Here is a 143,865-nt window from a genome sequence, read left to right as displayed (position 1 = left end):
TGCATATGTGGTGTGTGAGTGTGCATGGTGTGGGGGTGTAGTGTGTGTGTGCGCATGATGTGGTATGTATGAGTGTGTGTGAGTGTGCATGGTGTGGTGTGTATGAGTGTGTGTGAGTGTGCATGGTGTGGTGTGTATGAGTGTGTGTGTGTGTGCATGGTGTGGTATGTATGAGTGTGTGTGTGTATGGTGTGGTGTGTGAGTATATGTGGTATGTGCATATGTGGTGTGTGAGTGTGCATGGTGTGGGGGGTGTGGGGTGTGTATGCGCATGGTGTGGTATGTATGAGTGTGTGTGTGCATGGTGTGGTGTGTATGAGTGTGTGTGTGTGCGCATGGTGTGGTGTGTATGAGTGTGTGTGTGTGCATGGTGTGGTGTGTGAGTATATGTGGTATGTGCATATGTGGTGTGTGAGTGTGCATGGTGTGGTGTGTGTGAGTGCATACAGGTGGTGTGTGCTGTGTGTATGCATGTGTGTGAGTGTGTGTGGCATGGTGTGAGAGACACTAGTGAAAGTTTGCTCCATGTATTTGCAGACCGTTTTCTTTGCCTTTACCCACTGATATGGAAATTGCCAGAAGGTTTTAAAGGCTAATGAGATCACACTGTGGGCAGAATTTTGCAACTTCCTTTTTATTGCAAATGATAGGTCTTAGGAGTCCTTTCATGTCAGTGTGTGTTGATCCAGGTCGTTCTTTTGTTCCGCATGGTGTTCTGTGGCATGCATGCATGTGTACATGTCACACGTACATGTGCATGCAAAGAAATCCCGTCCACAGAGTATTGTGCACATGTGCCCATCTTGTACTGTGCAGGTGTCCCCGTTTCTTTAAACCGGTGCCTGCAGTGGCTCTCGTGTGTGCGCCAGTGTGCTGGGCAGAGCCGGCCTCCACCCACCTCCCCTCCTGACCCGACCTTGCGGGCTGTCCAGGTTCCTCAGCGCGCGGTGTGCAGTGGGGCACCTCCTGAACAAGGTAGTGAGCTTCTCCACCACAGGGTGTCCCTGCAGCTGACTCTCAGCCCTCCCTGCTCCGTAGAGCAAACTGTGATGGAATCTGGACGGTTTGCCCAGGATGCCTGGGAAGTGACAACCAAATGTCCCAGTGCTGTTGACCTAAAGGCAGACACTCAGGCAAAAGGAACATACATGGAGAGTTTATTTGAACACACACTCCCGGGAGCAGCAGTTACATGTGGGTTTTAAAGGACAGGACGAGGCCTGGATTGTTTACCAAGAATCCGCATTAAATAACGTGAGCTGCTGATTGGCTGTTCACTGCCCTTCCTCTCACGAATTTCAGGAATGTGAGGACGATGAGGAGGCCAGTTGAGAACAGAATGCCTTAAACGATTGCCCTGGCCTGGGGGTCTGAGCGAAGCCCCTTGCTCGGTCTCTCTCCGGGCCTGATACCCTCTGCTCGCCCCACCTAGCGTGGACTGCGCTGAGCTCGGGGTCAGAGCCCAGTGGCCCCCAGCGGCCCCTGGTGGACGCCCCCACCTGCCCCTGCTGGGTTTGTTCAGCCAGTTCACACCACCAATCTGGTGTCCAGCTCACTCCGAGGAGGCCTCCAACTGGCCCCTGCAGTTTGTTAATAAAAACCATAGGGGGCTGTTGTTTTGCACTAAGCTTCCGCACCGGCCCCAACAGACCAGCCAAAACCCAACATGGAGTCACTTGTGTTAACCCTCCAAGTCTCCAAACCCAGCTGAGCTCTCATGGGCCTCCTGAGAAATCAGGAGAGAGAACACAGCACCATTTCCCAAACGGGCCTTTCAACGGGCGTGACGATGCAGTTTCCGCTGCTTTAAATCCTTGTACCAAAGTCGTCTGACTAATCAGTTACTTCTCTACTGTTTCCCTGTCCCCGTCTACGAGGAAAGTAACTTGGAATGACCCGTCCGCTTTGTGTGCTTTGTTCTGCTGTCCTCAGCCCTTTTCTGTCTGTGAAACCAACCTCCTTGCTCAGCTCGTTGGAACTTACCTACTTTATGGAGTGGCCTGTTGCGGCTTCTGGGATTGTAAATATAGCCAGTTAAGATCTTTAAGCTAAACTGGTCTATTTTGTTTTTTTAATCAAAAGCAGCAGTTTGTTGAAAAATGTAATTTTGGCCTTTGACAGGTTTACTCAGTTGTTACCTAGGACTCTCCAGGGCGATGACCAGGTGTGTCCGAGACCGTCTTGCGTGTTCGTAACCGATGGCTTCCTCAGAGTGACTGAGTTTCTGTAGTGTAGATGGGGCTCCCTTTGGGATTTTCACATTCTACACTTTTTATCTCCATTTAACTGTACCTTTACGATACACTCCACGTCCTCACCACCCACATCGTCTGATGCTGGTACTTTCTCCTACGTCAAAGAGCTGAAACGTCTTTTAACCTTGAGAATTGTTCCAGCTGGTTGTTCTAAGACTCTGACTTCCCAGAGAAGCTTCCTGGGTTTCGCCAGCTCCAGCCTGGGGCCCTGTCAGGCGCGACAGGTGTGCTGCTCTTGCTCGGCAGGTGTCACCTCAGAGTTGATTTATTGGCTGTGACACACAGCTGCCTCTGAGCGGGAAGACACCCCCTGGCTGGCTGGGCCGCTCCTGAGCAGTGCGATAGGGGAAAATCTCAGATACGTGCTGCCTCTGTGACAAAATGCCACCCAGTGTTGTCAGGAAGGTCTGAGCAAATTCCTGGAGGAACGTAAACAAGAAACGAGATGAAACTGGCTTTGGCAACAGGACACATCACGTGTGTAAGGAGAGGACGTGCACCAGGAGCGACAAGTGGCAATTTCCAGAGCAAACAACGATCTGAGGTTGTTTTGGTTCATGAATTTCTTCTCTGGGAGCAGAGAATCCTGGCGGGGCCTTGTATTGGCACCAGAAACGGCGCTGGTGCCTGTAAAGATTAGGTTTGTCTTGATTTCATTTCATCTTACAGGCGCAGTGTATTTTATGGGTTTTTGTGAAAGGTGTGATTTACGCTTCGAGACTTCTGGAAAAGCTCGTAGCTTTTAAAAATAATTTCTGAAAATGAATTTCTTTTTAGGGTCAGTGACATTGTCTCGTAGCTCAGGAGGATTCGGGCCTTGCCAACAACAGCGTTTTAGGTGTTTTCCTATTCCTTCAAAATTCAATTATTCTTTTGCAATCTTTTTTAAAAAATCAGCTATGTAAAATATGTCCCTCTTCTTATCTTTAACATGTTTGTACCCCCAGCATTTATCTCAGCTCCTCGTCTGTTCAGGCCCGCAGTGAATTTCAGGGAGGCTGCAAGTATTTCCTAGGTGGGAGCAGGGCTGCCCCCGTGCAGAGCTGAGGCCTTTCCCCACCACCCTGCACTACAGCTCACGCCCCCTCGTCAGCGTTTCTGAGGGGCCCTTGGGAGAGGTGGGGGATGCTGTCAAAGTGGGTAAGTGAAGGCAAAGGATCAATCAAGGGTGGGGCATGGTTGTTCATGCCTGTAATCCCAGCTCTTTGGGAGGCCGAGGAGGGAGCGTCACTTGGGGCCAGGAGTTTGAGACCAGCCTGGGCAACATAGCAAGACCCCACCTCTACAGGCATAGTGGCTTGCACCTGTCGTCCCAGCTAGTCAGGAGGCTGAGGCAGGAGGATCACTTGAGCACAGGAGTTCAAGGCTGCAGTGAGCTGTGATGACGCCACTGCACTCCAGCCTGGGTGACAAAGCAAGACCCTGTCTTAAAAAAAAAATCTTGTATTCTTGAAAAATGCTAAGAGAGTGGATGAGTGTTCTCACCACAAAAACGATAACTGTGTGAGGTAATGCATGTTAGTTAGCTAGATTTAGTCATTCCACAATGCATATATACTTCAAAACATCATGTACCTGATAAATTCATGTAATTTAATCTGTCAATTAAAAAAATAACAAAAAAATTTTAAACCAGCTAAAAATTGTTGAAAAAGAGAGAAATAGAGAGGCAGCTGGAGGTTAAATAAACTTTGGAGACATATCAACAAGCTGCAACCTGTGACATTATTTGAATCCTGATTCAAGCACAGTAAAAAATTCTTAGGCAATCAGGGAATGCAGTTGCTAACTGGATATTTGATGAATTAAGTATTTTTAACTTCTTTGGGTGAACCAATGGAACTTGGTTATGGTTTATCAAAACCAGTCCTTACCTTTTAGCAATCCATCCTGAAATACTTAGGGGTGGCAGGGCATGGGGTTTGGGACTGGCTGCAGAGTAGCCCGGCCGGGGCGGGCACGTAGGGTGAGTGGGCACCGAGGAAACCAGGCCAGCCATGGGCTGGTCATAGCCGTGGTGGGGTGACGGGGACCTGAGGGTTTATTGCACTTGTCTCTCTGCTTTTGTAGCTGCTTAAAGTTTTCTCCAATAAGAAGCTTTAAAAAAAAATAATTATATTACCTGGGCAGAACAAAACAATAACCCGTTGGCGCTGATTTCCAATTGGCAGCTAAGGCGGGGCCTAGGGCAGCGGAGCATGGGCCAGTGCTGGACAGGGAGGCCACCCGGCCACCTGAAGAGACGCAGAGGGAGGCCAGGGCAGGCAGGAAGCTCTGCAGAGGGGGAGGCAGGGAGGCCCTGCCCGAGAGGGAGCAGACAGGCCTGCGCTGGGTGAGCCCTGCCCAGCGTGCCCTAGTCCTGAAAAGTAGGGGCAAGGCCCTCTTTGAAACACGACTGAGATGATTTTGGCACAATAAGAAGGCATCGTGATGTTAATGTAAAGAAGGAGAATCGGAAATTGCATCCACTTGGGTAATTTTCTTTACTTCTCTGAGCTCAAATTTTCTAATTTGCAAAGTGAGGAGGCTGAACAGGACCCGTGGCCGTCAATCTTCGCTCTGCTGAGCGCGGATCTGTTTAATATCCGCGTGCCAGTCTTTTACCTCAAGCATGCATAAAATATCCTAAGTAATCATATTTCCTCTGGAAAATATAATCATAAAGCTACTTACCAAATTTAATTTGAAAGACGAGCCTCAGAAGGATTAAGGGGCTTGTTTCCCAGTGTGGTATTTGGGGGCTGGATGTGCATTCACGGCTCTGCGTTCAGGTCATTATCGAACTCTGCTTTCTTTTAGAAGTGACTGTAAAACAGATTCCAGGATATGATTAGGTTGTCACTAAAATTTTAAGTTTAAATCTCTATTGCACATTGATTTAGTCATACATGTGTTTTATCACCAGGTCAGGGCTCCTGCTCTTAAACAGAGTGTGACTCCAGCCACAACGTCCACCTTTCAGAGGAAAACACCTGGGTGGGAAACCTCATGCGGCTCTTCGCTGACCCTCAGTCCTGTGCTTGTCCTTTGAAAAGACGTTGTCATGGATGAAGAAGCACCTACACCATTCTTTGTTTTCCAGTGTATGCCAGACTTCCAGTTTTCTTTTTTGTGGCTGTGATTTTGTCATAGCAGTGATGAAATTTTGCCTTAAAAATTTATGTTTCTTCAACTCGTAGGTATAAACCCCAAAGAATTAAGGCTGGGTGCGGTGTCTTAGGCCTGTGATCCTATGACTTTGGGAGGGTGAGGCGGATTGCTTGAGCTCAGGAATTTCAGACCAGCCTGAGCAAGAGCAAGACCCCATCTCTACAAAAAATAGAAAAATTAGTCGGGCATCGTGGCACCTGAAGTGTGCCCCGCTGGGGCTGAGGGGAGGGAACCCGTAGTTCCAGTTACTGGGGGGTGGGGTGGGGGAAGGGTGGGGAGGGACACTTGAGCCCAGGAGCTTGGGGTTGCAGTAAGCTGTGATCACACCCGGGATCTAGCCCTGGAGAGAGAGCAAGACCCGGCAGGGGTCCATCGACAGCCAAAGGGGTGAACGAAGGGTGGTCCGTCCATACAATGGAACATGCTTTACCCTTAAGAAGGAAGGAAATTCTGACACTGGCTACAACACGGATAAGCCTTGAAAACATTATACTTAGTGAGATAAACCAGTCACCAACGGACAAATACTGCATGATTCCCTCCCCTAACGCTGTGAGGACAGCGTTTCAGTTTGGAAAGATGAAGACGTTCAGGAGCTGGATGCACGTGGATATGCTTAATGCCCCTGAACTTGACACTTAGAAATAGTTCAATGGTCAGTTTTACGTGGTGTGCATTTTACCACGGTAAAAAAAAAATCATGAATAGAAAAAGTTTAGGTTGAGGTTGTTCTTGTAGCACGTGGTGAATCTGACAAGAAGGTGAGACCAGAGGTCGAGACGGGTCGCGAGCACACTGGTGCCCGGGGGAGCAGAGCGACGCGGGGATGCGGGGGGGAGGGGGGAGGGGGGGTCCCGCTCAGCTCAGCTGCTCCGATCGGTGGTTTGCTTTGACTCGACGGCTGCGTGTTGTGCAGTCTGATATTTTTATAAATTATACCGCGCTGTTTGGCTTTCTGGGGCCCAGAGTTCATAAAATTCACAATGTGGGCCCTGCTCTCTAATCCATCCTTGCTGAGCCCGCAAGTGTCACGTGGTGGATCAGCAAGGGACAGGTGAGCTCCCGCACGACAACTGTCCTGCTGTCCCAGGCCTCCCGAGAGAAACCCAGCCTGGCTCCGGGAGGGAGTGTGAGCACGCCTCCCAGGAAAATTGCATTTAACCATTTCGAAATTAAGAAGAGGACTGCAACAGAGGCAACGAGGGCCCTCAAAGGCGTGGGGTGCAGGCTGCGCACGCCGCTAGGGCCCGGGAAGCCGCCCGCGGGCAGGAAGTGCCGCCTCCGCCGTGCCAGCGTCGCTCTGCCTAAGTCAGATAGCACGTTGTGTCGCAGTAATACTGTGAATTCGAATCTTAATGGATTGGTGGTTTGTTTTTAATATGTAAATTATTTCATTTTTATGGTTGCATGCCGGCCTAAAGTGTCAGAAGCTTACAAGTAAAATTGTATCTAAGTCTGCGCTGAGGGTGCACGAGACAATGTCATTCGGTGGAAAATGCAGCTGCACCCGCCCCCCCCCCTCGCGGGCAGCCGGAGAGGGATGGCCCATCCGCCGTGCGCATGCGCAGATCACCCGGGCTGCTCCAATCCTCCTCCCTACACTGTGATTGGTCACGTCCTGACCAGTCAGCACGTGGCATTTCCCCTCCTAAGGGGATTGGTTCAAAATGTGCACATGACCCAATGGGAGCACAGAGGTGCCGGGAGAGCCTTGTGGGGGCCCTTCTGGAAAAGATCATTCCTCTTCTGGAACAGCCGGTGAAAGCTGCCGCTTTCTGCTTTTCTGGTATGCGTGCGTGGAACCCGGAAGTGCTGCCGCCGCTTAGCAGACGCGGAAAACAGCATTAGGGGAAAGCAGGGTGGAAGCGCAGAGCAGCACATCCTCACGCATGTCTGAGCAGCTGGGTCACACCTGTCCTGAAGCCCATCCATCTCCTGCATATTCTATTACGTGAGATCATAAATCCCCATTTAGTTAAGTGTTCCCGCCGTAAGAGATGGCACAACATAATGGCATAACACATACCAATATTTATTTTGCCCATGCGTCTGCAATTTGGGCAGGGCTTGTCTGTTTCATCAGCTTCAGCTGCAGCACCTCAAAAGCTAAGTGCTGGAATCATCTGAAAGCCCGTTCACTCACAGGTGCTGGTGCCACCGGGGCCGTCGCTGGAACACCTGCGTGTGATCTCGGCCTGTAGCTGAGGCTTCCTCACAACACACGACAGGGTTGCCGGGCGGAGAGCGCCGGCAGGAGCGAAGGAAGCACACAGCCGGGAGTGAGCCATGTTGCTCCTTACACCTGACCTTGGAGGTGGTCCGCGTCTCCCCCGAGCGCCACCCACAGAGGCAGGTCCAGGTGGAGGGAAACGGACCCCACTTCTCCAGGGGCAAGGTTCTGGAAGAAGGTGTGGGACTGGACATTTTTCCACGGTCGTTTTTGAAAAATACAATCGGCATTAACTTTTGTTCATGACATAAATATACAATAGCTCTCAAATTGTAATATAACATTCACTGTTTTGTTACTTAGGATTTTCTTGCTTTTTGGTTAGATTACGAAGGCACGGCCTTCTGATAGATTCCTTCTCGTGAAGGAGACTCTTGCCTACTAGTTGAGAAGCTTCTACGTGTTTGCTCTGCTAAGTAGAATCCTGGCTTAATTTGTTAACCAGATGGCAACAGCATTTCCTAAGTGCTCCGGGGCAGAGGGACGTGAGGAGGGCTTGTCCGCCTGAAAGAGGGGACACAGAGGAGGTGGCCAGAGAAGCTGCAGGTAACCCGATCCTGCGGCAGACGCCACCACGCACTTATTCGCAAATGGTTTAGAAGATAATTACAGGTAAGTAGGGAATGGAGAACAGGTTAAGTAGTGAATCTGGGGGAATGGCATATAGCGGTTTTTTGTACTATACTTGTGACTTTCCTGTAAGTTTGAAATTATTTCACATAACTTAAACAGGTTAAAATAAAACCCAGTGATTCTGATTCTCTCCCATACATGCATCTATACTTACCTACGTCTCTAGTCTCAAGAACTAATTGGTAGTGTTTTATAAATAGTCACAGAGTCTTTGTTACCAGGAAAAAAAAAAAAAAGGCCCTGTTTGATGGTAAAGGACTTTCTAATTAGCCATTTGAGCCCAAAGGTGAATTTAATAAATAAAAAAGTTGATTCTAGGCTGGGCGCCGTGGCTCACGCCTGTAATCCTAGCACTCTGGGAGGCCGAGGCGGGTGGATCGCTCGAGGTCAGGAGTTCGAGACCAGCCTGAGCGAGACCCCATCTCTACTAAAAAATAGAAAGAAATTATCTGGCCAACTGAAATATATATATAGAAAAAATTAGCCGGGCATGGTGGCACATGCCTGTAGTCCCAGCTACTCGGGAGGCAGGAGGATCGCTTAAGCCCAGGAGTTTGAGGTAGCCCGGGCAACACAGCGAGACTCTATCTCAAAAAAAAAAAAGTTGATTCTAGCACTTAAAGAACGGTTGGATGGGAAGATTGGAAAACTGAGATAAGAATTAGAAGAAGTAACTTGCATGACACAATGGTCAAGATGGAAAAAATGTTCTTATTTGCTATTTGTTAATTTTCTTACTATAAACAGGTTTGATCCCACCTATTTCATAGATTGTTGTAGGGATTAAATGAGAAAATATTAGAGTATTTTGTAAGCTGTAAAGCTCTATGTGAATGTAAATGATTGTTTTAATTCAGTATTCTAAAATTCAAAACGAAATCAGTACAACTAAACATGTAAACCCAGGTGTACTTATCTCCTCTGCTCCATGTAAGGCCTGGGAATAAGAAACGGGACCAGGAAGGGAGGCAGGTGCAGGCAGGGAAGGTGATGTTTTACTTTTAAATTGGGTAACGGGTACATTGGAACTTGATATTTTTTCCTTTTAATCATTTTGTATGTCTAAAATAGTTCATCATAAATTTTAAAAAATCAATCCCTTCCCTTGTCTTCCAGTTAGCATAAGCTGGTGCTGGGCAGGGAGGACTCTGTTGGGGTCCCTCACTGCTAGCTGACACGTTTCTATGGTATTCGCTTCAACCTGGATGACAGAGTGAGACCCTGTCTCAAAAAAAAAAAAAGGAAGAAGGATAGGATTGGCCACTGGGATGCAGGCATCATTCGGAAGGGGCTTTGTCCTATTCACAGTGTGTCTTCAGCTCCTGGCTCAAGAGACACACAATGAATATCTGTTGAGTGAAGGATCAGCTCTCTGTACTTCCGTCTTCTAGTCCCCGTCCTGTGTCTCCTCTCTCTGGCCCTCGGATGACCGTGCTGCCTCAGCTCCCGGCAGCTGTCTGATTCTGGGAACCAAGGGGTGAGTTTCGGCCAATGGACCAGGAGTGGAAGTTCCGTGTGCCACGTCCAGGCCAAAGCATCCAGTTGCCACCCAAGATCCTCGGTGTCCTTGTCCCCTGCTGTGGAGGCCGAGTGGCCAGGCGGTGGACAGCCATCCCGGGGGTCCAGACTCGCAGTGGACTCCGTGCTGGCACCACATACACCTGTGTTGTTTCGAGCAGCTGTGACTGGGGATTGTCTGTGTCCCGCGACGTGGCCTGACCTGCCGTCTCACCTTCTCGCTCAAGAAGCCGTGGCCCCAGGTCAACTCAAAACAGCTCTAAGGAGAAAAAGTATTTTGAGGTAAAGAAAGGACCAGGAAGGGAAGGTGTATTTTCATAACATATGGCTGAGACTTTAGGTGAAATTTAAGATTTTTTATGGGAAAACTGGTTGAGACTGAGTGATAACTTCAAGGTAAAATCTGGTTCCTTGTTTGGGTGACTTGGCCGTTTGAGGGAAAGCCGAGTTCACGGTAATCACGCAGACCCCCTGGCCGAGGCCCTCCCACCCACTCCCAGCTGCACTGGGCAGTCTCGGTGGCTGTGAGATGACCCGTGCGTTTCCCTTACCATTGTCATTCTCTTGTCAGACTCCATCGTGACCTGCGGGGTTGAGGGCGAGCGGAACAAAGCCAGCATTTAAAAAACAGCTTAGTTACGAAACTCTCTTCATATGTGACTTTTGCTTTTGAGCATCCAACGTGGCTTCCCAGAGGGGAGCTGGGCCTGGGCTTGAAGGCAAAACCGCATCGCGTTTACGGGCCAGGAGGGCTCTGCGGGCACCTCCTTCCCGCCACCCCCGCAGTCACTGCCCATCTCAAACCAGGTGAGCCTCTTTCCAGCACAGCACAGACACGCAGTATCCAACCTGCCCAGCGCCTGTCTGGAAAGCTCTGGGGCTGACTAGAAGTTGGTACCAGAACTTTCTCTAGAGATTGTATTCAGGGCCTGAGCCCTGCAAATGGCACAGCAGGGCCCCGCTTGAGAGATTTTTGGGATGTTAGACCCCCTGGCCTTGTTACCACCTCGCAGTTGCAGATTTGGATTAGGTATCTATTGCAGCATAACAAATCACCCCAACACTTAGCAGCTTAAAACCATAAACATTTAGTATCCCACAGTTTCTGTGAGCCAGGAATTTGGGAGTGGCCTGGCTGGGTGGCTCTCCTTGGTCTAGGTGGCTGGGGCGGCATCACCTGAAGGCTCGAGTGGGGCTGGTCAGACCCACTTGCAGGATGGACCCCACGAGGCTGTGGGCTGCAAGCCTTGTTCCTCAGCACGCAGGCTCTCCCTGGACTGTCTGAGTGTCTCCTGACGTGGTACTTGCTTCTCCAGGGACGTGACCCGAGAGAGGGAGCAAACAGGAAGCCGAGTGCCTCGCGTGGCCTGGTCCCACGGCCCATGCTGCCACACCCTCGTCTCCTGTTCAGCAGTAACAAGCCGCTAAACCCACGCTGGGGGCAGGGCTGGGCATTAGGCTCCAGGTTCTGCAGAGTGTTGGAGGATTTGTGGACGTGCAGGTCGAGCATCCCAATCCAAAAAGCCAAAATATGAAATCCTCCAAAATTCAAAACTTTCTGAGTGCTGACAAATTCTACACCTGACTTCATGCGACAGGTCACAGTCAAAATGCAAACTGTTTCATGCACAAAATTATCAAAAATATTGTATACAATTACATTCAGCCTATGTGTATAAGGTATATATGAAACACAAATGACTTTAGTGGTTAGACTTGGGTCCCATCCCCAATATATCCCATTATACATATGCTAATATTCCAAAATCCAAAAACATTGAAATCTTGAAACACTCTGGTCCCAAGCATTTCAGATAAGGGATACTCAACCTGTATGTTAAATGACTGCAATATTTAATTAGCCAATATTTAATAGTACCTATAATGTGACAAGCACTAAGCTAGATTTTTAAAAATAAACTGTCTAATGTGTTGATAGGTATTACCATCTCTGGGTCACACCCACAGGGACAGGTCTCAGAGGTGGCCTGGGTATCACACAGCCGGTACCTGAGATTTGAACCCAGGTCCTTTGATTCTGTATTAACTTTTATTTTCTGTGTCTGATGCTCTGACACAGGGCCTTGCTGACCCTGAAGGGATGGCCCCTCTTGGGGACAGCCACTTCCTGAGCCCCCTTTTCATGTGCAAACCTACCACCCCCTCTCCTGGGCCCCACGGTGTCCACCTGCCCTAGGCACCCAGGGCAGGGACCAGACACTGGGGCCGCCCCTGGGCCCCAGAGCCACTAGAATTGTCCAAACTGGCCAGGCCTGGGCCTGCTCACCCGCCTCGCCCGCTCCTTCCTGTGGGGACCACACCCGAGGCTCCTGCCTGCTCCCTCCTCCCCTCCCGCTGCCCCCTGACCCCGTGCTTCTTGGGTGGCCCCTGGCACGGCCAGGCTGTCCTTCAGTGGCAGTTGTCTCCTGGACTGTTGGCCTCATCCTCCTGAATCCTAACAAAAACTACATTAAAACAGGCGCCCAGCCTGGTCTCCCTGCCCCTCGCAACACGCGCTGCACACGTGTGTGCCCGGGGTGAGGGCGTGGGGAGGCCTCACCTGCTTGGATCTAGTGCGAGTTCACGACAGTTCAGAGCTCTGAACAAGGCCTCAGATGTTTCTGGATTCCTTGCGGCTGGAGATTATTTTAGGCTCACTGCTGCCTCTAGCCTTGGCTCTTAAATGAATTCCTTGTATGTGAAGAGATTTACTACTCTAACTATATCTGTATCTCAATTTAATGAAAGTGTTAAGGATACTTTGATGGTCTTGCGCCAGTGTAATTTTAAATAAAATGTCTTCGCTCTTTGGCAGCATGTGCCGCGCTGATGTTTAACTATCCGAAAGCACTTAAGTGAAGGGCTCTTTGCAATATTGTCTCTACATCAGCTCGTTTTACAGCACTTTTTCCCAGAGTAAACAAAATAAGTTTTATGGATATCTTTGAGGCCAAGCCTCATCTATGTTGCTAGAAATTAAACCCTGGCTGACTGTAGATTGTGAAGAAATGTCTCTTAGGGGGAGACGCCAGGCTTCGGAGTTACGCGGTCCCTCTGGATGCAAGTCCTGGCTGTGCCTCTTACCAGCTTGGGAAACTTCATGTCTAACTTTCTTTCTAAGCCACAGTTACTGCGCGGGGACTAACGCGTCCCTCCGAGCGTTGCTGTAAGTGAATGAGCAGAGATGTCTGCGTAGCACACGGTGTAGGACCTGGCAGAACATGGATGTTCAATAAACAGTAGCTTTGTTTTCCGCTGCTGTGCTCATACGGGCCCACACTGGGTTACTTTTAGGTGGCTTTGAGCAGAAGTGCAAGGTTATCTTTGCAAAGCCAGTGCGCTCTCAGCGCTGGGAGGAGGCGTTCTCCTTGACTGTCCTGGCGGCCTGTCGCAGTCTGAGGCCACGAGGAGCATTTGCAATTTGGCCTCCTGCTTCCTACATGCTGAACGGCTGCCAAACACGCTCTTAATTGTCTAACCTCTTTAAATGATTAAAATGATGATGATGATGCATAAAAACAGCATCGGTAGAGGGTTAACAGCACATCATTAATACTCGGTCTTTTGATATTGTTTATTATCAAATATTTTTTGGCCTATGAACTTAGCAAAATGCCCTTTCAGTACAGATGTTTAGTGTTAATAACGATAGTCAAAACCAACTTGGGTCACTCAATATTTGTATCGCCAGATTGCAGATCCTGAGAGCAGATCTGGGCCAGCCTCCACCCTCGACCCAGTGGGCATTTGCCACCTAGCAGATGACGCTGATGAGGTTAAATGACTTGCCCCAAGTCACGCCGTTGAGAAGGGTTGGAGAAGAGCTGGAACCTGCGCCCTGCTCTATGCTTCGCTGCTAGAAAACATCTTAAACTTTAGAAAGTTGAAAGCATGCACAGATATTTGTGAGTATTGCTTAATCTGCGACTGACAGTACAAACAAGGTTGACTGAAGAACAACAGGGCCATCTGCACAATGTAACTGAAATTTTGACAGTGTGGGCCATTTTCCATTGGACACGGTTCAGTTTTCAGCAAAAAACTCCATAGTCCTTAACCTTAAAGAGCTTTAGGAGGAAAAGAAGCAAATGTAAATGCCGGTGAGTGCCGAGCATGGACTCCCGCCGGGGGCGCGGCCTGCTTTCCTCCTCTGGGGCAGTCAGGCTATCGCCCGGCCTGCGTCCCTGGCCCCCCCAGGCCACGGTCCCACCGTGCTCTCCACATTTATGAGATAAATTCATTTCTGAGGACTGGGAGCCTGATACACAGACCTCTGAGGAACAACTTCATGCCCAGAGAAGGAGACCCCGGCAGTGCCTCGGCCAGTGCCTCTCGGCCTCACAGCACCGTGAGGGTGGACAGTGGCCCACAGAGGGCCGGGCAGGGACTGCCCACGGTGGTGCAGCTGCTCTTACGCTAACCTCTTACGAGGTCATGCGATTTGACCTTGTTGGGGACAGAGGCTCCCAGGGGAGTTGCCACCTGCGAGTGCCATCTATGGCCCAGGCAGGAGGCGTGAAGGCGTGGCCGTGACGGCAACACGGGCGAGGGCTGGCTTGGGGAGGCCTGAGCGGGCACGTTTGCCACATCGTGAGGCTCTCTGGTCAGCTGCCAAGGCGTGGCCTTGACCTCTCCTGGGGAAATTCAGCCCCAGGTGTGGGTGGCCAGGTGGGGTCGGCAGCACACGGAGGAATTGCAGGCAGAGGGGAGGTTCCTGCTGACCCACGGTCCCCCTGCAGCCGCGCAGGGGTGAGGGCGGAACTGTCCCTAAGACACAATCCACAGGCCTGTGCGATTCTACAGCCAGAGGCAGGCCAGGGCTGCTCCAGCACAGACTTGAAACTGCTCCCAGGGCACTGTGGAGCCGGCATCACAGAGACACGGGACTCCCGCGGAGAGAGAAAGAAGAGCCTTCGGAAACTCTGGATAGGCCTGAAAGGCGACTGAGCGGGGCCCGGCTGTTGGGCAGGTTGTTGGGCAGATCCTAACTTCTGCAGGAGGGGCAAGGCCGGCCAACCCTCCCTCCCTGTGGACGTGCAAGCGCGGTTTGTCTAACTCTCCATGGGGCGTGGACGCTGGCCACCTGCACAGGTGATTCGCTTGCAGGTGAGCCTTCAACCCCACCTGTGCTCTCCTTAAGCACCACCGAGCCCCTGCTGTGATCTCTGGGACGCTGTGTCTTGAGTTTTATTCATCTCAAAGTACTTGCTGGTTTCCCTCCTAATTTCTTCTTGGATCCATGTTGTTTAATTTTCCATGGTTGTGAGTTTCCCAAATGTCCCTGTCATTGGTTCTAAGTTCATTCCATGGTGGTCAGAGAACATACATTGTATTATTTCTTTCCTGGTAAACATACTGAGGTTGGTTTTATGGCCTAGAGTCCTGGAGAATCTCCCACATGCCCTTGAGAGGAACGAGTGTTCTGCTGGTGTTGGGTAGAATGTTCCGCAGGACTCAGACCTAGGAGGTTCACAGTGTTGCTTAAATGTTCTCTTTTCTTGTTTGCTGCTTCTGTCCAGTTGTTCTTTCCATTATTCAAGTTGGGGTAGTGAAGTCTCTAATTATTACTCTTGAATTATCCATCCTCCTTTTATTTCTGTCAATTTGGTACATTTTAATTCCTTTGGACTTTAAAGCTTCAACACTTTAATCTCGCAAAGTGATTTAATTTTTTTTTATACTGAACTTTCTCCTGGAACGTTATAATGGAAGAGGAGTGTATATTCAAATTTAGAGCATCTTACTGTTGGCATTTTATTAATGAAGTTTATTTTTCTAAAACAAATTTTTATCCTTAAAAGTATTATACTAGAGAGTGTATTAAACATACCTAAATATAAAACATACCTAAATTTTAAAGATATGTTTAAATTCACAAACTCTTCTGTGAATTTCTTTACAGTTTTATTTATTGGAGTGTCTTTGGTATTTTATTATTGGAGAATCTGAATGTGATCACAATTTCATCGTAGAACTTCTGATGAGCTCTGTAGGACGGGGTGGCTGGGCACAATTTGGGATGGTCAGTGGAGGAAGGAGTGAATTTCCAGCCTCAAGCATACTGTGGCCTTGACATTAATTTAATGAATGTTCTGTTCGGGCCCATTTCAGAGCCTTGGGGGTCTAAACCAGCACCGTTCCCTGGGGGTCCCAGGATGATACTCAGGAGAAGTGGGTGTATCCCTTGGGGCGCAGCAATTCACAGATCTGTCAACATTCAAGCTCTCATGCGTTTAAACTCAAGCATGCCACTTTATTTTTTGAGGGGGTTTAGAATATTTTTTTAAAAACTTAAATTGAAATTATAGATATTTAAGGTGTATAGCATGATTTTTTAATACACAGTGAACTGATTATTAGAGTCAAGCTGATTAATAATAGCACATCTATCTCTTCACATAGTTATTAATACTTTTTTTGTATGTGTGTGGCGAGGACACTTAAGGTCTATACTCTCTTAGTAAATTTCACGCATATAATACAGGATAATTAGTGACAATTTTCATTCTGTACAACAGGTCTGCAGAACCTACTCATCCTGCATAACTGAAACTTTGTACCCTGTGACCGACATCTCCCCATTCCCCGCCCCACCTCCCAGCCCTTGGCAACCACCATCTACTCTCTGCTCTTACGAGTTCAACATTTTTAGATTCCACGTATGACTGAGGTCATGCAGTATTTGTCTTCTGTGTCTGGCTTATTTCACTGAGCATAATGTCCTCCAGGTTTCTCTAGTTTATGTTGTCACAAGTGACAAGATTTCTTTCTTTGTAAAGGCTGAATGGTAGTCCAGTGTGTGTGTGTGTGTGTGTGTGTGTGTGTGTGTGTGTGTGTGTGTGTGTGCACGCGCGCGCGCGCGCGCGCGCGCCACAATTTCTTTTTTCATTCATCCAGCAGTAGACACTTAGGTTGATTCCACAACTGGACTATTGTGAACCGAGCCACAGTGAGCGTGGGAGTGCAGAGATAGCTCCAGCATACTGATTGCATTGCCTTGGGGTATCCACCCTGAACTGGGACTGGCATTTCTATTTTTACTTTCTTGAGGGACCTCCACACTATTTTCCATAATAGCTGTACTAATTTACAATCCCACCAACAGTGTACAAAGTTTCTTTTCTCCCTATCCTTGCCAAACGCTTGTCATCTTCTGTCTTTTTGATAATAGCCATTCCAGCAGGAGTGAGGTGGTGTCTCACTGTGGTTTTGATTTGCATTTCCCTGACTACTAGCAACTTTTCATATACTGACTGAGCCATGTCATCCTACAAAAATAACTCCTACCTGTGTGTAAGAATGTTCTTGCAGCAGAAATTATAATAGGAAAAAAGACATCAGCCTCAGTGTCAAACAATAGGGAAATGGGAAAATAATAAATTACGATGTATCCATACAATAAGATTCTAAAATTACTGCAGTAAATCTCCAAGTTCTACTATGGAAGGATACCTATGCTATATTTTGTTACCAAAAAGGAACAATTTCGGGGGAAAAGGGGAACATAATCTCATTTAAAAACAGAAAACTTCTGGATGGATAGCATGGCACACAGAACAATGCCCCCCAAGTATGCCCATATCTCAATCCCCAGACGCCGTGACCACGCCACCTCACGTGGCAAAAGGGCCTTGCACATGTGATTATATTAAGAACCTTGGGGGGGGGCGGGAGGGTGCGGAAGGGAGGGAGGTAGATTTTCCAGCGGACTGATGTCATCACAGGTGCTCACGAGACGGAGGCAGGAGAGCGCATCAGAGAAGGGGACGTGAGGACAGAAGGAGAGGTCAGGGTGATGTGATTCCGGAAGGGGCCACAGGCCAGGGGGTGCTGGAGGTGTCCAGGAGCTGGGAAGGGCCAGGAAACAGCTTCTCCTTTGGCGCCCCCAGAAGGACCCAGCCCAGCCAACACCTTCATCCAGTTCTGCCTGTGATTACATCTTACATAATCACAGCACAATATCCAAACCAGGACGTTGACATTGGTACAGTGCATGTTCATAGTTCCAGGTCATTTTTTTACAACAGTTTTATTGGGGTATAATTGACACACAAAGAACTGCACATATTTACTGTGTACAATTTGATGAGTTTATACCTTCGAAAACACCCCTGATACCATCGTTGCAATCGAGGTAATAGACACATCACCACCTCCCAAAGCAGTCCTGTGTCATTTTGGCATATGCTCATTTCCTTGGAGCCACCACAAGCAAGGTGCACAGTGACCCCCCCCCACCATGGCCCCTTCATGGTCCTCTTCCTCCTCCCCATCCCTAACGCCTCATAGCGATAATCTATCCTCCCACCTCTAAGACTTTGTCACTTTGTCATGTAAATGGAGCCGTGCAGTATGATGTGACCCGCTGCTATCGGCTTTCCCAGTCGACAACACGTCCTTGAGAGCCATCCAAGGGGTGTGTGTCAATGGTTTGCTCTCTTTAAAGTTTGCGGAATAGTATTCCACGTGTGGATGTACCAAAGTTTAACGATCATCCTTTGAAGGGCATTTGGGTTGTCTCCAAATTTGGGCTGTTATGAATGTAGCTGCTGTAGGCATTTGTGTACAAACCTGTGGACACATGTTTCCATTACTCTGGGATAAACATACAGGAGTGCAGTTGCCCGGTCCTATGGTAAGTGTATCTTAAGTGTATCTGTAAGATTTTTATTAAAGAAACTGTCAAACTGTTTTCCAGACTGGTTGCACCATTTTACATATCCACAGTCACACACAAGAGGTGGTTTCGCTGCCTCCACCTATTTTTATATCAGCCAGGATTGTTCAAACTGCAAGCTGAGACCAGGTTGTGATATGCAGTTAGTGGTTTGCAACTAGATTTAAAAAATAGAAGGCTGGGTGTGGTGGCTCACATCTGTAATCCCAGCACTTTGGGAGGCTGAGGTGGGAACACTGCTTGAGGCCAGAAGTTCGAGACCAGCTTGGGCAACACACCAAGACCCCCATCTCTACAAAAAACAGAAAAATTAGTGCAGCGTGGTGGTTCGAGCTTGTAGTCCTAGCTACTCAGGAGGCTGAGGCGGGAGGACTGCTTGAGGCCAGGTGCTTGAGGCTGCACTCGCACCACTGCACTCCACCTGGACACCAGAGGGAGGTCTTGTCTCTTAAAAAAAAAAAAAGAAAAAGAAGACAATAAAAGAAATCAGTGCATCCCACATGGTAATGATAAATATTAGTTTTAAAATTTTGGATTCCCTGATTAAAAAATGGGCAAAGGGCCTGAATTTTTCCAAAAAGTCATACAAATGGCCAACAGGTATATGAAAAGGTGCTCAGCCCACTGATCACTGAGCAAGTGCAGATCAGAACCACAATGAGGCACCACTCGCACCTGTTGGGATGGCTGTTACCTAAAAGGCGAGCGATAGCAAGCGTCGGTGAGGGTGGAGAAAAGGGAAGCTTTGTACGCTGTTGGTGGGAATGTAAATTGGTACAATCATTATGGAAAGCAATATGGAGTTTCCTCAAAAATGTACAAATAGAACTACTGTGTGACTCAGCAGTTCCTCTGCTGGTTATGTACGTAAAGGAAGTAACAGCAGCTTCTCCTGTGTTTGTTGTAACATTGTTCACAGTAGCCAAGATACAGAAACAACTTGTGTCCAGTGGTGGACAAATGGATAAAGAAATTGCGGTGTATACACACAGTAGTGTCTTATCAGCCTTGAAAAAGAAAATCCTTTCATTTGCTACAACATATGGATGAGCCTAGAGGACACTAGGCTAAGGGCGACGAGCCAGACAGAGAAACACAGCGCTGCATGGCCTCACTTACATGTGGAATCTAATAAAAGGGAAATCTCACCTGGAGAGAGCGAGCGGAGTGGTGGTTTCCAGAGGCTGGGTGGTCCAGTGGGAGGCGCAGGGCAACGACACAAACTCGCAGTTGTGTGGGATGAGCCGGCCTGGAGATCTGCCGCTCAGCAGCTCTGCAGTTAGTAATATCGTGTCGGACGCTGAATTTTGCCAGGAGAGTAGATTTTAGGTGCTCTTACCACACACACAAAAAGAAGAGAATCATTTCATGAGATGTACATGTGTCAAAACGTCATGTTGTACACTTTAAAAACACACAATCAAAACTGATTTATTTATCTATTTTTTCCTAAATTAAAAAGAGACAGGGTCTTGCTCTTGCTCAGGTGGGTCTTGAACTCCTGAGCTCAAGTGATGCTCCCGCCTTGGCCTCCCAGAGTGCTGGGATTACAGGTGTGAGCCACCGTGCCGGCCTCAAAACTGAATTTTTAAAAGTGGTTTCAATTGTGTGTATGACATGTATGTTTATACATGTGTGTGAGATATACTTATATATGTATGTGTGGATATGAGCCACACATTTCTGTGCAGATGGCCCCTAACTTACGATGACTTAATTCAGGATGTTTGACTTTACCATGGGCTCACTGGGCGCTAAGTGCACGTGGACTTGCAGATGGGCTCACTGGGAGTTAAGTGCACATGGACTTCCAGATGGGCTCACTGGGAGTTAAGTGCACGTGGACTTGGAGATGGGCTCACTGGGCTAAGTGCACGTGGACTTGCAGATGGGCTCACTGGGAGTTAAGTGCAGGTGGACTTGCAGATGGGCTCACTGGGAGTTAAGTGCACATGGACTTCCAGATGGGCTCACTGGGAGTTAAGTGCACGTGGACTTGGAGATGGGCTCACTGGGCTAAGTGCACATGGACTTGCAGATGGGCTCACTGGGCTAAGTGGACGTGGACTTGCAGATGGGCTCACTGGGAGTTAAGTGCACGTGGACTTGCAGATGGGCTCACTGGGCTAAGTGCACGTGGACTTGCAGATGGGCTCACTGGGAGTTAAGTGCAGGTGGACTTGCAGATGGGCTCACTGGGCTAAGTGCACGTGGACTTGCAGATGGGCTCACTGGGCTAAGTGCAGGTGGACTTGGAGATGGGCTCACTGGGCTAAGTGCACGTGGACTTGCAGATGGGCTCACTGGGCTAAGTGCACGTGGACTTGCAGATGGGCTCACTGGGAGTTAAGTGCACATGGACTTCCAGATGGGCTCACTGGGAGTTAAGTGCACGTGGACTTGGAGATGGGCTCACTGGGCTAAGTGCACATGGACTTGCAGATGGGCTCACTGGGCTAAGTGCACGTGGACTTGCAGATGGGCTCACTGGGAGTTAAGTGCACGTGGACTTGCAGATGGGCTCACTGGGCTAAGTGCACGTGGACTTGCAGATGGGCTCACTGGGAGTTAAGTGCAGGTGGACTTGCAGATGGGCTCACTGGGCTAAGTGCACGTGGACTTGCAGATGGGCTCACTGGGCTAAGTGCAGGTGGACTTGGAGATGGGCTCACTGGGCTAAGTGCACGTGGACTTGCAGATGGGCTCACTGGGCTAAGTGCACGTGGACTTGCAGATGGGCTCACTGGGAGTTAAGTGCACGTGGACTTGCAGATAGGCTCACTGGGCTAAGTGCACGTGGACTTGCAGATGGGCTCACTGGGAGTTAAGTGCACGTGGACTTGCAGATGGGCTCACTGGGCTAAGTGCACGTGGACTTGGAGATGGGCTCACTGGGCTAAGTGCACGTGGACTTGCAGATGGGTTCACTGGGCTAAGTGCACGTGGACTTGCAGATGGGCTCACTGGGAGTTAAGTGCACGTGGACTTGCAGATGGGCTCACTGGGCTAAGTGCAGGTGGACTTGCAGATGGGCTCACTGGGAGTTAAGTGCACGTGGACTTGCAGATGGGCTCACTGGGAGTTAAGTGCACGTGGACTTGCAGATGGGCTCACTGGGAGTTAAGTGCACGTGGACTTGCAGATGGGCTCACTGGGAGTTAAGTGCACGTGGACTTGCAGATGGGCTCACTGGGAGTTAAGTGCACGTGGACTTGCAGATGGGCTCACTGGGAGTTAAGTGCACGTGGACTTGCAGATGGGCTCACTGGGAGTTAAGTGCACGTGGACTTGCAGATGGGCTCACTGGGCTAAGTGCACGTGGACTTGGAGATGGGCTCACTGGGAGTTAAGTGCAGGTGGACTTGCAGATGGGCTCACTGGGCTAAGTGCACGTGGACTTGCAGATGGGCTCACTGGGAGTTAAGTGCAGGTGGACTTGCAGATGGGCTCACTGGGCTAAGTGCAGGTGGACTTGCAGATGGGCTCACTGGGAGTTAAGTGCACGTGGACTTGCAGATGGGCTCACTGGGCTAAGTGCACGTGGACTTGCAGATGGGCTCACTGGGCTAAGTGCACGTGGACTTGCAGATGGGCTCACTGGGCTAAGTGCACGTGGACTTGCAGATGGGCTCACTGGGCTAAGTGCACGTGGACTTGCAGATGGGCTCACTGGGCTAAGTGCACGTGGACTTGCAGATGGGCTCACTGGGCTAAGTGCACGTGGACTTGCAGATGGGCTCACTGGGCTAAGTGCACGTGGACTTGCAGATGGGCTCACTGGGAGTTAAGTGCACGTGGACTTGCAGATGGGCTCACTGGGCTAAGTGCAGGTGGACTTGCAGATGGGCTCACTGGGAGTTAAGTGCACGTGGACTTGCAGATGGGCTCACTGGGCTAAGTGCACGTGGACTTGGAGATGGGCTCACTGGGCTAAGTGGACGTGGACTTGCAGATGGGCTCACTGGGCTAAGTGCACGTGGACTTGCAGATGGGCTCACTGGGCTAAGTGCACGTGGACTTGCAGATGGGCTCACTGGGCTAAGTGCACGTGGACTTGCAGATGGGCTCACTGGGAGCTAAGTGCACGTGGACTTGCAGATGGGCTCACTGGGCTAAGTGCACGTGGACTTGCAGATGGGCTCACTGGGAGCTAAGTGCACGTGGACTTGCAGATGGGCTCACTGGGCTAAGTGCACGTGGACTTCCAGCACTTTCATCTTACAGCAGGTTTATCAGGACCCGCCCCACCGGCGGACGAGCGGCATCTGTATATAGCACACATATGTGTACCTGCATGTATGTGCACAGCTGGTGTGCATGCGTATGCACGCTGTGTGCGTGTGACGTGCGTGTATGAGGCATTTGTGTATATGTGGGTTGTGTGTGCGGGCCATGTATTTACGGATATATATGTTGTGCATGAGATAAACATGTGCATGTATGTGTGATACGGTAAATACTTACGTCTGTGTGACGCGACACATGTAACAGGCAGGCTGTACACACACCGGCGACGCCAGGCCGGTCCTTCCAGGCCGCGGTCTTCGCGGGCGCCTGCGAGAGAAGCGCCACCACGCCGCGAGCCCCGCCGGCCCCGCCCCCGCCGGCCCCGCCCGGCCCTGGCTCCTCCCCTGGCGCCGGCCCTGCCCCCGGCCTCGCCCCGCCCCGCGCCGGCCCTGGTCCCTGCCCCGCCCCTGCCCGACACCCCCTGGCATCGGCCCCGCCCCCGGGACGGCCCCGCCCCCTCCTCCGCTCCGCTCCGCCCCGCCCCCAGGGGCAGGGGCCCCGGCTCGTCCCCAGGCTCCTGCGCGGTTCGCGGGGCCGCGCACGTTGGCGGGGCCGCGCACGCTGGGGTGGTGCCGGGAGGAGCGCTGCGCCGTCGCCGGCGGGGGCGCGCCCGTTCGCGGGGCCGCGCACGGCGGCTGCGTCCGGCCGCCATCTTCCTTCCCGAGGCGGCTGCTCCCGGAGCGGGCGTGGGGTTCGCGGCCCGCTGGGCGCTCCTGGCCGCGGCCGCAACGGTGGGAGGCGTGGATGAGGGGCGGCGAGGCAGGGCCGCCCCTCCGGTGTCGCCGCCCCTTCGCCCCGGGCAGGGCCGGGCGGGCAGAGCGCGGCGCGGCTCGGGCGCGGTCGCCTCCGGCCGCCGCCTGGTCGCGCTGCCCCGGGCAGGGCGGGCGGCGAGACCGAGACCGCTCGGCTGGTTGGCCGGGCGCTCCCCGATGGGATAAGCTGTAAAGATGTTCAGCTTTGAAGGGGATTTCAAGACGCGGCCCAAGGTGTCCCTCGGCGGCGCGAGTCGGAAGGTGAGCGCCGCCAGTGCGCTCTGGCCTCCCGAAGTCGGGGTCGGGGGTCAGGGGTCGGGGCCGGGGGTCGGGGCCCGGAGGGTCTGTCAGGGGCGCGGGCGGCTGTTTGGGAACAGCTCTGGAGGGCTCGTGGGAAAGGCCTGTGTGCGCTGGCGTCCCCAGTCACAGCCTCTCGCCGCGTTTCGGCAGCTGCGGGCGTGCGGCAGGGGCGTGCGGCAGGGGAGTGCCTCTCCGGTGTGGGCGGCGCGCCGCTCCGCGCGTCCGCACGCTTTCGTGCCGTGACTCGCGGACGGTTAGAGTTAGAGCCGCAGGGGTGACCCCAGTGTAGACAGTGCGCAGCTCCGCACGCTTTCGTGCCGCGACCCGCGGACGGCTGGGGTTAGAGCCGCAGGGGTGACCCCAGTGTAGACAGTGCGCAGCTCCGCACGCTTTCGTGCCGCGACCCGCGGACGGTTAGGGTTAGAGCCGCGGGGGTGACTCCAGTGTAGACAGTGCTCAGCTCCGCACGCTTTCGTGCCGTGACCCGCGGACGGTTAGGGTTAGAGCCGCGGGGGTGGCCCCAGTGTAGATAGTGCGCAGCTCCGCACGCTTTCGTGCCGCGACCCGCGGACGGTTAGGGTTAGAGCCGCGGGGGTGGCCCCAGTGTAGATAGTGCGCAGCTCCGCACGCTTTCGTGCTGCGGACGGCGCAGACACCCTTTCTGTGCAGAAGGGGCAAAGGGCAGAGTTTTTTTTTTTTTTTTCAGAAATGCACTTTCCTTACTTGGTCCCGCATGACATCAGATAGTAGTTCCTTTTAGAATGCTACCTAAAGGGTCGTTTATGCTATAGAAAGTAAACAGGACGTACTTGGGGATGTCAGTAATCTCTGAAATGGAGGCAGAACGCCTCATAATTAGTCACGTGTTGGAATCCAAGACCACGAGAATTATTCTTTACCAGCCTTCCGGAAACGCTGCGGAGACACTCTGGGACTTTGCCTATTATGATCAGTCATGTCATTATTCATATGGTAATAGTTTAGAATAAGGGTGAACAAACTATGATGACTCTGTTGTCGCCAGTTCTAGAATTTCCAGCTCTCTGTCCCTGATGACTGGCGTCTGTGGTTCAGGGGAATTGCTGATAAGTCATTGAACATCAGTGTGGCATTGTTCCAGTCCCTCAATTTCCACCCCTTTTCCACTGCCCTGGTCCTGGATCAGACTGGAAATAAAAGTGTGATCCCCACACTTGGAATCTTTGGAAGTTTAATTGAATTTAATTAGCTGCCTGTTTACTAATAGTTTCTGAAATGTTCTTTAATATGCTTAGCCAAGTCTTTCTTGCCTCTAATTAGTATATTTTGTATATTACACATAACCACTGGGTTGGACATAACCTGAATGGAGGCTGATGCTCAAGTAGGAGCATACTTTTAAAATTGTGCCATGGGGGTGTATGTATGGTGGTTTCCTGGGTAGAGGAAGGGAGCCTGGGTAGGGAGTTGAGAGAAGCATGGTGAGAATTTCCAGGCTTTGAAGGCTATGTGATGGTGATTGGTTGTAGGTAGCTTGTGCTGCAGAACTAGGTGCTGTGCAGACAGGTCAGGGTTGGCGTGGTGGCATTCAGGGGCTTGCGTGTTAATGAAAATTCCTTATGAGATCAAAGGATTTCTGCGTTTGGAAGGGACTTTAGAGAACCTCAGGGCCAAATCTCCTAGTTTCCAAGTTTGGAAGGTGAGATGCAGAGATTTTGAGTGCACATTCACACAGCAAGCTAGTGGCAGGTCACCACCTTAGAAATCCTGTCATTTGTTTCTGTAGGGCCTTCTGGCTTCTGTTGCAGGAGTGCCTGGCAGGCCTGCCATGGGTGTTGGTCCTTTTTCACCTGGTGACACATCTGTGCCCTGAGGAAGTGGTTATCTCTCAGAATCTCCAGAGGAGATCACAGCATTTTAGCTGTGCAAAACAATGCACCCTTAAAAAAAAAAAAAAAACTTTATTGAGGTATAAACTTATCATACAGGTTCACAAATATTGTGTTCTGTCTTGGGTCTTGTCTCCCAGAAGAGCCTTAGGAGGATGATCCTGGGGCAGGTGAAACTGAGGAGGAGGGGAGCGAGGGAAGCTGGCTAGGGGAGGGAGAAGGGGTCTTCTCAGCTGGAGTCTAGCTTTAGCCCAGTCCCACTGGGAGCATATCAGGGTTGTCCTTAATTAAGGCAAGGGGGCTGGTGGCTGCAGGCTGCTGGCTGCCCTTGGCTGAGGATGGGAATTGGCAGTGCTCGCCTCTCAGCTGAGGGCCATTCTCTAGAGGTAGCAGTAAACAGCCATTAGTAGCTGACTTGCAGCAGCTGGGGGATGGATGGCCTGTCCTGGTGAAGGAATCTGGGTGGGGAACCAACAGTAAGTTCAGCTTGCAGGATTTTCACGTATGGACGTACCCATATGTAGGTGGAACAGCGCTTGTATCAAAGAAAGAACTTTCCCAGCATTCCAGAGGCTCCCTCTCGCTCTGCCCATTCGGTACAGTCCTGTGTGGCTTAATGACTGGACACCTTGTTGTTAGGTGATGTGAATATCAGAGTACTTCCATAAACTAGGTGGTATAACCTGCTGCACGCCTAGGCTGTGTGGATGGCCTGTTGCTCTTAGTTACAGACGTGTTACTCTGCTGAGTGCTGTGGGCAGTTATAACACAGTCTTTGCCTATCTAAACATGGAAAAGGTACAGTAAAAAACGTGGTACTGTAATCTATGGGATCCTGGGACTGAAAGGTCAGTTCTGAGTGCGTGACTCCTCCCCAGAAGTGACTACTCTTCGGACTCCTGTTACCATAGATTAGTTTTACCTGTTATTGAACTTTATGTAAATGGAGTCTTTGTGCCTAGCTTTGGCTCAACCTTCTGTCTCAGAGATGGATTCCTTCCACCTTGTGTAGCATTGGCCCATTGTATAAGCACTACACAGTTTGTTTTTTTATGGGTGTTGTATGTGTCTTTTGGTGGACATAAGACTCTCATGTGCTGAGTCATAAGTTATATGTATGTTCAGCTCTTGTGTGCACTGCCAACCACACACTTTCCTGCTTGGCGTGCCAGCTGACACTCCACCCAGCAGTGTCTGAGGGTGCCTGTGGCTCCACATCCTTGCCAACACTTGGTATTGTTAGTCCTTTTAATTTTGACATTTCTGGTGGGAATGTAGTTTCCTTGTGGTTTTAATTTTGTGTGCTGACAACTGTGTTGAGCACCTACATATGTTTATTTTCCTTGATTCTCTTTGGCTGCCGCATAAGTTCTTTCCCTCATTGAAAAAACAATAAGTTGTAATGATCTTTTTCTCATGACTTAAATTATTATTTTAAATCTTTGCTTCTTTGTTGAGCTCAGTGGAAAACTGAGTAGTTACCACTTTTTGAGTAAGTACATGTTTTTCTTTTTTGACTTAAATGAATATTTTTGGGTTGGATTATTTGTAAAGACTCTGTAGGAATCATCCATACTTTGAAGGAGTTTAAAATCTTGTTGGGGAGTTAAGACTTAAACAATTAAAAGTTAAATAACAACAGACAGTAATTACCACATTCTAGATTTCCCTTGGGCCTGAATCGGGAAAAGTAGAGTTGGTGGCACTTGGTCCCCAAGGACGAGTGTAACTGGGATAGGTGGAAACAGCAAGATTGGGGTGGGCAGAAGGGTCTGTGCACACGGAGTGGTATGTGCTCGGTTATGCTGATGCTCACTTTTTAATGTTTCTGAAATCACGATACTTCTTGATGGCATGCTATAGCTTAATTGGCAGCCTGTTTCTCTTTCTTGGTAGTACATACAGGATTATCTTAGGGATCATTTGATTGTAAGTACAGAAAATCACTGATACGGGTTTAGTAGGCAAGACAAAATGGAACAAAAACAGGTTTCTGAGAGGATATGGGGGAGGTAAAGGTGGGAACAACCAGACACCAAGTCAGCCCTCCCAGGATGGTCACTCTCAGTCTTCCTTGAGCTGTGTGATCACCGCTTCTCTGTCGCCGTCCTTCTCCGCTCTGCAGACTGGCTTCTCCATTTCACTTGCACCTAATCTTGGCTGTATTTGATTTCCTAGTTTAAGTGTCCAGAGGACTCGATCTCAATTCTAAATTCTCGGGAGAGAAAATCTGATTGGCCTGGGTCAGGTTTCCACCTTGGGAGCTGAGTCCGAGGAGGGGGTTGGAGTCCTTTGGTACAAATGGAGCAGTCTGGATGTGACTGGTGGGGAGTGGGTTCTCCAAGAGGGGGACGTGTTGGTAGAATGAATGTCTAGGTTCCTGTGGGACTGAGGCAGGATGTCTGACAGGTGGCGGATTGTACACGTGTGAAACTCCGGGAAAGGTCTGGGCTAGAGATGCAGATTTGGGGTTATCGGCAGACAGGTGGCCTAGAACTGAGGATGCAGTCACCTAATGGAGGGCTTGGAGTTTCTGACAGGGAGGGGTTCGTGAGGTACTGCAACATTTAACAGGTGTGTGTATGGGGAAATTATGAAAGAACCACACCTCCGGGCAGGAGGGGAGTGGTGTCCAGGGAGTTTCAAGGAGGGTGGAGTGCCCAGCACTGCCAAAGGCTGCAGAGAGGCAGTGAGGCAAGTGCTGTACGAACCGTCCACTGAATTTGGAACTAGGAAGAATTTAGTGACTTGAGAGCGCATAATCTGCAGGGTGGTTGGAGTTGGCAGTTAAGAGTGTAGCATGTTGATGAGTGAGTGGGAAGTCAGAGGATAGAACTTTTTTGAAAAGGACCAGAAGATTGGGTGACAACTAATACCTGTTAACACTGATGTCACTGGTTGAAGGAACAGCATGGGCAAAGGTGTCTAACCACGGAGAGGTGCTGATCAGCTACAGGTTGTGCCGATTGTGGCTGGAGTGGGGTGTGCATAGAGGGTGGAGAGTTCTGGGCTGTCAGGGGCCAGAGCTGGAGGCCGCACCAAGTTATACTCAGGGAGCTCCAGAGAGCCATTGGAGGATTTTGAGCAGTGAAGTAACATTGAGCAACTTAGGTTTTAGAGAGATGAGTGTGGGGCAGTGTGATGTTGGAGTCCAGACAGGTAAACCTGAAGGCAGGGAAACCAGGGGAGACACAGCGAGGGCCTAGAGGAAGGAGCTGGGAACCCAGATGGAGGGGATGGATTCAGGAGATGTTGAGGAGGCTGCACTAACAAGATGCCCTGGTGGTGGGACTGGGCGTGAGGCAGAATATAAAGGGCATGCCATCTGGGGTGCCTGTGGTGGGTGTGAGTCATGCCCAGGTTTGGGGGGGCCCAGGGAGTGTGCAGTGGCAGTTGGGAGTGCTGGTGGGGAGCTTGGGTGGAGCTTGGGAGTGCATCAGCCCATCAGTAGTTGGCAGTCGGGCTTGTGGAATGAGATGAAATCATCAAAGGGAAGTTTCTGCCTTTGGAAGACGTGCTCAGGACAAAACTCTGAGGGACACCAGCATTTACAGAGAAAGCAGAGAATGAGGGACATGCCAAAGACCGTGATGTCACGTGGTGAGTGGAAAGCCAGGTGTGTTTCTAACGTGTGGATGGAAGCGTGTTCATCACCAGACAGTATTTACTGAGGGGAACGAGCAGAGGCAGAGTGTGAAAAGCAGGGCTTGTTAGAGGAGCAGCCCACAGCTTACTACTGAGTTTAAGGTTTTAGTTGCTGTGGCCATGACTCCTGTGGGATTGACCATAAGGCGTTTGTGCTCTAGGTTATCTTGAAGTTGAGGGCTAAATTATTGTTTTCTAACATTAAAATTTTGTTTTATTTTAAAAAGCTGTCATACATGTTCATAGTACGAACTTTGTGTGATGTGTACATGTTCATCCTTTATTTTTGGACACTTAGGTTCTATTTTGTTGTGAGCAATGTGATAGCCAACAATTTATAATCATTTTTTAGGATAAATTGCAGAAGCTGAATTGCTTGGTCAAAGTATGCACTCTGTGTCTCTGGAAAAATGTATCCATTCCCTACTCTAAGCAGTTAAGGGCTATCTTTGCATCTTTGTCTCATTGCGAGGGGTTAAGTTGCAGTGGGCTTCAGAGGGCACTTTCCTTCAAGGATGTCTCTGTGTCTCTCCTTGTTTGTCACAGTTAGATATGCTCTGTACTCGGTATTTGTTCTCCTGCAGGGTGTGTTACTTGTATGCCTTCAGTTAATCCTGACTTCTCTGAGGCAGAGGTGTTAGTGTTCCCTGGAGGAAGAGGTCCAGAGTCTAAATAATTTAGCAAAACCCATACAGCTGAAGTGTATGAACTCTGTTCTGTTTATCCTGATCGCATGCTGCCTCTCCAGTGTGTCTGGGGGTGTTGTCCGCACATCTTGTGTCTGTCTCCTGCTTTACTTCTGTGTTCCTGTAACTGCTTGGGAAGTTGAAGCTCACATCCTGCAGGCATTGAGAAGGTGACTCTAATAGTCCCACATCTTTCTGGACGAATTTTCCTTATAATGCAGTTTGAACACTAATTTTTTAAAGAAATGTTAGTAAACTCTAGTGTGTTGGCAAATAGCACAGTTCATGTCACGTCTTTTTACTGTGAAACCCGTTTACTGCAAAAGATGAAATTGTCAGAAGTATAGTGGGAACTTGAAAAAATGTTTAACCAACTGTCTGTGACTTAGTTGTTCACGTTTTCTGGGCTTTGTCACATCTTGTAATGTGAAAGTCATAATTCTTGGTAATGAGAAAGTCATCATAAAAAATAAAATGGTCTAATAAAGTCTCATCTTCCTCTTAAATTAAGCAATATAGCACTTCATATTCCTTTATTGTGATTATAAGCAGTTCCTTTTGCTTTGAGGAGCCTAGTTTCAGATGGAGCTTTTCACAAATAAAATTATAATATTTTTATGCAATTCAGTATTTACTTTTTTTTTTTTGAGACAGAGTCTCGGTCTATTACAGCCCGGGCTAGAGTGAGTGCCGTGGTGTCAGCCTAGGTCACAGCAACCTCAAACTCCTGGTTTTAAGCGATCCTACTGCCTCAGCCTCCCAAGTAGCTGGGACTACAGGCGTGCGCCACCATGCCCGGCTAATTTTTTTTCTGTATATATTTTTAGTTGGCCAGATAATTTCTTTCTATTTTTAGTAGAGGCGAGGTCTCGCTCTTGCTGAGGCTGATCTCGAACTCCTGACCTCGAGCAATCCACCGGCCTCGGCCTCCCAGAGTGCTAGGATTACAGGCGTGAGCCACCATGCCCGGCCTAGTATTTACTTTTAATTTAATTAAAATGTAATGTGGTTCCGTGGTTTTTGAGATACCGTCTATTTATGACAATGATACTATCTTTCCATTTAGTGTAGTGGTAGAAGGTTTCCCCTTGAAGTAAATATTTTAACTAAAAAGGAGCTTTGGGGCAAGACTAATGCAGTAGTTATATTGTATCCTGTGCATTTTATCAAGTAGTGGTTCATGATTTCCTTATGTTTTATTACCGGAGATGCTTACCTGATCATTTGGTTAGTGTCTTTAGGGTTTTTTCACCGTAAATTTACTGCCTTTATCTTGGTAGTAGATAAGTATTTTGAGGGAGGTGCTTTGAAACCAGGCAAATCCTGTTTCTCCTCAAACTTGCCCACTAATTTTAGCACGCATCAGGAGCTCTTGTCTACGGCATTTATTACCATAGTGCTTGGTGATTGTGTTTTCCATTTTCCTTCTGCCTTTTTTTAACTAGGCAGATCTCTTCTGTAAGGAAGAGATTTTTCTTTTCCCATGTGTATTTATTTATTCGATTATTTATATATAGACATGGAGTCATGGATGTGTGTATTATCCAGTGGATTAGAGTTTAATACTGTCTTTATTGCATAACCCTACTCTAATTATGAGCGAATATTGGGAAAATCCAAGTTGAGGGACAGTGTCCAGGACATGAAAGACAAAGACAAAGAGAGCAACTGGTATAGATCAGAGAAGATTAAGAAGAAATAGTAACTAAGTGCAGGGTGGGGTCCTGGATAAGATTCTAGAACAGATGTAGATTGTGAGTGGGAAAATTGGTGAACTCCTAGTTAAGCCCGTAGTTCAGTTATTAATACATGGTACCAGTGTTACTTGCCTGTTGGTGATCGTATGTACCTGTTTATATAGGGGAAGAGTGGGTAAGGCATAAGGGATAAGGGGACTCATGCCATTTTTTGCACCTTTTCTTTACCTAAAATCGGTTTAAAATTCAAAGTTTAAGAAGTCAATTTAAAGGATAGTATTAAATAAATAATGGTGAATTCTTTTATTAATTAAATTTAAAACAATATTTTTCTGCCTTTGGACATGTAGATAAAGACTTTTTGTTTGAAATTTTCTATAATGGAAAATATCTGGAGGATTTATTTCTTTGGCTTTACATTTTGATGGTGAGAAAATTAATTCTGCATATTGTATGTTCACGTATCAGTGTATAATTTTAAATTGGTTTATTCTCTGACACTGTTCTGGTGGAGTATATGTGTTGGGAGATTTAAATTTATTAGTTTTTCTAGTGATTCATGTGCAATGTCTTGGACCTTTAATTTTATTTTGGATTAATTTTTTTTTTTTTTTTTTTTTTTTTTTTTGAGACAGAGTTTTGCTCTGTTCCCCGGGCTAGAGTGAGTGCCGTGGCGTCAGCCTAGCTCACAGCAACCTCAAATTCCTTCTGCCTCAGCCTCCCGAGTAGCTGGGACTACAGGCATGCGCCACCATGCCCGGCTAATTTTTTCTATATATATATTTTTAGTTGGCCAGATAATTTGTTTCTATTTTTAGTAGAAATGAGATCTCACTCTGGCTCAGGCTGGTCTGGAACTCCTGACCTCGAGCGATCCACCCGCCTCGGCCTCCCAGGGTGCTAGGATTACAGGCGTGAGCCACCACGCCTGACCTATTTTGGATTAAATTTTAAAAAATAAAATGTTCACACGTTAAAGACTGGAACAGTTTAGGAATTTTTTTAGAGATCGGATCTCTCTGTTGCTCAGGCTGGTCTCGAACTCCTGGCCTCAAGTGATCCTCCTGCCTCAGCCTCCCAAAGTGCTGGGATTACAGGTATGATCCACCACATGAGGCCAAGACTGGAATAATTTTGAGGGGAGGAGTCTTTTAAGTATTTTTTATTTATTTTAAATTTTTAACTTTCCCTTTTATTCTTTTAATTCCTTCTACAAACCAAGTAATTTTGTTCAAAATTTAGTTTTACTTATGATGAAAGGTTTTTTTCATCAAAGAAACTGGTTTTTCATTGAAGTTTCTTTTTTTTTTTTTTTTTTTTTTTTTTTTTTTTTGAGACAGAGTCTCACTTTGTTGCCCGGGCTAGAGTGAGTGCCGTGGCATCAGCCTAGCTCACAGCAACCTCAGACTCCTGGGCTTAAGCGATCCTACTGCCTCAGCCTCCCGAGTAGCTGGGACTACAGGCATGAGCCACCATGCCCGGCTAATTTTTTTTTTGTATATATATTTTTAGTTGGCCAGATAATTTCTTTCTATTTTTGGTAGAGACGGGGTCTCACTCTTGCTCAGGCTGGTCTCGAACTCCTGACCTCGAGCGATCCACCCGCCTCGGCCTCCCAGAGCTAGGATTACAGGCGTGAGCCACCGCGCCCGGCCTCATTGAAGTTTCTATTGAGATAATTGTGTGCTTGCATGCATCTGTTAGGAATAAAACAGAGAGGTCCCTTGTTCACATTGCCCAGTTTCCCCTGTGGGTGGTATTTTATGGAATTGGAGTACGACATCACAACCAGAACATTGACATTAGTACAGTGCACCAGTCTTATTCAGATTTCCCCACTTCTGTTTGTGCTCACTTGTGTCTGTGAAGGAATCAGATTTTATTCTTAGAAAACTACTGAAATACTAACTTTAATTACATCTGTGACCTTGGAGTGGGGGACCATTTAACCTGTGCCCCTGGTTTCTCATCTAAGATAGTTTGATTGGATGATCTTTAGAATCATTTTGGGTGAGAACATTCTGTAATTGTTGTATGGTAGTGTTTTAAAATTGAAATGATAACCCTTTTTACCTCTTTTTTTCTCGTTTTGGATTTAGGAAGAAAAGGCTTCTCTTTTACATCGTACTCAGGAAGAAAGAAGAAAGAGAGAGGTAAAAACAGTTTTGTAAAACTCTATAGATAAGTACTGGTTTTAGTTTTTTTATATATGTATATACTGTATAACATAATGTGTGTGTGTATTTAGCTTTAGAAACATTTTTGGATTTGTTTAATTTTGCAGCAAGTCTTTTACTCTGGAACCAGTAGAGAAAAAGATAAACTAAAAAGGCAGTTTCCGCAGTGGAGAGGGAATATAGGCTTTTGGTTGTCTTACTTGCTAGATATCCAGAAAATCTAGAAAGCCTTAGTGTATAATGTAGATATTTCACCAAGCAAAAGGAGAAAACTCACTGATAAGGCATGTATCTTAACTATTTGTGAAGAAGATAAAAGCAAGGAGCTAATGAAATTCCTTGTTTTATTCTTTATCTTACATTATATCTTTTTGGTGATGATTTCTTTTTTTCTTTTTTCTTTTTTTTTTTTTTGAGACAGAGTCTCGCTTTGTTGCCCGGGCTAGAGTGAGTGCCGTGGCATCCGCCTAGCTCACAACAACCTCAAACTCCTGGGCTTAAGCGATCCTCCTGCCTCAGCCTCCCGAGTAGCTGGGACTACAGGCATGCGCCACCATGCCCGGCTAATTTTTTCTATATAGATTTTAGTAGGCCAGATAATTTCTTTCTATTTTTAGTAGAGACGGGGTCTTGCTCTTGCTCAGGCTGGTCTCGAACTCCTGACCTCGAGCGATCCACCCGCCTCGGCCTCCCAGAGTGGTAGGATTACAGGCATGAGCCACCGCGCCTGGCCTGGTGATGATTTCTTAAAATAGTTTTACTTTGTTGATTAGTCAGCAGTTGTAGTATCTTACGTCCTGCTTTTCTAGATAGAGTTTTTATGTTGGCTATGTTAATGATTCATGGATGCCTTTATCAAACATTTGTGGAGAGCTTGTTATGTCCCAGGTACTGTTCTGCTGGCTGGGCATACAGACAGAGCACGTGGTGGACGAGCGTCCTGTTCAGTGGCAGAACACCAGCACTGACCAAGATACTGGGACGGTGATGAGAGCTGCGAAGGCAGTAGGGTGGCGTGATAGTAACTGGGAAGGCCTACGTCAGGGTGTTTAGGGGAAGGGCTCTCTGAGGAGGTTAGAGTGGAACTAATTCCGGAAGGATGAAAAAGAAGCTGCCTTGTGCAAAAGCTGGAAGAAGAATGTTCTTGGTTAAAGGAAGAGCAAATGTAAAGACATGTAGGCAGCATTTCCCAACCGTGGCACTGTTGACATTTTGACGAGAGCGTTGTTTGTTGTGGGGGGCTGTCCTGTACCTTGGAGGATGTTTAGCAGCATCCACGGCCTCTGCCCATAGATGCCAGCAGCACTCCGCCCTCTAGTTGTGGCAACCAAAAGTGTCTCCAGAAATGACAAAATGTCCGCTGGGTGGTAAACTTTCCTCAGTTGAATTACTATTCCACCAAGGAAGGAATTTGCTGGTTGGTGCTTTTTATCTTTTTTTACATTTTTTCCTTGAGAAAATTCTTAGCCATTGTCTCTTCCAATAGTGCTTTTACTCCATTCTCCTCCTCTCCTCCGTGAACTCAAATTGCAAATATATTTGACCTTGGCCTTGTATCCCACATGTCCGTATGTGCTTTTCTGGATATTTATCCTTTCAAATATCTGTGCATCAGTTTGGATATTTTTTTCTGACCTAACTTCTAATTTACAAACTATCTCTTTAGCATTGTCTAATTGTTAAATATATCCATTGAGGTCTCTCTTTTTTTTTTTTTTTTTTCTTTTTTCTTTTAAAGAGACAGGGAGGGTCTCCTCATGTTGCCCAGGCTGGAGTGCAGTGGCACAGTCATAGCTCTCTGCAGCCTTGAACTCCTGCACTCAAGCAATCCTCCCGCCTCAGCCTCCTGCGTAGCTAGGACAATAGGCGTGCCCCACCATGCCTGGCTAATTTTTTTATTTTTTGTAGAGATGGGGTCTTGCCGTTGCCTAAGCTATGAGCTTTTGATTAAGTGCCCTTAGAATCATTACTTTAGTGAATAGATTCCAAAACTAGATTAAAGCTCACAGGTTTTCTTGTTGAAACCATTCCAAGCTCAGAAAGTACACTTCCATGACCTGATGATGATCTCTAACCCCAGGATTGTGTGGGTGAGTACATATGTGTCTCAGGTTGGTAGATGGCATTCACAGAAGATGTGAAACAATGGAATGTGGTAAGGCAGAGTACAGATTTTAGTGTCACACCTGAGTTGGAATTCTAACTCTCGGGTATTACTTAATCTTTACAGCAATATCAGTTTCAGCATCTTTAAATTAGAAGTAATGCTCACCTGTAAGATTGTTGTGCAGTTGAATATGAAGTGCCTCTCAGGGCTGGCACATAGTAGGCTCTCAAACAGTGATAGCTGCAGTGTTTAAAATGATGATGATGAAGAATACATATTTTTGCCAGGTCACTGAAAATGTTAATGACAGTCTCAAGTCAATGGAAATTGGAGTTTTCTTTTGGAACAAGAAAATGATCTTTAAAATACATGTTTGTGTTGTTTGTATTCTTTTAATATTTAAAACTATAAGTTTAAAAAAAAGTCACTATGCTGGTAGGATTGTAAAATGGTGTTACCATTTTGGAAAACTGTGGCAGTTCCTTAAAATGTTAATTCCACTCATAGGTATGAACCCAAGAGAAATGAAAACCTGTGTTCACAAACTTGTATGTGACTGTTGTTAGCAGCTGTATTCATAACAGCTAAAAGTGGAAACAGCCCAAATGTCCATCAGCAGATGAATTGATAAACATAATGGGATCCATCCATACAATAGAATATTCTTCTCAGCCGTAAAAAGGAATGAAGTTCTGACATGTGCTGTAACATGGATGGATCTTGAAAAAAAATCACAACTAAGTGGAAAAAGCCCAGTACAAAAGGCTGCATGTTATATGATTCCATTATGTGGAATGTTGAGAACAGGCAAATCCATGGAGACACAAAGTGGATTAGTGGTTGCTGGGGGCAGGCGGTGAGAGCAGGGAATGCAGGATGATTGCTGGTGGGTGTAGGGTTTCTGTTTGGGGCTAAGGAACTTGTTCTAAAATTAGATAGCAGTCATGGTTGTGTAACTCTGAATATACCAAAAATATATTTAGTGGATGGCATACTTTAAAGAATAAATTTTATGGTATATGAATTATATAGCCTTTTTTTTTTTTTAATAGAAAGTCTTTACTAGCAAAATGTCATTTTCACTGATACTGACCAGTTGCTCCCTCTCTCCTCCCTTCATTATTCAGGAAGAAAGGCGAAGATTGAAAAATGCAGTAATCATCCAGTCATTTATTCGAGGCTATAGAGATAGAAAACAGCAAGTAAGAAACTTTGTTTGTTTTTAAAATGAGAAAGCATTAGATGGGCATGCAAGAGTTTATTTTAAATCTGGCCTTGCTACTGTCAGCATTCATTTTGTGTATTTTTATGTACCTTTTAAGTGAAAGTTAATGTTGATAATAGTATTTTTCACAATAAACAATTTCATTAATGTACTAAGATTTATAAATAAGTGAAATTTTAGATAATTTTTAAATAACAAAATACAGACGTGGACCAAACCACAACTGAAGGTCAGAGCGGAAGGAGGTGACGGGAGAGTCTGTCAGTGGGCACTTGGGTCTTTCGTTACATGCCTGCCAGACTGTCTTTTAAACCTGTTGCCAGTAACTCCAGCAACGGCATGTTCATTGTCAGTTTCCACTGCTCCTATAAAAACATTTAGCAGATATTTATATGTAAAAATTATATATCTAAATAACATATTTATGTATTGCTTTCAGTATTCCGTCCAAAGAAGTGCATTTGATCGCTGTGCCAGCCTGTCCCAGTCTGGTGGCACTTTTCCCGTTGCTAATGGTCCCAACCTCACCCTTTTGGTAAGGCAGCTTCTGTTTTTTTACAGACAGAATGAAGACTCAAAACGTTTGGTGAGTATTGACTACATTTTTACTTGTCCTTGTTTATGTATTTTCCAAATTCTTATTTTTTTTAAGTGGATATGGTACGTATCTGATTAAGAAATCAGGTAACCCCTCCACTGTGTCTAAGCCTTTGTGAACTACTCCTCAGCCAGTGGTAATAGGTCACCTTTGTGTAATGTGCTTTACCTATTAAAATTCGATATACATTTTCAATAGGCTTTTTCATTTTTTACTATGGGAAATTTCACATATAAAAAACAGTGGACTATGTTGGCCAACTTACCGTGTACCCCTGAGCCAGCCTCAGCAGCCACACACTTCTGTCAGCGTGAAGCATCGGAAATACCACATCATCGTGTTCGTCTGCAGTCTCTAAAACATAGGGTCTCTCATTTTTAAATATCACAAATTTTATAGGCTTTTGCTGTTACCAGTGATGAGGAATAGTGTATGTTAATGGTGGAAAATAAATATAGATGAATAATTTTTTTTTAAATATAATTTGTTACCACCCATTTTCCCAGGAAATATGAAGAAATTCATATATAATTTTTAGATTAAATATATATCTATTCTTAGAAACTTCTGTTTACCTGTATTTAAAATCTCAAATTGTCTTGCAGTGAAAAGCAAGTCTTGTATGGTACAGACCACACATACTAGAAAGATCCTCACATGAACTAAGTACAGAGGACAAAGGAATGCCTTATTGCTTACCAAATCTGTGGCCTTAAAACCCAGCATTTTTGCCTGAGCTGAGCTAGGCTGAAACATGGGGAGAACTTTATTAATTAGTCTAATGAGGCAGTAAAAGCAGTTTGTTTGTTTATTTTAGAGACGGAGTCTCCCTCCATCACCCAGGCTGGAGTGCAGAGGGCTAACCATCGCTCATTGCACCCTCGAACTCGTGGGCTCAAGCAATCTTCCCGCCTGAGCCTCCTGAGTAGCTGGGACTACGGGTGCACACCACCATGCCTGGCTAATTTTTAAAAGTTTTTGTATTGACAGGGTCTGGCTGTGTTGTCCAGGCTCGTCTTGAATTCCTGACCTCATGTGATCCTCCTGCCTTGGCCTCCCCAAGTGCTGGGATTGCAGGTGTGAGCCATCGTGCCTGGCAGCAGTAAAAGCAGTTTAATGCGAGCATTCTGCCCTTGCCTTGAATTCAGGTGCTTTCCAGGCTTTCTATTTGAAGTTTATGAGGAAAATCATTAGAAATGTATAATAGCACATAATCTGGCTTTCTTTCTGGAACAGGCTGTCCCCATCCTCGCATATTCTAATCTTGTAGATCAAAAGGTCACCAAGGAGCACAGACATGCAGGGGCTGTGGGGTGTCAATTGGCATGTCTCTCCAAAGCACCCATTGCCTTTCATGTGTGAGGTCCAACCAGCGATCACCCCATGGTTTCTGTGTGGTGCGGTTGCATAAGCCTGCTTCAGAAGCCATCAGCAAAAGGCGTGGCCGTGAATGGACACATTTGCCTCTAGGCCTCAAACAGATACAGCGCAAATTGGTCATTGCAGCTTCTGAAACCGTAAATAGTATTAAATGTCATCAAACCTGGTTAATACAAAAAGCGAACTTGAGCGTCTATTAAATTTGCGAACAAAGATGTGAGAGCAATAAATTAATCCCATAGGGGAAAATGTCTCCTGCTCCAGGCTTCAAGTTTCTGAATTCCCACTGTGGGAGCATATATGATGCCACTTTTGATAGTTTTTCTAAGATACTCTCTGTGAAAATAAGCATATACAGCAATTTCTTCCTCACCTCCCCTTTTTTATTTTAAATAAGGTACTCTGCTAAGTCAAATAGTATACTAGGATTATATTTTCTTTCATGTACACTTTATCTGTAATTATTCTGGAGTTAATAATTGCTTCACTTTTTAGTTGCTTAATTTTCTTTGAATCTTTTTTTTTTTTTTTTTTTTTTTTTGAGACAGAGTCTCACTTTGTTGCCCAGGCTGGAGTGCAGTGGCGTCATCATAGCTCACTGCAACTTCAAACTCCTGAGTTTAGTTGATCCTCCTGCCTCAGCCTCCTGAGTAGCTGGAGTAGCTGGGACTACAGGCACGCACCACCATGCCCAGCTAGTTCTTCATTTTCTTTTTTTTTTTTTTTGTTTTAAGAGATGAGGTCACAATATGTTGCCCAGGCTGGTCTTGAACTCCTGGCCTCAAGCAATCCTCCTGCCTTGGCCTCTCAAAATGCTAGGATTATAGGCGTGAGCCACCACGCCCAGCCCTGATGTATTACTATTAAGATGGGAAGTGCAAATATTGCTAAGTAAAACCTGACTTCGAAGATTTACTTCTTATTGAGTTTTGATTAGGTTTGATTAAGTGTGTATTACCACTTAAGGAAATTTGGAATATTATATAAATTAGCAAACAATTACATTTTAATGGATTGAGAGTTTTGTGTGTTTTGCTATTGCAGATATGGCTATATCAGAACTTAATCAAACACAGTGCACTGTTTGTCAAGCAGTTGGATGGATCAGAGAGACTTACATGCCTATTTCAAATCAAGAGGTTGATGAGCCTGTGTTGCAGGTAAATTCTGTCCTAGTCAGCATCTTATGTATGTAACGTATTCACCAATTTGAATGTCTAGGAGAACACCTTTTGTTTTCATTTTCTGAGACAGTGGCTTTACCACAAATTTTTTTTAAGACCTTGAAATATTCTCTGTATGACTATTTTCACTCTAGGTGATTCTCGCCAGTGTGACTTAGAAATTAAAACATAGATATAAGTATCTTCCAGATGATACTTTCTTTCAGGGATGTCCTGGAATTGTCTTGTGAAATGTGGGATCTCCTGGTTCCTAGTGAATGGAAGGTCATTCAGGAGAGGACTGATGTTGGAGTGATTTCATTCTCAGGGTTTCTACCAAAATGCAGTTTGAAAGCCACTTCTTTGGAATATACCTTTCCTCAGGCTTTCTGATTATTTACGTGTGAACTCAAATTACCTCCATAACCTTCTTGGATTCAGTCTACAAAAGAACACATTTAAGTGATGTGAGCTATGTTACCTGAATATAACAAACCAAGGTAATATCTTTACCAATTTCTAATAAATTGCTTATGTCTGCACAGTAGTAAAATTTTCACATGATTCTGAGCCTTCAGTATAATTGCAGTTAATTTCCTGGGAGCTGCCTATAATAAAGCGTATTTAAGATTGCTGTGGGAACTAGGCCTTACTGACTGAGTGCTCCAAAATACGTACCTGGAGTAAAGATAGGAAAAGAGAACGTGTGAGAGAAAACCAGAATGATCACAAATCTCAAGAATTCATACTTTCCTAAGCTCTTTTATTTCGTAGAAAAACTTTTAGTTTTGAAAACACAGTGTATACATTCATTGTATAAAGCCAGGAGTTTGTAAACAGCTAAGTAGCAAGTATTTTAGGGTTTGTGGGCCACATATGATCTCTGTTAAATATTCTTACATTTTTCTTACAACCCTTTAAAATCAGTAAACCACTCTTCACTCAGCAGCTATATAAAAACAGACCGAGGGCTGGTTTGGCCCATGGGTTGCAGTTTGTGAGCACTTTGTCTAAGGTAACTTTTGAAGGTAGTCATATAAGCAAATAATTTGAATAGATGATATATCCTATTAGAATTTCTCATTTCTTTTCCAATTTTTAATTTTGAAAAATTTCAAATACTAGGAAAGTTGAAAAAATACCTTTGGATAGATTCAGAAGTTACCATTTTGCCACATGTGCTTTCTCTACACGTACTGGTTTTCTGAAGCATTGGAAAGTGAGTCGCAGGCGTCGGGACACTCCCCCCGGTTCTCCACACGTCGAGGAACAGCACATTCTTACATGACTGCAGTGCTAGTTCCACACCTGAGAAAATGAGGATTTCTCTAATATCATGTAATATGCACTCCCTATTCAGATTTCCTCATTTGTCTCAAAAATCTCTTTTTTGTTTTAATGATCTTAAGAACCGTTCATTTCATGTATTCCTCTGTGTTCTGCATCTCTGAAATACTGGGAGTTGGGTTTACGGGAGGGTTTCTCAATCTTGTCCTGTTGACAGCTTGGAAGAGCTCTGTCATGGGGCCACCCTGCACGGCAGGAGGCTGATCAGCGCCTCTCACCTGTGCCCCTCAGGTGCTGGTCTCGCCCCACTCCCAGCCAGACATGTCTCCGAACACTGCCAGATGTCACCCCAGAAGCAAAATTGTCCTCAGTTGAGAGCCACTGATACAGAGGCTTGCTTCAATTTAATTTAAACATTTTGAATAAGATTGCTTCCTAGGAGGTAATGCAAAAGTCATGTCATGTCACATCAAGAGACACCTACTGAGGTATATCCCATTATGAATGATGCTGAGTTTGATTATTTGGTTAAGATAGAAACGACTGTAGCTCTCTATTGTAAAGGTTGATACTTGCATATGTGGATACAACCTGTCACCAGGGGTTTTGGCATCTGTAGATGAGCTGTGCCTAAATCAGTCATAACATCAGCTGTGGTTTGTGGAATGGTGATTCTTGTAATTCTCTTGCTGCTTCGGTGTTTATTATCTGGCATTCTTTTGCAAAGAAGACCCCTCCCCACACTTTCCCCTTAGTCTCGGTAAGGCCTTATGTAGTTTTTAAAACAGTGTGTGATAAATTATTGTTTTTGGTGGTGGTGTTAGGTGGAGAGAGCCCTGTAAGTAGCCTCTCTGGGCCAGGGACAGTGTCCCACGCCTGCAGTCCCAGCCCTGTGTCGTTGTTACTTAACACTAACATTTGTAAAGGTAAACAGATACTTACCTACTTAAATTAAGTAAATTTATTTTGAAAATAAAGATAATTTTGAGAAAGCTCGCCAGTATTTACACGACTTGGATTTCTGCTTTCGTGAGTGTCCATCAGGAACGGGAGTGCTGGCTCATCGGCTCCTCGGTTTGTTAGAAAGAGCCTGTGGCGTCCCACGAAGTGCTGGGCGCGGTTCTCAGCACCAGAGTGTGGCTGTGAGGGGTCAGAAGGTTCTTGCTCTCCTGAGCTTGTATCCAGTCTGGGAGACCGAGAATAAACATAAAGAAGTATGACTGTTTTTACACAAAAAAGTAAATGTTAAGTGTTGAGATGAAAAGAAGGAAATTCCTTTTGTGGATTTGGTGGGGAAGTGGCTCTTCTGTGATCATCCGGTCAGAAAGGCCTCACGGCCACTTGGAACAAGGGGGGGCCTTGGCCAAGCGGTTGTCGGCCGGGGCCAGAGTCGGCCTGGCCTGGTGGCTGCTGAGAAGGCGCAAATGCTCGAGGTCTGGTGGGGATGTTCCCTAACGACTTCACCTGTATGCTGAGAGGGCAGGGAAGCCAAAGGAAACTTTTGAGCAAAGAGGGTCATGACCTGACCTTTTTTTCTTCTCTGTCTCTTTTAAAGTTTGTGTTAGGTAAAATTTCAAACTTATGAGTAGAAAAATGGTATACTAAATGCTCTTTGCTGCCACATGGAGTCAAGAATTTTTAACATTGTTGACCATTGCTAGTATTCTGCTGAATCGTTGCAAAGTAACATAGTGACACTCCACTCCCCGAATACTTCCACATCTCTCTCTGAAGAAGAAGACACTCTCCTACAGCCTGTAATGCCGTTATCACACCCATGAAGTTGCTTAAGAATATGTTAGCTGGTACGAGGGGCCAGCAGTCGGTTTGGCAGTCCCAGTCCCAGCACCCCTTTCACTCGGAAATGGCTCAGTTTAGTCACTTTGTCTAAGACCCAGTTTATTTTCAGATTTCTCCTGTTGTCTTCACGATGTGTTTTATAGCTGTTTTTGTTTATTCTTTTTTTTTAAGAGTCTGTTTGACCCCATGTTACCTTTGATGTCTCCTAAATCTTTCATCTAGAAAGCCCCTCCGTCCTACACCTCCACTTCGTTTTCACAGCTCCACTGTGGCTGGCCTGTTGAAAAGGGCCTGCAGGGAGGGAGGGCAGGGACGGATCAGCGAGGGATGGCGGTAATCCAGCCGGAGCGGTGGTGGCCCGCACCAAGCTAATGGTGGAGGGTGACACAGAGTTGGTAGCTTCTGGAGAGTTGACAGGATTTGCTGACACACTGGCTGTGGGGTTTCAGATAAGGAAGAGTTGAGGGTGGACACAAGGTGGGTGTGAGCAAGGGGAAGGATGAAGTAGTTTTGAGACTGGGAGGCGTAACACCAGATGGGGTTGAGTGGATGGTGCAGGAGAGAAAAAGCAGGATCGCTGAAGGAGATCTGCACAGTAGGAGGCTGTGGGGCAAGGAGGGACCAAGGAGGCAGGAGGAGGACAGGGTCTCAGGTCCTGGAAGGACAGAAGGCACAGGGAAGGAGAGAGAGGGGACGTGGCTGGCGTAGATGCTGCCAGCTGGGCAGCCGGTGGGATCAGAGCACTGAGGATGAAGCCAGAGTGTTGGTGATACTAGACATTGCTTTTCCAAAAGGTAAAATCGGACTATCAAAGGTTTTTTATTAATTGTTAATTAATGAGGGACGCAGTTAGACACGCAGGTAATTTAAATGAGGATCCCCTTTGCCGAGCCTTACATTCTCTCTTTGACAAAAGCCTTTTGCGTTGCCAGGAATAGGAAGAGTTTGCATAGCTCAGGATGGGAAACACTTGTATGACTTACGGGTTTTCTGCAAGTTAACTTGTGTCTCTACAGAGCTGCAGTAGCCTGGTGGACACAGGGTGGTGTAACCTGGCGGGTGGGCTGGGCAGGACCCTTAGTAACCCCATTGCTGGCCCAAGAGAGCAGTGTTGGGTTTCGAGCGTGGGAGGAGTGGGGTTGTCGGTCACGGGGTGCTGTGCTGCAGAGGGGAGCAGGGAGGTAGAGTCTCTGTAACTTGGAAACACTAGTAGCGTGTTTGCTGATGACCCGGTACGAGAGAGAATCTTGATGCCAAAGGAAGAGTTACTAGAATAAATGTTGCTTCCAAGAGAGGACAGGGTGTAGCTCCAGGATTGTAGAGTAGGGCCTCAGATTGGTAAGGGCAGTTTGTCCATGTTGTTCAGAGACTGATAACCTGGTTAAAAACTTGCATAAAAGATTGGAGCAGACACACTTGAAAAGGAGACATCTGAATAGCCAGTAAGCCCTTGAAAACTGCTCGTCATCATTAGTGATCAGGGGAGTACAAATTCAGACCCAGTGGACACGCCCACACGGCTAGGTTCTACAAACTGTCCATTCCAAGTGTGGAGGGTGTGGAGCAAATGGGGCTCCCATGTACTGCTGCTGTAAGTTTGGTAGTGTCTTACAAAGTTAAATACATAGCTGCCGCATGACCCAGTGATTCCACACCCAGGAATTTACGCAAGAGAAAGGAGGCCCAGTCCATACAGAGGCTGGCCCTCGAATGCCCATAACAGCTTTCTTCGTAATAGCAAAAGACCGGCAACCACCCACACGCCTGTCAGTGCGTGAATGTATAAGCCGAAGGTGGTGTTTCCGTGCAGTGGAACACTGCTCAGCAGTGCAGAGGACCAGGCTTCGGACACGTGTGGATGAATCTCAGATACCGAGTGAAAGCGTCTGGACACTGAGCCCAGACCATGTAATAACTTCTTACATGTACAAACAGCAGAAAGTGCACCCTGCTGTACACTGACAGCAGACGGGGCTGGGGACGACAGCACAGGTGCACAGGCTGAGTGGCTTGGAGGGGGAGTGGACCGGAGATGGCCGGGGAGAGCGGCTGCTGTGCCCTGCGTGCTGGTCATGCTGCCCAGGTCAAGTAGGTATAGATCAGTGTGCGCAAATATGTCTCTGTGGAGTTGATTTTAAGAAAAGACATGTCTGTTTTTAAATAAGACTTTAATTTTGTGACAGCTAAGCCTTCCCTTCTGTCTATAATCCTTCTCATAGGCAGAAGGGAGGCTTTAGTCAAAATGACAGATGACTCAGGACCAGACATCGATCACTGTCCTCTGTGGAGGATGCTGCAGGCATGGAAAGGCCTGAAGTCACCTTTGAAGGAGATGTTCACTTAAGAAATTTCTCCCTCAGTTTAATTAGACGTAGTTTCTCTTGGTACAATCTGTGGATTATACTTCTCACGCTGTTTGTTCTCTGATTTTTTTTGTGTCCATTTCTCATGTCTGTAAGCCTAGTGCTAGCATGGCACGTCATAAGGATCTTGGAAGCTGGCTAACGGAATGTTTGATCACTGCCCTGTCTTTGAGATATGCCTATTTTCAGAGATGGTCTAGTACTAGATCAGAGTTGGGTACTTACCATTGTGACTGAGAGTGATTTGGAGAAACTTGGTGACCTTTGCCACACAGTAATTGAGGGAATGCTTTTTTTTTTTTTTCCCCCCATTTTTACAGGTTGCTGCAAAACTGTAATGATGACAGTTTGAATGTTGCACTTCCGATGAGAATGCTTGAGGTATTTTCATCTGAGAATACTTATATGCCTGTTTTACAAGATGCCAGTTATGTGGTGTCAGTAATTGAACAAATTTTGCACTACATGATTCAAAATGGTAAGTAGTATGTGAGGTAAGAACTGTGGCATAGCCTTAGCACGTGAAGTATGTACAAGCCAGCACGCTTTTTAGAGCTTACCCCAGCATCACAATACGTTAACAGAAGCATCATGCACAGGTGCGGGGCACCCACGAGAGTCACGGACTCCAACATCTGTCCTTGGCTCTGCCGACGTTGAAAATTTGGAAACGTACTATTTTTTTTGCTTGGAAATGGAGAAAATCAATGTATGCTTTTAGAAATTGTCTCGAGTACAATACTTTAATCCAAGATTTGCATCTGCAGTGAAGCCATCCATAATTGAGTAGGAAGGGGTCTTATAATCTCATGATCACCCTGAGTGGATAGGAAAGATAATACCGCAAATGCCTGTCTTATTATTCACCAGGTGTGGTGGCTCATGCCTGTTAATCCCAGCACTTCGGAAGGCTGAGGCAGGAAGATCCCTTGAGGTCAAGAGTTCGAGACCTGGGCAAACAGAGCGAGACTCTGTCTTAACAAAAAATAAAAAAATTAGCTGGGCATGGTGGGGAGCACCTGTAGTCGTAGATACTTAGGAGGCTGAGGCAGGAGGATCACCTGAGCCCAGGAGTTCGAGGCTGCGGTGAATCATGATTGGGCCACTGCACTCCAGCCTAGTCAGCAGAGTGAGAACCTGCCTCAAAAAAAAAAAAAAGTAAATCTTATTAAATTATTCTTATTAAAAGAGTGGTAAATTCTCACATTAGGTCAGTAGAGTGGGATATTTAGTTTACTTGAATTTTTTTTTTTTAACTCAGTGTTAAAGCTTTTATGCATTGATACTATCCTTAAAGTGTCTACACTCCATAAGGCAGTGGTCCCCAGCACCAGGGACCGCGTTTCACGGAAGACAATTTTGGCGGGAGGGTGGGGGTCAGAGCTCTGCGGTCCAGTCCCTAACAGGCTGCAGACATAGTAAATTTGAAATTCCACCAAGGATGTTAGTGACACTATGTGGAGAAAAACTGTGAAATAAATTTTAAAAAACTTTTGTGATGAAGTGAGTAGTATAAAATCTAAAATAAAAAACTCTCAATCCCAGTATCCTCTCACAAGTGAAAAGGCAAATACTTCAGGGCTCTGAGACTTCAGAAATATTAGTTAGCATTAAAATATATACATGTGATCAGTGGTAAAGGATCTAAGATGGTTTGGGAAAGGCATACTAACTGATGAAAGTATAAATGTGCTTTTGTTTTCTTAAAATGATTAATAATATAGGTTAAGTCTAACTGATTCAGTCCTGTGAATTAAAACTATAAAAGTTAAATTTTTATCCATTCCAACCTGTTCATTTTTTTAGCTACTTTGTTGAAAACTTAGGAAAACTGCTGCATTAATTAAAAGTAAATTTTGAAATTTGTGGGATTTAATTTTTTAAAAAACAAACTAATGATAATTAGAAGTAATCCGGCCAGGCGCGACGGCTCAGGCCTGTAATAGTAGCACTCTGGGAGGCCGAGGTGGGAGGATCGTTTGAGCTCAGGAGTTCAAGACCAGCCTGAGTGAGAGTGAGACCCCGTCTCTACTAAAAAAAAAAAAAAACAGAAAGAAATCAGCTGGACAACTAAAAATATATAGAAAAAATTAGCCGGGCATGGTGGCGCATGCCTGTAATCCCAGCTACTCAGGAGGCTGAGGCAGGAGGATTGCTTGAGCCTAGGAGTTTGAGGTTGCTGGAGCTAGGCTGATGCCACAGCATTCTAGCCCTGGCAACAGAGTAAGACTCTGTCTCAAAAAAAAAAAAAAAGTAGTAATCCATGTATTAATTGATGTATATGTATATCAATTTAAGCCTAAGCATTCAAGGAGAATTTTCACTTTTCGTGTTTTCTAAAATTATAAGGAAGATAATCCAGAAATACACATTATTTGAAATTTGAAATGTGTCTAAAAATAGGAAATGCTTGAAAATCTTACACTGAAACAGCTGCTTCTAGCATCTTCTGTGGTATCCCATTTTTCAGTTGTTTTGATAAATTGCTTTCTGATATTATTAGTCTACAAAATGTTGGGATTGTTTTTGTTAATTATAGTTTGCCTTTTTATTGTACATTATGTGCTGTGAAGCTTTTTAACTCTCGTAACAGAACTTAATACGCTAGTCATACTGTGTCGTGTGCATGTCTGTTCAACATGCACGTTATTAATGATGTGATACTTTTTAAAAACAATCTTAACATATTTTTAAAAATTGTTGTGCATGTCTTTTCAGTTTTATAGGAAAAGAGCTTTCAAGCTTCCATGTTGAGTGTCACTAGCAATTAACGTATACTAGGTTAGAATTGAGGCAGTTACAGCGTAGGTCTAATGAGAGTACTAAGTATTCATTGTTTAGTAATCTTAAGTTCAAAGCTGTGTAGAACTACTTTCCGAAACTATGCCAAGCAAATGGATTGTTTTTAATGTGTCCTACCAAATATGCCTGTAGAATGAGATATTCACAAATAACACATGAACATTGTTCTTACTGTTTTATAAAAAGCAAGCAAGCATTTCTTAAAAGAATATATGATTTGAATTATTGGTGATAACTAGAGTTTATGTTCACCGCACACCCAGAAATCCTATCAAAATCATAGAAAAGAAAATTTAATAAAGTCCATAAAAGTTGTTTCTGCTCACATGTAAGTTGCCTTTAAATCAATTAATTTCCTTGCTGACTAGATTGTGGTCTCCAAACTTATCACTTCCTTGAAAAGGAACTTCAGCGTCCCTGGAGAAGAGGCTGAGTGCAGGTCTGGGTCAGGACAGGAGGTTGGAGTGGGGTGGCTCGTCCCGTCGGAGAGCAGGGCTCCCGGTGACCTCCAGGCTCCGGAGCCACCTGGTGCTCGGCCAGGCCCACAGATGGGATTGTGTGGGATCAATGAGGATAACAGCTGCAGTGCATTGGAAACATCAGTGTGGTTCACTCCATGAGTTCAGCATGATGTATATTTGTTTTTGTTCTTGTTCTTTTTTTTTTTTTTTCCCCGTTTTGAGATAGAGTTTCACTCCCTTACCCAAGCTGGAGTGCAGTGGTGTGATCTTGAACTCCTGGGCTCAAGCACTCTTCCTGCCTCGGCCTCCCGTAGCTGGGACTATAGGCATGCGCCACCATGACTGGTCAATTTTTAAAATATTTTTTGGAGAGACAAGGTCTCGCTCTGTTGCCCAGGCTGGTTTTAAATTCCTGACCTCAAATGATCCTCCTGGGCCGGGTGCGGTGGCTCATGCCTGTAATCCTAGCACTCTGGGAGGCCGAGGCGGGTGGTTGCTTGAGCTCAGGAGTTCGAGACCAGCCTGAGCAAGAGCGAGACCCCGTCTCTACTAAAAAAATAGAAAGAAATTATCTGGCCAACTAAAATATATATAGAGAGAAAAAAATTAGCCGGGCATGGTGGCACATGCCTGTAGTCCCAGCTGCTCGGGAGGCTGAGGCAGTAGGATTGCTTAAGCCCAGGAGTTTGAGGTTGCTGTGAGCTAGGCTGACGCCACGGCACTCACTCTAGCCCAGGCAACAAAGCGACACTCTGTCTCCAAAAAAAAAAATGATCCTCCTGCCTCAGCCTCCCAACTTGGATTACAGGTGTGACCACTGTGCCCAGGCCTCAACATGATATTTAAAAAGCCCACAAAACCAATTGAATACTTCGGGGACACTTAGGAGACAAATCCAAAGATCACAATATATGAGCATTATTGGGAATCCTGATTTAAGCAAACTAGCTAAATAAAATTTATAATACGAGATAATTGGAGACTTGAATACTGACTAAATATTTGTGATATTAAGGAATTACTGTTTATTTTAGCTGTGATAATCGTATTTTTCAAAAATAAAGTCCTTTCAGTGATACACTGAAATAATTCTTAGATTTACTTCTGTGTGAGTGGGGTACACGTGAAGTAGGATTGGCTGTTGCCAACTATTGCAGACACGAGGCATAGACACGTGGGTTTATTACCAGTCATGCTGCTTAGCTGTTTAAAGTTGTCCTTAATATTAATAAAATGTTAAAGAATTACCTGAAATTTGGACCTATAGAGATTTGTAAAAAGCATTTAAACACTGATGAGCTTTTTTCCTTATTATAAGTACAGATACTAAATTGTAAATATGTATTCTTCCTTTTAGGGTATTTTAGATCTCTCTATTTGTTGATTAACAGCAAGCTTCCATCAAGTATTGAATATTCTGATTTATCTCGAGTTCCTATAGCAAAAATTTTGCTAGAGAATGTTCTAAAACCATTGCACTTTACTTACAACTCCTGTCCGGAAGGTGCAAGGTGAGAATGGAATGGACTTACTGATTTTATCATTTCATAAGATCTGTATCTAACAGTAACTTTTACATAGGATGCTATTTTAAATATAGACTCAAATTTTTACTCTTATTAGTATTGATTTAGTTTGTAGAAAAATGCTCTGTTTCTGTCTGGCCTGCAACCTAATGTAAATTTGGGATTCTGATAACCTGGTTATCGTCCTGCCATCTGGTAGCTGTCAAAGGCATGATAGAGTTATCTTAATGGAGAAGATATAAAATTAAGGTCATTTCAGGTTGATGTAGGTGATATTAAATGATTGACTTGGTTAATTTAAAATAGTAGATTATTTAGAAGGATATTTTGAAAGGTTATTTTAATCAGTGATTTGATGAACAGTGTGCTTTGGTTTTATAAACGGCTTCCATTTTCTCTTTCAGGCAACAGGTCTTCACAGCCTTCACGGGGGAGTTTCTGGCGGCGCCTTTCACAGATCAGATCTTTCATTTCATCGTCCCGGCGTTGGCAGATGCACAGACCGTCTTCCCTTACGAGCCCTTCCTGCGGTCACTGTTGTTGGCAGAGCGGAGGTGCTCAGAGAAGAGCGGTGGAGCACCGTGGCTTTTCTATTTTGTTTTAACTGTTGGTGAAAATTATTTGGGTATGAAATACAAAACACGTTTTACCTGGACTCATGTGTAGCTTGGATTAGCAGATCAGCCAGAAGCTCACGCAGGGGTGCGTGTCACATCGAGACAGGCTCTGGGGTGGGCATCTCTTGGAAGAGGGTATTTGCTGAAGGACTGTGCTCTGGGCGGTGTCCCTGAGGAAAGTTTCCAGATTCAGCAGAAAGTCTGTTTTAGATACGTGTTCAAAAGGCCACACAGATTACAGGAGATAGCAGAGTTAAATGGGAGAACTCTTCTGTGAGAGTTTCTGTCCACCCACTTGGTGTTGCGCTTCCAGTGTGCCTGTTCTAGAATGATAGCATCTTTCTTTAGTATATTTTAATACAACATATGGACATGCAGTATTAGGATAAAGAGATACAAGAGAAAACAAACTTATTCTTACTCTCACATTCAACATGGCATACTTCTGTGACCAGGTATGTGGGGGTTTTCTCCACATGACGAACATTTGCCAAGTGGACACCAGCTAGATATCTTATAATTCAAGTCAGCTCTGATGCTGTCCACCTGGACATGGGGTCAGATGGCCAATTGCAAGTATGAACAGTAGGTTGTCACATGTATTTCTGACCAGCAAAAATTGAGATTCCTGCAACCTCTGCTTGGGTTGGATAATTTGCTAGGACAGCTCACAGAATTCAGGGAAACACTTTACTTATATTTGCCAGTTTATTGTAAAGGATCTTACAAGGAACAGGTGAGCAGCAAGAGGACAAAATGCACAGGGCAGCATACTTGGGAAGGGGCCTGGGTGGAGCTTCATGCCCTCCGGGCACACCACCTTCCCAGCCCTCCATGTGTTCAGCAGTCCACAAACTGGTTGAGTCTTGTTGTTCAAGAGTTTTACAGAGCTTAGTCCCCAGTCCCCCCAGCCCTGGGAGGTTGGTGCGTGGGGCTGAAAGTTGCAGTCCTCTCTCACTTGGTCTTTCTGGCAACCAGCCCCATCCCGAGGCCGTCTAGGGGGCCTCGCCTAAGTCACCACTGGAGCAGACGCTCAGGTACGATCAAAACTGGCTGGTTGGGAATAAGAAAAGACACTCCTCCTTTCTTTTAGGAAATTCCAAGAAATTCTAAAAATGCTCTGTGGCTTAAACAGGGACAAAGACCAAATACATTTCATACTGTACTGCAGTAAGTTCTGGTAAGAAGGGCTTTGTCGGGTATGAGGCAAAAATGAAACCCAGGCTTTCCTTTTTAACTAAACTGTGTCTAAACTGATTGTTGTACGCAGGGGCTCTGTCTGAGGAAGGCCTGCTGGTGTATTTGCGAGTGCTGCAGACCTTCCTTCCTCAGCTGCCAGTGTCGCCGGCCAACGCCAGCTGTCAAGACTCCGCCAGCGACTCTGAGGAGGAGAGCGAGGAAGCCGGGAAGCCCACGAGCCCCGTAAGCGCTGTGTGCCCTGTCCCTGAGGCTGCTCTCCGGGCAGCTCCGTCTGCCTGGGAAGGCTGATCTGGCCCTCTGCCCACCCTTACCTTTAATTACACGCGTAAGACCTCAACGCGGCGTGTAAAGCATTCAGCCTTGGCCGCCACCCTCACCATGCTCTTTCCCAGTGATTGTGGATACCTTCTTCCACACCTCTGTCTGCTCACCTGTGGAAGTATGTATGGAGACAGAGTTTTGTGTTTATTTTTATGCAAAACTGGGTCATAATGTATATTAATTTCATTATTACTGAGGAAGTATTTCCTAGAAGTGAATTTATTGGGTCAAAGGGTTAAGTTCCTCCTCACCCTATCTTGTGAACACTGACACGGAGTAGTAATGTCTTCTATTAATTTTTGCTAATTTTATAGAGGATAAATATTATGATTAATTTTCAAATTATTTTTAAGTACACTGTCACGTATTATCTTTTTTTTTTTTTTTTTTTTTGAGACAAAGTCTTGTTCTGTTGTGTTGTGCACTGTCACAATCACAGCTCACTGCAGGCTCAAACTCCTGGGCTCAAGCAATCCTCCTGCCTCAGCCTCCCCAGTAGCTTGGACTGCAGATGCACACTACCTTGCCTGGCTAATTGTATTTTTTGTAGAGACAGGGTCTCCCTGTTACTCAGGCTGGTCTTGAACTCTTGACCTCAAGCAGTCCTCTGCCTCAGCCTCCAAAAGTGCTAGGATTACAGATGTGAGCCACTGTGTCTGGCCTGTTATCTTTAAGTTCCCCCTCTCCCTTTCCTTTCTTACTGTTAAGAGTTTACTATGTATTTTCAAGGAATAAAAAGCTTTAAAATTCTATATTCACATACTTAATTTGTGTGTTTTACTCAAGGGATATGTCCGCCACTGATTTTTTTTTTCTTCTTAAACACCGGAAATGGCTTTAGGTGTAGCTATAATAGATTGTCAAATATTGATAAGGAATTTCATATTGATTAATACTAAATCTAGTTAATACTTAGTCTAATACTAAGTAAATTTTCATAGTATGTTTAAGTGAAAGAGGGTATTGGTATGATAGCTTTTGAATAAAACAGCTTTGTTAGCATAGAATGAAAACAGTTACAACAATAGGAAAAGGAAAAGCATTACTGCCGAGGTTTATGGCTAGGGAGGAGGGTTGATTACGGACGGGTGTAACTGAATTCTTTGTGAATGCTCAAAACTGTACACCAAAAAGTGTGAATTTTGTTGTGTGGTTAGAAAAAGCATGGGATTCTGTAGATAGAATGCAGATAAAATTTTTGTTTCTAGAAGAAAGTTATTTTTTTCTTTCTTTTCCTTTTCTTTCCTTCCTCTTTTATTTTTAAGAGACAAAGTCTTACTCTGTCACCCAGGCTGGAGTGTAGTTGTGCAATCATAGTTCACTGCAGGCACAAACTCCTGGGCTCAAGTGATCCTCCTGCTTCAGCCTCCTGAGTAGCAGGGACTAAAGGTTTGCACCACCATGCCTGGCTAATATTTAAATTTTTTGTAGAGATGGAGGTCTTGCTCTTGCTCAGGCTGGTCTCAAACTTCTGGCCTCAAGCCGTCTTCCTGCATTAGCCTCCCAAAGTGCTGGGATTACAGACATAAGCCACCATGCCTGGCCCTATGGAAACCCATTTTTTTTTTTTTGCTTTGAGACAGAATCTCACTCTGTTGTCCTGGGTAGACTGTATGGACATCATCTTAGCTCGTGGCAACCTCAAACTCCTGGGCTCAAGTGATTCTCCTGCCTCAGCCTCCTGAGTAGCTGGCACTACAGGTGCATGCCACAATGCCTGGCTAATTTTTCTATGTTTAGTAGAGACAGGGTCTCACTCTTGCTCCGGCTGGTCTCAAAATCTTGAGCTCAAGCAGTCCTCCCACCTCGGCCTCTCATAGTGCTAGGGTTTCAAGCATGAGCCACCGTGCCTGTCCTGGAGACCCAATTTTTTAATACTTAATTACATTCCAGAGAATCTGTCAAAGTAAGAAATTTTTTTATATACAATATATTTCATACCCATGTGACAATGAGGCCATTGAGTGTTAGCCGGAGAGATGACAGAAAGTCCTTCCTCGATGTGCAGGTACAGACATGAAAACAGAATATGAAGACTCATGAAACAAAAGAATGCATAGGTTCTCTTGCTATGGTTACACTTTTAACATTTAAAAAATGGGATCAATTTATTGATTTTGTTTTTATTATTTACATCTATAGAAAATGTCACTCTGTTTTCTTCTTCTTTTTTTTTTTTTTTTTTTTTGAGACAGCGTCTCACTCTGTTGCCCGGGCTGGAGTGCCATGGTATCGGCCTGGCTCACGGTAACCTTAAACTCCTGGGCTCAAGCAATCCTTCTGCCTCAGCCTCCCGAGCAGCTAGAACTACAGGCATGTGCCACCATGCCCAGCTAATTTTTTCTATGTATTTTTAGTTCTCCAGCTAATTTCTTTCTACTTTTTAGTAGAAACAGGGTCTCGCTCTTGCTCAGGCCAGTCTCGAACTCCTGACCTTGAGCGATCCTCCCACCTTGGCCTCCCAGAGTGCTAGGATTACAGGTGTGAGCCACCATGCTTGGCCTATAATACTTAATTATGTAGAACCTAATTTATATGAGATTTTTCCAGGGTCAACATTCATCCTTTATAAACTCTTTTGTCTTTTATGTTTCTATGTAATCTATTCACTTAGCATTTGTATATACTGTATTTTAAAATTGTACACTACAAAAATGGTAGTCCTAGTGTAATACTCTTATACTAACACAGTCTTGTATTAAGTGTAGCTTAAAAATTCAGATGTGACACATGGAATTTATTACTTTTATCGCTAAAAGAGTGTTTTATTTGGTAGATTAAATTACATAAATATGTTCATCTGCGTTTCCAAACAGTATAGTCAGCAATACCCAATGTCATGTATATTCATATTTTTCTATATATTCACATAGATACATACATATATGTGGGTATATATCTTTGGTTAATACCCCAAATGAGTAACCTGTATAGCTTATCTTAGGTTTTATTCAGTGGATACGATCTTCTGGAGAAACTGAGATGCAAAATTTTACATTTATTATGTATATCCTTTGATTTTTTTGAAAATTTTTTTAATATTCCCATTTATTTTGCTTAAACTGTGTTCTCTTAAATAATTTAATATGGAAATTCCATTAGGTGATAATACAGTTTCCCTAAATATGCTATCGTAGTATACCTCACTCTGAAAAATAAGAAATGATTTTTTTGAAATGTAAATACTGAAAATATTGTCATATCAGTAGGCAGAGACTGAGTATTCGGTTTCTGCACAGAACTGATGCCTGGTGGCTGTGGATCGCAGGGGTGTCACGGTACCTGAACAAGGGCGTTAGTGGAGGTGTTGATGAGATCGTTGCAATGTGGATAATTTTTGATAATGCACGTCCTGTATTTTCACTTGAAGAAAAACGTGGTTTTGTATGTTTGTAGAGAGGAGGCAAGGTCATGTAGAACATTAACTTAGGCTAATTTTTCTGCTGTGTTTTAGGAGGACGGTAGACTGTCCATACCATACATAACAGAGGAATGTCTGAAAAAGTTGGATACCAAACAGCAGACCAACACCCTGTTGAACCTGGTGTGGAGGGATTCCGCCAGCGAGGACGTCTTCACCGTGATGGCCTCCGTCTGTCACACACTCATGGTGCAGCATCGCATGATGGTGCCCAAAGTCAGGCGAGTCTGCCTGGGGGGTGACAGTACCCGACGGCGACCTAGGCTTGCCTCCCTGCGATTCCCCATGGTCTTCACTGGGACCAGTTTTATCTGCTGTTTTCTGATAGAACATGATATAGAGTTTTCTGCCCAAGCGTTTCATAGAAAATGAAAGTTTATTTTTCTTTCCTAAACCAACTTGAGGCCTTTTCCTGGTGCCTGAGGCTCTGGCGTACTTTGTATGTCATGTGTCAGCAAATCAGATTGGCTTCTGTTTGTGCCCTATGAGTGAGAGTGTGGTCACCTAAAGGTTGGAGTCACACCTGCATTAGAGAACCAGTATGTTACATATCTTGTAGGCTTTATTTCATAGTACCTTTTAATTGGATTGTCCTCGACAAGTTATTCTTGTAAGTAAGTTTTTGTTCTTCAAAAATTTGAAATAAACTTTTGGTTGGGACAAAACAAAACATACAGGTTTAAAATGTGGCTAATTTGATCTTAGGTAACTGTGACAGTAATCTTAAACTATTTTCTTTCCCTTCATTTTGAGTAATACTTTAGTGGTTTCTTGAGGATTAAATAGAAAAAGATTTAACTGGATGGAGTGCAAAATACATGTAGTAGTTCCATAGGACCCAAGGGACTGATGTGGCCCCTGCGACTGCGGAAAGGTGCTGGCAGTCTCAGGTGCCGTGCTGGTTCACATCACCCTGCAGAAGTCTGTTTTCTTACGCAGTGCCATTCCACAGCATGAGAAGAGGGACTTCTGTAGGTAAGGAAGGCATTCTTTGAAATGAGCTGCCAGTGAGGAAGGTATCACCAGTGGCTGTAATTGCCCTGTAAACACTAACACAGCCAACTAACGAGGTGCTGTCTTGGCTCACTGGTGTTTATTACCGTTGGAGGAAGTGAGGCATCAGTGAAATTGTGACTCCTCGATTAGGTAATTAGCCCTTTGCAGGCTAATTGCATTAGAGCAGGATGTGAGATCTGAGGATCCTAGCAGCTGAGCCAGGACACTAGCTTTTATTGGAGCACAAGGTCCATTGCTTTGGGTAGTGATTACTGGATTTAAATGCCTCTCTGCCCTGGTCTGAGGTTTACTAGTGAACCGCTCCCAAAAGGTGTTTAATGGGTAAAGGAGCTTTCTGTGAAGGCTTGATTTTATGAGTACAGCACCTATTTCCTCTAAGAAACTACTCTAGGAATTTTATTTATGGTTTAAATATATTAGGTTTTAAGTATTTAGAAAGAGCAAGTAGTCATACTTTAACTATTTTAGATTTTTTTTTCTTTTTTTTTTTTTTTTTTTTTTTTTTGAGACAGAGTCTCTCTTTGTTGCCCGGGCTAGAGTGAGTGCCGTGGCGTCAGCGGAGCTCACAGCAACCTCAAAGTCCTAGGCTTAAGCGATCCTACTGCCTCAGCCTCCCGAGTAGCTGGGACTGCGGGCATGCGCCACCATGCCCGGCTAATTTTTTCTATATATATTTTTAGTTGTCCACAATAATTTATTTCTATTTTTAGTAGAGACGGGGTCTCACTCAGGCTGGTCTCGAACTCCTGACCTTGAGCAATCCACCCGCCTCGGCCTCCCAGAGGGCTAGGATTACAGGCATGAGCCACCGCGCCCGGCCTATTTTAGATTTTATACTTTGAATTTGGATTTTTATAAAAAAGTATTTAAAAGATGATTAGTATATTCCCAGGCTGATAACTCATTCTTAACTCTTCACTGGTTAATATTAGTCCCTCTAATTTTCAGAACTGGGATTTGCAATTTTAATTTGCTTGATATTGATTGTCAGCCTATATAAAGGAACATGGAGGCCCTTTTCACACTGATATGGAAAGGTTTCTAAGATAGATGTTTACATGAAAAAAGGAAGACATAGAACAATGTGTATAATAATCTTTTTGTGTAAGAAGGGTGGGGGAAAATGGTGTGTATATGTATTTGCGTGAAGAAACTTGGAAGTGTAAATAGGAAATTCATAAAAGTGGTCACTTGTGTGTCTGGGGCAGCCAGGGCTGGAAGAGGCCTGGTGTCCTAACTACACTGTTTTTACATCACTTTGAGTTTTGGATTAGGTGAATGACTTAATTTGTTCTTAATTAGTTAAGTAATAAATGAGTTGCCAGTTCCTTTTTTGAGAAGAAAATTATATATCTTACTGTTGGACTTGGAAATCTGAATAAAAATTGAATCTTAAGTAATTTTTTTCTTGGGAAAATATATCCCCTATTTTCAAATGTGGGTAAGGCTGGATGCAGTGGCTCACACTTGTAATTCTAGCACTTTGGGAGACCGGAGCGGGAGGGTCACTTGAGCCCAGGAGTTTGGGGCTGCAGTGAGCTGTGATTGTGCCTCTGCCCTCAGCCTGGGTGATAGAGCGAGCTCCTGTCTCTAAAAAATACACATATAGATGAGTATTAACTGCCTCTATTGTGGGAAGGGGAAAAATGAAGGCACGATTTCAATATCCAGAGGACTAAAGCGAGAATGTAAGATAGTAAGGACAGTCTGTGTGAAGGGTTCAGCTTTAACCCTGGCAGACTTGGGATTTTTAGTGGGTGCATTCCGTGTGTTGTGGAATGGCTGTGTGATCCTAGCTTGTGGATGTCCACATTGAGATGACCCGTGGTGGCCCTGCTCAGCCCAGGGCCTGTCCTGCCTTTGTGTGGCGTCTGGCCCTCCTCGTTCTTTTTTTCTTGATGCTCCTTCACCTGTTCCTTTCACAGACACTGTCCTCCTGAGGTTTCTTTAACACCTGGGCTCCTCCTTCGCAGTTTCCTTTATGGGTTCCTCTTTTTCTCTGTTTTATTTAGTCTTTCTAAAACTTGTTAGACTACTTCTGTTCTGCTTTTTAGTTCTTTTCTTTCATTTGATTCTCTGGAGTGATGTCTTTCATGCAGATGTCCTCACCTCTGTCTTGCTGACTCACATCCGTGTCTTTAGCTGAAGTTACTTTCTGGAGCTTCGTACACGTACTCACCTGCTTGATAGGAGGTGCCCTCCGGACCTGTCCTCACACCCACATGCAGTCTGTAGTTGATCCAGCGTCGCTCCTGGGAGCCGCCTCTTTCCCTCCTGCCATATTCCCTCAGATGTCTGTGCCTGCAGCCTGGAGTCGCGGTCTCCTGCGTGGTATCCACTAGTGATGTTTTTGCTTTAAATCAAATACAAGCACAAGCTCAGGTCCTCTGTCACACAAGCCACATTTCAAGGGCCTGATAGCCACATGTGTCCAGTGGCTACCTTATTGGACCGCACCTTCTAGAACATGTCTGCCTTCACAGAGCGATCATGGGGACAGTGCTAGGCTTGGACTCATCCTCTCCTCCCTCATTGTGTCAAAGCTGTATTCTTTGTCATGTTTTGCTTAAACATCTCCCAGTGAATCCCTTTTGCTTTCAGGAAACAGTTCACATTCCTTAGATTATTGATTCCTGCAGTGTCATTTTGTTATCAAGCATTTAGTTAACTCTCGAACTTTATTTCTAGCCGCAGAATATTCTTTGCCGCAACCACACTTAATTTTGTGCATTTTCCTGATCCTTTGTCTACTTTTATGCCTCTGGTGCTGCACGCCTCTCTCCTTGTGTGTGTGCTGGTCTCTGTCCAGAGGCTTCCCCTCTCCTTGGACAGAATGGGTGGGCTGCCACGTTCTTCCGGGCTGGGCTCTTCTGCTCCACTGGCAGATCTAAAAGATCTGAAATGGAATTTTTGAAGATAGTGTTTTAAGGATCACACAGGTTGATATAATATTATAATTTGCCTATAGTTTCCATATAAATATATCAAAATATAAGGTATACCAGTTTTATTTCAATACATGCTTAATTTTTCCTCCAAAAACTAATAGAATGAGCCACCTTATTTGTGTCTTGTGTTATTTTAAATTATTGTGATTTAGACAGTTGTGTGCCCTGGAAATGCAGTGCTGCTTCCCCATATGTTTTATGAGCACTGTTACATATACGGAGATAAGTACTCTTTAGCTCTTGATTTATAAGCTCATATCTCATACTTCAATAATTTGGGGAAAAATGACTATGCAGATGACTTCAATGGAGAAAAATAGAGATTTGTGTTTCGTTGTATATGCAGAATTAAATATGTACTGTTCATATGTTTATAAATAAGTTTTTATAATCTAGAAAAACATTGAGGATGTACTTGGAGAGAGAAATATATAGATTTATTTCTTTGTCTAGAATTTCATGATTGCTTTTATTATCAGTGACATTTTCAGTATAATCAATAGATTTAATCAGCTATTGATTCTGTTAAAATTTGCATTTTATTTCAGGAAGATCAAATAAAATGGATGAGCTTTTAAACGTTTCAACACAGCTGATTGTATTGAATCTATTTTGAAATTATATGTGGATTATAAACTGATTAGACACAGCAAATAAATTAGACTAGCTTTAGTCAACTTTAGCGATGGAATTTATAGTGAGTTTTGAAACTTCTAAGAATTTTCTAAAACATTTGTGAATTATAATTGATTCACAGGAAATATGAGTAAACTTGGCAGACGCATATAATATAGCTATTTTAAATCCCTCCCACATTTTAAAAGTTTTCTTTCAAGAATAGTGTTAAGAGATAGGAGCCGGGTGCCGTGGCTCACATCTGTAATCCTACCACTCTGGGAGGCTGACATGGGAGGATCACTTGAGGTCAGGAGTCCGAGACCAGGGGAGCAAGAGTGAAACCCTGTTTCTACTAAATAGAAAAAATTAGCTGGGCAACTAAAAATAGAAACAAAAAATTAGCCAGGCATGGTGGCGCGTGCCTGTAGTCCCAGCTGCTCCAGAGGCTGAGGCAGGAGGATCACTTGAGCCCAGGAGTTTGAGGTTGCTGTGAGCTAGGCTGACGCCACGGCACTCAGTGTAGCCGAGGCAGCAAAGCGAGACTCTGTCTCTAGAAAAAAGAACAGTGTAAAGAAATAGCAAGAGAAGGGAATGGCAAAGAAGGCATTCGAGGTAATGAATGCTGCTCGCCCCCATTTTAATTTGAACTGTAGTATGAGGGAGAGTAAAAGGGGAACTGTCTGTTGAAGCTAGTTGGCGGTTTTGGTACTCGAATGTTAATTTAACACAGCTATATGTCTAAAGCTTATCTTCTTGCCTCGAGATGAAATATGTCTTAAAGTTCTTATTATCATTAAGGAAATTTGAAAATTATTTTTAATCTTGCATTATCTCAGAGGTGAATAGTTACATATCTATTTTAATATTGATTTTGCCAGTAAAGTGATACTTTTAGCAGGAAAACACAAAGTATTGCATTTGCACTTGTGTGCTGAAAGAGTTGGCTGGATCATTGGGTGTCTTGTGATGTTTCTCTCACCTGTGACACCTTTGCTTACAGAGGGCGTCTCAGGCGGTACCGTGGGTGGTGGCCTTGACTGCCTGCCTGTGCGCTGGTGTCTTCTGTCACGGTCTGTTCAGTAGCTCAGCAGTTCCTCTGGAGAACCGGCCTGAGTTCGTGACCTGGTTGAAAATGTTGCTCTTTGCTAATTAACTCATAAGGTTGTTACAACTAAATAAAGCTTAGAGGGTAATATTTAATCTACCCCAGTATGTGGGAAAAGATTATGTCACTTCTTTGCCTTTTATTAGTAGAGTCCCAAACTAAATAACCTTCAGTAATCTATTTTTAGAAGTTTAGTTTGTTTTATTGTTCCTTATTGAGTGACTAATTTTGTAAGGATAATTATTTCAAAGTTAGCTTGAAGTACAACCTTGGAAATGTGTAGCCGTAAGAATGGTGTTTCTGAAATATTTATATATTGACATGGAAAGATGTTAATTATAATCTTAGTGGAAAACTCTGTTATAAGAGAATATGTGTGAAGAACTCATTTTTGTGATAAGTATATGTGTGTACACACACACACACACAAAATATCCGGATGGATTTATAGCAAATAAGTCATTAACTCCGATTATTTCTGGAAGGATGAGATCAACATTCTTTTTGTCTTATTTTGGTTTTAGAAAAAAAGAACAAAAAACACACCTATTGAAAATATGCAAAATTATACTAGGCAATACTCTTTTTTTGAGACAGTGTCCCTCTGTTGCCCAGCCTGGGGTGCGATGACATCATCATACCTCGCTGCAACCTCAAACTCCTGGGCTCAAACGATCCTCCTGCCTCATTCTCCCAAGTAACTAGGACTACAGGTGCCCCCAGGACTCCTGGCTAATTTTTCTATGTTTGACAGAGATGGGGTTTTGCTCTTGCTCAGGATGGTCTTGAACTCCTGAGCTCAAGCAGTCCTTCGCCTCAGTCTCCCAGAGTGCCAGGATTACAGGCGTGAGCCACTGTGCCTGGCCGAGATAATACATTTTTAATGAAGAACTCAGTTTCTTTATGGAAAAGAAATAAAACAAGCAACCATTATCTTCTATGATAATGTTCTTCCATGTTGAAGGTCATGGCTTTCACAGATTTTTCTTATGGTTTGCATACCCTTCTTATCACATAAAACTCCACAAAGGCAAGAAAAAAATGTTAGTGCTCTTTATTTATGTATTAGGCATATGCTAAACATCTTAAGTGTCTCAGAGATGAGGCATGTATTATTATTTTTGAATATAACTCTGTACTGTTTACAATGCTGTAGTCTTTTTTGAAGTGAATTTTAAGTGGAAATTTGCTTGAGCACTAATGATAGGGAGAGAGCATACTTAATAACATGGTCTCCTTTAACTTACTGTGTTGCTGCTATTAAATATTTTTTTCCTTATTCCAGTAAGATTTTTTTTCTTAATTTTCAATGTAATTTTGAGACTCACTGAGTGAAGCTTTTCTAGGGAATTAAAATAGTGTTGTCAGAATTTCATGATTGTCATGGCATGTTCTTGTGACAAATGTCACGCATGCTTTCATAAAATCATAATACTTTTGAGCTGGGAAAGACCTTAAAATGGATGTAACCCAACCTCTTCATTTTCTGACGCAAACAGATTACTTTTAGCCTACGTGACATGGAAGCGTGGTCCATACTAATCTAATAGATTCTTTCTAGCCTAAGATTTCATGATTCTAGGTAATTCCGCGTGCTCTCTCATGCTTTTACTATTCTTTTCAGTGATTGTGCCCTTAGTGCCATTGGGACATCTCAGAATGTACCACTGAAATAAGAATAGAGTTCTTTTTAAAAACCAGACTCCATAGTTCATATTTTGTCCTCAGAAAACGCTAATACAGAACAATGCATCTGGCATTTTGGATTAAATACAGGAAATTACTCAATCAAATTTGAGATTTTGTATTGAAATGTGCCTTATTTCTCTAAGCCCTGTTATTTCTCTTCTGTGGTCATTTAAATGAACGTACTTGCAAAATTCAGTTTATTAAAGTATACTCAATACAGTGCAGTATCAGCAGTAAATAAAGTCACAGAGTTGTGGGTACACACGACACAGTGTTTTCTTTAGTCAGATGATCAAGTTACCGTTAGTGCTGTTTCTCCTGACAGCAAAGGGAAGCCCCTGTGAAGACCCTGGGGGCCGGGTCCTCTAGGGCTGGTGCTGCCTCGCGGGGTGGAGAACCCACTGTGACGCGAGAGACTTGCTCTGCCACCAGCAGCTTTCCACTTTGGGCCCCATGTGGTGTCTGTGCCTGCTGTCCTTGTAACATACAGCAGTGGGACCAGATGATGTCTGAGGCCTCCTAAGACTTGAAAGTGCAGCGAGTCTGTGTTAAATTTAGCTTCCCACAAGAAGGATATAAGACTGGATATGTTGGGATTTAAAAGTATGGAATTCTGCTCTTTTAATGTCTTTGAGGTTTTCATTCCAGGATTATACCCTTTTTTTTTTTTTTCCTTTTTGAGACAGAGTCTCATTCTATCCCCGGGACTGGAGTTCAGTGGCATCATCATAGCTCACTACAGCCTCCAACTGCTGGGCTCAAGCCATCCTCCTGCCTCAGCCTCCTGAGTAGCTGGGACTACAGGTGCAGGCCATTGTGCCTGGCTAATTTTTCTGTTTGTCATAGCAACAGGGTCTCGCTCAGTCTGGTCTCAACCTCCTGACTTCAAGCGATTCTTCCACCTTGGCCTCCCAAAGTGATAGGATTACAGGTGTGAGCCACCACGCCTGATCGCAACTTTTTTTTTTTTTTTTTTTTTTGGAGACAGAGTCTCACTTTGTTGCCCGGGCTGGAGTGAGTGCTGTGGCGTCAGCCTAGCTCACAGCAACTTCAAACTCCTGGGCTTCAGCGATCCTACTGCTTCAGCCTCCCGGGTAGCTGGGACTACAGGCATGTGCCACCGTGCCCAGCTAATTTTTTCTATATATATTTTAGTTGGCCAGATAATTTCTTTCTATTTTTTTTTTTTTTTAGTAGAGACGGGGTCTCGCTCTTGCTCAGGCTGGTCTCGAACTCCTGACCTTGAGCGATCCTCCTGCCTCGGCCTCCCAGAGTGCTAGGATTACAGGCGTGAGCCACCGCGCCTGGCCCCAACTTTGTTTTTATTTTTCTTCTTTCTTATTCTTCTAGAATGTTTCTAGTAAGATCACATTCCTCTTTTAAAATCATGTTTTCCTACCATCCTAAGCCTTTACAAAAAAAAGACAAATCTGATTTAGTTTCACCCTTTCCATAGCCCTTTGGTCTTTTTAATCAATTTGATATTATAAAGGAAGAGTTTTAAGGACCTTTAAAACATATTTTTAGAGTTAAATCATTTTTGAGATATTAACTTTTTTGTGTTTATTTCAAGAAATGTGACGTACAGTCATTAAGTATTTTAGAAATTTTAAATGTATATTACTAACAGTAATGTATTAATATTGCACAAAATTAATGTACCGTGGTGTGTTACCGTGATGTGCAGTCAGAAGGGGAGCAGCCTCCTTGTGGGCAGGTCTCCTGGCCGCATCCCGGGCTCGCCAGGCTCCACGCAGTGCGTGCTGCGCCCCGGTGTCCTCATCAGGTGGCTGCTGTAGGAGGCGGCTTTCGTGGTGTTAGCATAGGTGTTTTCTAAACTGTACTTTTATCTTCAGTGTATAGCTTGTTCTTTTTTTAAAAGGAATGTATTGAGTGAATAATTGCTCACTTTGCTTATTCTTCCTTATTTTTCCCCCGTTCTTTTTTAGGCTCCTCTACAGTTTAGCCTTCAATGCCCGGTTTCTGAGACACCTGTGGTTTCTGATATCCTCCATGACTACGCGCATGATCACAGGGTATGTAAGACGATCACAGGCTGAGCTCCAGGGCACAGGCAGTGGCTGCCCAGTCGGGGATGCCGCATGCAGGTGTTCTTAAGTCCTGCTGCTGCTAAACTCATTTCGTATTGGAAGACAAATTCTGGATGCTCTCAATTTCACAAAAGGAAAACTTAGTGCCTAATTTATAGTTATTTATCCATACGTTATGTACGAGAGACTTGGAAATTTCTTTCCTCCATATGACTTTAATGTTCCTTTTTTTTTTTTTTTTTTTTTACCCTGGGCACCCATCGGAGGAGATTTAATATTCTTTTGATAGTGAAAATATAGATTTGAAGCAAATTTAACATCATTACAAACATTAAAACAATGTAGAGGTTGGTTTTTAGAACTTTTGTTGAAATAATTTGATTTTTCGTATATAAATGTGTAACTTGAAAGCTTCTTTAATATATATATTTAATTGAATGCATAAGAAGAAATAATCATATTTAAAATTCTTCCTGACAAACTGACTTAGCCCTTTACCATGTTGTTGGATTTTTCCTCCATAAGAAGTCTAAGCCAGTCTCTCTGTACTGTGATACAAAAAGATGAGGTGTGTAACTCAGTTAATTGGAGATTAAACTTAGTGCAGTGGTCCCCAATCTTTTTGGCACCAGGGACTGGTTTCGTGTAAGACAGTTTTTCCACGGACATGGGTGGGAGCCACGATTTCAGGATGACTCAAGCACATTACATTTATTGTGCAGTCAAACCTCTCTGCTAATGACAATCTGTGTTTGCAGCTGCTCCCCAGCACTAGCATCACGGCTTCAGCTCCACATCAGATCATCAGGCATTGGATTCTCATAAGGAGCCGCAACCTAAATCCCTTGCATGTGCAGTTTGCAGTAGGGTTCACACTCCTATGAGGATCTAATGCTGCTGATCTGACAGGAGGCGGAGCTCAGCTGGTGATGCCAGCCATGGGGAGTGGTTGTAAATACAGATGGAGGTTCAGTGGCTGACCCACTGCTCACCTCCTGCTGTGTAGCCTGCTTCCTATCAGACTGAGAGAATGCAACCAGCTCGTCCTGTAAAGGAAAGGCAAGTCTTAGTTGTAGAGCAAGAGTGTGGAAGGAAAGGGTGGGTTTTTTTCTTTTTAGGAACAAGAAGTTGGAAGAAAGAATTTTTGGCAGGTGTCCAGAATTTAAATATGCATTCACCTGCTGTCTAATCTGCTCTGTACCATGTAAGGTGGTGCTGAAAAATCTTTTGTTGAGATTTCTGGATTTGGGGCTTTTTAATGCAGTACATAGAGCAAGAGATACATTTTAGGACCTTTTAATTGGCCACAATTGGCCTCTTTATGAATGGAACTGGTGTTCAAAGCATCTGTACAAAACTGTTGTTACTAATGGAAATGTCAATTTATGAATAGCATTACTTTGAATTACTTCCTGTGTTTTCATTTAATCTTAATGAATCTTAAGTGAGTAAAGGGGGTTTTTAGCAATGCCACTGTATCTGGTGAAACATGTAATGGTTAAGAGATCCTCTTGCATCAACAGTGAGTGGCACAAGCAGAGATGAGAGACCCCTGGAATAACATAATGCCCAGAAAAATTCTTTTCTGGCCTTTCATTTCCAAACTAAACTATAAGGTTTTAGGTCTGTTTTGTTTTGCGGTGTTTTTGGTGCACATCAGTCACATCTCACTGCCAACCTTATCTTTCATGAATAACAGGTTTTTTTAGGGCAAAAGGAGATTGGGGAACATTAGGACAGGAGATTACCACTTGCCTTAAGGGTCCCAGCCTAGCAGCAGTGATACTTTCATATTGCTGCCTGATAATTGCTTATTTGTTTCTGATATTTATCTTTTGGTGAGGAAATGGAATCGTGATGTGTGAAAGAAAAAATGAGATACTGTTAATTATTATCATTTTAAGCTGATAAAATTATACAAGTTTTTAGATAGTTTCTATTTGGGGGGTTTTTTTGAGACAGAGTCTTGCTCTGTTGCGCCGGCTAGAGTGCTGTGGCATCAGCCTAGCTCACAGCAACCTCAAACTCCTGTGCTCAAGTGATCCTCCTGCCTCAGCCTCCCGAGTAGCTGGGACTAAAGACATGCGCCACCACCACATCCAGCAAATTTTTTTTTTTTATATTTTTAGTAGAGATGGGGTCTTGCTCTTGCTCAAGCTGGTTTTGAACTCCTGACCTCAAGTGATCCTCCCCCATCGGCCTCTCACAGTGCTGAGATTACAGGCGTGAGCCACCACACCTGACCTTTTATTTGTTAAGACCTCAAGAAACTGACAGGGTGTTAATACATTCTTAATACATGTGCTCCTTGACTTTTAATGGGGTTGTGTCCTGATAAACCCATCATAAGTTGAAGATCCCATGACTTAGTCCACCTGATCTATGAAGCATCAGCTTAGTCCAGCCAACCTGATACATGCTCAGAACACTTACATTAAACTTAGTTGGGCAAAATCTTCAAATACAAAGCCCATTTTTTGATAACGTGCTGAATATCTCATAATTTATTGAATGCTGTACTGAAAGTGAAAAACAGAATGGTTTTATGGGTACTCAGAGTGCCAGTTTCCATTGAATGCTTATCTCGTTGAAAGTCCCGGGTGGAACCATCGTGAGTCAGTGACCTTCTGTATATGTCTCATCACATTTTCTGTTGCGAATAAAATTTAAAATGAAATGCCTGCTTTTCTGAAAATGGCATTCAGTGAAATTTGGAAACACTTCACAGCAGACTTTATAATTAGGGCTTCACCTTAGTGTGCAGCGATTTCCTCAAGGGAGCGTGTTAAAGTGCAGAGCCTGTTCCTGCCCTGAGACCTGGGTTAGAACCCAGAGTCAGTGCCGTGGTCGGCTCACCAGGCCGCTGAGAGGCAGCCAGTCTGGGCTGACCGAGAGGCACCGTTCCTCACCCCACACCTGCAGTACGATTAGGTCATTAAGTATGAAATGTCTGATTTCGAATGAAAAGTTTAGTTTTTTATATCTCAAACAGGAAGCAGTACAATTAATCAAAGTGTGCACCTAAACTGGCAACATAGTTTTGCCATCTTAATGGTAGCTTGTTTATGCCAGCAGCAAAGAAGCCTGGAGAGGGAGTGGCTATGAAATCACAAAAGGTGGTTTCCACAGCTTGTTGAGAATTGAATATTGTTCCATGCAAGAAGTAGTCCAAAGCCTGGAAGAAATGGTAGTCAGTTGGTGCAAGGTCTGGTGAATACAGTGGATGACAGAGAGTTTCCAAGTCCAGCCTCTGTAGTTTGAGCAGCTTTGTTTTTTTTGACATGTGGTATTGCAAGAGGATTGGCCTGTCTCTGTTGGCCAATCTCGGCTGCTTAATCGCAAGCATCCTCATCATTTCAATTGGTTGCAGTAGACATATGCTGTAATCGATTGACCAGGTTTCATAAAGCCATAGTGGATTTAGCTTTTTGGGATGAATAGTTGGTTTTGGACTATGTTTCAGCACTTCACCTTTATTCATCTGTTGTGCTGAACACTTGCAATTGTCAGAAAGAATCCATCTTTCATCACAGGTAACAATACTGTATAGAAATGGTTCGCCTTTATGTCATAACAGCAAAGAAAGGCAAGCTTGGAGACAGTTCTTTTCTGATGCTGGTTTAATTCATGTGTTACCCATCTATCCAGCTTCTTTACCTTGCCCATTTGTTTCAAATGGTCCAATGTTGGAATAGTAATGTCAGACCTTGCTGCTAATTCACACACGGGTTGAGATGGATTCGCTTCCACTACAGCTTTCAATATCCACCTTGGTCTCAGGTCACCCACCTGGCTCATTTTCAAGATTTTAAAATCACCAGAATGGAACTTGTCAAACTATCGATGTACTGTGCGTTCATTAGCCACATCCTTCCCAAACACTATGTTGATATTTCTAGCTGTCTGCTGCATTGGTTCCACAACAGAACTAATGTTAAAAAATAACATGAATTTTTTACTTACCCATGGTTTCACAAAAATTGCTCTAAAAAATAAAATTCAAAGATAATCATAAGCCAAACTGCGCATTTGAAAGACACAATAAACATAAAACGAGAAGTGTCGAAGTGAAATGTCAGAGCTATCAACTGTCAAGCTTAGTACTTAAGGAAATCAGACATTCCATACTTAATAACCTAATGCATTTAAAGTATCTCTAGATGGATAGGAAACAATTATTTTGGAATATCAGACCTTTTGCAAATAACATTTTTATTCATTTACCTCATTTTCAGTATTTGTTGTTGAAATCAGCCAGGGTAGTTTCCTTCTTGCTGAAGAGGAAAGGACATACAGCCGGCTGGATACTGTTTCCCAATAGGCCTCCCGGTACCAAGACATAACATAACGGTGCTTTGCCCAGATGTCCACAGTGGATGCTGTTCGTTATTTGATCACATAATTCCAGAATAGTCTATAGTAGTACTCTGCAAACTTTTTGAGGCAAAAATCTGCTCTTAAGTAGAAAACAAGAAGCTCTGTAAGCTGGGGCAGGGAGGAGGGAGGACTCCCACAGACACGGACCGTGAAAGCCCTGTTCTGAGGGTGGAGACAGGTCAGGAACCTGCCAGAGTTTCACTGATGGTCGGTAATTCCCCTGAATCGGTGTCTTTGCCATTACAGTAAATTATGGACTTTTTATCTGCGCATAAGTCTCTGGGATTGACCTCTTTTCAGAGGAATATTTGAGTCAGTGTTCATAGCGGAAAGAGTGGTCATCAGAGAACCCAGGACATCTGTTTCTCACTCGTGCCAAAGACTCAGCAAATGACTGCCCTTCTTGCCGGTCCCAGTTCCTGACGTTAAAGTAAACGTGACTAATTCCTTTTGCTTATTTCACAGGGGTTTAAACAGAACAAGTGAGTTACTGTTGGTTAATTACCCTATTCTTTTGTTTAAGGATTGTATGCATCCTGGCATTAACGTGTGTAGTTGATGATATGATGAGGATGATTTTCAGTACAAGGTTCTTGACAGGGATGACAGCTGAAGCTGATTCATCGCTTTTTTCGAGTCGTCAAATACTTGTCCACATTGCAACTGGTTAACACTACCTATACCATATTCCCCTAAACAGAATGTGTTCTTCAATATTATCTGTTATTTTTGTAGTTCTACATTTAGTAGCAAGGGAACTAAAAGGTACCAATCATTTATTTTTTACTAATATCAATAAAATATATGACATTACATTTTTTCTCTATGTCAGCAAAATTTTTACTGCATACCACTGTATATGGCTGGCCTGGTACTAGGCATGGTGGGAAGTAACTCAGGAAATAGGAGAGGGGCCAGGCGCATGGCTCACGCCTGTAATCCTAGCATTTTAGGAGCCCAAGACAAGAGGATCACTTGAGGCCAGGAGTTTGAGACCAGCCTGAACAACATAGCAAGAGCCCATCTCTACAAAAAATAGAAAAATTAGCTGGATGTGGTGGTGGCGCCTGTAGTCCCAGCTACTTAAGAGGCTGAGGCAGGAGGATCCTTTCAGCCCTGGAATTCGAGGTTGCAGTGAGCTATGATGACACCACTGCACTCTAGTCCCGGCAACAAAGCGGTACCCTCTCCCAAATAACAGAAGTAGGAAAGGGCTCCTGTTCTCATGGGATGGGCAGTGAGAAGCAGCCACTGTGATGCAGTTAAGGCAGCCCTATACCACTTTTATCCTCTACATCGACAGCCTTTTTCCGTCATCCAGGCTTTGGCAGTGAGGTAGGACAATTGCACTTTGTTGTTTTTTGTGTATCCCTACTACATTTTTATTTTGGATGAATAGCTTTCATTCATTAATTTGTGAGTCCATTCAGTGTAGTGCTAGATACGAAGTATCACAACTGCAAGTATGATCCAGGTGTGTGCAGCTGTGTAGGATGGTGCCCAGAGCATCTTTTCCCCGTGGGAGTGGAGCTGGGGCTGCACTGCTGGTGGCAGTGCCTGCCCTGAGCTGTGCCCTCCGTGAACCGTGCCCCACAGGGACTGGGAAACCCCGGGCAGTCCAGCCCAGCACACCAGTGCCCGACTGCCGATAACTGGTGACCTCCTTTCTGCTTTGCTCTCATGGAATTTGTGCATCCTGACTGCTGGTCAAATCTCATTTATTAATGATACATATCATCTATATAATAATCTATATATAAAATATATATTAATAATGTAGACACTGGGAGCACGGCCAGTGCAGAAGGGGGAAGCATTGTTCCTCTGAAGGTCCTTGTTTTGCTTCAGGGTTGAACTGTTGTTAACATTCCTTGAACTATTTTGGATGTTCCTAAAAGTACGTGACTGGGTGAGTTTTTCCTGAGTCCGGAATGATTTGCCTTTTTAAGGTATGTTGAGTTGAGAGAAAGGGGGACGGTTTTCCTTGGCAAAGCAGGGTACAGTGTGTGTCTTCAGCAGTGGCGTCAGCCTTGGGACCACTAGCTCATCCTTAGTAGCTTCGTTTATGCAGCCAGTTGCTGTAAGTAGCAGGCACGTTCCTGAAGAGTAATGGGTTGCTGTGCTGTTTTTAAATTAATACGTGCTATTTATTAACCTATGTTGTCACAGTCACAGTGACTTTCCCTCTGAGTATTTTAAGTATTAATGTGATTGTTAAGTGCCCCGATTACATTTCTCTGGTGTCATGTCTTTATCTGTTCCCGAACTAAAACTAATCTTAAAATAACTGTTTTTCCTCCCTTTCCCCAACTCAAGGTCCATGGTCCCACTGCTTCAGGTGATATCAAGGGGCTCGCCTATGTCTTTTGAGGATTCCAGTCGAATCATCCCACTCTTTTACCTTTTTAGCTCCTTGTTTAGTCATTCGCTAATTTCCATACATGATAATGAATTCTTCGGTGATCCCATAGAAGGTGAGAATTTGAGAAATCAGTTCATTGCTGTCTATATGGCCTGTCAGTTTTTAAGTCTTGCAGTGTGTGTGAAGAAATGAAAACAGAAACGTGTGATAGAAAACTGGGTCGTGTTTCTCAGTTGTAGGTCAGAGACGGCCGTCCATGATGCCTTTCACTCTGGAGGAGCTGGTGGTGCTGTCCCGCTGCCTGCGGGACGCCTGTCTGGGGATCATCAGGCTGGCCCACCCCGAGGCCAGGCCGGAGGTGCGGGAGGAGTACGTCACGGCCCTCCAGAGCATCGGGGTCGCCACCAGCGCCGACGTGCAGCAGTGTATACAGATGGAGCAGAAACGCTGGATTCAGTTATTTAAGGTGTGGAGGATGTGTGTCAGAGTGCTTACTGAGGTCCAATAGCATACAAACGTGTTTTGTCTTGACTCGTTTCAGAAGAATAGGTTTGTTTCCGGCATACATTTTAATTTGTAGAACTTTTTAATTAAGAAAAGTGATTTTAATTTAAATTTACCTCATTTTGAAACCTTGTTTTTACATTGCTACATATATCTTTGTAAATTGCCATAAGTACTTAACTGTGACAAGGTGAAGCATAATTTAAAAATTTTAGTGTTTTCATTTAAAATTTCTTACAGATTTTATTTTTCAAATAACTGATTAATAAGGTAGAATGGGTCATTAATTTTACATGCAAGTTATATGTAAATTATTGTAAAATATCTTCATTTTAGAAGAGAAGTTATGAGTTACTGTGGCTGGAATGTTGGCAGGAAACCACCACCACTGAGAATATAGCCACTGGGGTAGAAGAAAAGAAAAGGAAAAGGGTGCTTGACTTCCCATGAAATTTCTGCAGCAAACACATCTAGTCAGCTAAAATTGCTCATTAAAGGAGTGAGAGCAGAAGAAATGCATTTTCCAAATTGAATGCTAGATTTACAGTCCGTTTAATACCAGCGACCTCTCGCACACTAATGTTCAGTTCGAGTCATCAGCTGTCCCTTCAGGTCTTTTATCACTGCTTTTGTCAAGCTATCTATTTAATTGAAAGAAGTTAATTGAATGAAAATGATCAACTAAGCTTGTATTAATATTGCTAATGGAACTTTCTTCTTGGCCATGTTTGGAGAAAGATGTCAAGCTAGACTTTAGGAAGGGCCCATTAATGCTTGCACTTAACCTGATGGGCTAATTAAGGAATGCTTATTCATTCTACAAGTCCGGGAGAGTCTCTAGCCAGCCCATTCTGCCTGATTTTACAACACATTTCACTTATGAGCATGAGCATTAGTAGCAGAGAGAGTAACTGATAATGTTTTGATTGCAGTGAATACAGCACTAATGCATCATTGAATTTATAATTGTGCAGATTGGTGTAATATATGTTTGCACAATTTATTTTAATTACCTATCTCTATATCCCTAAGTAAACTTTAAAGGTCACATGTTAAGCCCTTAATATATCTTTTCTTAGCAATTGACAATTTTGTAACTTTTCTAAGTTAAAATAAGCTATCTTATTAACATTTATGATCCTTGCGTAAGCTTTTCCTGGGTATGGGTATTATGGTAGCATATGTGTTTTCTTTTCAGTATTTAATTAAACCCTGGGATCTTTGTTAATAAAGATTTCCATTATGTAGGATATCAGGTTATGTGTACAGTATCAGATAATTTCATTGTATTATAGCACCTATTGAGAGTTTTATAATTTTCATATGACAGGCTTATCTTTAGGACATAGAAGTCCCTGCAGTTAATAGTGCTGTGTATTTTTCACCCTGGCCCTGCTTTGTTTTGTTTAAGCATTAAATTAAAATTTTGTAGTGAACTCTTTTCTTTATGCCTCAAAGTGACTCCTTAGCACTTTATTAGTCACTGAAGGTTTTAACAGTTAGGGTGAAAGTTCACTTTTTTTGGTACAGGATTGTTTTAGGTTTGAAATTGAGTTGTTATAAAGACCTTTTGAGTTTAGAATAATTTGAAGACAATTTTTTGAATGGATTTCTGTTCTTTGACCAAAACAGTCTTCCCAAAACCATTTTAATCCTACCTGTTATTAAGCTGAGCCCTAAAAATAACAAAAACAAGGCATAGTCTTTTAGCAATCAGCTCCATTTGTTTTTAAGAAAATATTATCTTAATTATGAAATGGTAAGAACTTACACCTGAGTGGTTACTATGTTTTAGACGGTATTCTAAGAGCTTTGCATATATTAATTGATTTAATATTAATACAATAATTCTGTGAGGGAGATACTGTATTTATCCCTATTTTACAAATGATGTCACGTAGCTAGTAGTTGGTAGAGCTAGCTGCTACTCTACATTCCCCTTTGAAAAGTATTAAAATAAAATTTTATCGGCATTTTTAATACATCATAGTGCCAAATTGGAGTTGAATAATTCAAGGTAGAATCAACCAAGGAAGGTAAAAGCATTTTGCCAATGATCTCCTGCCTGCTGTTGATTTTGACAGAGTTGCAAATGATGAGACCTGACTCCTTCAGCACCAGCCACTTTCATTTCTCAGGTTTCTGATGGTCCTGCCGAGCTCATTTGTGTAAGAGGCTCTGTTGGCTGGTCACAGGACGTAGAATTTTAAGTGGATAGAGTCATCTTTCTTTGTCACTGTAAGAATTGAGGTCAGTTTCTAAGCCCTGCATTGACACTGCTAAAACAGTTTATGCATTTATCAAATTTATAAACTCCTCCTGAAGTGTAATTTATAGCTATAATTGCTTTAGCTCTGTGAGGAGATAGGAAATTCTGTTTTGATATGTCTTTGTGTGCAGCTACCAAAATTCACAGGAGTTCCCTCAGCGGTGCGGCAGGGAGAGAGGAGGAGGCTCTCACACCTTCCGTCTGTGTATGTGCACACAGGGAGAAAGAGCTGTGTTGGGAGTGATTTTCACTTTCTTGGTGGTTGATTTGTACCTTTCAGTTTCAGAAAAGTTTTTTTAAAAAGTAAAAATTTAAAACAATACTAATGCCCTAAAACCTTGACATGTCATCATCAACTGTCAGTGTTAGCCAAAAGTTGCAAAGTGATATACCCAAATTTTGTTTTTGTAGACCTTTGCCATATCCTTTTCTGTCTTTGAAGGTTTGAATTTTTTGTTTTTGTTTTTTGACTAAAGTGGATACTTTGAGTAGTAATTTTGTAGAGTTATAAACGTGTGGTGAAGAATACCGTTTTTCAAAATATGCCAGTTTTTAACAAGTGATAACTAAGAGTTGTATAAAACTTGATTAACTTCTGACAGCTGCAGTCAAGAGCGGATACTTCATGGTGGTGGCAGGCCACGGGTGGGCAGCCTGCGGCCTTGGGGCCACGTAGGGCCCTCCGGATCCTCGGTGTAGCCCTTGGCTGAAACCAAGCTTCACAAAACAAATCCCTCTATCAAGAGGATTTGTTCTGTAAAATTTGGATTCATTGAAAAGGCTGTACTCAAGGATCCAGAGGAGCACACGTGGCCCCAAGGCCGCAGGTTGCCCACCCCTGCGTGGTCACAGTCTGCTGGGGGGTCATGAAGGAATTCAGACTGGGTCCCTGTTGTCCCTGTGTAGAAAGGAAGACAAGCGTTCAGCCACTCACACTGAGAAGGAACAAGCCTAAGAGGTCGGCACTGTGGAAGCACGGAGGATGCAGCACCAGCTCCAGCATCATCACAGCTGTAGGAAACGGGCATTGCCTGGGAGATGACTTTCTTAGAGCTGGCACATTACAAGTTTTTCTCAGATGTCATTTTTATATATTCTTCATCAGGAAGTCAAATATTTGAAATTTTCTCTTTAGATCTGTTTACCACATTACACATTGACCACACTTAAATACCCATAAATTATATGCTTTTTATTGAGATTTTAAAGTACTAACTAAGCTATTTGGTTTTACTTATCTGACTTTACATAGACTTTTATATTATAATGTAACTTGGTCTTCCTTTCAGAACTTGGACTATATGTTACTTACTTTTCGGTTGCAATACTATTTCTAAATATCAGTCATCTACACTCAGAAATGTCATAATTTAACATTAATAGCCTTAAGTCATCTAATTTATATATAAATTTATTATATGATAATGTATTTTCTTAAGAAGTGATAATATAGGCAATGCTTAAGAATATTTCCCCAAGGATAATTAAGCAAGATTTTCTTACAATCAGCATAGCCAGTGAACTCTCTAACACACTGTGCTCTTGGGAAAACAGTGCATGTTAATTTATAATCTTTAACTTGGACAGATGTCAAGTTGAATTGTTATAAGGAATTTCTATGTTTCTGTGCAGTTATGTACTTGATCTTTTTAATTTGGGGGCTGAGGGAATCCTGCCTTATAAGTATCACCTATTTTTAATTGAAATGGTACATGATAGAGCATGTGTAACAACTGTATGTGTTTCTAGGTATTCAATTTATTAGTTTCTGAACCTTTATTTAATCTAAGGTTTTGAGCTAGTGTGCAAGAGCATGATATGTGGGGCAAGAATTAACACATCAAGTGAACATAATCCTGTGTATTTATGACTTACACCCTGCTAGAACTTGTGTATTGAACTAGATAGAGCCAGTTTTTCTGATGTGTGTTTGCTGTTTTATTTTACTTTCTGCCAGTCACCACCCTGGTTCTCGAGTCTTGGTACATCAGAACCGCTGGGAGCAGTTGGGACAGCTGCTGACTGGCTCAGCCTCGGAGGAGTTGACTCGGGGGGCTGTCCTCTGGTGGCACTGTGGGCACTTGCCAAAGCTCCAGGGGGTTCTAACATGTGGCAACGGTTAGGAGCCACGGGCCTAACTCCACCTGTCAGAATTCACTCTGGGCAGGTTTTCATAACATTTGATCTCAATTTGCAAAATTGGGTTCACCTATGACTTACATGCTGTTTAAAATTCTAGAAGTCTTTCCGTTTTGGTAAAGTCTCGCAGAAACCTTGATAAAGTTTTAATTGAAACAAAAACTCTCTAATGAATTCAACACTGGCTATCTGTTGATCAGTTTAAAATTGTTACTCAGTTTTTCTTACCTTTCATAATCTTTAGTCAATTTATGTAATTTTTTACTGGTTACCTCCACAAACTTTCTGTTTTTGGTACTAAATATTTGCGGAGCGGCTGAGTTGGTGACACTGAAAGTGAATGTGGAGAAAAGGACGTATTTAAAGGTGTTTTCACATCACAGAATGGATCCAGTCAGATTTTTATGGTTTCCTAATATTTATGTTTTTCTTTAAAACTTAGAAGAAAAATAGTTTATATGAAGGAGGAAAAATATTCTTAGTTGATTTTGAGGTACGATATTTGACATTTCCAAAAACTATTTTTGGAAGTGGTCTAGGGCTAATGATGCCATATTTAAAAGCAAATAAAAATGCAGGTCACCCAGTTAAATTTGAATTTCAGATAAATCACAATTACTTTAAAAAATGTAATTATGTCCCATGCAATATTTGGGACATACTTATACTAAAAGTATATTATTTGATGTTTATCTGAAATTCAGATTTGACTAGATGTCCTGTATTTTCTCTGGCGTTCCTATCCAGGGCTCGTCTTCAAGTTTAACTTAAGATATGCTTTCCCACAGTGACTTCTGTCTGGCATCCCTTCCGTGACGTGCCTCCTAGACTCCAATCGCTTTTCACCTTCTGCTTTCCTCTCTCTCTCCTCCTCCGCTCTTCCTTTCTCTACTCCTTCCTCCCCCCGCTTTTTTTTTTTTTTTTGGAAAGAGGATCAGCGGTACCAGGACATTTTTATACGTAATGTGTGATTACTTCTTTTTCCACTTTTAAGATATGAAAATATGAAAGAGGGTGCCCCAAACTGAAACTTTTTAATGTTTAATTTTACAATAATTTTGAAGAAGAATGTAAATGAGGACATTAATTGCCTTATATCTAAGTTAATAACTTTTGTGACCTATAGAAAATAAATGTCCTCATAAATAGAGGATGAATAGAGATGAACATCTAAGAGTGGACACAGTTTTGTTTTCTGTGGTTAGGCAGACCTGGTCTCCCCTTGCGTGACCTTCAGCAAGTTACTTACCCCTGCCCTCATTAAACCTGAGTTTCCTTGGGGGTGTTAAATTCATGGGGTCCCAATATTTAGTGGGATGATGCAGTTAAATACATGTAAATATTTGTCAGAAAGCATGTCCTTTATTAACTATTGTGTTTATAAAAGGATAAATTTAGCATGGTAGCTGTTTAATCTGCATTTATCTCTAGTATCAGTTGGTCATGAAAACAGAAGGACATTTTCTTCATACAAAAGATTATACTTCTGTCTCTAGTACTGGAAGAGCGTATGGTGTGCCTCCCATGGACTACCTGAATTTGTGCCCAACGAGGATAGCACATGTGATGTTACACAGCTCATTGAGATTTTTTTTTTTTTTTGAGACAGAGTCTCGCTCTGTTACCCTGGCCAGAGTGCCGTGGCGTCAGCCCAGCCCACAGCAGCCTCAGACTCCTGGGCTCAAGCAATCGTTCTGCCTCAGCCTTCCGAGTAGCTGGGACTACAGGCATGTGCTGCCATGCCCGGCTAATTTTTTTTTTCCTATATATATTTTTAGATGTCCATATAACTTCTTTCTATTTTTAGTAGAGACGGGGTCTCGCTCTTGCTCAGGCTGGTCTTGAACTCCTGACCTCAAGCAATTCTCCCGCCTCGGCCTCCTAGAGGGCTAGGATTACAGGCGTGAGCCACTGCGCCTGGCCGAGCTCATTGAGATTTAATCGTTACTTTTGAAGAGTAAAGCTGAGTGACTTATAAGAATTAAGTGCATTAGGTCAATGACATTATTTAGAGCATGGAGTTAACCAGCTAGAACCTAAAACAAGGCTATTGCCAATCTGCCTGTGCTGCACAAGAAATCGATAATTATAAAACATTGAATATAGGTAACTTGACCCCGTGAGCAAGCACAGCAGATTCAAGGGTCAAGGAATAACTAACTCCAGATTTACCCTGACTATTTAAACTAATTTGCACTAATTCAAAAAGTGTAATAATTGGTATAGTATTATGATAGGTTTTTAAATGTCACAAGAGAGATGCCACTTCAAAATTGGTAAGAAATGTCCACCAGTTAGAAAGCTGTATTCTGGATCTCCGGGGGTTTTACAGTTTTGTTTGCATGGCCAAAGTGCTCAGGTACTCCTTTTTTCTGTCCATGGGTAGGTTGGTTATTCAGGTGGCATCCACGTTATAGTGGCCTCAGATAACAACCCAAGGACCCTTTCTCACCCTTTTTCCTTGGGGACACAGAATTTCTGGTATCCCTGTATGCCAGGATTTGCATTTCTTTAAAAAAGCGTTTGTATTTCTATTGTATGTAGATGCTAAATTATGGAATTTTAAAGGGAAATCTAATAACAATTGAGATTGTGTGATCTTGCTTATCTAGTGAGTTTATTTAGAAATCAAGTTCTGATTTGATTATTCCTCTGATTATCCTAATGTATTTAATTAGAAGCAGAGTGACTTTTTCAGAAAACACCATCACAGTCTTCTTGAATTCCCTAGTAGGTTTATGATTGAATCCTGGTTGTAGAGGTTTAAAACGTTGGATTTATAATTTTGGTGTATCTTTGCTTATAAAAGATACATTTCTATTGAATATAGAATTTCAGGTCTTTTTTAAATAGTGCTATTAGATCTCTTTAATCATATATTATAAAATTTACAAGTAATTATTGATCCCCATCAGTCATTGAGTACCTACTAGGTTCCGTGGTAGTTTTAATAGTTGGATTCTCTCTGTAAGGAGCTAGAGAGGAACTATAAAATTGCTCATTCAGAAAAAAAAATAATAAAAGACTAAGCTATGATAATGTCGTGAGAATTTGCGTAGGCCAGACCATTCGGGGAAGCCTTACCAAAGAGAGGAGACTACACTTTTGTGGAGTGACGTTGGAAAGTAGACTGAACTCCTCCAGAGGCTTACGGGAAACATTGAAATTTGTGTGTGGGGGTGGGGTTGGGGAAGATGTGAGGATGATTATTAGATGCTTCCCTTTTCCTGCAGTGCCCTTGGCACAGTGTTTCTCTAAAAAATAAGACATGCTGTTTTAACTTATGAAAGTTTTACAAAATTGCACCACATGGAGATGTCTTTCATTGTAGCTCAGATGAGCCAATTACACTTCCAAATTTGTGTTTCAAAACTTATTCACCATTTCTCTCGTAATAAAAAAAGATTCTCTTGTGAATGTATGTGTTGATTTTTCTGTACGTATTTGTTTGCAGATAACTGCTTTGTGCACATTCTGATGCTGGCGGAGAAAAGCCCGTTTCTATCGCTGGTTTGGTGGTTTGTGGCCAGATGCAATGCCGGGTCCCGCTGCCGTGTGCCGCTCTGGCTGGAGATGTGCTTGGCTCTGCGCAGGGGCGGTTACTGACCTCGCTTGTGTGACACAGACCTGTTCTCTCCCTTCAGGTGATCACCAACCTAGTGAAAATGTTGAAGTCCAGAGACACGAGGAGAAGTTTTTGTCCTCCAAATCACTGGCTGTCAGAACAAGAAGATATTAAAGCAGATAAGGTGTCAATGAGAAATCTTTTTAATTATTTCTTTATTAAAAATATTTTTCAGCTTTTGTCTTTCTGAGGAGAAAAATAATCCTTTGAAACTGTTTGTTTTATTACTTATTCACTAAGTATTAATGGTAAACCTTAACTACTAACTCTTTGGTTGCATAATGGAACATAGCACTAGCATTGACTTACATGCATTCTGAGTTTGTTATTAATCCTGATTTTCCTCGTTAACCTCAAATTATATTGAAGCCTAATGATTCTTTGTTGATGTTGAAAAAGATGTTGCTTCTATTGGTATTAATAATAAATATACAAGCGCTGTCCGGAAAGTATCCAGCCATTGTTACTGTAACAAGCATGTTACATGGCTGGATACTTTCCGGACAGCCCTCCTATGTTCAGTACTTGAAGGAAATAGATCTCTTTAACTCTCCAAAGAAGCAGAGACAAATTTGAGTATTACTAAGATCTACATCTAAAACAGATTCAATAGTATAATATGTTAGAGAAAAATTTAAGTAACATTAACAGGGCATGAAGTATTTTCATTTTTGTTTTTCAGAAAAGTCTTGAGTGGATTCATGTCAGAATCTTAGGGCTGGGAGATAGGGAATAGAGGGGTAGAGAAGAAAACAGGTTACAGAAATATTAAGAGAAAATGTGGGTGCTTAGAACAGTTCCATAAGCATTCCTGTGTCCTCACGAGCTATTTTGGCTTAAGTATATGGGCTCTAACGCCACTGGCCAGGGTCAGCAACCGTGTCCGACCCAGCCAGGGGCTTCCAAACAACCTTTCTCACCGAGAAGCCGCAGTCGCTTGGCACAGGGTTGGTTCTAGGTCAGGGACCCTACAGGATGGGGGTGGAGCGTCCTGTCACACTAGGGAGCAGGCGAGCCATAAAAGGCTCCTGGGTCGTGTGGCAGGATCCGGAGACACTGGAAGGCCTGCAGCTGGCCATGAGCAGGAGAAGTGACCTCGGTAGAAACAGCTGCAGGTGACTCGAATATCAGGTGTGCATAAATCTATGATTTAGTAATACTAAAAAGAAAACGTCATTGGTCATTTTCGTAGGATGCAAAGGAACTACCTCTTTTTTTTTTCTTTTTGAGACAGAGTCTCGCTCTGTTGCTCTGGGTAGAGTGCCGTGGCCTCAGCCTAGCTCACAGCAGCCTCAAACTCCTGGGCAAGCGATCCTCCTGCCTCAGCCTCCCAAGTAGCTGGGACTACAAGCACATGCCATGACACCTGGCTAATTTTTCTGTTTTTAGTAGAGATGGAGTCACTCTTGCTCAGGCTGGTCTAGAACTCCTGAGCTCAGGCGATCCTCCCGCCTCAGCCTCCCAGAGTGCTAGGATTACATGCGTGAGGCACCGTGTCCGCTCGACTCATTATTTTGAAAACTGTTTTGACTAAAAGAAGTAATCGAGTATTTAGCTTGCCTTTCCTTTATGAACTGTACCTCAGGCTAACCAGGTGGTTGATGATGTGTGATCTTTCTCGTAGAAGTATTCTTGTTAATAATACGTGAAACTAGAATCACCCCATTCTGCAGGCCCTTCTGAAATAGAAGACCTGGGCCTGCTGGTCTGAGGCTGCGTGAGCGTCCCCCAGGAGATAGGCTCTGGTGCTGGAATATAAATCATCGCGCCTCTGCCTTACTCCAGAAAGTACTGTGTTGGGAAAGTAGCAGCTGCACCCAGCAGCTTGTGTAGGGACTCGGTTGTTTATACTTTGGCACAAGTTCCTTATCTCATCACCCACCTGGAGCACGGTGCACACACTGCACTGGGAGTGGCTCTAATCTCGCCTCCTGTGAAAGAGCTCCCCCCGACCAGCTGAGAAACATTCCTGCCAAAAAATTAAATCTGAATGTGATGAAACCTCTATTCTAACTGCAAGCTTACAGGAAATGGAAGGATTAGAAGTACATGTTTAACAACCCCACGAGGATGCAATTACCAAAGTCCGGATCATGGGAAATTTTAATAGACAAAAGTTTCTGCTGCTTCATTAAAAATCAGAAAGGGATGGGCGAGGTGGCTCACACCTATAATCCCAGCACTTTGGGAGACCGAGGTGGGAGGATCCCTTGAGCCCAGGAGTTTGAGGTTGCAGTGAACTATGATGGTGCCACTGCACTCTAGCCCAGGCAACAGAGCAAGACCTTGTCTCAAAATAAATAAATAAAATTTAAAATAAAGTGTGATATATTTTGCTTCATGAAGTAATGATATTATGATGACTTACTATGTCTAGGTATTGTACATCATTAAAACAATTAGAGATTCCTTTTGACTGTATTAGAAAAAGTAATTAAACTGCAAAAGTATGAAAGTTCAGCCAGCATACAAGAGGGCATGAGAAGGTGGCGTGAAAAGAACATGAAGGTATTAGAGCAAAGAGCGGGTGCGGCCACTGGAAGTAAATAGGAAGCACTGACTGTGTTCAGGTGAGAGCAGGTAGCGGTTTGTGCAGGAGGTGCTGAACAAGGGTTGCCCCCGCAGGTCACTCAGCTCTACGTGCCCTCGTCCAGACACGTGTGGAGGTTCCGGCGCATGGGGAGGATAGGCCCACTGCAGTCCACCCTGGATGGTGAGTTTTCTAGGATGCAGGCGTATTGAGGAATGATTTACACACTGTAGAATTCACCCCTTTCAGTGTTTAGTTCTGTGATTTTTTTTTTTTTTTGATAAACAACATCCAGTAGTGTAACCGCCACCAAGATAACCACGTAGAATAGTTTATTACCCCGAAAATTACCTTGAGGTCCTTGGTGGCCAACCCCTCCCCTAGCCGCAGCTCCTGGCAGCCACTGATGTGTGTGGCACCTTCACCTTCCTTGTTGCAGAATGTCTTAAACGCAACCATGTGATCTGCAGCTGTGCGTGTGTGTGTTCACCAGGCACGGTGCACCTGAGATCGGCGGGGCTGCCTGAGTCGAGGGCGGGGTCCCTCTTGCCGCCCGGCTGTGTTCTGTCGTATGGACGGCATCACAGTTTGTCAGGCCGCTCACCAGAGGACATTTGGTTATGTTGTCGGTTCCTGGTGATTAATGCACTTGATACAAACATCTGTGTTGTGCAGGTTTGTGTGTGAAGAAAGAATCCTGAGTCATTTGGCGATTGTGTGCTCGTAAGAACCTACAAACTGTTTATGCCCTTTTGCATTCAGACCAGCGTTGAGAGTTCTATAGCCTAGTCAACAGTTGGAATTGTCATTTTTTTAAAAAATTTATTTTAGCCATTTGAAAGATGTGCAATGATATCTAATTGTGGCTTTAATTTGTATTCGCCAGTTAACTAATGATGTTGAGTGTCCTTTCATGTACTTGTTTTTTAATTATTGAGTTTTAAGAGTTTTTAATATGTATTTTGGATATAATGCCTTCATCAGACATGTGATTTGCAAATATTTTCTCCTAGTCTGTGGCTTGTCTTTTTCTTTTCATATTATAGTAGTATCTTTTGAGGAGCAGAAGTTTTTAATTTTGATATCCCGTTTGTCATAATTTTTTTTTTATGAGTTGTGCTTTGGTGTGATGTCTAAGATACCTTCACTTAATGTAATGATTTGCTTTCCTCTCCCTAATATTTTTCTTGTTAGCTCCTGCTCACTTGAGGTATACAAGATGTAACATATTCTTGAAGTATATTCATAATTTATGAATTTCAGTCAGCTACCTGAGGCATGATTTTTTTGCATTTTGCATTTTTTGCATTTTGTTCTTCATTCTTAGTTGCTTTTAGTTTCTGGGGTCAGTGAGGGAGAGTGTACTGCTAGAGTTCAGTCTTTCATTTCTAAGTATTTGGTCATCTGTATGTGTTTTGGAAATTATCCTGTTTCCACCATAGTAGGATGGACCTTGTGAGGTTGGTATTTGCTGTTTCATTTTAGTAAAAAGGAGAACATCAGATGTTAGAATCTTATGTCGGTTTGCTTAGGGTTTTATAGATGCTTTGTTCATATTTTGATCAGAATTAATTTATCAGCCGTTTTCTATTTGACATTTGTACTTCCATGTTAGAATTGTTAAGAGATGTAATTTTTGTTTTCCAAAATGTTAAAGAAATAATTTTTTTGCAAGAAACAGAACAAAATTTGTGGGAACAAGCACATACTTTGGTGTCTGAATCCAAAGCAAGGTGTTTAGTGTTTTGTTTTATTTACTAGAATAGCCGTCACCATATGCATTGTGATGTTTATTTTTTATCACCAAGTAATCTCTTCTTGCTTCATTGGACAGATTTTACGGTTTAAAATATTACCCTGTGTGCTCACCCAAAGATTTGCACGCACATATCCTTTAAACATGAATCACTGTCTTCGATAATTTTTTTCCTTGTGGATTTTGAATTTTCTAGCGGTAGCCGTGCAGTTTGCATGTGTTTAAAATGTTGTAATAGAACAGCTAAGGGGATTTGGGTGAGGTTTAAGGAGAAGTGGTAGCTCTTGTGGTTTGACAGTTTCAGCAGCCCAGAGTCACGCGAATTGAAGAATGAATAAATGAATGCAGAGCAGTTATTTTAATTTATTTGGGGTTTCTTTTTCTTCCTTTAATGTTACCTAAAGCATCATGGGGTGTTTTGAGAATGCTTAAATTACCAGGCTGGCCCTGCTGGTGCTGCAGGTTTTGTGGAATGCCTGCATGTCTTGATTTTGCCGCGGTGACCTCTGTGCAGCTGTGTGGATCACGGGCACGACCTGTCCTAGAGCCACTTGGTGAAGATCAGAGACACTTGTCCGTTCTGTTTTTAACTAGTTCCTCATTCATCATATTGTTGGTAGCTCTTATTATAACTCTTTTGAATTACAATTTATATAGATAAAAACGATTTTTAAAGTAAAATTATTTTCATTTATTGTCACATGATTGCCTAATCATTCTATAAAACCAAGAAGTAAAAAACATACAGAGTAGATTAAAGTTCTGGGCAGGTCTTCTCTGCCAAAAACCTACTCTTGAATGACTCTTGAATGAAATATCTTGTCTTTCTCTTCAGTGGTTTTTCTTCCAGACCAGAGTTGGTCTTGTCACTCAGACCCTTTCCCTGCTGCTACATTCATTTAGATGAATGTGTGAAAACCTCGGCAAACTGTGTATAATTAGCTTAATCCCACTTGAATTGGGGGAGGAGCAGCTTAATTCATAGCACAGGCAGTTGTATTTAGTTGCCTTTTTTTTTTTTTCATTTATTCAATGGAGGAACTTGAATTTCTAAGTCCCTGTGCATTGCTGATTGCCCATATTTCCTTTTGAAGAGCAAGCCTAGGCCCAGCACAGTGGCTCACGCCTGTAATCCTAGCACTCTGGGAGCCCCAGGTGGGTGTATCTTTTGAGCTTAGGAGTTCAAGACCAGCCTGAGCAAGAGCGAGACCCCGTCTCTACTAAAAATAGAAAGAAATTAGCTGGACAACTGAAAATATATATAAAAAATTAGCCGGGCATGGTGGCGCGTGCCTGTAGTCCCAGCTACTCGGGAAGCTGTGGCAGGAGGATTGCTGGAGCCCAGGAGTTTGAGGTTGCTGTGAGCTGATGCCACGGCACTCTAGCCCCAGCAACAAATTAAGACTCTCAAAAAAAAAAAGAGCAAGCCTAAAAATAAAATTAAATAAATGAGCAAATTTTGTGAATTGGTAGTTTATATGTCCTTTCTATATATGCCCTTTTAATTTAAAGGGTATGCAACCCTTATCTTTTGTGGACCATGTTGAGTCTAGTTACTTTGTTTTCTGGGCATAATAATCTCATATGTAATAATTACATAGACATTTTAAGGGTTTTAAGGTACTATAATTATTCAGTTTATCGAAATCTAATTACATTAAATAAAGCTTTCTATAAATAATTTAGTATCTCAATATTAATTTTGGAGAGATAGTAGATTCTATAATTTTGGTCAGTGTGTCCTTTTATTCCTTAGTATTGTTTAAAAATTTCTTTGATTCTAAACATTGCTCATAGGCCGTCTGACCTTACACCTCTCTGCTGCTCAGCCCGTCCCCAGTGAGCGCAGTGGTTCACCCCCAAGGCTCCCCGAGCTTGCTGCTCCCCTGGTGTTTGCCACCAAGGAAGGGCGGGGACCACGCACCAGTGTCTGCCAGTGGTGGGAGGGGAGCTGTTACATTTCGAGAGTTTGCCTAATTCTTATTAAGCTTTATTGTATCCTCAAACACTTAAAAATAGTTCCTGACTTATATTTTCAGTTGCTGATAGTTACAAATTAGTCAGTCATTATACTGTGTTTCCTGCTAGTTGAACTTTGTTACATAAACTTTCAACTACCAAAATGAATATGTTTTGAATATAATTATTAAATACTTGTAAACAGAGCTTATATTTGAAGAACTCCAAACGCAGTGGGTTTTTTGGTTGAGTAATTACAGGGAGAAAAAAATATTTTCTTTGCTACAGACACAGTCATGCACTTCTAAATCTTGGGCTAGAAATAACTGTGGTGAATTATAACACATGTAAGCACTAGTTTCTTTAGACTCAATTGCTAGTAGAGATTTTATAAGTGATGACAAAATTCCATCTGTTGCTGTGCCTGGCAGTCAGTAGGCACTCGATAAATCTGCATATTTGTTAGATAAATGTGCCATAGATTTCAACAAAATGCATTTTATATGTTTTACTTTTTACTTATATTCAGAGTGTAGAAGAGAATCTTACTAAGAGTCATTTAATAAACATAAAAATCTTCAAGAATTTTCCTCTTCCTTAAAATGAGTTTGAAAAGGCCAAGTAATGATTTATTGTGCCACCCACAGCTACTCTTGCTGTTGGGCAGAGTAGGACGTCCATTTATTAATGAGATACTGGCCCTGTGTGTGCAGCCCTCTCAAGGCACTGTCTGGTGCACTTACTGCCGGCCAGGGAGGCACATTGTCAGTGTAGCAGGAGGCAAAGAACAGGGACCGGGCGCTTCCCCGCGGTCAGACCTGGCTACACTGGGCCCTCACCAGCTGCACTGGCTCCACGCTTGGGGTTTGCTCGACAGCTGGAAAGGGAACTTGGTACTTGATTGAGAAACCTTTCATACTGGATCAGGGTATGTATTAGGACAGCCACTGGGGACTTCTGTCCTAATCCTGCACTGCACTGGTACGGGCCGCTTGGTCGTGATGATCTGATTGTATGTTGGGCTGGAGGGGATATGTTCGTGGGACTGGAAATAGATAGGTATGTTAATAGGTTATTTTGGTAGTCTTAAGAATGATTTTATAAATCCTGACCTTAATAACTGGCAGTGGAAATGGAAAGCACAAATGAACTAATCTAAGTTTATGAAATGTATCGTAGTGGGTTTGGAGTCCCCGCCGCTGTCGGTGTCTGAGGAGAGACAACTCGCCATCCTAACAGAGCTGCCTTTTGTGGTTCCCTTCGAGGAACGAGTGAAGGTATGCAGTTGCTTGGCTTCCTTATTGGTTAAGTCACTACGTGGTTATCACTGTATGGTTATGTATCATATTAGTATTAAAAAATTAACATGCCAACAAAAAAATCACTAGAGGTGCTTGGTGCCTTGCTAGTTACATAATTTATATTTTGCTCATTAAGTTGTAGTAGCCACCAATGATTTGTAAAACCCAACCAGATAACCTCTTGGTACCAACTGAAAATGTTTCCTTAGTTGTAATGGGTTGAAAGGCCTGTTACGTTATAGATTTCTTATAGTGGGGGTCTGAGGTTCTTTTTTCTGTAGTAACTTTTGCATTGTTCCTGAAAATACACATTTTGTGAAGATAATGCTTCAGTACATGCAGGTTAGAGTTACTCACCAGAAACACTACTTTATTAAAACAGATGCACAGGTGTCTTCATTCTTCACCTGGTGATGTGGACTAATGTACAAGCATCCCTTACATTTATCTGTTTCCAAATTTAATGTAAAATGTTTTATTTGCATTCATCAAATATATTTAGCAAATTTCTAACAATTACTGCAGTCTGTTCTCCAGTGACAACTTCAAGAGGGCTGTTTAGGCCTGTACACACTCTTGTCGGGTGAACAAAAGAAGAGGTTTCTTTGGAAGCTGTTGGTGTTTCTTCGTTAAAAACCACACACACACGTAGTATTGCGTAATTCCTGAGCTCCCTCTGCTGGGTTTTGAACATCAAAAGAGTATTTGAGATTTATTACAGAGATATTCCCACTATATTAGGGTGCAGCCTTCGCAAAGCTGTTCTTCCGTCTTCCCTCACCACCTGAGTTTTTATAAAGGGTCTATAAATGTAAATACACTATAGGATGGGATTTTTGAAGTTTATTGTAAAACGGGGGAAAGAAGAAATACTTAAATATGATACATATTATATGTATTTATTGATACAATCAAGATTTGATACCTTGGCTATTAAAATTTCAGAGTTTATGGCAATACAAAAGTTAAGATTTAATTAGCAGTTTTTCCTTTTGGTTGCTTGTAACAACAAGTCTGTTGTTTCTAATAACCTTACAACTTTCTCTATTTGTTAGATCTTTCAAAAGTTGATTTATGCAGATAAGCAAGAAGTTCAAGGAGATGGTCCATTTCTGGATGGAATTAATGTCACAATAAGAAGAAATTATATTTATGAAGATGCTTATGACAAACTTTCCCCAGAAAATGGTATACATAATTTTCTGCATGTATGTATTTGGCAGGGGGAGGCTGAGGAATTGTTTTAGAAAATGATGCTCATTAAAAAAATTAGTGTCCATCCCCCTTGTTCTATAATGACTTTTTAAAACTGAAATGTAGTGTGTCAAGTTTGAGAGATGTATATTATGAAATAATATTCCTAAGGTTGACAGCTGTTGCAGCAGAAGACTTTCTAAATATTGTTTTCTTTTAAAGACAAGAAACTAACTCCTCCAGAGCCACCCAGTCGTCTGTCCCTAAAATTTAGTTTATAACTTATAATTCTAAAACTGTTGATGGCAGCTATTTATAGTCTGTATCTTTTATGTAAATACATAGTTATGTAAACACCATAAATTCTAAGCCAAATTAAGTATACTAAAGTAAATGCCATTACAATGCAAATGTCTTTATCAAAAGATCAGTGTGCTTCAAGGAGAATTGCATGGCCTCAACAATTTGCGTGGCACTTGGAGGCCAGCGACACGCGTTTTGTCTCGTGTTCATGTGTGATGCTCAGTGTTAACGACTTTATGTTATCTTACATATTAACCTCTTTAACTTCAGGGCTTATGATACTACATTAAATCAATGTTGATCAGGTCAGTGACAGGTTGAATAAAAATAAATAAATAAATCAATGTTGAATTAGTGCAGAGGGGATTAAAAATGAGAGCTTGTACCAAATCTTTGGGAGATGGTAGGTTGTCAGAGGTGAGGTAAAAATTGCCTTTTCTTCAAGGGGAGCAATTTAATTTTCTTTTAGGAAAACAAAACCTCTAGGTTTTAATAATTTTTATTGCTTGGATGCAGAGCTAGTCTTGCCATAATGCGGGAGCAGTGGAAAACAGCTAACACTGGCTGTGCCCCTGCTGTAGTCCAGGTTTTTGTTGTTCACATAATTTACTCTTGTCATTTAATCTGGGCCACGGCCCTCTGACACCCAGTGTCATGACCTCAGACCGAGGTTTAGCTCGGGTCAGAGTGCAGGCTGTGAACTCTCCACCAGGCCAGGTTTCTCTTGCCTAGTATGTTGTGATTTCAAATGTCACTTGTGAATGAGGCGAAATCAGATACTCTGGCTCCTAGTCTGATCATTGAATTGGGAACTGTATGTACTTTTGAAGTCATAGTTCCCCCCTTCCTTGGGATCCCACGGTACTTTATAAAGCAGTTCTAGTAGTTATTCTGTTGTGTTATTCTATTAGCAGATTTCATGTTTGTCTCTCCCACTTGACCATGAGGTCAAGCCCGGGATGGAATCATTTATCCTTTGTTCAGTGTACACAGCTGGTGCTCAGTAGATGTTTGTTGAATTTGGGATTGAACCCTGGGGGGAAAGCAGATATGATAAAATCTAAAATATGCAAACGACTGGCAGAGTCTTTAGAGAAGAGCAATATGCTCAGTGTTGGAGGGCCTCACAGAGAGGAGGGACTTGAGCGGTGCCTGGGGGGCTGGGGCTGTGGGCTGAGCTCCTCCTGCACTTGGTGGCACAGGCTTACTAGGGATCCTGGGGGAGAGGGTGTGAGAGAGTTGCAGCTAAAGTAGAATGTGTCCCTTTTTTTTTTTTTTTTTTTTTTTTTATCATCGGAGATTTTTGTTTTGTTTCGTTTGAGACAGAGTCTTGCTCTGTTGCCCAGGCGAGTGCTGTGACGTCAGCCTAGCTCACTGCAACCTCAAACTCCTGGGCTCAAGCGATCCTCCCACCTCAGCCTCCCGAGTAGCTGGGACTACAGGCAGGCGCCACCACGCCCCACTAGTTTTTTTGTTTTTAGTAGAGATGGGGTCTCAACTCTTGCTCAGGCTGGTCTCGAACTCCTGACCTTGAGCCATCCTCCCGCCACGGCCTCCCTGAATGATAGGATTACAGGCTTGAGCCACCGCAACCAGCCTATCAGTGATTTTAAATTAACTTTAAAACTATTTCATGGAGATGATTTTTAGGATATTACTGTCCAATTACAATAAGCCTGAAATTTCCTAATGAATCCTTAAGCTTTTAAAATTATTCAAAAGCCAGCCATACCCAGCTCCGTAAGTGCATGCTGATAACTGCATCAAGGTTAAAGGATTTAGACAGGGTGGACACGGTGGCTCAGGCCTGTAAACCTAGCACTCTGGGAGGCTGAGGCAGGAGGATTGCTTGAGGTGAGGAGTTGGAGACCGGCCTGAGCAAGAGCGAGACCCCCTTTCTACTAAAAACAGAAACAATTAACTGGGCAAAGTGGTGCGCGCCTGTAGTCCCAGCTATTCGGGAGGCTGAGGCGGGAAAGTTGCTTGAGCCCAGGAATTTGAGGTTGCAGTGAGCTGTGATGATGCCACTGCACTGTAGCCAGGGCGACAGAGCAAGACTGTGCCTCAAAAAAAAAAAAAAAAGATTTAGAAAAATCTTTTCATAATATTTATGTTTATAATGCTGAAAATCTTTACAAATGTTCATTAGCTCAGGTATTATTAATAAAAATTTTTAATCCATGTGTTAATATTGATATTTTGTTAGGTAAGTTAGTAGAATTAAACATCATCTCTGAACATTTAATTTACTTACGAGAAAATAGTCTGAAGTGCTTTGTTGACTGATCATTTACATATAATCAGTTAATGTGATTATTCCATATATCATCAAGTCATTAGAGTAAATCCATCCTTTAGGGATGCTCGTTATCTCATTTGGTCTTAGAACGATTTTCTGAAATGTGGGTGTGAGCCCAATTTTACTAATGAGTTGGTCGAGTGGAGCTCGGAATAGTTGATGACTTGTCTCTGCACTTGGTGCTGAGTGAGCAGAGACCTTCACCCGGCCTCCGCCCCACCCCGCCTCGTTGCATTGTCTCACCTGTTAAACGGCAAGGTTCGAAAGTTAAGGTCTGCATGTGGAGAATACGGAGAAATGGTGGTGTTTGCTCCTGGGATGGTTGTAAGGATGATGGAGATGGTGTGTACGACAGCTGCTACAGGGCCTGACTCCACTGTGAGCTTAACTGGTGCCCTTCGCCATCCTGGGCTCTGAGCTGCAGTGTGGTCGGTTCCGAGGAGCCCCACTTCTGTGTGCTTTTGTTGGTTGGCTCCTTGGTTGGTTTTATTTTGTCTCATTTAATGGGCAGAATTAACTGCATTGTTTTCCTGAAGAAGAAATAGCAATAGGATGAAATGAAATTAATATCTTACTTTCTTTTTTTTTCACCCAAACCTTTCTGGGTAAGTAGATATTTCTAATTTGCCCATAGAAAAAAGTAGTGGGAAGATGCCTAGAAGGCTAAATTTAATTCTGTAAATATTATTGTCTGTTGCACATGGCTGTTTACGGAAGTGAGCCTCAGGGAAACCACAGTCTCACAGGTAGCCGTAGCTGACGGCTGCTCCTGTGCATGCTCCTGTGCGTGCTGGCTGACCTGGCAGAGATGGCGCCCCAGGCCTTGAAGGGAGAGGGTTTAAGGGGGGACCACTGGTGGCACATTTCCCACTGACAGCATGTTTGCACAGAATCTGCTGCTGCTAACCCCTGACGACCAGTTTGGAAAATATTGTACATGACAAGTAAATGCTCACATTTCTTTCTTACGATTTGGTATTGAAAGGTTATGTATAAAGGTAAGAAATACCCAAATACATTTTTGTGCTGCATCTATAATTGGCCAATTAGATTTCTTTTGGCATTTTATCTGTAGCTTGAGATTGACATACTTTGTAATCATATTAATCAAGGTAGATGGGAATGACGTGTTTGTGGGATTTAATTATTGGTGAGAAACGTATTCTTCATGTAAGTATAGTTAAGTTAAAAAATACAAGAGAGTATGTTTTAGTTGGAAAAAGCCCAGGCTTTGTAGGCAGTAGACATCTTTAAATTATGTCGCTGCCCGTTGCAGTATTAACTGTGTCACTTTATAATAAACAACCTTTCCTGTCCTCACTTTTCTCACTGCGAAGTGGGAATACTTGTTAACCTAGAAGGTTGTTAAAGGATTTGCAGTAATAGAAGTAAAGTTCCTAGCATAGATTCTAGCTGGGGTAAGTGGTCAGTGACAGCTACTGTTATCCCTTTACACAGGAGAGTGGGCTGCAGCCAGGGGGTCTGGGTTTGTTTATCTGGCTCCCAGGGGAGCCTGGCTGGCAGCACAGAGGTGACAGGCGTGGCCAGTGGGTCCCTGCTGGCCGCTCACGGGTGACCCACCTGGTCCATTTGTTCGTCGGCCCTTTCTTGATGAGTAAAGTTGTCACTTCTATAGGTGGTGGCTGCAAACCTCAGTCAATACGATAAATTATATTTGCCCTGTTTGAAAACATGTTATAGAATGTTTATACTCCAGGTACACAACTTCAAAATTACTGACGCCTTTGCATAGCAATGTAGAGAAAAACAGGGTTTCGAAGAAATTGCCTGGAGGCTCTACCCAACATGCCTTCTGCTAAACGCCTTTTCCAGAGTGTCTTTGGAGGTCACTTGTCCCTTGAGATGCTCGGGGTGACTGCACACCACATCTGAAAGGCGGAAGCTGCACAGGGAGACTGTGAAAGTGTGTGAACCTGGGTACTGTTACTTCCTCACCTGCCCGGACTTCATGGGCAGCTGCTAGCCCCGCTTCTTCCTCCTCTCCTTTCTTGCCCTCCGCTCTCCCCCTCTTTTTTGCAGAGTATCCATAGCTCATGCTTGGGGAAAGACAAAGGACATTTCACTTACGTTCCCAAAGCTGTTCTCTGATCAGCCTGGCCATCAGAGCATGTCTTACTTGGCCCACCTTGTTTGGACTTTTGATAGAATACCTTTCTTGTACTGGGGGGCTGTATCCTGAAGCCTGCCTTGCAGGTTTGTAGTGTTCGTTGCAAGTGAGTACAGGGACGTGTTATTCCCAGTTGGGAGGACCTATGAGAAATTCTCTCAAGCATCAAGAATAGTTGAGTGGCTTTGTTAACTTTTTTTAATTTTTAAATTTATTCTTTGCAGCAAATTTTATAATAAGTAATTTTCCCCTTTCTTCCAGCCACGTAGCTTTTAAAAGTCATGTAGTTTCTGGAGTGCTGACCCTCCCTGAGAGTTCTTGTATCGGTGACCCCATGCAGAGAGTCTCTCTCGTGTTCACCTAGCCAACATCGTCATTCATTTTTCTTGGTGGTGACAGTCTGGTCCAGTATTATCCTGTGTCCTTAATTCCACTCCCCTCCTCTGCAAGCATTTCGCTCTGTCATATCCTTTAGAATATAGGGGATAATTTTATTTTTTCATAAACACTCCTTTCAGTTCCATTTTCTTTTCCTTTTTTTTTTTTTTTGCTGTGTAACTCTGGGGAAAATATTGGTCAGTCTTATCTTGTCCCCCCCCCCCCCCTTTTTTTTTTTGAGACAGAGTCTTGCTTTGTCACCTGGGCTAGAGTGCTGTGGCATCATCATAGCTCACAGTAACCTCAAACTGCTGGGCTCAAGTGATTCTCCTGCCTCAGCCTCCCGAGTAGCTGGGACCACAAGTGTGCACCACCACGCCCAGCTAATTTTTCTGTTTTCGGTAGAGATGGGGTCTTGCTCTTGCTGAGGCTGGTCTCAAAATCCTGAGCTCAAGTGATTCTCCCACCTTGGCCTCCCAGACTGCTGGGATTACAGGCACGGGCCACCGCACCCAGCCTGTCTCTTTAATGTCATTGCTGTTTTGAGTCCTGCGTTGAAACGTCCCTAATATCCCCACTCCCAAGACTTCCTGCAGTAACTGTTTATCTTATTGCTTTCTTTTAACATCTTTTCTCCTCCCTCCTTTTAAACAGAGCCTGATTTGAAAAAGCGGATCCGTGTGCACCTGCTCAATGCCCATGGCCTGGATGAAGCTGGCATTGATGGTGGTGGTATCTTCAGAGAATTTTTAAATGAACTACTGAAATCAGGATTTAACCCCAACCAGGGTTTCTTTAAGACTACTAATGAAGGGCTTCTGTACCCCAACCCGGCTGCTCAGATGCTTGTGGGAGATTCTTTTGCCAGACATTACTACTTCCTAGGCAGAATGCTTGGAAAGGTAAAGTAATCTTCATACAAAAATAGATTTAAGACCAAAAGATGTTGGCATCTTATCTTTCTGTATGGATGTTTTCTGTGTTGCCACAGAATTTTTTCAGAAATTCAGATGCTAAATGTTCGGAAACCACAGCACTAAGTAGAGATTTCTATGGTTATGAGTTAGTTCTATGGGGTTTTTTTGTTTTTTCTTTTTCCACCCTCTCAATCCAACTTTTCCCAACTCCGGGAAGAACGGGGAAGAGAAGGCCGTAAGTTCTATGGTTTGAATGTCCCCTCCAAAACTCATGTTGAAACTGAACGCCCAATGTGGCAGTACTGAGAGCTGGTGGCTGTGAGTGGTGATTTGAGTCATCATGGGAGGGGAACTGGTGCTTTATAAGAAGAGGAAAAGAGACCTGAGCCAGCAGGTTAGCATGCTCAGCCCCTGGCTGTGTGGTACCCTGTGCTGCCTTGGGACCCTGCAGAGAGTCCCGCCAGTGAGAAGGCCCTCACCAGACGAACCCCGCAGCCGTGGACTTCCTCCCCCCCCAGAACCCTGGGGGGGGCAAAGCTCGCTTCTTACAAGTTACCCAGTTTCACATATTCTGTTAATGCTATAAGCAACAGAAAATGGACTAAGACAGAAGGATACTACTTAGTGTGACTATTAGTTTGCTAGGATAGCTGCAACAAATTACTTGGGTGGCTTAACCAAACAGAAATTTATTCTCTCACAATTCTGGAGGCCAGAAATCCAAAACCAAGGTGTCAGCAGGGTCGGTTCCTTTCTACAGGATCTCGGAGAGAGTCTGTTCCTGCCTCTCGTCTTCTGGTCTTGCCAGCAGTCCTTGGCCTTCTTTGGCTTGTAGATTCATCACTCCAGTCTCTGCCTCTGTCCTCACACGGCCTCTCCTGGTGTGTCTGTGTCCAGCTTTTCCTCCTCTTGTAAGGACAGCAGTCGTTGGATCTGGGCCCACCCTAGTCCACCTCATCGTAACTCGATTGCAGAGACCTGTTTCCAAAGAAGGTCATGTTCACAGATTAGGAATTGAACTCATCTTTTGAGGGACACAGTTACACCTGCTGTAGTGACACTGAGCCCCAGTGGTAAATTGAATGCATTTTATGCATAAAGCTCAGTATTCAGGGACTATTACTGACCAGCCTTATCATTGTTAATAAATAATTAAGAAATTAGTGTTGCTGTTGGAATTATTTTCTGTAAGAGTCAATCAGAGCTATAATTACTTTCAAGTTTGTAATAAAATTCCTTTATCCACGGGTGGTCCTGTTCTCTGAGGTCCACGTTACAGAGTCCTGCCGTCACCCACCGTGGAGCGTGATACATGGCATTGCCCACTTGGATAAGCCGCGCAATTACACATCGGCGCCTGCAAAACACATTACACTCTTGTGACTTTTTTTGTTGTTTACATAACAGGTTTATTGAAATGTATTTCACGTTATGTAAAATTCAGCCTTTAAAGTTTGGAATTCATTGGTTTTTAATATATTCACAGAGTTTTGCAACTATCACCAATATCTAATTTCAGAGCAATTTCATAATCCTAAAAAGGAAACCCATGTTCCGTAGCAGACATTCCCCGTTCTGCCTCAATTCCACCAGCCTCAGGCTGCTACTAATCTACCGTCTCTGTGGATTTTATTTTGCTGGACATTTCATATAAATGGAATGAATCCTATACTATGTGGCCTTTTGTGACTGGCTTCTTTGATTCAGTGTAATGTTTTCTAGTTTCATCTACATTGTAGAATGTATCAGAATTTCCTTCCTTTTGATGGCTGGATGATATTTTATTGTGTGGATACACCACATTTTGTTCATCTGTTGATCCACTGGTGGACATTTGGATTGTTTCCACCCTTCGGCTGTTGGGAGTGATGCTGCTGTGAACACGCATGCACACGGGCTGCGTGTGAGCTCCGTGTCAGTGTCTGCAGCCTTTTATAATCCTGCCAGCAGTCTGTGCCCCACATCCTTGCAGAGGCTGACTCTGTCTGTCTTTGTCATTGCCATTCTTGGCGGTGAGAATCAATAGCTTACTGTGGTTCTGATTTGCATAATAATGTTGAGCCTCCGTAATGTGTTTCATGTCTTCTGTGGAGCAATGTCTAGTCAAGTTGATTGCCCATTTTTTAATTGGATTGTTTGTCTTTTATTAAGTCCTTTATGTATTTCAGATTCAAGTCCCTTGTCAGATAAATGATTTGCCAATATTTTCTCCCTTTTCTGTGGGTTGTCTTTTCACTTTCCTGATGGTGTCTCCTTTGAAGAACAAAAGTGTTAGGATGGGGACTCTGGGAAAGAATTGTCAACACAAAAATCAGAATAGTTTTAAAGAAAGTTAGTTTATTTTACTTTCCACGGGGGAAGGGTGTGGCACAGAAGAAAAAAAGTGTGGCCAAGGCTAAGGGGCTGGGGATTTTTATAGGGATAAAGGTAGAAAAATGGGTGATGCCAGCTGATAGCAGAAAACAGCTGGATGTGTTTCCCCCCTTTTTTTTCCTTCCTCTTCTCCATGAGGCTGGCTTATCAGAGTCCCTGGAATGTGGGCTGGGGAGAGCTGAGCTCACACCCCTGCTGTCTGCTTGAGAACTCTTCAAGTGCTGTTAAAACTCTTGGAGAACAGTGAATTTTGCTGTTATCTTTCCCTTCAAAGGGGCAATTATGTGCTGTGAGTTTGTTCCTCTTTCTTTCTGTTAGTTTTTCTCCATTAGATAGTTTATTAGCAAGGCCATATGATCAAAAGTTTTTAATTTTGATAAACTCTGATGTATTTATGTTTTTGTTGCCTGTACTTTTGGTGTCTAAGAAACCATTGCCTAATTTAAGGTCATGAGGGTTTACAGCTTCTAACAGTTTTGCAGTTTTACCTCTTACATTTAGGTTTTTGGTCCGTTTTGAGTTAATTTTTGTAAATTTTATGAGATAGGCAGCCTGATGTTCTTGGCACTTTTGTTAAAAATTAATTGGCCATAAATGTGGCGGCTTATTTCTGGACTCTGAGTTCTGTTCCACTGATCTCTGGCCTTGTGCCAGTGCAGTACTGTCTTGATGACTGTAGCTTTGTAGTAACGCACGTGTGTATGTATTTATTAATAGCAAATGGGTATATGACCCCAGGCCTAACAAATAATTCCCCTTTGTTTGTATCTCTTTGAGATGCATTGTGGTAAGACCAATTATTATTCATTTGTTCAGGTTCCAGATGCTGCTACTTTGATAATGTAGGTTTTAAGTGTTCAAGTTTCGTAATGGGTACAAACTTGACCTCACTATGATAGCGGTGTGTATCTTCATCTGTGGGCTCACCTTGTTGCAGTAACAAACTTCAGATGCTGATCTGATGTTAGATTCTTTGGCATAGATTTTAAACAGATCAGTTTCTGGCTTTAAGTAATTTTAACACGTGTAACGTATCTCTCCCAGTTTGGAGCTGTGCACTGGCTTTGGTGTCAGTTCTCAGTGAAATAACGTCTCTCCTTAGTGAACTCAGCTTCAGCTTCCTCGGGAGGATGTAAATGTCATAACTCCTTACGTGAAAATCTTTAAAATGATGTCCTGTAGTTCTTTCTATTGAGGTAAGCCCAAGAACCTTCTAAATTAATAATAATAAATAAAATAAAAGTGAGCCTTTCTTTTGCTTTATTTTTTATTTATTGTGGTTTCCACACAATGCAGTAACAGAAGATATTATCTGCGTGAATTAAAGCTTATTAAAATGGTATATTACTGTTTCTTCCTGAAGGTTTAAATCATCCAGTCTTAATTAATGTAGAAACTGATAGTTATGCAAACCTAGTGAGAATAAATTCATTTTTTTCCTCTATTGACATACTGCTTATAATTGAAATTATTCTGGAGATCATGTCTCCTTGTACAGTGCTGTAGATTCGGGAGGGGTAATAGATTGCTCTTACTCCTCTCCTTTGGAAGAGGTATGTATTTTACCAGGTTCTAGGGAGCAGAATGTGTGATCTAAACCTTTCTCTCTCACAAATGAAATTTATGTCAGTTATGTCTCAAAAAACCTGTTTCAAATAATGAAGTTTAAAAAAACTAACAAAACTATAGTTATTTGGAGATGCTGGTTAACTTAATTTCATGTACTTAAGACTTTCCTTACATTATTTTCTGCATGGATATTCCTAAGGAGTTACTAGTTTCTAAAACATACGTGATTATCATCTGATTACAAATGGTCAAAGTTTGTACCAACATGTTAAAAATTGTTCGGATCTAAGTAAGTGTAATAGTATAGCACTAATAGTCTGGTACCTGAACATTAATCCTTAAGAGAAGAAGATTGTATATTGATTGATTATGATATTTATTGGGTCATAATGTATTTAAATTTTCTTTAATGCATATGTTAGTGATTGTTTGCTGTGACAAAGTGCAAAGAGGTCTTCAGGAGCGATCTTGCCTGGAGAAGAATTACCTCACGTCACTGGTCACTTCTCAATTAAAAGTTCCATTAGCAGATGATTCCTGCTTCGGCTGTGGGTCCTGATTGCATTTTACCGCCTGTAAATCAGGCTCCAGACAGGGACTAAATAAACAGCTCGGAGGATGTGGTAATGTCATCCTGGACTTTTTTATGGGTAGAAGCACCTGGTTCCATTTAAGCCAATTAAGCTCAGAATATTTATTGAAGCAAATCCTGTATCATATTTGAATTCTATTTGAAGTGGCTTTTTTTCTTGTTCAGAATATTGATTGAATTGGAACAGAATGCCTATAAATCAGATTATTTGATAATATTTTGGTCATATATTTGAATTTTTTAATTAACAAATTGTGTAACTTCAGCATGGTTTAGAAGTTTGTATTTCAGTCGAATTCAGTGCACTTACTGTATCATAGTATAATACTGGCACTTAACAGTTTTTCAGAAGTTGAGGGAATTTATTTTTCTCTGTTATTAGTGTCATTTTATAAAAGGCTCGCTGAATTTGCTGAGGCTTTGAAACCATAGATTGAGATGAACACTAGTAGTTTGGGTTCCTTAGCCCTCAAGGCAAAGCGTGTCTTTCCTGGGATCTTGTTTGGGGGAGCCCTGAGCCCTCACAAGGTGGTGCGAGTGAGTGTCCTCACCTGGCTGCCACCAGACTGCATGACTCAGGTCTCTAAAGTCTTTTCCCTTGGATGCTGTGGACATAGCAGTCAGCAAAGAGTGGGTCGTGCTGGTCCTGGCACAAGACTTCCAACCAGTCTGAAGACTTTTCTTCTCCAATGGCAGCAGGTTTCATAAGCTGGCTGTCTCTTTTCACAGTTGTCCCGCGTAGGCAGTTCACTCTGAGTTTGCTCTCGTTGACCTTACACTGTTTTTGGAGGCAGAAAAGGCGGAGATATTAATAATTTACAGATGATCGCTTTATTTGAATTTCACCCCTTCTTAGAGTCGTACCTCCTTCTGTAGCAAACCAGCAGTTATGGGTCTTTTCATTCAGAATAGACCACTCACCGATCCGGAGGTTACTCTTTTTGTAAATTAAGGCCATAGCTCTCTTCCCCCGCCCTCCTGTAAGTTCCTACATTTGCAAGGGATCATAGTTTTCTGTTAATATATACGTTTATTGTATTTCTTCAGAATTAACCGTGAAATGCAAATGGTGTAGGCTGTAGAGTAAAAGTGACAGGTGTATTCTTCAATTCTTCAATACTAACTAGTATTCTCATTGTAGTTTTAGCACCCCAAGATAATCACAAAAGTGCTTCCTGCCCCTGGTTTAAGTAGATCTTGCTTACTGTTGAGTTGTTCCTTCCCATTTATTTTTTATTTATTTGTTTTGGTTTAGTTGTTACCACAATTCTTAAACATTCCTGGCACCCATGTAAGTTCTCCCAGAGATAATTAAACATCTGAAATTTGGGGGGACAGTGTGGTCGGTATTACGTTGAGGCCATTTTCTGTCTCTAAGCCATGAAAATTAGAAACACGTTCTTGCTGGCCCTGCTTAAAGTCTACTGTTAAATTTCTGCCTGGCCTTTTTTAGTGCAATAAGAACAACAAATATCTAAACAGAAAATAGAGTTGGTTTAAATCTTCATTTAGACTTGATAAATGTAACTTTATGAAAAGCAAGCCAAATGAAGGTGTGTACTATTAATCTTGTTTCTGAACTTGAAATCAGCTTTGATGGGCAGCAGTAGGCAGCTGAGCTCCAGCTCTGGAGTAAGGCAGACCAGGTGGGGACTCCTGGTCTCACTGGCAGGCGTGACGTGGTCAGGGTTGTGTTTAGTGGATCTCTTTGGCTTGGGAATTGTCAGCAGCTGGGACTGGAGCAGGCGCTGGAGGAGGGAGGCCAGACAGGTGTTAGCGTGGTTCAGGTGGAGTAACGATGGCGTCTAAGCCCTGGCGGTACTGATGGTGAGAGAGCGTCATGTTCGGGGGGATTTGTTAAGGAAGGGGTGTTGGGATGTGCGGGAAAGAGAAGGTGAGTCTGCCCTGAGACCTAGAAGGATGGGGGTGCGCTGACTAAGCTGGGGGTGGTTCCGGCCAGCGCAGGTGTGGGGAGGGCGAAGTGGAGTTCAAAAGGCCTAGGAAACGCACTTCTGCAGACCGGGGGGGGGGGGGCGGTCGCTGGACACGTGGGCCCGAGTTCAGAGGCAAGACCTGGGCTGAGCCATCAGCATCCACGTGGTGCCTGCGGTCCCCAGACTGAATTGGATCACTGGGGAGGGGTCGCAGCTAGGGAGGAGGAAGGGCTGAAGAACTAAACCCCCAGGGCAGTCCAGACTCCGAGTTCAGAAAGTGGAGAATTTAGCAATGGAAATTCAGGAACCTTGGTCAGAAAGGTAGGAAGAAAACCAGGAAAGTGTGGTAGCTTAGAAGTGTTTCAAGGGAAAGGAATGATGAATATTGTCTGGTGCTACTAATAGTTCAAATAAGATCAGGACTAAGAAGTGGCCGTGTCATCTAGCAGTGTGGACAAGCAGTTTTTGTGGAGCGGTGGAGGCAGAAGCCTCACCAGATGGATCGAAAAGAGGAGCAGCTGTGTCCCGTGGAAGCTGGAAATAGCCACGCCCTGTCCTGTCGCCGTAGATCCGTCACAACAGATATGTGCACATACAGTCATCAAAGTGACGTGGAAGAAGGTTTACGGTGCGCCACATAGTCTCACACGGGACACGGCTCGCATGTCCTTCGAGAGTGTAATAAACTGTGGGAAACGGATGTGGCCTTTTGAGCGAGCAGATCACAGCCACTCAGGGCAGCGTGGCTGCACAGCACTAACCTGACACTGAGTGAAGCCGCCACGCACAGGGGTCCGTCCCGCAGGGTCCCTGCTTGTGACAGTCCAGAAACAGGCGGAGGCACTTGGCGCGTTGGAAGGCAGCGCGGTGATGCTCATGGGCGGGCCGGAGGCCGTCTGAGGTGCTGGTGATTTTTGCTCTGTGCACAGTGATTGGCCGTCCGTTTGTGACCAGGCACTGGGCCGCAGTGAACTTCGGTGCAGGGACAGCGGGGAAGGGTCAGGGGGATGTTCGGGAAGCAGTCATAGCCCTTTTTTGAGGAGGATTGCTATAAAGAAAATTTGAGCAGTCGCTTAAGGAATGTGGGCCTAATAGAGTTTTGTTTTTCCTTTAAAAATGGGAGCAATGGCAGCGCGTGTGTGTGCTGCTGGAAGTCGGTGAAGTTGCTGCGGGTGGGAGGGACCCGTGCCCTGCTAGGTGTGGGCCGTGACGCTGCGGTGGGGGCACCACGTGGTCCAGGAAGCAGGGAGAGGCGAGCATGGGCACAGAGCTCGTTGCTCCTCCCCGCTGGGCGGTGCAGCCAGGGCCAGAGCGGGCAGGGAGGGTCGGGCTCTCAGACCTGCTGCGCTGTCAGCATCACCCGGGGGCTCCTTACTACTGCGGATTCCTGGGCTCCCACCCAGACCTGCTGGATCTGAACCGGCAGGAGCACAGCAAGCTGTGCTGTAATAGGCCCTGCAGGCCATTCTCATGCACACCAAGATGTGAGAAATACTGGATTGGGGGTGCTGTAGGATCGCCAGTCAGCCTTGGGCTCCTTTGAGGTTAGTGTCATAAAGTGAGTGAGACCAACCAGCTTGGTTAGTTGTTTTTCTCCAAACATAATCAGCTGTGTGCGTCTCACTAGGGTGTGGTGTTAAATTTAACCAAGTGGGTTTTTGCCAGGTGAATATAATAGAGGTAATTGGCTGCGAGCTGAGCGTGGAAGGGCGTGTCCACAAGAGTCAGCCTTTACGTCCAGGCTGTTTAGAGAGAAAATTCATGAATGGCGACCTGAGGGAAGGGGAACAAGGGCTGCAGGAGTTGGGGCTTGGGTGGGGCAGGCAGGGGTCAGAGTGTAGGGTGCTGAGAATTGATGTGAGTGGGGGCCCAGGTACTGGTAAGGACAGCGGAGCCCGGGACTGAAAGAGTAGGTGGCTCGAGGGACGGCCAGGGTGGCAGCAGGGGGTCCTCACTAGAGGACATCACGGGACTGTTGGTGTGTGTTGGACTCTCAGGAGCTGCAGACCTTGGATTAGGGAGGCAGCGACCACACCAAGGAGCTGTCGTGCGTGCTCCGACCCAGTGCATGAGATTGAAAGCCAGGGAATTTTAGGGAGAAGGGAAGTATGGTCTGCAGGTGGCAGTAAGGAACACAGGGGTCCTGCCTCCTTTCTGTGCTCAGCGGTGCGAGTGCAAAAGAGACAACAGCCCCTAGCGGGGAGAGCTGCTAAGGAATACGGACAGAGCACAGCACGGCCCAGACGCCAGGAGACCGAGTGGAAAAGGCTGTGCTAAGTGTCGCGGTACAGCCAAAAACAACCCTGTGTCTTAGACACGAAACCAGGAGCACAAGCAACAACAGGAAAAATAAATTAGACTTCATTAAATTTAAAAGCATTTGTGCTTCAGAGGACACCACCAAGAAACTGAAAAGACACCACGTTGCAAGGGAGAAGATAATTTGTAAATCACGTATGTAACGGGCTTGTGTCTACAGATATAAAGGACTCCCTAATAAAAAGATAACCTAATTAAAAATGGGCAAAGGACCTGAATAGACATTTCTTTTTTTTTTTTTTTTTTTTTTTTTTTTTTAGACAGAGTCTCACTTGAGTGCCGTAGTGGCATCATCATAGCTCACAGCAACTTCAAACAACCCTTCTGCCTCAGCGTCCCAAGTAGCTGGGACTACAGGTGCACACCAGGATGCCTGGCTAGTTTTTCTGTTTTTAGTAGAGACGGGGTTTCGCTCTTGCTCAGGTCTCGAACTCCTGAGCTCAAGCGATCCTCCCCCCTCAGCCTCCCAGAGTGCTAGGATTATAGGCGTGAGCCACAGAGCCCAGCCCTGAATAGACATTTCTCCAAAAAAAATGAACAAATGGACAATAAGCACATGAGAAGATGTTCAACATCACTAGTGATCATGGAAGTGCTGGTCAAAACTATGAGATGCTGCTTTGTGCCCACTAGAGTGGCTGTGGTCACAGGACAGGGTAGCAGGTGTCGCTGAGAATGTGGAGAGACTGGAACTCCCAGGCATGCCCGTGGGGATGTAAAATGGGGCGACCACTTTGGAAAGCAGTCTGGTAGTTCCCCAGCCAGTGTGTGTCCACACAGAAACTCCACACAAATGCTCTCAGCAGTGTTACCGTAACAGCCGAAAGGGGGGGTTCGCAGAGGCCCGTCGCTGACCAGTGGCCAAGCCACGTGCAGTTGGTCCACACAGGAGCAGTGTTCGGCCCTAGGACGGGATGGAGCATGGCACGTGCTGAGCACAGAAGGCACTGGAAGGCGTCGTGCTGAGCAAAAGAATCCAGACACAAAAGGCCACGTGCTGGGTGATTCCATTGTGTGAGGCCGCTACAGCGGGAGATCTGCTGAGACAGGAAGTTAGGCTGGGGATGGTGAGTGACCCCTGAGGGCCATGCACTTTCCTTCTGAGGTGCTGGTTGTACAGCTCTGAATGTAATGAGAACCCTCGTTCACTTCCAGTGGGTGAATTGTGAGGTATGTGATGACATCTCAACAAAGCTGTTACCAGAATCACTAATGTCACATTTGTGATGGAGCCAGTGTCCGAGCAGTTAGAGAAGGAAGCAGTTGCTGTTCGGGGATGTGATCATTTGAAAGCTAAAAGGAGGTAGAGCGACACGCTCAGCACCCAGTGGCAACTAAATCTTCTAGCACCATTATCCTCAGATTGCAAGGCAGGTGGTTTGACAGATTTCTAAAGCCTAATAGTTTATTCTCTTGTGTGGTAAAAAGTAGAATTTTTAAACCCGAAAAAAAATTTTCCTTTTAATTATGGAAAATAGTTATTGGTCGTGTGGAGTGCCTTAAGACTGGACATCAGTATTTGCTCAAACACCTAATGTCTTTCAGAAGCAGGTGTAAGAGCTGGTGTCAGATGCTCAGATGTTTGCTTCTTGCGGATGGAAGTGGGAATGTGGGTTTGTTACTTCGGCAAACGCTTTTGGTCATGAAGATGTAAGTTTTTTATTTTGTGGAAATACTTTGGTGGGCAGGGTTCAGGGTTCTCTGTTGGAGCCCGAACCTGGGAGCTGTGGAATCAGAAGTCAAGAGGAGTGAAAGATCAACTCCAAACTGCTCAAAAATATTTCATATTGTGGATTAATTTCTGGGCATCCAGAGAGGAAAACAGGAAGGAGGAGTGATCTTTTCCTCCCCCCTCCTCCGCCAGCATTCCCTGCAGGTCTTCTGAAGGGAAGGAGGAGCCTCACAGTAGGAGCGGGACGGGGGTCTTCCCTTTCTGCAGTGCCACGGTCTCTAGGGGAGGCTAGGGTGCAAGGGAGACCGGGGGCTCTGCTCTCTGGGAACGTCGCAGCCTTTGCAGAGAGGAGCCGGCGTGGTCCTTCAGGGGCCGACAGTGGCTGCTGAACTCCTCCTCTTCCTTACGGAGCAGAACCGCAGGCTCTGCTGCAGACCCAGACTGAATCATGAGCGACGAGTTCATTTCAACTGGGCTAGCGTGAGAAGCAGCCTAGTGTGGCCAGCAGTGGTGCTGAGCGTTCGGTGGGTCGCGTGAGGCACTCGCGGGACCCGGCCCGTGTGCAAGGAACATGGTGTCTTCCTGGGTGATGGCCACCTATGTGAAGCACACGGAACACCGTTGCACAGCACAGACTTTTAGTGTCAAGGTAGCTGTGTAGACAAAAGTGTTATGGGAGTTGACAATGTAGAGAGATCTCTGGAATAGGATTGTAAAGAGCAAGGGTTTGAAATGAATCTTGACATATATGCATAATCTCACATAACCTGCAAAGTCTAGAAAAGGAATTTTTTTTGCAAACAAATTCATGGACACAGAATTCCAGTAAGTAAAGTGGTCCCTGGCATACAATGGGCACTTAATGTTTGTTAAATGAATGGGTACCATATGTTGTACTTGGGCTCAAGCATTAAAAATTAGGTGTCTCCTGCCCTGTAGAAGCTTAGAGTTTTACATAAGTCACTAGTGGTCCCAGCAAAGGAATATGTTTTTAAATTCTCAGTTATTAATTCTGAAGCACAATTATTAAATAACATGTTATTGATATATATCATTACTTTACATTTATTTTTTATTTTTTAAACTGTGGTTAGTGTGATTTGAAATAACTAAAATTATCTGCTTACTCAATTACAATGACTTCGAAGCAAGACATCATCTCTTATATAGTTTTTAGATTAAGTTATAAATGTTCACTTTAGAACTGCCGAAGATTGATAGAGATGCATTTGAAAAGCATTATTTTTTTATTGATTCTTAATGTAGTAAATTACTGAAGTTATTTGGTGGCAAACAGAAATGGCCTGTGATGTGGTTCACATTTATTCTCCTGATAGAGCCACAATTTGCATTAATTGCATTGCGACTGCACTCACTTATATTAAAAGGCTTCTACTATAATTAATCCTTTTTATTTCAGATCATTTTGGCACAATTTCTAGCTATAAACACTCATAAAAGACAGACAGTTGAAAAATCCGCTACAGGTTTTTTCCATATACCTACAGCTATTTTTCCATGACAAGTAGTTATTGATATGCTTCTAGGAACACGTGTGGTGCAGCAGGCTGAGAATTAAGGCCAGTGTGAAAAATGCTAAGTGGATTATTTTACATAAAAAATAGGCAGCTTTTGAAGTTGTATAATTAACCTGTGTTTAGAAAATACCTTGATTTATGCTTACATTTGTTTCTCAGTTGCATACATTATGGAAATTTAATTTATAATCCATTTAGCTGATGCAATCATAGTTTTTAGCGCTATCATTTATTAGTGCCTGTATATTAAATGCTCTGAAGGTTTGAACCTGCCTTATGTAAAAAATTATACCTATGCATTTACGTTTTATGAGTCACAGAGGGATTTCTGTTTAAAATTCAGGTAGCCCTGATACATTTAACCAGTTTCACTGGTTTATTGTTACTAATGCAGAAATGGCAAACAATGACCTTATATATTGAACATCAAATGATTTATACTTACAGTTTACTTTTAAAGTCCACTGTGCAAATGAGGGCTTTTCTTCAACACCTGGAATCAATCATGTAGTTCTATGCAGAATGTTCTCCTTGGCTTTGAACTCATCATTCATTTAGAAGTAATGGTATTTACAAGTGGTCCAGGTTAATAGTATTAACCATTCTTAACTCTAAGCAAACTGGCTTTTCACAACTCTTTACATTATCAGTAAATGGCTCCATGCTAGTTGCCATTTTATTATTCATTGTCTCATTAAGAAGTCTTTTTTTGCCATCTTCTCAAAATTAACTGGTTAATCATTAGTCTTCAAATCAGAAAAAAAAGCACAGTGACCTAACACTGAAGTTTACGTGGCAAAGAACAGCTGTGGTCTTCATGGAGGGGAGTGCTGTGCTGTCTGTAGGAATCAGGTGTGAGCCCAAGCTGCTTATGCAGAGCAGCCTGGGAAAGAGCATTCTTCAAAATGTGTGTTGGTGGTTTTCTACCGCAAGAAGCCAGTCTAGACCTGTACTTTGGGGAGAACGTCAGCGACTGTTCTCTGGTTTCTTCCAGTCACGTTGCTGGGCCAGTCTGTCTGTCTGTCTGCTTGTTTATTAGTTAGAGACAAGGTCTTGTTCTGCCACCCAGGCTGGAATGCAGTGGTGAAATCATAGCTCCCTGCAGCCTCCAACTCCTGGGCTTAAGTGATCCTCCTGCCTCGGCCTCCCATGTAGCTGGGATAACAGGGTCATACCACCATGCTCAGCCACTGTTTTTACTTTTAGTAGAGGTGGGATCTTCCTGTGTTGCTTAGGCTGGTCTCGAACTCCTGACCTCAAACAGTTCTCCGACTCTGGCCTCCCCAAGTGCTGGGACCAGTGGATGAGTCCTTAAAATGCAGATCTCAAGGAGTATCTGAACAGTCTCTGAGTGTATGAGTTTTAGAGTGTTTAAGGATTAGTGATTTTACAGACTTACATATGAAATAGATGATTAAATACTGTAATTGTGCTTGAAGCTGTGGCTAAGGGAAGGATCACTCCCCCGATGACCAGTTTCTCCCTTCCTGGGAGGTCGTAGAAGCACGGTGCCAGCACCCTGGAGCTGTCCACGCTCCTGTGAATTCCCAGGTCTGTCCTGCTGAGCCCTCACCGCACCGCTGAGTGTGCACAGTGTGGTCCAGTGACGGATGGCTGCTCCGTTTCAAAGGTGGTTTCTCGCGTTGACAGTCTCATGGAGGAATGGTTACCCCACAGATGAAGTTTTGTTTTAATTTTGGTGTTTCGTGAGTAGCACAGCAGCACTTGAATCTGAACACAGTGGGATAGGAAGGAGCTGGGTCTGTCCAGCGCATCGCAGTACGTGTGAGGTGGGGCTGGCTCAGCCTTCACCCGCTCTCCCGCGGGTGTCCCTCAGCCTCAGACCGGGTCCCGCGGGTGTCCCTCAGTCTCAGACCGGGTCTCAGCGCCACACCTCCAAACGTGAGGAGGGTTCGTGACTACCTCTGCTGGGAGGGCTTCTTGCTTTAAAACTAGGCCTCATTCTCCACTTACCCAAGTGAGGGTAGTTCCGCCACTTCTTTGACCTGGGAAGACAGGGGCAAGAGCATTTCGTAGGATCGCTGGAAATGCATCTCTCTCTGTAGATTAGACACATTCTAGCAAGGGCAGCATTCGTACAGGAAATTCAGATTTTCTGTTTGCGTCCATTGTTTTACCGTAAGTTATGAAATTGTCCAGATAGACCAAATGTCTTACTACCTGCTTAGCGCAGTGCCTCGCACAGAGTAAGCATTCAAGATCTTGTAGCGGTTACCTTTATTAGAAAAGTTTTCACATAAAAGATTGTTGAGGCTTCCAAGTCAATTGTCTGTTAGAATAAAACACTAAGGATGTTTTTGAAAAGCTCAGCATATTTCTGATTCCTTCTTGCATTTTATATACTTGGCCACTAGAATATTTATCATGCCAAGTGAAACCTGACTTTATGTTGGTAACCTTTCATAATTTTACCTCCTACCTTCTTTTGGTATGGGATCTCTGGAGATTAATACAGTCATACTCACCAGCACTTGATTGAATCCAGTACCATTAGTTGTCAGGGAAATGCAAATTAAGGCCACAATGAAATGCCCCATTGCACCAACCAGAAGACTGATAATAGTAATGATTGGTGTCCAGGCGCGGGGGCTCACGCCTATAATCCTAGCACTCTGGGAGGCCGAGGCGGGAGGATTGCTTGAGGTCAGGAGTCTGAGACCAGCCTGAGCAACATAGTGAGACCCCATCTATATAAAAACAAAATTTTTTTTTTAACTAGCTAGCTGTGGTGGTGTGCAACTGTCGTCCCAGTTACTCTGGAGGCTGAGGCAGAAGGATCACTCGAGTCCAGGGGTTTAAAGTTGCAGTGGGCTATGACGACACCACTGCTCTCTAGCCTGGGTGACATAGCAAGACCTTGTCTCAAAAAAATAGTAGTAATTTTGCAGATGATTATGCTCTGAAATTCTTAGATATAAGAGTTCTTTGCAGTAACTTACAGTAAAGACGTCAGTAAAATTTTTGACATGGGAAAATTGCATGAAGCCCAGGTTGAAGAACAGCTGCCCTCATCTGCTCACACGCTGCGTGTGGCTGCTTTTGTGCTCCAAGGGCAGAGTGGCGTAGCGGCAGGGAACGTCTGGGTGCTACAGCAGACTGAGCTGTGGCCACACAAAGCTGTGTGCAAGTCCTGACACCCTGTTGTACCTATGAATGTGGCCTTATTTGTAAATGGGGTCTTTGCAAACACAACCAAGTTAAGATGAGGTCATACTGAAGTAGGACGAGTCCCGAATCCAGTGACTGGTGTCTTTAAAAGAGAAAAAGAAGAGATATCGGATTCAGACCAGAGAGCAGGGAGGACAGCCACATCAAGAGACAGTGTGGAGTGACACAGCCACAAACTACGGAACCCTAGGGATTACAGGGAGACCCCAGGAGCCGAAGGAGACAGTGAAAGATCCTCCCCCAGAGCCTACAGAGGGAGAATGGCCCTGCCAGCACCTTGGCCTTGGACTTCTGGCCCGTAGAACTGTGAGACAGTGAGTGTATGTTGTTTTAAGGGTCCCAGTTTATGATAATTTGTTAAAGCAGCTTTAGGAAACTAATAATCCTGCAAACCTATCTGTCTCTTTTTGAAAAACATTTACCAACCTCCATGACACATGAAGGATTTGGCTCTTAAAAGTCCCATTTGTTGCTACGTCTCTGTAGTCCGAGCTGTCCGGGAGGCTGAGTCAGGTGCCTGGGCCCCGGGGTTCTGGGCCACAGTGTGCTGTGCAGGTGAGTCGTCTGCACTGAGCTGGGAGTGTCAGGACGTGACCTCCTGGGAGCTGTGGCCACCAGGGTGCCTCAGTGCTGATCAGGAGGGGATTCCTCCCCTGAGTAGCTGCTGCACTCCAGCCCGGGTGACATAGTGCGACGCCATCTGTGAACAGAAGAATCCACACTGACGTTGACAGTCTGTGATTTCACCCCTAAGCAGTCTGTTCGAGGATTTCCGACACGCTGAATGCACACACCGTAGCTTGGCACGTGGTAAATGCTCACTGAGTACCAGCTTCTACTGCCCTCATCATTATTCTGGACAAACAGTATCTGCAGTCTTACAGTTCTGCTTAATGTTAAATCGAGCGTGTATTTTTTATTTGTGGGAAGCATGATAAAAGACTTGACATGCTAATCGTTGTTCTTTGATCTTACTTGAAGGCTCTCTATGAAAACATGCTGGTGGAACTGCCCTTTGCAGGCTTTTTCCTTTCCAAGCTGCTGGGGACTAGCGCGGATGTGGACATCCACCACCTGGCCTCCCTGGACCCGGAGGTCTACAAGAATCTGCTGTTCCTCAAGAGCTACGAAGACGACGTGGAGGAGCTGGGGCTGAACTTCACCGTGGTGAACAACGACCTGGGCGAGGCACAGGTGAGGGTGCCCTGCCCCGGCTGAGTACACGTCAGTGAGGAAGCTAATTCCTCTGTGTGCAAGGACGTTTGTTCTACGTTGTTTGAGCTCTCCCATGTTTTAGAAGGAAGTGTGACTGGGAGTTAGAGGAGTTTGCAGGAGCCTGGAACACGCTGGCCCTGCCTCTGAGCACCGTTCTCAGCGCCTTTGCTGTGTGGGCCTGCCCCAGCTCAGAGCGCTGCTCCAGTGGGATCGTCCCGTGGCTGTGACGAGCCTCCTGTCCTGTCTGGTTCCTGGTGCTGGGAGTGGCCAGCTGGCCCCTCTGGACGGGAGCCCTTGGGGGTGGAGGAGCAGTCCTCGCTCCTGCCTTCCGAGGGGCTCTGGCTGCTCTGACACGGGCGTGAGGGCTTCGTGTAGGTTTGAGCTATTTTCTTAATAGCTTTATTAAGATATAATTCACATAACATAAAATCCACCCTCTTAGAGTGTACACCTCAGTGGTTTTTAGTGTATTCACAGAGTTGTACGGCCGTCACACTGCAACCAATTTTAGAACATCATCTTCAGAGAGAAGCTGTGCCCTTAGCCACCCCACCCCACCTGGGCCTCCGCCCGCCGCCTCTCCCTCGTTCTCAGGTCTGGACGTCTCACACGAAGACTCTGACTCTTGCCTTCACTTGCTGCGTGTGTCAGGGCTTGGCTTCTTTTCTGCTGAGTGATACTGCATGATACCGATGCACCACCACATGTTCTGTATCAGCTGATGGAGATTTGAGTTGTTTCCACTTTTTGGCTATTATGAATAGTACTGCTACAAACATCCATGCATGACATACTGAAATATTTATTGATGAATCAATAGCATCTGGGATTTGCTTCACATACAGGTTGAGCATCCCTAAACTGAAAGCTGAAATGGCGAGTTGAAAATACGTTGACCCACACAGCATAATCCCTAACCCAACCCCTAGGTCGCAGTCACTAACATTTTCTCATGGTAACCACACATGGAGCAAGTTTCAATTAATGCAGTTTTTGTTTTTTAAGAAATTGTGAGAGTGTACACAGCGTAGTAGGAGAAGCAGATATACGGGGGGTCCCAGAAGTCAGCACACAGGGAAAATGGGAAATTATAGCCAAATGTACCTTTATTTAAAAAATGTTCATTATAAAATTTTACAAAATTTGTCCTGTTTTCAATTTCTTTTGAGTATATAGAGGCCAGGCACGGTGGCTCACACCCGTAATGCCAGCACTTCAGGAGGCCAAGGTGGGAGGGTCACTTCAAGCCAGGAGTTGGACACCAGCCGGGGCAACATAGTGAGACTCTGTCTCTTTTTTAACGAGAGCGTATATCTAGAGGTGGAATTGCTGGTTCCTGCTCCATTTCTGTGTTTAGCTTTTTAAGGAACCTTCAAACCATCTTTCACAGCAACTGCCATTTTTCATTCCCTCCTGCGCTACACAGGGTTGATTTCTCCACGTCCTCGGTAGTGACGCTTGCTGCTCTTTACTTTTTCCCTCCGTCTCTTTCTTTCTCTTTTTTTACAGTAGCCATCATAATGGGTATAAGGTGGTATCTCATTGCGGTCTTACTCATTGTAATCATAGTATTCTACTGTACTGAGAATTCCCCAGGAAAATAAGAGATTTAGTGCCCTTATTGGGGGGCTTCCTGCTTAAGCTGCAGAATTGCTGCATATTAATAGTTTGTACACCAGCGAGATGTCTTCAAAATTAAAAAGCACACACACGTTTATGCATCCTAATGACTAAACATTCTGGATATTGTTTTAAAATGGTCGTCTTTTTGGAACTTGAATTTTCAGTCTGTTAGCCACTTTCAGAAACAGGTTCAGATTAAAGCAAGGTCAGATTAAAGGAAGTAATGCTGGCTCAGGCCTTCTGCCTTTCTGTAGCACTTACTGGTAACCTTTTGGCGTTCCTGAGACTGGCACCAAAGCGTTATAAAATAGGAATGTGAAGTATAGAACCAGATTTCATTGATTGCCACTAATTTAGTAGCTTTTTTTTTTTTTTTGACAGGTCTTGCTCTGTTGCCCAGGCTGGAGTACAGTGGCGTCATCATAGCTCACTGCAGCCTCCAACTCCTGGGCTCAAGCCATCCTCCTACCTCAGCTTCCCAAAGTATTAGGATTGCAGGTGTGAGCCACCACACCTGGCCTACTTGCCATTTTTTTCAGCCTCTTCTTCTACACCATAGAACTGGAGTCTCAACCATACAAAATTCAGATGATTTTTGGAGAGTGAGGTTTGTTATTATTGTAAAGACATTTTCAACATATGGTGATGCTACAGGCTGCCCTTGCCTTGCACCACCACCTAGTGGCATGATTTTTAAATGGAATGAAAGCCTCAGGACAAAGCTGGGCACAGTGGTTCACCCCTATAATCCTAGCACTCTGAAGGGTGAAGTGGGAGAATCGCTTGAGCTCAGGAGTTCGAGACCAGCCTAAGCAAGAGCGTGACCCCATCTCTACTTAAAATAGAAAAACTTAGCCGCACATGCTGGCACACACCTGTAGTCCCAGCTACTCAGGAGGCTGAGGCAGGAGGTTCTCTTCAGCCCAGGAGTTTGAGGTTACAGTGAACTAGGATGACACCACTGCACTCCAGCCTGGGCAGCATAGTAAGACTCTGTCTTAAAGGAAAAAGAAAAAAAAAAAGAACCTTAGGACAGTGAATGTTATAATGACCTGTCCCAGGCCTTTGCTAATGGGAGTATTTCCCATTTTTCCTTCCGAAAATAGATGGTAATAGTGAAATGTCACATGTGAAAGCATTCCATTAAAGCACCACTGATAATACTGGAATCTGTTAAAAGCAAAAGTGTGACACTAAGATGTTCCAATTATTCATGGAAATTCCTACAGACTTAAGAAATTATAGATGATAATGCATAAGAATAATTACACGAGGCCAGGCGCAGTGGCTCATGCTTGTTGTAATCCCAGCACTCTGGGAGGCCGAAACAGGAGGATCGCTTGAGGCCAGGAGTTCTAGACCAGCCTGAGCAAGAGTGAGACCCTGTCTCTAAGAAAAATAGAAACATTAGCTGGTGTGGTGACACACACCTGTAGTCCCAGCTACTCGGGAGGCTGAAGCAGGAGGATCTTGAGCTCAGGAGTCTGAGACTGCAGTGGGCTGTGATGACGCCACTGCACTCTGGCCCCGGCAACAGAGCGAGACTCTGTCTAAGAAAAATAAAGAATAATTATACTGGCTGGGCGCCGTGGCTCACGCCTATAATCCTAGCACTCTGGAAGGCCGAGGCAGGCGGATCACTGGAGCTCAGGAGTTCGATACCAGCCTGAGCAAGAGCGAGACCCCGTCTCTACTAAAAAAAAAAATAGAAATTATCTGGCCAACTAAAAATATATATTAGCCGGGCATGGTGGCACACGCCTGTAGTCCCAGCTACTCGGAAGGCTGAGGCAGGAGGATCGCTTAAAAGCAGGAGTTTGAGGTTGCTGTGAGCTAGGCTGACGCCACGGCACTCACTCTAGCCCGGGCAACAGAGCAAGACTCTGTCTCAAAAAATAAAAATAAAAAAGAATAATTATACTAAAGATCTTAATTAGAAAATTAAGAAATTCACTGATAAGGTACCTAATTTGGGAAGTGAGCTTAAGGATTTCTGTGGAAGTACATCTAAAAAGGTAGTCCTCTCTATAGGCTTAAGTTTATGAAATATCATGATTTAAAGATCTGTAATACAGAAATACTTCATTATGTTGGCAGGATGTATTAATTACTCTTCCCTTTTAAAATAATGGTGCTGCTCTCAAATTTGTTTTCTTCAGTGTAATCAATTTGGCTGTGTGTTAGTCTGTTTAATAACGAACATGAAATTTTATTTTAGACTAATTTACATATACATCTTTCTTGACGAAAATGCTAAGGGTTTAAGAAGGACCCACAAATAATCATCTGTTATTTAGAAACTACGGGACTTGAGCCAGGAGACCTTGGTTCGAGTCCCGTTGGGCAGCTGTGCTGTGTGGCCTTAGGCAATTCCCAGGCCCCTTCCTGGTCTGGGGGAGGGCAGGGAGTTGCTGGAGGCTTAAATGAGCTGGTGCAGGCAGGTTCCTGTGCTGTGGGAGACCTTCCGGAGGGCAGAAGGGCAGCTCTCGACGCTGGAACAGCTCCCGCTCTCTGCTTATATTTAAAGGCAATTTTAGATCTGCCCCTCCAACGTGAAATTTTAGCACACATTTGAGGTTCTTTAGACATATACATAGTTGTTTAGGTTTTAGCCTGAGAGGATTTTAAATTAAAAGCAGTGTAACCATTTTAAAGTTATTGGAAATGTTGGTTTTGTCTGATCAGGCAGGGTAATTGGGAGCCTGGGAAGTTCCTTAACTGATAACTTCCTGGTCCTTTGTCTTCCAAGACGCACAAGTGCATCATCATTTATCACGTGCCTTTAATCCATTTAACGGAAGGGTGGTGTTTTACATGTTGAAGTATAACAGCCCCTCGAGGCCAGGCTAACAGATGGACTGTCAGCTGAGTACAGGCAGAGGAATTAAGGTAATGAGCACAGCCCTTAATCAGAGTGAGACAATGGGTTTGAAAGCCCATCCTTAGACTTGATGGTTCCAAAACTAAGAAAGTGAATTAGTAAGAATAATTGAATCGTCATTTAAAATGTGAAATATTAAAAGAAGCAAATCTGACAAATTTAACATTCAAGCTTAAAGCTATATAAAATGAGAACCAGTAAACCTTCAGATACAGGATGGCTTAAGTAGATCTCTTCAGCGGGTTTTGAAATAGCCTTTCTGTAAAGTGGTAAAAAAAAATTGGGGTATAAATGCTGTTAGGCAGAGGGACTGTCTTCGTCACTCTGGGAATATGGAAGCTACCGAGAGAGCTAGAGGCTGTGAGAACATGGCGGGTTATTGGCAGTTTCCCTTGGTCTGCAGGTGGAGCGTCTCTGTTTCCACCCCCAGACGTTGCCACCTGCTTGGTGGGCTCAGTGAGCCTGCTCTGGACTCTCTTGGTTTCTACTAGCAGTAGCCCCTCTTATGAATGGGGTCACCCTGGAATGTTTTCATTGATAATTTCTTCATCGATGGCATAAACTATCCTCACCCATCCTCAGGAATGCAGTTGTGTTTTTTTCAAGTACTAGTAAACAGGGAATTTAAAGAGTACACGCTCTTACAAATTATGGTTATGTGCTTATAACTGTCTATGATATTTTGCCAGTCAACTTTGTGTATGTGAATTCACATAATCGCAACAATTCCCAGATAGACAAAGCAAATATTACTGCGTCATTAATGAGGAAAGAAGCCCAAGGAGCGAAGTGACCAGGGAGGGAGAGGGAATAGAAGCCAGATCTTCGTGTTTCTGCCACAGTGCTTGTCTCCGTGGCACCCTGGGGACCCTCACAGGAATGTGCCCTGACCCTACACTAAACCTGCACATTAGCAGGGTGTGGCTGTGTGCTGAAAAAATTGTTCTTAGCTCTGTTCGTGTACATAAGGGATTGGCTGATCCCATATCTCTGATTATTGCCATTGTCCTTTAAATCATAATCGAAGTCCATCACAGTAGTAATAACATTATGGAAATACGAAGATAAGTATATGCTGCTTATATTTACAAGTGTGAGTAATCGTTCTACTACAGCCTTTATTTCTCCTAAATGAGTCCCTTTTTTCTCTTCTGACTTACGTTGGTTGTTTGGTTCATATCTTTATCTTTCTGATTTCTCATGTTTTTAAAATAAAATTGCCATGATGACATTGCTGCACCATTCCTTAGTATTAATACTTTGGAGAAAGCAGGGGTTGTTAATCTCACAGAGCAAGTTGCTAAGCTCTGGAGAATCCTCTCAGAGGTGTGTCTTTGAATCTCCATGGAATGATGTGTGTGTGCTAGTGGTGTTATTTTGTATTTAGAGTCTTGTTGACCATGTCTTTTAAAACGTTTTTTGCTTTCGTTTTACCCTGTCATCATACTTTGAGATTTTGAGATCTTTGTGCCTTGTACTCACAGGTGGTTGAGCTAAAATTTGGTGGGAAAGACATCCCTGTGACCAGCGCCAACCGGATCGCGTACATCCACCTGGTGGCCGACTACAGGCTGAACAAGCAGATCCGCCAGCACTGCCTGGCCTTCAGGCAGGGCCTGGCCAACGTCGTCAACCTGGAGTGGCTCCGAATGTTTGACCAGCAGGAAATTCAGGTACCTTACCTGCTGACTCTGGAGGACACAGTTGTAGGAAATGAAAATGGCTTCTTAAAATCTACATCCAATTTTATGATTTGAACTTTTTTTTTCAGGTATTAATTTCTGGTGCACAAGTTCCCATCAGTCTAGAGGACCTAAAGTCCTTTACAAACTATTCAGGTAGGTTTTCACTGGTAGTTGTTCTTTCTGAAAATGCTGCAGAGACCATATTTCCAAAGCAGTTTTTTGTATAATTTTCTATGTGGGTAATTTACGTGGTTCAGAGCCCAGAATGTGTAGTAAGGGTCACAGTCTGAGTCCTCATTCCGTTCCTGTCTCTGTCTGTCCCGTCCTCCTGCCACTCCCAGCATGAAGGACCACCGTTCTTAGTGTCATCATGCATTCACAAAGAAGTGTAGGCATAATTCTTTCTTTGGGGGAAGGGGGCTTCACACCGCTTTGCTGAGGGGAGCTGGGGACAGAGAGCAAAGAGTGGTGTGGGACAATGAGATCCGACGTCTTTGGCTGGGTGGGACCACCTCCCAACCCTTGCAGACGTGGAAAAGCCGGGTTTCGTTCTTGCGTCCTTGCTCCCGCGCTGCGCTGCGTCAGCGTCTTCTCACGGCTCCAGCGGGCGTCTGGCTGCTTCTGGTCTTTCACTCCCCCTGCCCCACACACACTCAGTAACAATAGTAAAAGAAAAAAACTGGAAAATGGGGCCTCATCAAAGTGTATGCTTTTTTTATTTTATTTTATTTTATTTTTTTGAGACAGAGTCTCGCTCTGTTGCCTGGGCTAGAGTGAGTGCCGTGGCGTCAGCCTTAGCTCACAGCAACCTCAAACCCCTGGGCTCAAGCGATCCTCCTGCCTCAGCCTCCCGAGTAGCTGGGACTACAGGCATGCGCCCCCATGCCCGGCTGATTTTTTCTATATATATTTTTAGTTGTCCAGATAATTTATTTCTATTTTTAGTAGAGATGGGGTCTCGCTCAGGCTGGTCTCGAGCTCCTGACCTCGAGCGATCCACCCGCCTCGGCCTCCCAGAGGGCAAAGTGTCTGCTTTTTGATTAAACTTAAAACTTTCTACTCTTAAAAAAATGAAAAACAAGCCACATTTGGTGCAAAAATATTTGGAATAAACTTGTATCCGTAATGCATTAAATATTATAAATACAATAATAAGGGAAAAAATACCCAGTTATAAAAGTAGGCAGATGTCTTTAACAGCCACATCCCAAAAAAGTTACCCAAATGGCCCATACGCCAGAGAAAGGTGCTCGGCAGCCTTCGTCATCTGAGCAGGAGAAGGTGCAGCCGTCACGAGATTGTTTGGGTTGGAATTGGTGTCTTTTGGGTATTTGTACTTTTTTAAAATTTATTTATTTAAACTAACCTCATTATAAATATATGGGAACAATGAAAAGAAAAAGACAGAAGTCACCATTGGTGGCATGTGCCTGTAGTCCCAGCTACTCGGGAGGCTGAGGCGAGATCGCTGGAGCCCGGGAGCTCCGGAGCGTTCGGCCATCGCTGTGCCTGAGAGCAGCCACTGTGCCCCAGCTTCAGCAGCACAGCGCCAGTCTCAAAAAAATCACCCTTAATTCCAGTGTTCCAAAACGACCGCTGTTGTGTTGGTGTGGTTTCTTTAATCGTATTCTCTTATTCCAATATTTTCATGCGTTTTGTGGTTATATATAACTTATACTGTATATTCTGAGGTTTTATGTTCAGCATCAGTAATAATATTTTCAAGCTGCTATTCTTCTTACAGTTAACATATGAGATTAGATATATCATGATTTATTTAATCTTACACTATAGTGAAAAATTTTGTATGTGTTTCTATGTATAAATTTTTATTTTTATGATATTTTATGGTAGAAGCCCGGAAGTAAAATTACTATTTTTTTTTTTCCTTTTCATGGGAGGAGAGGGTGTAGCGGAGGAAAAACTTTTCCTCTACTGTCTTATTTATGTACGTGGAGCCTGTGAATGAAACTGACAAAAAACATGTAACAGGAGAAAAGGCATGCAAATTACATGCCTGGGGGCACATGAAAATATTTTCACAGAAAAGAAGTGAAGGCCGGGCGTGGTGGCTCACGCCTGTAATCCTAGCACTCTGAGAGGCCAAGGTGGAAGGATTGCTTGAGCTCAGGAGTTCAAGACCAGCCTGAGCAAGAGTGAAACCCTGTCTCTCATAAAATAGAAAAATTAGCTGGGCATGGTATCACATGCCTGTAGTCCCTGCTGTTCTGGAGGCTGAGGCAGGAGGATCACTTGAGCCCAGGAGTTTGAGGCTGCTGTGAGTTATGATGACACCACGGCACTGCAGCCCCGGCGATGTCTCAAGAAAAAGATCAACAGCCTTAATATAAGAGCTAAAACTTTGAAACTTATAGGAGAAAACAGGTAAATCTTTGTGACTTTTGATTTGGCAATGGATTCTTAGATATCACACCAAAAACACAAACAGCAAAAGAAAAAAGAAATTAGACTTTTGAATTTAAAAACTTTGGTACATCAAAAAATAACAGTGAAGGCAACCTACACAATGAGAGAAAATATTTACAAATCACGTATCTAGCAAGGGTCTAGTACCTAGAATATATAAAGAACTCTTACAACTTCACAGTAAAAAGTCAACCCAATTCAAAAATGAAGAAAGGACTTGAATAGACGTTTCTCCAATGATGATACACAAATGTGCAACACGTACAAAGAAAGTGCTAGAGCCATCACTAGTCGTTAGGGAAACGCCAATCAAAACCACAGTGAGGTCCCCTTACCACTCGTTAGTGTGTCTGTTATTAGACAAACAGAAAATAACAAGTATTGGGGAGGATGTGTAGAAATTGGAATGCTTGTTCATTGCTCGTGGGAAGGTAAAATGACATAGCTATCGTGGTAAACATTCTGGAGTTTCCTCAAAAAGCTAAACCTAGAATCACCGTCTAGTGGAGTGGTCCTCCCAGGCGTGTGCCCAGAGCGGTTGGAGCGGGCACCCAGCAGGTCTGTAGCCCGTGTCCGTAGCGGCGTTACTCACCGGAGCAGAGTGGAGACGACGCAGATGTCCATCGAGAATGCGTGGATGAGTGAGTGTGGTCTGTACATACAGTCGAACATTGAGTCTCAGAAAGAAGAACTGTGATGGTGGGGATGGGGTTGGTGCTGAGTGGACCAGACAGTGGGTGTGCACGGCAGAGACACAGAGTACGTGGCAGGTCAGGAGAGAAGCCCAGGCCCTGTGACTGCAGCCCTCACTGGCACACGCTGCCTATGAGAACTTCCAGCACAAAGGGCCCCTGGGACGGTGTGCGAGCAGACGTGAGGCCAGGTCAGACTTTGAGTCACCAGAGGTTGGGTGACAAGCCACCTGAAAGCAAGGCTTAAAACCATTTCGGCCTGTGCGTCCTTGTTAGTATCAAGGGGATTGAGGGATAAAGACAAATGTTACTTGTGGATTCAAAAAAAAGAAGGAATGACGTTTTGATACATGTAACATGGACGACTCTTGGAAACATGATGCTGAGTTAAGTGAACCAGGAGGAAAAGGACGGACATCAGATGGCTCACCTTGACCAGGCGGAGTCGCAGGCACCGAAAGCAGGTTTGTGGCTGCTGGGACCTGGTTCAGGGGCAGGGGTTGCCACTCTGCAGCCACACGGTTTCCGACGGTGGTAAGGGTCACACAGCAACGTGGATGTCATTAATGCCACTTGGTTCTACACTTAAAAATGGCTTAAATGGTGACTTTATGTTACATATTTTACCACAATAAGAAAAATCCTACCCAGGTTCTTGGTTCTGTTGAGTGCTGTTTGTATGTGGAGCATCCCACAAGCACATTCACAGCGACAGAGGTCAGTGGTGCCTGTGAGATGAGCGTGAGCTCTGTTTGAGGCAGTGCGAATGTTCTGAAATTGTCTTGTGCTGATGGTTGCAAAGCAAAATTTGCTAAAAATTATTTTTACACATATGTATATTTATGTGTGGGGGGCTCCCTTGCTGTAGTGAATCTGTATTGCTGTAAATTCGAACTCTGTATGTGAAAGCAAATAATACCTAAGGTCACACTGTCCCCACTATCAAGTCATAAGTTTAAGAAGATGAAATCAATCTAGTCTTTGCTTTGCCAAGAAATTGTCTTGGGTTGTTTGCATTACCCTGTCGGCACTGAAAGTTTATACCTTTAATGATCTTTGCTATTCCAGTAAATAGGTTTAAAATATTATCATATTCATTTTGGTGCCAGTTAATACACTTAAGATATTTTATTGCTGTTATTTCTGTAGTATATTAACAATGAGGGAACAATATATAGCAATTATTTTAGTTTTAGGAAGCACTTAACTAGATTAAAGGCTGTAAGTAGCAGATAGTAAATTTTAGAATAGTTGTCAAATCATATACCAGGATTGGTTGTTAGCCATGGTCTTATTATCAAAAGGATAGTAAGTTAGTATCAGAAGGAGAGATGATAAAATTAGACACTAAGATCACATTGGGAAAACACCTAGCTCTATTAGAAGTAAAAATCTCATTGTCTACTACTGTTTTTAGATATGACCACATGTAAATCCCTTATTTAGAGTCTACTCCTCAACAACGGTTTTTTTTTAACTACCGGCATAGTTCTTAAAAGACAGACTCCTTTGTGGTGTCTTCTGGTGTTGATCTTGTGGCAGCAGATGTTCCTTATTCTGGCTTTCGTCTCTTTGATCCTTCTCAAGTTTCCCTCTTGTACTTTCCCGTCACCTCCAAGGTGGTACAGCAGGGTGGGGGGCGGAGAATCCTGCCTTTGCAGCTGCAGTTGCCCCTTCATGTCCGTGGTGCCCTATCCGTGAATTTAACCAAGCACAGATTGAAAATACTCGGGGGAAAATGGATTATTGTATCCGAACTCTTCTCATCGTTCCCTAAACAATGTGGTATAACAACCATTTACGTAGCCTTTACATTGTGTTAGGTATTACAAGTAATCGAGAAGTGATTTGAGATTTAAAATATTGGGAAGACTTGGGTGGGTTATGTGCAAATACCAGACACTGTATAGAAGGGACTTGAGAACCCGTGGGTGTCGTTACCCTCAGGGTTCCTGGGACCAGTCTCTGCTGCCACCAAGGGACGACTGTGCCTTATCTCTAACACTGATCGAATATCTGTGCATCTGTTCACAGGAGGTTACTCTGCTGACCATCCTGTCATTAAGATCTTCTGGAGAGTTGTAGACGGTTTCACTGATGAGGAAAAGCGCAAATTGCTCAAGTTTGTCACAAGCTGTTCCCGACCGCCGCTCTTGGGGTTCAAGGTAGGCGACTCTCGTGCCGTTTGCTCTGAAAACTGAAGGGAAGTGAGAAAGGCAGCAGGACGTCCAGTAGGGTTAAAGGAAGTCGTGTGGGACACGTTGTTTTCAGGGAAACATTTATAGTGTGCAGTTTTTTATAACATCAGATTTATTATTTTTTACTATGCTTTTTATTTTCAGCTAGATTTTTAATCATTAAGTGTTGGTTATTATCTGCTTATCCCAATACTGGTTTTATTTGTGTTGCTTTTTACTGGGCTCCTGCTCAGCCTGTTCATGCGGTGGTGGCACGTGGTGGCCGTGGCTGCCTGTGAACAAACCCGCACCTGTGGGCCGTGTGTCGTGTCACAGGTGTGCGGTGTGGCCTCTTCCTGCTGACCTGAGGCGAGCACAGCCTGCAGGCGTCGATGCCGCACACGCGGGGTGGGTCCCCGTCCTGATCGTTCACTGTCACCCAGCCTCATTTTACCACTTCTGAAAATCAATTTCGATCTGATACAATTTGGCTTATTTTTAGCAACTGAAATTTCTTGAAAACCATCTAATGTTTCCTGTGTTCATCGTAAATTAAAATAAAGCAGTATTAGTATTTGCAAGTACACACGATGGTATATATATATTGTGGATTGATATCAAGTTAGGTAAGCATTGTACATGGCTTGTGCTTACGAAACTTAAAGATACGTATTCACTTTCACCGAATCTTTGATCAGAAAGTTACATTAAGTATTTTATATTTCTAATTAAAGTTACTCTTTTAACTTTTTACTTTGAAATTCTATTAAACATATAGAAAACTGAGAATTGGACAAAAAACTTAACCCATGTTGACCAGTTATTAACATTTTGCCACATTCACTTTATCGCTCTATATTTCTTTTCTGGGTGGTTTGGGAGTAGATTGAAGACATCATATCTTTTTATTCCCCAAATGTTTCAGCATATGTTCCTGAGGGTGGGAACATTCCTGTAAATAACCACAATTAAATGACCAAAAGCAAAAAAACATAACAGTGACAAACAGAATCAACGTTATCTAATCCACTCGTTGCAGAGTGTGTGCTGAGTGGCCAGCAGCGCAGCGTCACTGGAGAGCTCGTTAGAAGCGAGCGTTGTCAGGGCTCACTTTGGCAGCACAGACATGGCCCCTGCACACAGAGGACACGCAGGTCTGTGGAGCATTCCGTGTTTTTTCTTTTTGTTGGGAAAGGGAGCAGCTAGATCCGCTGCGTGACGTCTGTTCACTCTTTCACTGTTCTTCATTGCCAGCTACTGCTGGAAGACTCGTAAGTCCCTTTGGCAGTGGCCGGGCGAGGTAGCTCACGCCTGTAACCTAGAATTCTGGGAGGCCGAGGCCAGCAGATCGTTTGAGCTCAGGGATTCGAGCAAGAGCAAGACCTTGTCTCTACTAAAAAATAAAAAGAAATTATATGGACAGCTAAAAATATATATAGAAAAATTAGCTGGGCATGGTGGCACATGCCTGTAGTCCCAGCTACTGGGGAGGCTGAGGCAGGAGGATCGCTAGAGCCCAGGAGTTTGAGGTTGCTGTGGGCTAGGCTGATGCCACTGCACTCTAGCCCTGGGCAACAGAGTGAGACTCTGTTTCCAAAAATAAATAAATAACCTTTGGCAGTCTGTTTGAATTCTAAGAAATAATTTCTTCTCATAATGTTATATCACAGAAATAAAGTGGTGTATAATTTCCTTGAAGGAAAAAAAAACATTTGCAGGCTCCGCTCAGAACTACTGTTTCAAAACCTTGGGGTGAAGCACAGCGACCGTGCTCTGGTACTTTGCCATTGTCTACGATGTCCTGCGTAGAGTTGGTTTTCCCCAGCCCTGGACCACGCGTTGCATTGAGTGGACATGCTCTTTGGTTTCCTTTCTTTTGTATCCTTGAAACTGTCAGCGAATGCAGGAAGGTTATGTTGAGAACGTCCCTCAGTGTAGTGGGGTGGTTCCATTCCTAGGAGTGTGCCCAACACAGATGGCAGCGTGTTCACACAGTGGTCGTACGAATGTTCAGAGCATTATTATTCATGATGGCCAAAAACTGGAAACAATTGAAATGTCCATCAACTCATAAAGGATACCATGTAATAGGAGATACTCAGAAATTAAAAAGAATAAATTACTGATACAAACTACAACATGCATGAACATTGTAAACATTGTGCTAAGTAAAAGAAGCAAGTCAAAAGACTACGTATTGTGTAATTCCATTTATGTGAAATTTGCCTTTGTCTTTGAAAGTGGTTACATAGCGCTAGAGGTGGGAGTGGGAACTTCTCGGGAAAATGGAAATGTTCCAGAACTGGACTGTGGGGCTGGTGCACAACTCTATAGACTTACTAAAGCCATTGACTTGCACAATCAAGTATGTATATTTTATAGTATGTAAATTACACCTTGACTCAGCTTTTTAAAAAATTCACATTGATAGGTTAATACAGCATCCCAGTAAGTCCCCTCAGAACTGGAGCTATAACAAAACAGAGGTGGGAAAAGGTGTGGTGTAAGTGCAGTCAGTACATTTTAAATGGGTGGTAAGTCGATACTGTTGTATTTTGGGAGCGATGAATGATAAGGTCGTATAAATTTAAACCTATCAGTGAATATTATTATTCAATGATATTAGTAGAAATAAAATCATTTCTCTGTCTTCCAAAGTACTAGAGATTAAAATAATCATGCAAAACAGGACAAACAGAACCAACCATATTTATTAGATATAGAAAATAAAGATTAGCATTAAGAATCATAAAATAGGAAACATGGCCTGGTGCGGTGGCTCACACCTGTAATCCTAGCATTCTGGGAGGCCGAGGCTGGCAGATTGTTTGAGCGCAGGAGTTCGAGACCAGCCTGAGCAAGAGCAAGACCCCGTCTCTACTAAAAGTATAAAGAAATTATATGGACAGCTAAAAACATATATATAAAAAATTAAGCGGGCATGGTGGCCCATGCCTGTAGTCCCAGCTACTCAGGAGGCTGAGGCAGTAGGACTGCTTGAGCCCAGGAGTTTGAGGTTGCTGTGAGCTAGGCTGACGCCACGGCACTCTAGCCCTAGCAACAGAATAAGACTCTGTCTCAAAAAATAAATAAAATAAAATAGGAAACATAAAAACGAAAGAAGCCTGACCTATTACCACAATGAATATACTGAGGGTAAACTCGTCTATTAAAAGAGAAAGACTTTCAGGCAGGGTCAGAAAAACTCTACTGTCCACAAGCGACACACCTGAACAAAGCCATCCAGAAAGATTTAGTGATACTTCTGTCTTAGTGTATAATTCCTCCCCCCCAAAACAAATAGGTGGATCTACTTTATAATTTTAAGCATATCTTGTAACCAGTTATGAAAATTGGCCCCGAGCGTGTGTTGAAGAGCAGGTGACACCTGAAGGAGCGTGTCTTTGCTGTGTGACCTCGGGCTGACAGTGGCGTCTGGACTCTGGCTGTGTGAGGGCCGCAGGACCGGGAGGCACCCGGGGGAAATGGCTTGAGCAACGGAGCCAGTAAACGGTTTCTTGCCATTTAATGATATAAACAGTCATTAAATTAAGTAAATTTTTATTAAAATGTTAATACCATTAGGTAGTTTTATCAGTAACATTTGTTACGATAGACAAGGCTTCTAGTACTTCGTTTCAAAGCAATGCCAAGGCTAGCGGTGAGAAAGCACCTGGTTTCAAGGAAGGAAGTTTGCAGGCCCTGCTCCCGTCAGAGCAGAGGGGAAGATCCAGAATGCTGTCAGCTCCTGGCTGGTTAGTTGATGCCGGTCATGCTAGCAGCAGTGAAAACAAGGAGTTCTGCTGTGAGGAGTAGGTCGCAGACGTCATTCTGATAGCCGGCGACAGAGCCAGCAACGAGAAATGACCAGGTGTCCACGAGCCCTCGTGCCTTAGCAACACTGCCAGGCAGCGTCACGGCACCTGTGTCCTGTGGTTGGGGGAAAGGAGGTTGAGGGGCGTATGTGAACTTCTGAAATCCCTAATAGAGTAATAGTGAAAACGCTCTCATCCCTGATGACGGTCTCTGTGTAATCGCAGTTGACTTACTGTACTTTTTCGGAAGCCATGAGACAGTCTTCCTGATTTGGATGTCTTTTCAAGGATCTGACATGTATGATATGTGACATTTAATTATTAGAGTTTCCCATGATAAATGTTTTTGCGGTTGTCATTTGTTAGGCATGAAATTTGGAAAAATCATCTTACTATTTCGGCTTTCCCGTTAGCTGAGCATGCCTGGTGAGGGGCCACCGGGATCGGTTCCGACGTGGGACGGGGGGTCTCGCGGTGCAAGTGTGTGCAGAGCAGGCAGGACTTAGAAGGTGTGGAGCTTCTTAGTGCCAGATCATTGGAGAAGCATAACATCTGCTAAAGCTAATTAAAGTTTAATATGTTTAATAAATGTGATTGTTACAGACAAAAAAATCATTAAGGTGCTGTAGAAATTGTTAAGTTACCATCGGGACACATAATAAATTGATGGCTTTTCTCACTCTGAATTAATGCAAATTCCCGTTGTACTGTATTTAATTATGCACAAAATGGTGCCCTTGACTCAGACTTCAATGAAAAACTTCATTTTTTTACTTTTAAGACTCCAAGTAGGAAATTCAATTAGCATTAGGAAAGAAACACTAAAATGTGGCATTTAACTACAAAATATGTTTCAAGCTTCCCATTTACCAAGAAGCTTTGCCAGCCCTCACTGGCCCCTGTCTTCAGAAATCCTTTTCTGTTTCAAAAATGTGATGCTTCCATTTTAGTTTAGTCAAGCATTTGAGAAAATTACTGCCCTCGTGTACTCAGAATGCTGAATAATAAATGTAATAAATGTTCTTTCTGTTTCTCCATTGGTTCCTGTTCTAACATTTTTATGAGAGATTTAAAGCAGCATATAAACTGTAACTAGGAAAAAAAGTGGTTTTTAGCACGTTATGCCACATTTTTTTTTAATGAAGTTTATAGTTAAAGGTAGAGAGAATCTAGAGGTTGATAGAAGCAGCATATATAAGTCTCTTTGTAGCATCTTGTGGTCTCTGTGTTTTGTCTCCATCATAAAGATAATGGTGATTAAGTATATGAAAGGGAAAAAAATCTATATTCTTTCCCATTCTAACCGTTATTGTTCTTATGTTTCCTTCCTTTTATGACTATGTTTGTATCTGTATCTGAGTATGTTAATGTAGACATGCATAGTTTTTAAAAATAATTTTAGCTATATCCTGTGTTCAATTTTATAGGCTGTCTTTTTCAGTCAACATTGCATGAGGAACATTTTTTCCTTGTCTTAAATATTCTTTGAAATACTGTTAATAAATTTCATAACGTCCCATCATATGAATTCACCACATTTTACTTGCTGCTTTTTGCTAGTTGTTTACAGCTGTTTCTTTCTCAGGATGCTGTCAACGTCCTTGTGCAGGGATTGCTGTCTCTGCATCTCTGACGATCAGGGTGTGGTCCCCACACAGAGGTGCTGGCCCTCAGGGCAGGGACGTGTAAAACCTCCTGCTGGTGCTGCCTGTCCCTCCCAAAGAGTTATGCTCAGTGATGCCTGGGGGTGGCGGGGGTTACTCAAGAGGAAGTGTGACTTTCACAGTTGACCTTCGTGCCTGGTGTGAAGTGCGGTCTGCTAGTCGCAGCACCGCCAGGTTCTGCACTGGACCCACCGTTGCGCGCTCCGGGCCTCGTTCCCTACACGTACAGTGAGGAGTTGAACTAGGTAGATCTCTGAAATCCGTGCCAGATAGTAATCCACACCGGCTGGGCGAGCAAGCAGATTAAGGCCAATCCGCACTTCGTTTTTTTCCTGTTGGAAGGGAACACATAATCACACATAAATCACATCTCTTGTATCTCAAATTTGAGGCAAGTAGCTAATGATGTTTGCGTATAGGAGGAAAATACAGTCACTGGTTGTTTGTAACTATCAAAGGACTGACACATCCATAGATCTCGTGCGTAAGTCTGCATTTATCAATGCCTGACGTGTAGGAGTTTCAGCTGTGGATGTATTTGCACAGTCATGGACTTGCGTCCATCGTCCTTCATTAACTTCATTTTTCCTAGAAGCCGACCCAGGTCCCCGTCAACACACTGCACTGCACACGTGCAGGGACCACTGCCTGGCGTGTGAGGGAGGCGGCTCCTCACAGGGAAAGTCACAGGGGCAGGACAGTGTATATGATGTGCTAGCACTTTGTATTTTGAAAGATAGGGGAAGGGAGAACGTATTTTCCTGTCTGTGCTTTGAGTCAGTGTAAAGGTGATTAAGATGCTGGTACCGTTGGTTTCTCATGGGAAGAGGAAGAGGGCAGTGGGTACCTGCCATACAGGGATGAGAATGTTACGCCGTACCTTAAAAGATAGCCAGAATGTCATTATCACATCTAAAAAATAGCATCAATTCTGTAATGCCATCAGTGCTCAGATTTCCCCTGTGGTCTTTCTTAGGTTCAAGTACGAGGGGCTGCACTCCATGAGTTGTGCTTGGTTATGTGTGTCTTCTGTCCCTGTAGGTGTCCTGCCTCCCTGGGCTTGGCCTTGTCATTTAATTAATGTAAGAGCTGGGTTGCTTCTTTGTGTACCTTATCAATTGATAGTTAGGGGTCTCATCAGATTCTAAATTTGAATTTTTCTTCTTTGGCAACAAGCTTGCACAGATAACGTAACATACGTCTCATTTCCTCAGATCGGTGTGCAAGACCCGGCACCCGTGGGCCCCCCTCAGTGCTGGGCTTGGTCCACGTCGCTCTTGCACCCCTGGGTTTCAGCCGTCATTGGGCACCACAGCCTGCACCATTCTTTAAATGTGGTTATAAAACAGCCATGTTCCAATTATGTCATTTCATCATTTAGTAGCTGAAATTTTCTATAAAGGAAAACTTAATTTTTTCTTTAACCATTTGGTTACCCTGCGGAATAGTTTTTACAGGAAGGCTAGAATACATCTTGATTGTTTTTTATTTGCCAGTTTTCAGAATCCTGAGTGGATTAACTGGCATCTTCCAAAGGCAACCAATAAGTTTTTTTTCTACCTTTTTTTTTTTTTTAATTTTCTTTTCTCTTTGTTTTTCTTTTGACTTTTTTTTCTTGGAGTAAACTGGTACCAAAACCGGTAAGTTTTGTTTCCTTTATTATCATTGGGAAGCCGTGGGCTTTAGCGTGCGATGTGTTTCAGTCCATTGCAGTCGCGCGCTCTCATACTGTAATCGCCACACCTTTGGGCAGGGGTTGCCGTCAGTGTTCTCTTGAGAGTTTTAACCCAACCCAGGTGGTCTGGGTTTGCTTCCTGCAGGCTGGGACGACAGGACATTGGCACTTGATGGCACACGTCCTGGCCACATGGGCCTCAGAGGTTCCCAGGGAGCCCCGATTCCTGTCACTGAGAAAGGGGACGACCCAGGAAACTGCAGTCCCGAAATGGGCTCTGCTCGTTGCCGCCCGGCCCTCGTTGTTTCCGGGCCTTTTCAGTGGACGGAAAAAAGAGAAGAATTGATCACGAGTTTGAGCTAATGTTTTCTGTTCAAATTTAGGTTGATGTGGTTTTATTTCTTTGACTTTATATTAGGGTCTTCTTTTTACCAGAGGTAATCTTGATTCCTGTTAGCTCATTTGCTTGATCCAGTAAGTTGGAGGATCCTATAAATTGTAGTTTTATAACATTTAGTTGTATAATGGTTGTATGTAATACTTTGTGGGTTTAGAACAGCAATGCCAATAATTAATTATGACAGCATTTCTGAAAACAGTTTAAGATTCTTTTGTGATTCTAATACAGTTGAAATAGTTCCTGTATGACTAAGTCACCAATAGATTCGTTTATTTCATTTTGCTTTCAATGGCTAAAGATTGCTTTTTTCTCCCATTTTAATTAGATTTGTTTTATTTTTTTGTTGGTTCACATACATAGTTCCTAAGTGAAATCTAGAAAATGAGGTTCATTAGAAGTGAACGCACAATATTTGATGTCATTTAGAGCTAAGTTGTCGGTGTAATTTTTTAGAAAGCAAATGTGGTTTTGGGGAAATGACTCGCAGCAGTCACTTTTTACTGATCAAAGCAAGCACAGTGCGTGTGCTTTTTACAATTCTCATAAACGGTGTTTGTCAAAGCCGCTTCCTGTGCGTGCCCGGGCTGTTTTCCAGGAGCTGTACCCCGCGTTCTGCATCCACAACGGCGGCTCCGACCTCGAGCGGCTCCCCACGGCCAGCACCTGCATGAACCTGCTGAAGCTGCCCGAGTTCTACGACGAGACCCTTCTGCGAAGTAAACTTCTGTACGCCATCGAGTGTGCTGCTGGCTTTGAGCTGAGCTGAGCTCACGCTGACGCGGGATCCGACCCTCTGCAGAGAAGCCGTGCGGCCTCTGCCAGCGGCACCTGCCCAGGCCACGAGGGCGCACGGCCGCCCGCGGCTCTCCCGGGCCCCCCCTTCTGGCATTCCTCCCTCCCTCCATCCTTTCAGTGATTTTTATTATGATGTGGTCACTTATTTAGATGGACATTGCTTCTCCAATAACTTAAAATAATAAATGTTATGTGCCATGTGGCTAATTTAGTAATTTTGCCAAGAAGAGCACAGTTTTTAGACTAGTGGCAACTCAGTGAAATAACCAAAGATGAAGCTTTGGCTTTGCGATGGGGTCGGGGCCGCAGCTGCTGCAGGTCGGCCTGGGCCGCGGGCGGCAGAGACAGGGTCGGGGCTGAGAGGCAGACGCCGGGGCCTCTGCTGCTCGCGGGGTGGATTGTTTACAAGCCTGATTGTGAAAACTGAAGGCATTTCTTTTTTCTGCTGCCTTTTCCCAAAGTGGTTAGGTCTGGAAAGTAGCTGGCGATGGTGATTTTCATCTGTGCTTTCTAAGCCACTTCCCCGCCCTGAGGCCAGCAGTGATTACCCCCAGTGCCCCCCGGACCTGCGTCACGAGGGCTTGGGGTCACTGTCTGTGGGCGTGAGGGGCTTCACTCACTGTCTGTTTCTTTCTCAGCTTTGTGCCTGGAGAGCATTCGGGGGAGGTAGAGGAGGAGGGTCAGCCCCCCTCCGACCACGTCCGTGTCTCCCACAGTGCCCGGTGACTTGTGGGAGGACAGACACTGTGGTGTCTATTAAAGTCGTTTGAACCAAAGTGGCGGCTGCATCTTTGTCCCAGTGCCTGCCGGGCCGGGCCTCTCCATCACACTCTCCCTCCTCGCCCTGGCTGCACCGCGGCCCTCCTGGAGATCCCGGGGCGGCTCGCCGCGCTCACCGTCCTCTGCTCTTGGTGCTGCTTTGACACAAAGACGGGACAGTCCCTGGTTCGTGTCGGGGAGGAGGAGCCTGGGGCGATTCTTGTAATGAGGCACTTTATCAAGACCTGACTTGTTGCTGGGTGATTTTAGTCTCCAAAAACAGAAAACGTTTCAGAGCCTCAGCCGCGGGAGCAGGGCTGTGCTGATGCTGCGGGGTCGGAACCTCACTGTCTCTCCCGTCTCGTGTTTCGCGGTCACGGGGGCTCTGGGGCTGCCGCAGTCGACCGGCCGTCATTAGCAATACACTTTAAATGTGGGGAACTGAATGACACTTGTAAGACAATGACCATTATCAAAATGAAATGTATAATTTCTGAATTTGAATAACAAGTGTTTAAATGCTATTTGTAGTCTTGATATACAGAAATAAAACAATTAGGGTTTGTCTTGGGCTTTATTTTTATTATAGGTTGTTTTATGTTGAATGTTCTATATCTTCTTAGTTTGTATATTTTATTATCAATATTTTGGAAATGGAATATCTGGAACTGAAAAGAAATTGGTAGTTACACTTATGTGTGGTTTTCCTGCAACTATTCTGAGCTTATTTATTTATTTGGATGTTATAATGGCTAAATATTTGCATTAAATGTTTTTTTTCCCCAAGATTGTGTTGGAGTCCTACCCCAGATCACTGTGGTCAGTTACATCCTGCTCTAGAAAAACCGCAGCTTCCGAGTAGGACCTCGCTGTACCGCAGGTGTGATGGCTTCAGTGGACATAGCACAGTGAGGTAGCCGGTGTGAGTTCAGAGGCCAGTTCCCTGTCGTCTGAGCTGGACGGAGCTGCCGTGTCCTGCAGGCGGCCTCAGCCCCAGCGCGCAGTGTCTGTGACACCGGGGAGGCACGGTCCTTGTCACAGGTGGTGTCCCGGGCCTCTCCTCGGGTTTGGCATTGAGAAAAATTCCTAAGGGAAGATTCTTTCTTCTTTGTTTTGTTTACCCTTTTCTCTGTTTTCTCCTACTTTTTCTTACTTCTGGTAATTTTGTGCTCAAAGCTGAAGGTTGAGGTTGAGGTTGGGGGCAGTTACTACGGATACGTCTCACCTGCTGTTGTCTCAGGTGATCGCTTTGCGTCCTGAGCTCACTGAGGCAGCGCTGTCAGCCTACAAGGTCCACGCTGCGGCGTGCGCTTCGGCGAGGCATTTGGAGCCAAGCGGTGCAGTCCTTGCCCGGCACCGAGCCTGCGGCCCGCCTGCCTCAATCCGTGCTGGGAACGGGGACCTCCAGCTGTGGGACGGTGGGCACAGCAAGGGGCGTGGCAGGGTTGATCACTCCTTGTGGAATCTTCCCAAGGGTGCCAGAGGTGCCGTGGACCGGAGGCTCTTCCGAGTCCACCTGTTTCCGGTCGGAACGCGCTGCAGCCAGCACGGGTGCCGGGTGACGCCGCCTCCCGAGTGGGGCACAGGGAGGTTCCCCAGGACGTCGTCTCAATGGCAGACACCCGGACTCCCCGGACGGGGCGAGTTGCTGAGCTCCGTGCTTTGGCGCACTGGGGTCAGCTCAGGGCTTATCCTGGTGTTCGGGTGTTAGCCGGAGTTCGTGACCTAAAGAGACTGGTGACCAGCAGGTCCGGGTGGGAAAATGCACTGATGGCACAAGGGGCTCTGCGTCCAGAAACTTCTGAGTTCTTAAGTCCACGTACTTTGTGCCTCGGCTTATCCAGCAGTAAAACAGAAATGGTCTGGATACTTCGCCTTCACAGGCGTGTTCTCGAGATGCGGCGAGAATTGCAGATAGACTTTAACACCGTATAAACACAACAATCCTATTTCGTCTCCTTTCGTGGTTGGTGTCACAGGTTGTGAATGTCACACTGCAGAGCTGCCCCAGTAACCTGCAAGGTCGCAGTCGTTCGGACCAGGGCCTTGACAGTAAGTCTTGCGCTAAGATAATAAGCCTTGCATAAAGGCAACATCACTACTTTTTCCTCTGCAATGGAGGCAGAAAACGGTAAACCGTAAACGCTCTTCTCTCTCTTTGTGGGTTTTTCTCCCCTCCGTGTTTGTGTTGAAGGGTGCCCTGCGCTCGGTCGCGGGGATGGGCTGTTGCACCGTGCACGCCTCAGCCCTGCGCACACCTGCGGGAAGCAAGGTTGCAAAGGGCAACTTCCCATGTCCTAACTGCTTTGTTGGGCGAGTTGTCATAGATACGTGTCACCCTGGGTAGAGTGCAGTTGCGTCATCACAGCTCACAGCAGCCTCAAACACCTGGGCTCAAGGATCCTCCTGCTTCCCAAGTAGCTGGGACTACAGGCACACGCCACGATGGCCGGCAGATTTTTCTAGTTTCAGTAGAGGTGGGGTCTCGCTCTTGCTCAGGCTGGTCTTGAACTCCTGAGCTCTGGCAGTCCTGCCTTGGCCTCCCAGAGTGCTAGACTACAGGTGTGAGCCACCGTGCCCAACCTGCCTTTTGTTTTTATTCTGGATGGAGCAGAAAGAAACTCCGACGTACCTGCCTGTGTAGGCAGCAGCTGCTGCGACCCCCTGAGGACCTCCACTTCTGCTTTGCCCGCTCTGGAGGGTCGGGGTGGCCGAGGCAGGTGGTGGGAGCTCTTGTCCAAACCTCAGGACCAGCGTACAGCGGCGCGATCTCGGCTCGCTACGTTGGGAATGGAAAGAAAGCCCTTCAGAAATGACAGTGCGAGTTACCGGCCGTTGCAGTTACAAGCTGCTGCTGCTGCTGTTCTCTGGCGTTGTCCAAATACCGAGTCACCCGAAGAATTGCACTGGCGGGAACGTCTCTGAGACTTAACAATGCGAGGTCTCGCGTCTCCTTGGACTGCCGGGTTGCAGACGGGAGGCCATCTCCAGGAAGGGAGCGTCACACCCTCAAAGCTCAGGGCAGGCATGGGCTGACGAGCATCCCTGCCTGGGTGCGGCCGAAAGTTTGGGGTGGTGCAGTGGATGGGTGCCGTGTGGTGGTCTTCACTGCCTGCAGCTGCCATAGCAAATCGCCACAGGCTGAGGGTGTGGAACACGGGCAGCGTTTACCCTCTGGGGAGTGCTGGGGGCAGAAGTCTGCAGTCAGGGTGTCCGAGGGCCACACTCCCCCTGGGGACTCTTGGGAAGGATCCTTTGTCTCCTCAGCGTCAGGTGGCTGCTGGCATCCCTTGGTTTATGGCAGCCTCACTCCAGCCTCCGCCTCCCTGGTCACATTGCCACCGCCTCTGCGTCTCGTCCTCTGCGTGCTTCAGGCACCTCCCGGGTCACCCAGGATGACCTCGTCTCTAGATCCCCAGTGACTGCCGCAGGGACCCCGTTTCCAAATCGGGCCACATTCGTAGCTTCTGGGGGTCAGGATGTGGACCCATCTCTTTGGGGGCCACCACGTTTGTTATTTTAAGAAGCGGCTTACCATGCCGTCCGAAACGCAGCTGGGGTGGTCACCTTGTATTTGCCTGCATTTGCAGTGAAGTTTCTCCATCCTCTGTCCCTTGTCCAGTGCCAAAGTAGTCCTTGACCCTAAGTCCATGCCACTTCTCTGGGCAGGACCTTCCAGTGCCCCCGAGTCCAGGAGAGCTGAGGCCCTATGTGATGCCGGCCTTGACCCCACCCACGCCACGCCCCGGGGCCTTTGCACGTGCTGTCTGCATGGGCGCTCTGGGCTGGCTTCCTCGTGTTCTTCAGGCAGGCCTTTGCTCAGTGTCCCCACACCCTGCTGCAGCCTCTCCGTCCCCAGCATGTGCATCTGTCTCTGTGGCACTGACTTCAGGCTGATTCGGGATGCATCTCGGTCATGTATTACCTTCTTTCTCCCCACTCCACTGGAGTGTGACTTTCATGAGGACAGACGTTTGTTTAGTAAATTGCTGTTGACCAAGCACCTAGAGTAATGCCTAGCACAATGTAGGTGTTCAATAAGTACTTGTTAAGTGAATGGATTTGCTCTGTAAAGGTTTTGCTAATAACCAGGATAAATTTTAAGTTAACACCAAGTTTCAGGTTCTCGGTCAGGTCACTGGGCCCAGATACTCTGCGGGGAGCGAGGAAGGAAGAGTGGGGTGCCCAGAGCAGGTTGCCAGGGCGCTGCCGCCCGGGGCTGTCTCAGTTGCTTGGTAACCACGTCCTGGACAGGGAACAGGCTCCACCTAGTGGTCAGGAGTGAGCGTCCGCATCCCGACAGGTGACATTCGGGAAAGCCGTCCCCTACAGACTGCACCCTCTGCAGCTCCACCTGGGAGCCCATGGCTTGTGCAGGGATTTCCGTCTGTTCACGGGGTCAACAGCGTTATCCTGCTGTGCCTCTTTCGAACGTGGCTATGAAAGTGATAGGAATATAAAGCAATCCTTTTAATGGAAGTTTTAAAGTGTGAAGTGCGTTGCCTTAGATTCTCTAGTTGCACACAGTTGCTGTGTGAACCAGCAGTTCCACTCCCGGGTTTATACCAAAGAGAACTAAAAACCTGTGTCCACACAAACACTGGCAGGCAGATGTTCATAGCAGCAGCATTCAGAGGAGCCAAATGCTGGAAAACAATGTCCACCCACTGATGAATGAACAAACAAAACGTGGGCCGGGTGCGGTGGCTCATGCCTGTGATCCCAGCACTCCGGGGGCCAAGGTGGGAGGATTGTTGAGGTCAGGAATTCGGGACCAGCCTGAGCAAGAATGAGACCCTGTCTCTACTAAAAATAGAAAAATTAGCCAGGTGTAGTGGCTTGCACCTGTAGTCCCAGCTACTCGGGAGGCTTGAGCCCAGGAGTTTGAGGTTGCTGTGAGCTACGATGATGCCACTGCACTCTAGCCCGGGCAACAGCAAGACTCTGTCTCCAAAAAAAAAAAAAAAACCACGTATATATACACACACACATAGCCAGTGAACACAAGAGATTCTTGATATTATTTGTGATCAGGGAAATGCAAATCAAGATTATGAAGTACCAGGCTGGGCGCGGTGGCTCACGCCTGTAATCCTAGCCCTCTGGGAGGCCGAGGCGGGTGGATCGCTCGAGGTCAGGAGTTCGAGACCAGCCTGAGCGAGACCCCCATCTCTACTAAAAATAGAAATAAATTATCTGGACAACTAAAAATATATATAGAAAAAAATCAGCCGGGCATGGTGGTGCATGCCTGTAGTCCCAGCTACTCGGGAGGCTGAGGCAGGAGGATCGCTTAAGCCCAGGAGTTTGAGGTTGCTGTGAGCTAGGCTGACGCCACGGCACTCACTCTAGCCTGGGCAACAAAGTGAGACTCTGTCTCAAAAGAAAAATAAAAAGTATGAAATACCCAAAAAAATGAAATTTATAAAAGTATTATGAAATATTATGTGACTCCCATTCAATTAACAAAAATTGTCAAATCTGACTAATAACGAGGATGGGGAGCCTCGGGATCCCGCGCGTTTGGAGTGGGCGCGTAAACTGGCAGGACCACTGTGCCCCTACCCCGCAGCTCACAGCTCCGAAGTGTGACCCAAGGGAAGCGCTGGCACGGGGACACCGGGAAACGCACGTGATTCCTGGCAATACCGTTCACAAGACAGAGACCTGGCAGCAACCCAGGCGCCCAGCACAGCTGCCGACACAGAAGCCCCACTACGCAGAGGAACCTCAGTCACATCAAGTGACCAAGTCTCAAAAGGCTGACGCAATGCCCTTATAAAGCTAAAAACAGCTGACATTAAAAACCATAATTTTGGGGGGTTCACGAAGGTGCAACTGGGCTTGTCGGTGAGATGAAGGGTGAGGTGGGGGGCACGGCCTTGCGTGGGGGTCCGGGGCGGGCAGGGGCCAGGCTCCAGGGCAGTCCCCAGGAGAAGCGGGGACGAGGCGTGTGGTTAACCCAAGACTGTGCCGATCTCATTCTGTGCCCAGAGAAGGCAGACCGGGGCGGAGAGCAAGGCCACAGCCCCGTCGTCCTCGCTGGTTCTGGGGCACCCGGGGGAGGCCCCTCTAGGGCCGGGCGCAGCGCCTGGTTCACAGCAAAGGCTGGAGCTGGAGATTCTGACAAACACGTGAGGAAAGGGATTTGTCTAATCTTTGGACAGGTCTGTTTCCTTTTTACTCGTTTCTACTGAGCCTTCCAGCTCAGTCTTGCTCCTCCTGCAGCCGCAGCCCAGGGGCCCCTGCCTTGGGGCTGGGGGTCCACCTGCAGGGGTGGCCTCCGCCCTGCTGCCCGCACCCCCCCCTCCCTACCTGCTCCGGGGCCTGGGACCCCTGAGGGGCCGTGCGGCCTCTTCTGTCCTGCAGCAGATGCAGGGCAGACCACGTGTGGCCGGTACATCTGGGACAGGCCCTGCCTGCAGGGGGACAGGCAGACGGACCCTGGTGAGGACACGCAGCCTCCTTACCCGCTGCATCCTGGGCGTGTGGCCTGCAGTCTGGGCAGCCCGGGGAGGTTTATGCTGTGTGCTCCCCGCAGGGTCCCACGATGCGAGACGCCCAGGTAAGGGGTGAACACACAGCCCAGGTCTGGGGGACAAGGGTGAGGCCTGGACCCCCCCCAGCGGCCCTACCCCCCGCGCCCTGGGACACCCCCCCATCCTCTGAGAATGAAGGCCCATCCACGTCGGGACCACCGTTCAGGACAGACAGACCCTGACCCGTCTTCGGCATCAGGACATTTCTGAGAGTGGCAGGTCAGACACCCCGGAAGGACAGCCGTCCCAGGGGGTGACAACAGTCTACTCAGAATGTGCTCGTCCCCCCAGTGCAGTGAGCAGTCACTGCTGCCCACTCAGGGAGACGGGGGTGTCCACTGGAGACAAGTGTTTGGGGTCGCACTTGGGGGCAGGCCGGGTGGGCGCCGCGGTAGGCAGTGCGCGAGGCCGGCAGGCAGGCGGAGTGCGATTGCGCGAGGGCGGGCGAGTGGCCCCTGCAGCCTGGACCAGACCCACCTGGACGGGGGCTCCGCCCCTCTAGAAGTGAAGGTCGATTTACGGAAGGCTGAGCAGACACCCAGCACCCAGCCTGAGGAGCCAGGCTGGGCTGGCGGCTGCCGCTTGTCCCATCTGTCCCCAGCCCTGGGCAGGCGGAGGGGCCAGGGTCCCCAGCTGGGGAGACAGGGTCCCTGTGAGGGTGGGAGGCTGTTTCCTGGTGGAGCTGTGTTCGGGTCCCCGTGTAGTTTTCATGGCTGCTGTGAGAAATGACCACAAACTGGGTGGCTCAAACCCACAGGAATGTGTCCTGTTCCCGTCCTGGAAGTTAGCGTCAGTGTCACCGGCCCTGCGGGGACCTTCCTCGCTGGCCCAGCCTCAGCTTCTCTCCTGAGACAGTGGCGATGGTGTCAGGCCCTCCGGGACCCTGAACCCCAAACACCTGGCCAGCCAAGGTCACAGCCGCAGGTGCCGGGGTCAGGCCCACACACCCCTTAAATCATCCTGTTATCACTTGCTACGCTGCGTCGTTAATGGTTTTAATTTTTTAAATCTTTTTATTTTACACCACTTGCCCTCTCTGGGCCTCAGTTTCCCGGTTAAAAAGTGGAACTTTGGACAAACGGGTCAAAGGCTCTTCCCAAGCGAACCCCTCTGGTGAGGCCGGCTGTGCCCCCCCCTCCTGCGGGGACACAGTTGTTCCTGCTGCCGCTTCTGTTGGACCCGTGCCCTGCGTGCGTGTTGTGTGCCTTAGACCCGTTCCCTGCGTGCGTGTTGTGTGCCTTAGACCCGTGCCCTGCGTGCGTGTTGTGTGCCTTAGACCCGTGCCCTGCGTGCGTGTTGTGTGCCTTAGACCCGTGCCCTGCGTGCGTGTTGTGTGCCTTAGACCCGTGCCCTGCGTGCGTGTTGTGTGCGTTAGACCCGTGCCCTGCGTGCGTGTTGTGTGCCTTAGACCCGTGTTCTGCGTGCGTGTTGTGTGCCTTAGACCCGTGCTCTGCATGCGTGTTGTGTGCGTGGCGAAGGGTTCTCAAACCTCTCCGCGCCTTCGCCAGCTGCCCCGTGGCACAGGGACGCGCAGGTGCCTGGCGAGGCCTGAGTCCCACACCAGCAGGGGGGGCGCTGCGTGTGTGCATAGCCCCCGCGTCGGGGAAGTGCTGACCCTACAACCTCTCCTTCCATCCGAAACTCTGACCCAGCCGGAGCCCAGAGACGGCCCAGAGCTTCCCACCCCGTGTCGGGGGACGCCCCGCACTCGGCTCTGCAACCCCGAGGCTGCTCTCCTCCTGGGGGCACGCGGCGCTCACGCCCTTCCAGGGCCAAAGACCGCGGACCCCACAGACGGCGACAGCATGCACCGGCTGTTTCCATCCGCCACTTGTGTCTGTGCCTTAATCACCGCGGTGGCCGGTCCATTTCCGATTTGTCCATTTGTGCGATAAGTATTTACTGAGAGCGAATCCTGCGCCGCCCCGAGCGGAGCCCGGACCTGGGGACAGCGTGGCGTGGGCTTCATTCCGAGAGCACTGGGGAGCCACAGAGGGCTCAAGGGAGGGTGAGGCTTCCCAGGACCAGATTTGCATGTCCAGCAGCGGGCTGGGAGAGACCAGAGAGGAGAGGCCAGGCCGGAGGGGAGCACAGCCAGGGCGGTGGCCAGCCAGGGCTGCGCTCCGCGTGTCCGGGGCTGACTCAGGGAGCCTCCCGACAGCCCGGGACTCGGGCCGCCCAGCCCAGCTCCGGCAGACGGGCAATCCAGGGCAGCGAGCGCTGAGTCGCTGGCCCCGGGCGCCCACTGCTCCCAGGGGAATTCAAAACGCCCCAGAAATGAGAGCTACGCAGCACCAGCCCCGCACGGGCGGCCGGCTCAGCACAGCCAGTCCAGCCACGGCGCCTCCCGACTCACGGCCCCGCCCGGGCCCCCGCCCAGCTCGGGGACTCGGGAACCGAAAGGACATTCCCAGCCTGGCGGCCGTGCTGGGGGCAGAGGGGGCAGCTCTAAGGCCCCAGAGACGTCCCCGCGCGGAGAGTGCCCGCGCCGAGTCCTCTTGTTAGAGGGAGGGTCCCAGGGCCTTGGGCACCCACAGCGCAGTGTGTACGTGGGTGCTGTGGGTGCTGTGGGTGCTGTGTGTACTGTGTGCACAGTGTGTGCTGTGTGTACTGTGTGTACTGCGTGTGCTGTGTGTACTGTGTGTGCTGGGTGCTGTGGGTGCTGTGTGTACTGTGTGCACAGTGTGTGCTGTGTGTACTGTGTGTACTCCGTGTGCTGTGTGTGCTGCGTGTGCTGTGTGTACTGTGTGTGCTGTGTACTGTGTGTACTGTGGGTGCTGTGTGTACTGTGTATGCTGTGTGTGCTGTGTGTACTGTGGGTGCTGTGGGTGCTGTGGGTGCTGTATACTGTGTGTGCTGTGTGTACTGCCTGTGCTGTGTGTGCTGCCTGTGCTGTGTGTGCTGCGTGTGCTGTGTGTGCTGTGTGCTGCGTGTACTGTGTGTGCTGTGTGCTGTGTGTACTGCGTGTACTGCATGTGCTGTGTGCTGCGTGTACTGTGTGTGCTGCGTGTGCTGTGTGTACTGTGTGTACTGCATGTGCTGTGTGCTGCGGGTGCTGTGTGTACTGCGTGTACTGCGTGTGCTGTGTGTACTGCCTGTGCTGCGTGTGCTGTGTGTGCTGCGTGTGCTGTGTGTACTGCCTGTGCTGTGTGTGCTGCATGTGCTGTGTGTACTGCGTGTGCTGTGTGTACTGTGTGTGCTGCGTGTGCTGTGGACACCGGAGCGGGCAGCGGGGGGCACAGAGTGAGGGGCGGGACGGCACCCACGGCACCCAGAGAACGCGGCATAAAGGATGGAGGGTCCTCGTGACTGAGTCCCCATCCCCTGCCCCTCCCCGCCCGTCTCCCCTGAACCCGGAACTCTCAGACACGTGACCACTCGGCAGTCGCAGGCAGGCGGGACTGCAGAACACGTCTGATCTCTCAGGGAACTTAAGACGGAGTCTCAGTGATTCACATTTTCGAGACCGTGGCCCATGCTGCCTGCGCCGCAGTCTGTGCCAAGGGGGAGAGGCACGTCGCTGCCCAGCTGTGTCGTGGTGCTGCAGCTGCCGGGGCCACAGGCCGGCCACACTCCCTGGGGCCGATTCACGGGGGTTCGGCAGCCGGGGGCAGCCGGCAGCGCCGAGGCTTCTGGGCCCAGCATGGGTGGGGTCGCCCGGTAAACGGCAGCGCATCTCAGATGTGACTTTCAGGAAAACAGTAAGAGCTGTTAGCACAAGCGTGTCCCAAGTTCACACCTTGCAGGGCATCCTGTGTTTCATCTGGCAGCCGTGGGTCCCCAAAGGTGCCCAAAGACACGCCAGCTGTCCCGCTGCCCGCCGCCGAAGCAGCCTGAGCCCGGGAAGGGAGCTCGGGTGCTGCCCACAGGCGGGCCGGCCCCAGGCCTGCAGCAGGCGGCAGAGGGCGGGAAGTACAGGAAGCAGCTCCTGACCCACAGCTCGTTCCTCTCGGGGACACGTTGGCCGTCCCAGGCCTCTTCTGGGTCATGCCAGGGCCTGGAAGTCAAGATGGGCTTGTGGCAGGATAGGACCCCGCTGGGCAGAGTGGTCGGCAGACAGCAGATGTCATCTGGCCCCAGAGACCGAGACCCTGAGACAGCCCCAAGTGTGGAGGACGAAGGTCAGGATAGAGTGGCCTGAGGACAGGGACGGCTCTTCCCTCTGTCCCTGGCTGGCCCCCGTGGGCTGGAGGTGAGGATGCAGTGAGGACAGCCAGGGAGGGTCCGCGCGTGGCCGGGAGGCCGGGCACAGCATGACAGGGAAATGCAGGACCCTGGGGGCAGGCAGGGAATCAGGAGCCCTCCCCGCGGAGGGACCACACCCTGCCCCCGGCCAGAGGCCCTGGGTACTGCAGGTTTGGGGGATCCCAGGAGTGTTTTGAACGTGCTGAGGTTGCGGTGCTTCCCGGACTGCCAGGATGCGGCTGAGCCGTGGGGTGTGCAGTCTGGGGTTCGGGTCCTGACCGGGAGCCCGTGGGTCCGGCCCATCCCAGAGGGGGCTGCAGGAGGCCGAGGCTGCAGCACAGACTTCAGAGGGTCCCGCCTGCTGCCCCCAGCCACGCGGGGCCGTCAGGAAACGGCCCTGGCCAATGGGTGCTGCCCACCGAGGGCACAGAAGGGGGTCACTGCGGTGTGTGTGCCAAGGGTTTGCTGCCACTGGAGTGGCCAGGGAAGAGCCTGGCTGTGTAGCCAGGCAGAGCCAAGATGTCCCCACCTG

General features: G+C 45.1%; 1 protein-coding gene across 4 annotated transcripts; it reads left to right on the top strand.

Moving 5' to 3' along the window:
- The first annotated feature begins 23,643 nt into the window (after positions 1-23,643).
- UBE3C (ubiquitin protein ligase E3C) lies at positions 23,644-133,395 on the top strand. 4 transcript variants are annotated; one of them, XM_045564793.1, is made up of 23 exons: positions 23,644-23,763; positions 33,798-33,851; positions 37,110-37,184; positions 37,647-37,793; positions 40,230-40,345; positions 46,119-46,276; positions 50,419-50,572; positions 50,992-51,212; positions 52,475-52,626; positions 56,180-56,367; positions 65,473-65,559; positions 72,268-72,425; positions 72,547-72,779; positions 80,870-80,974; positions 83,476-83,563; positions 88,275-88,372; positions 89,452-89,584; positions 95,353-95,600; positions 111,783-111,995; positions 118,005-118,193; positions 118,292-118,358; positions 123,359-123,489; positions 131,651-133,395. In XM_045564793.1, the coding sequence occupies exons 1-23, from the start codon at positions 23,698-23,700 to the stop codon at positions 131,819-131,821; spliced, it is 3,252 nt and encodes a 1,083-aa protein (XP_045420749.1). In that variant the 5' UTR covers positions 23,644-23,697; the 3' UTR covers positions 131,822-133,395. The 4 variants fall into 4 exon arrangements, with proteins under 4 accessions (XP_045420749.1, XP_045420750.1, XP_045420751.1 ...); XM_045564794.1 differs by lacking the exon at positions 131,651-133,395 and adding an exon at positions 124,541-124,808; XM_045564795.1 differs by lacking the exons at positions 23,644-23,763; positions 33,798-33,851; positions 37,110-37,184; positions 37,647-37,793 and adding an exon at positions 38,828-38,953.
- The last annotated feature ends 10,470 nt before the right edge of the window (positions 133,396-143,865 follow it).

Source organism: Lemur catta, chromosome 11, assembly GCF_020740605.2.
Source record: "Lemur catta isolate mLemCat1 chromosome 11, mLemCat1.pri, whole genome shotgun sequence".
NCBI lineage: Eukaryota > Metazoa > Chordata > Mammalia > Primates > Lemuridae > Lemur > Lemur catta.
Note: the sequence above shows the minus strand (reverse complement) of the source record. Positions and strands in the feature narration are given on the sequence as shown.

Excerpts from the sequence above, each read along its gene's own strand:
- UBE3C (XM_045564793.1), top strand. The coding sequence starts at position 23,698 with ATGTTCAGCTTTGAAGGGGATTTCAAGACGCGGCCCAAGGTGTCCCTC. Across the intron at positions 52,627-56,179 it reads CCGGGAAGCCCACGAGCCCC|GAGGACGGTAGACTGTCCAT; the intron begins GTAAGCGCTGTG and ends GCTGTGTTTTAG. Across the intron at positions 89,585-95,352 it reads CAAACTTTCCCCAGAAAATG|AGCCTGATTTGAAAAAGCGG; the intron begins GTATACATAATT and ends CCTTTTAAACAG.